Source organism: Ambystoma mexicanum, chromosome 6q, assembly GCF_040938575.1.
Source record: "Ambystoma mexicanum isolate Mex_15411 chromosome 6q, UKY_AmexF1_1, whole genome shotgun sequence".
NCBI lineage: Eukaryota > Metazoa > Chordata > Amphibia > Caudata > Ambystomatidae > Ambystoma > Ambystoma mexicanum.
The window spans coordinates 926989935-927134113 of NC_090937.1; positions in this window are offsets into that span (position 1 = coordinate 926989935).

Below are 144179 nucleotides of genomic sequence, written 5' to 3' on the forward strand. Positions count from 1 at the left end.
ATGTTCCCGGCTGGCCAGCCCCCACTCCCCACAAACCCCACCACCACACCCCCTCCCACACACAACACAAACCCCCAAACACATGCACCTTCTATTTGAGGGGACGTCAGTGCAGTGCACTGAAAGTGCAAGTTTCAACTTCTTCCTACACTTCTATTTTAAAACGAAACCATTCCGGAACAGTTTCTTATTAAAATAAAAGTATAGGAACAGTAAAACTTATTTTAAAAAAAGGAGAGGAGCATCGCTCCGAACCTCCCCCGCTCACTTCAACCACTGCTGACACAATAGAGGAGTACACTTTCCCCAATGAAGTGGGGGTGGTCTTCAGGATTGTCTCTTGGCTTCCGAGACTATGTTTCTTCTGCCTTGATCCAACAGGGGATCCAACCTCTGGCTTTCAAAACCTTCTATGGAGTCCAGGTTAGTTAGCTCTTGGGTGTGGACAGGAGAGCATGGTCAGACTGGAAGAGAGGTGCAGTGAGAGGGTTGGAAATGGGGATGTCTGCTGAGATGAGAGCATCCAAGGTATGTCCGTCTGAGTGCATTGGACCGGAGGGAAGAATGGTGAGGGAAAGAAAGGCTGTGGAAGAGATCAGTGGCCGAATCAGGAGAGTTGAGGTGAATGTTGAAGTCTCTGAGGAGGAGATGGTTGGAGAAGGAGGCAAGAAGTAAAGAGGTGAGGTCAGATCACTCTGAGAGGAAGAGGGAGACCAGACCAGGGATCCTGTAGATGGTGGTGACAGTCAACGAGAGGGTTGGAGAGACACCAAGCCTGCAGGCGAGGCATTTGAAGGAAGAGTAGGTCGAGTGGGAATTATAGTACCCATTCAGGGAAGATCAAGGCCACTCGGCCTCCAAGCCGGTTAGGGTGGGGCTTAGAGAAGATCTTGTAGCCCTCAGGGAGGAGTGTGTCAAAAGCAGTGACAGAGCTGGCAGTGACCCACGTCTCAGTGAGAGCGAGAACGTCAAGGTCAAAGTCTTCAAGAAGGACACAGATATCAGAGGAGTGTTTAACAGCAAAGCGGGAGTTGAGGGTAACTAAGTTAAGCTGGTTGCCACCTTTGATGGTCTTCCAAGGACAGGTACAGGGATGTGGTGGAGAAGGGGAAATGGGGGTGTCAGACAAAGGAGAGGCAGGAGAATGGAGGACATTGATGAGAGATGGAAGACACCTGTCAAGAAAGAAGAGCTTGGGCTGAAAGCCCTGTGGCATGGCATAGTCATTCTGATAGATATTTATGATGCACCTAGAGGATGAGAAATATGCCAAGTGTACTTCCCATCTTTTGTCACCATTGATGGGTGACGAGGAGAAAGGGAAGAGGACTGAGACCATGTTTGGAGTCCTGAGGTCTGTAGAGGGAGCAACAAAGAGGATGTCTGTGACAGTCTGCCTGGAAGAAGTGTTGACGTAAATGTCAGCGATGGGCAGGCCTGGATTAGATACCAGGTGATCTTTTTGTACTTCTTCCTTTGAGGCTCAGAGAGATAGGTGGGATAGATGAAAGAGTAGCAGTTAGAGTACATAGGAGAGATGGAGAGCACCATGGAGGGAGAGAGCAGAGAGATGGAAAGGGGGAGAGAGAGCGAGAGAGAGAGAGAGAGAGAGAGAGAGAGAGAGAGAGAGAGAAACTGCACTAATGCATGACAAACTCACCAGGGGGCACAGTTGCAGACAAGTCAGGTGCACAAGACTTCCCAAGTTGCCAAAAACAGGGTGATGGGTTGCTCCAGCCACAAGAGCGGGAATCTACCAAAGGCCAAGCACGAGGATGGAGTGATCCACAACACCTCTTGATGGTAAGGGAGATATGAGGAGCCCAGGAGATGATGAGGAAGTTAAGCCAGGTCGCCTAGCAGCAAGACAGGGACAGAATCAGGTGCACATCACACAGGCCGCTGAGCGGGGAAGTGTGCTGCTCCAGCAGCAGAGGAGGGAGGAAGGAGACTCAGATGGGAAGAACCCTTCTCAGGAATATGAAGAACGTGTATTAAATCACCAGTCACAAGGCACTTCTTTTGTTAGGGCACAAAGCCTCTGTGGACTCGAAAGAGATGTCCAGCCCTGCAGGGCCACCCTTCCGCTCCTTCTCCAGGTTCCAGGCATAGGCACATGAACCAACAGAGAGCTCTCTCCACAGTCCGCTGCCACCAACAGCCAGTACCTTACTGCAACATGTCACCCGGAGGTCCCACTCGCCTGCATAGGACCTCGCACCACAGCCACACATGATTCTCCACCTCGTGCCACGAAGACACTCCCTCGACAATCCACAAGAACTCACAAGATGAGAAAACACTTGGCATAGGTCACCATACTCAATGCCAGCTCACAAGTGCTGACTGCTACAAATTTGGCAGCTGCCCCTCTGACCTCTCTTCCCCCACCAATATTACATCCAGGGTTGGTCCACCACCTCCTCCTCCTCTCTCCTTCCCCAGATGTACCAGTCAGCTCCCTCCTAGCACCTCCCGGTGTCAGTCTCCTCAGCGGAGGGACAACACTACCTTCCTCATGCCTCAGTCAGTGTACAGTACCTGGGCTCACCTTGGCAAGTCTTCTTCTACCCATTCACTTCTGCTCCATTGGAGGTGCTGCCTCCAGGCCCTACGCCCGCTCGAGGCACACTCTACGCCAGATCACCATGCCCAATAACAACTCACCAGCGCTGACCAGTGCCAATCCAGTGGCTGCTCCTCTGTCCTCCCAGCCTTACATCCAGGGCCAGTCCACTGCCTCCACTTCTCTCATTCACCCACCGAGCAAGTCAGTTATCTCCTTACACCTCTCAGTGCCCTTCTTACAAGCCTATGCTGGGTTTTACAGTGCCTGGACTCACCTGGACAGGTCTTTTTCTGTCTGCTCTCCTCCTCTCCGTGGGAGCACATGGGGATCCGTGTAAATGCAAACAATTCATGTTAGATCACATTATACGACTGATATAGCCAACGTATGGCGTAATTACGTCGTCACGTAGCCAATCAGCGTCTGGTGATATCTCTAGGGCCAGGATCTATTTATGTGGTGGCCATTTTGAAATATCTACCGGCTCATCCCAAAATATGGGTGTGTATTTATGTCTGAAGCGTACAAATGCTAGACACATCAAATATAATGGTTAAACCTTACAGAGTGAGTATTACAGCCCTCTCATGCCAGCACATGGTGTTTAATGGAAAAAATTGACGCATGAAGGTCGGAGGGAAGACTATGGTTTTTACTTGCTTGGATCAGAGATAAAGATGGTGTATTGACCATGTATAGTGTATAACCACATGCAAGCTATATCTAATGTCAGATGGTTGTATACACAACTACTACAGCCCCCAGCAATGGGAATATGTAGATATGAAAGATACTGTAGGGGTGTTGATGCTCACTGATGCCACAGGTCAGCTGCGTGTAAAACTCATTTATGGACAAATAGGTTCCACTCAATGTACAGATTTAGACTGCGTTTTACCGAGTCTAATTTATGGATCCATTTTTGTTCAAGTTTATGCAATTTCAGATCCCTATCTCCCCCACAGGGGTGTGGATCTACAGTTTGCAGCACACACCATGATATGTCATTGTGTGAATGTCTCATTTCATTTTTTGGTAGTGTTCCACCAGTGGTTTGTCTTTAATCACATTTTTTATACAGGAACGATGTTCCCCTATTCGGGTACAGACTGTTCTTTTAGTTTTGCCAATGTAAACCAGCACACCAGCTGATACAATAAATGGCCCACTTAGTTGCACAATTTGTAAATGATCTGAGTTTCCAAACGTCAGTTTTCAGGTCAATGGATTTCAAATTTTTGGTAAAATTGCACATTAGACATTTGCCACATTTGTAATGTCCTACGACCGGAGGCAGGTTCCAGAGTGTTGATTGTTTGGACAAGTTGGCAGGCTGTCTAGGATATGTGTGCTCCAGTTTATCTCCTAGATTTTGTAAACGTTTAAAAGCAAAACAGGGAAGAAGAATGGAAAAAGATTCTGTGTTAATCATCTTCCAATTCTTGAGAATAGTCTTTCTCAAATTGTTACTTACAGGAGTGAAAGACGTCACACAGGTTATTTTATCCAGTTCAGTGTTTTTTTGTTTAGAAAGACAGTCAATCCTTTGAATATTAGCCGCCCTCCTGTATGACCTTTTAATGGTATGTGAGGGGTAACCTCTGGCTTTTAGATTAATTTTTAATACCTCGCTGTGGGCTACAAAGTCTTGTTTATCAGAACAGTTGTGTCTAATGCGCAAAAATTGTCCAAAAGGTAGGTTTTCTCTCAATGATTGCGGATGAAAACTTCCAAAACCAAGCAAGGTATTCTTTTGGGTCGGTTTTTTGTATAGACTTGTCCCAATTAGGTTGTTTGGCATTCGATAGATGAGTAAATCCAGGAATGCAATTTTTGTATTATTGGTGTCCCAGGTGAAATTAAGAGACAGCTCACATTGATTCAGCCAGATATTAAAGGTCTATAGTTCTTCCATGGTGCCCTGCCAGATCATAAAGATATCATCAATATACCAATACCAGGCTTGGATGTTTTTGGCACATGGATTGGAGTCAATATATATATTATTTTTCTCAAAATGGCCCATTTATAGGTTGGCCAGATCAGGGGCAAATGTGGCCCCCATACTGGTGCCATTGAGTTGTTGGAAAAAAGAACTGTCATGAATAAAGACATTTTGTGTCAGTGCAATGTGTATACATTCAGCAATAAAAGCTGAAGGTGAACGTTTGTCTTCTCGTGTTTTGAGCAATTCCAACATAACATTGATGCATTTGATCTGTGGTATGTTAGTATAGAGTGATGTCACATCAAGTGTGACGAACATATCCTCAGTCTCAATGGTGAGTGAGTCCAGAATTTTTATCATTGCAGTGGAATCCTGCAAAAACGATTTCATTTTACTCACAAAAGGTCTCAGGAACACATCGGCATAAACTGACAGAGGTTCTAATAGTGAGCCTATAGCAGACACTATCGGGCGTGCTAGAGGAATGGTTAGGTGTTTATGTATCTTAGGCAGGCAGTAGAATGCCAGGTGACTGGATTTTTATTGATCAAAAACAGTTTCTCTTCATCATAAATCCACCCTTGTTCTGCTGCGTTTGTGACCAGGTTAGTTATTTCTTCCATGATTCTTGTAGTCGGATCAGACAGAATGGATTTATATACTAGGGTATCGGACATTTGTTTGTCCACCTCGGTTTTATAGAGATCGGAACCCCAAAGAACCATCCCTCCTCCTTTATCAGCCGGCTTGATTACGATTAGGGAGTTGGTTTCCAGGTTTTCTAAAGCTAGATGTTCTGATTTGGAGAGATTGTCTCGGCACTTGTTCTTATTGGCACATATAAATCTCATTTCCCTTAGGATTTTATTATCAAACGCTAATATTTCCGGTGATACCATTATTGGCGGATCTGAAATTGCGTAAACTTGAACAAAATGGATTCATAAATTAGACTCGGTAAAATGCGGTCTAAATCTGTACATCGAGTGGAACCTATTTGTCCATAAATGAGTTTTACATGCAATTGACCTGTGGCATCAGTGAGCATCGACACCCATACAGTATCTTTCATATCTACATATTCCCATTGCTGGGGGATGTAGTAGCCGTCTATACAACCATCTGACATTAGATATAACTTGCATGTGGTTATACACTATACATGGTCAATACACCATCTTTATCTCTGATCCAAGCAAGTAAAAACCATAGTCTTCCCTCCGACCTTTGTGCGTCAATTTTTCCATTAAATACCATGGGCTGTCACGAGAGGACTGCAATAATCACTCTGTAAGGTTTAACCATTATATTTGATGTGTCTAGCATTCGTACGCTTCAGACATAAATACACACTTATATTTTGGTATGCGCCGGTAGATATTTCAAAATGGCCACCACATAAATAGATCCTGGCCCTAGAGATATCACCAGACGCTGATTGGCCACGTGACGACGTCATTACACCATACGTTGGCTATATCAGTCGTATCATGTGATATAACACAAATTGTTCGCATTTTCACATGGATCCCGATACGCCGTAGGCTTCTTGCCACATAAGTAAGTGTTCTACTATCATTTAAGAACCATCACATTTGTGTGCAGATAGTTCATTCTAGCGCACTATCACTTTTTTTGAAATATTTCTCTGCTTTCAATTAATTACAACAGAGCGCTCAAGTATTCCAGTACGGCTTCTTACATAAACAAGATTCCCCACGTCGGCGACACGAAAAAATACGTAGTGGCCGTGCACTCACACGGGTTCCTATAAACCAGCAGGTATGAACACGTAGTTGTTGAGCACCTCAGAATTAAATTAGTCACAGGCAAAACAAATGCGAATTAGCCCTTTTGTTGGTCTTCTTTTTTGTAGAACTTCACTGATAAAAACGTACACGCCGGGCTGTGTGCACATACATACCAGCACGAGTAAAATATACGTATTGATGACACACATCGGTTGAATTCATTTGGGTCCACCTTAAAGAAATTGACAAGTTACTTACACAGACAGGTTGAGAAATCCAGTAGGTATAACTATCACCTCTTCTCCCTGTTGCTCTTATTGACCCATGTCCCTGTTCTCTCCTTCACCCCTTCTCCCCCTTCCCCCCGGGCTGTCTTGCTGCACTTGAGTATCCATAAGTGTGGATGCAATATGAGCATAAATGAAAGATAATTGTGTCAGGTCAAAAAAAAGGAAAGTCTGTGTATAGATATAAGAAGAATATCGGATGGATTACTAGATGAATCCGAAAGCAAAAAAGTGGTATATATATATTATTGGACAATGATATACTTGTGATGCACATTAAGAAATTACTTAAATGTTTGGAAATATCAGGAATAATGAGGTCATTTTACAATTGCAACAAGTCATCTAGCTGGTTGGTAATAGTTTTATATTATTGTGTCTCTTTTAGATATATTGTCAAAATCAAAAAGCATCTCTTCCAAAAACACGACATCCAACATCAGGTGTCCTCTCTGTGTCCTGACGAAAGACTTAGTCGGACCATCAGCTGTCCGGTTACATCAGTTTATACTCTCTCATTTTTGAGTGTTCACATATCTAAGGCTGGAAACCGAGTTATTTCTGTCGGCACATCTCCCATGGGGTCCTCCTTGAGAAATTAACTACATTGTATATTATTGGAAGTCACCTTTGTTTACTAACACCACTCTAAGTCGGCAATAGGCTTTATTGAGTTTTGACACATGCCAATCGATATTTATATGTTTTGAGAATACTGTGTCTTATGCATTATTGTTAAATGTTGTCTCATATGTTTTTGTTTTTAAAAAAATGGACCATTAACGTCCCCTGTTTTCTCATGTATTAGAAAATAAAACGAAATATATTTTTGTAATACCGGCCTTTGCTTATATCTTGTGGTATATGTTTTACGCAAGATTTTGATCTATAGTCACGTCATGTTAGCCTGAATTTCCAACTTATATATGTTGACATCTATAGGTAGCTTGTTTTGGGATCTCCTTTCTTGTCTATTGATTCCGGGCCACATCCCACAAGCCTCTAACAAAAAAGTGGTCTAATTTTGCTCATATAGCATTTCCCTTTTTCATTATAGTTGTATTCAATTTGATTTCTTTGGCATATAAGCTTGTTCAGCTCTTTGGCCAGGGGGTTGGCTCCCTACCCCTAACCTTTCTGAGGTTTCTGGTTGTTCACATATCTGTAGGGGGAATGTCTCCCTTCCCTGGCCTTCCCCAGACTTTTGAAATAATACATTACTTGCTGTGGGAATGTCTTCCTTCCCCTGGCTTTCCTCTGGCTTTTCAAATTACACACTGCTTGATGGGGGAATGTCTCCCTTCGCTGGCCTTTCTCAGGCTTCTTGCCAGTTTGTGTTGTCAGGGAGAATGGCTTCTTCCCCCGGTTTCCTTTACCTTTTGGTATGCACAGCCCACCTGGCGTATCTGCCAAGTACTGCAACTATGAAGAGTTACTAAGGATCTTTCTTCCTTTTTATGGATATTGGTCCCAGATTTGCTTCTTTTGTGTGGCCCTCCTTCTGGATAGACTTGGTTCACATTCCTGCCAAGACTATCATGCAGCCCAAGGAATGCAAATGTCTTTCCCCATTGATTAGGGTCCCACACCCTGTATTCTTGACTCGCTCTCCCCTTTTGGACCCTCCACCACCTTCTTGGGAACCCCAGCGCCTTCCCAGCAAAGTGTGTACCTTCTTTCCCAGTCTGTGACCGTCCTGGGTCTTCCCTGGCATCTACGCTTAGCTGTGGGGCTTCCCTGACCCTCGTGGTTTCTCTCCAGGCTGCGGCAGCTTCACAGTGGTAAACTTCCTTTGGGTGGCACGGCTCTCCCTTCTCGTGCTGTCCTGCTGTAAGGAACACCTAGAGCTTCTCTTGGTGGGATTGTCGAGTGGTTCTCCCACTCCAGATCGTAACTTCCTGCTCCCTTCTCGGCATCCTGGTCTGCTTTCTTCTCTCCTGGGCCGTGCTGGTTCTCGCAACTCCTCCAGGTAGGATTGTACACATTTGGCAGACCTTCTTTCCTTCTTATATGTTTGAAGTGTCCACATTGAATGGAGCACATACTTTAGTTCTGCCTATCCGACTCTCATCTCGATGGCAGCAAAATGAAAGGTGTACATCGTTCCTGTGCTCCTCCTTCCCATCTTCGATGTATCGTAGGTGTGAAAAACGCTATTCACTCAGACAACCATTCAGACCCTGTCCAGATGACGGTGCTGATGGCCCAGCTCCAGGAATTTTTATCTGGGTGGGGCAGGTTTGTGATCAGAGGGGCCAAACTTTTCTCAGATTCGTGATCCGGCAAAAAATGTCTTCCTGGATTTTAATGTGCCCTTAACTTCTCTAGTCTGTTAGACTGCTTTATAAGGCAGAAGCCTGGATTGAAACGCAGGTTGTTAGGACCAGGGTTGACATATTTAAATGCAAGACTACTTGAATGTCTGATAAAGATGCTTGTTGGGATTGCACTCCCTGGCAGATTCAAGCCAAATGAATTCTTGGGCAAGGCTGGCAGATGGTCACGTGTCGGTGGGGCATAGGTGTGGAGCTTATGGTGGGAGTCGTTAATCGCTGTCATGAGTGCAACAAATGTTACATGTTGTCTTTTTCTACTATTGGAGCTGTATGTTTAGGCGTATGATTCTAGCTGGAAACAGCCTGTTCACCTCACCAGGTTTTGCTGAAATGAGGTGACTTTCCCAGGTTCACTCAATGTTTTCAAATGGGAAACCTGCTCTCGCCTTCCACCTGCTCATCCCTTCCAACTCCCGTACCTCTTATTCAGTCTTCTCCTCTCTTCTTCCATTTGCTCCTTTGATCCTTCCATAAGCTCCCTCACTACTTTGAACTTCAATTGGCTACTCACTTCATCTTCCATATGCTCCCCCATCTCCATATGGAAAACATTTGCCAAAATTGAAAAATTAAAGCTGTATACTGCCATTAACAGAGTCTGAGAGATTCATCCCAATTATTCATGCCCTGAGAAATATGTTTTGTACCTTTTTTAACATACTGCTATAATTGAGATATAAAAAAAACAGTACAGAGCAAAAGAGAACCAGAAAAAATAGGGTGGCAATATCATCCCCTGTCAGCTTCCATCAGTAGCCCCTGACTACCATTCTCATTTAAAATCACTCCCACCTACCCCACCCTTCCCCCACCATGTATTCTTGGCCTGGCTGGGGAGAATCAAGGAGGATGCCATCTCCTCCTCTGCAGGGGCTGAGCAACGAGGATGCCAGTCCGTATTCCATCTAACATAGTGTGCGGTCAATAATACCTCCCTGAATACTGTTGCTACTCCCAGGAGCCCACGTAGGAGGTGCTTGTGGTCCAGCCATTTTGCTTTGAAAGCAGTACCCTCTTCCTCGATAAATATTGAAGCAAGGAATAGGATATTTAGTTTCTTGCAAATGACATTTTGAAGCACAACATTGTATTTTTGTTGCAATTTTGCAGCACATTTTAATTGAGTTGAGGGTGTGTGGGAGTGCTCGTCTGCAGGTGAGAGTGGGATCGGGAGGTAGACATTGGAGGTTGAAGGGTTTCCGGCATCACTCCTGGTTGGATGTGGCAGGAAGGAGGGGCCGCCACTCCCCTGCCACCCCCTATACATCATTGTCTGGTACATACTGTTTCCATACTTTTTATAATATGCAATTGTCCATGATGACTTCTTATTTTACAAGTTTACTTTGCTATTTGGAATGTCACAATTTCTATAAATAAATGTGGCCTTATATTTTCCAAAGAAAGATGTGTGTATGTCTCCTTGGCTGACCCTGACCACTGCGCTGCCCATCTATTAAACTATACTGCAAACTGGATCAGTTCTAGGGGCTCCTAATTTTGGCAGGAAACACAGTGAGATTAAATGATTTTTCCCAGGATTACACACTTTGGTTAAGTGGCAAAGCCAGAATGTCATCATTGCCTGAAATGTAGGTACTTGACCACACATTTTCCCAGCTAAAGCTGGTACAAATATGTATTGAAGTTTGGTTTTAAATACCTAAAATGTTACAATTCTGGGTCTTTGCACACAGTCACTTTTTGTAGGGATTTTGAAATGGTACTTATACCCTGCTTGCTTACCATAGCCGTTAGTCTGTATATACAAAACACTTTAAGTGATCGGGATGATTCTTAGGAAACATTTGTTATTGTTATGAATTGCATACTTTTATACCAATGATTGTAAGCCATCAAAATAAAAATGTTGTTTAATTTGTAAGTTCCTGTATTCGATTTTTATTTTTACTTTTCCTTTTCCATTTATTTAGTTTCTTTTTCTTACTTTGCTAACTTTTTTTTTCTAAAGGTTTGTAATAAGCCATAAACAATAACAAATAATGATGCGCACTTTTATACAGATTACTTTAAAAATGTTCAAGTGGCATGATAAACCAACCCGACAATGTGTTCATCATTGGAAAATGGGGTTAATGAAAAAGAGTATTGGGGCAATTTTGTTTTGAATCCTAAATTGCTTAGAGGGGACTGCTACTGTTTGCACTTCTTTGCAAAAGGGCCCCTACCAGCAATTTGAATTGTTTCCACAAAGTACTGGAAAAGTAAATAGCAAAACATAGGCAAAATCGCCTTTTCAGTTCTCTTTTGCCCCATGTATCTGGAAAAGTATAAATCTCTCCCACAATTAACGAATTGGAATCTGCTTGCTTTTACCAATAACGTTACACTCATAGGTGGTCATTTTTCAAGTCCTCTGGAGTGGAAAAAGTGGCCGTAAAATGATTTTTGATTGTAGCTTTATTTTCCCCGTTCTGATTGAAAGCCTACAAGCTCCAGAATGTTATTTAATCAGAATTTACAAAAAATCCCATACAGACACAAAGTGAAATGAAATGCATAACAAAGTCATTGTTTCACACAGCTTTTTCTGTAACCTCATCATTTCAATCACCCAACAGTCACACTTAAATATCTCATTAAAAGCGCATATAATTTAAAGAAAAAAGTACCCTTTCCTATCACTAACCACTTCCTATTTTAAATAATCTGCATCTGAGACATGTTAAAAAGATAAGGCGTCACTGGGAGGACCTGTGCAGCCCTGACTGACTTTGAGGGGAGAAAGGCAGAGCAAGGGTGACCCACGGACATTTGTCTATTGTCTGACTGTTAAATCCACCTATGTTTGCACTCTGCAGGAAATATTTCAATACCCTTAGCAGATGTTCACTGTTTATACGTTGCCAGAAACATATTAAGAAATGCTCTTGTGTTATTTTCAAGGTTTCATGATCAATCTTCTGAGAGCCAAATGTTTATTGGGGGAAGTGGGAACAATCATCCAGTCGCGCACTCCCTGCCCCTCTGTCACTGGTGGGATCCCACAGTAAATAGTTTCAAATTCTGCCACTGCCTAAGCACCTAGCAGTTAAATCATACTTTTCAAACAAGACCGACAGTACACAAGATGTATTCAGTTTGCATACAGACATTGTTAATTGTTACTCCAGTAGTATGATGTTATTAAGGCAGTACTCATCTGCCCATTTTATCAAAGGTTCTGGCCAGGCAGCCTATGCGTCCACACAGACAAATATGCATACTATTTAGGTCATAACCCCACTGGTAAGTATGCATGAGAAGATGATCTAAAGTTAGTCCATACTTGCCTTCTTAGCCTTGATATGTTCAGGTAGATTCTTGTTGGACCAACTCAGTGAGGTGCAGTTTGAGTCCCTAGGCGTTGCAAACAAGGCTCCCAAATCAGGTATACTTTCAGTTAGGGAGATAAACTAAAACCAACACACATTGACAACAGTTCGGCTTTTGAATACACATGGCAAAGGCATTTGCCAGGCACTGCCATAAGGGTACCACCTGGCAATAAGGTGGGAACATCTAGAAAATGGTGCGAGTACCTAGCCATATGATGTCATTGGGCTCATTAAAAGGTTGCCGGTCTGGATACAACGGTACCGGTAAGCTTTCTGTATCCAGACCGGCAAACTCCGAGTTGTGCCCCGGTTGCCTTTCATTCTGTCAGGTCTGACCTGGCGGAATGAAAGGCACCTGCGCACACAACAAGCCTGTAGCACCGGCACGGTAATGAACTGTGCCGGTGCTGCAGGCATCCCCATTCTCATTGAGCCCTATGGGGCTCAAATGGGAATGGGGATATACCGGCTCCGGCACCTGCAAAAGGGCAATTACCGGGTCCGGGTGCTGGATTTTCTTGACGGTTTGGAGGTAGCCTTGCCGGTTTTACCGGCAAGGCTACCTCCAACCTTATAATGAGGCCCATTGTCTGGAAAATGCCTTTGAATTACACACATGTCAAAACGGTTGACTTTGCGATTGCTTGTTTTAGGATTCCAGTGCAAGGAACAGATGTGAGGACACCATGTTGCTTTTAAATATACTGGCTGAAAGCACACCATGTTAAGAGATTTCTTTATTACAACAGGAGCTCATTTACAGAGGCAATTAAGTCATTGAAAACTCAAAAGAATGTTTAGATACAACACAAGCAGGCCCAATACAGCACAAAGTTTGATGTTTCTTTGTGACAGAGCTAGCTCAAAGTGCACCCAAGAGGGTATGTTCAGCAGGAAGGGGGCAGGTAGTTGGTGGGAATACCATAGAGATTAACATGACAAACATGGGTAAACGACCAAACACGTCCATTGAATGTGTATCCCTCCTAACATCCTTTCCCCATCCTATCTGTGGTCCAATGCAATAGTTCTGACTTACACCTACTAGCCTACTTCAACGCCTTACATCAAATCGCTTTGATTTTACTACACTCTCCCCTCCAGAATTACATTGTTCTTACTAGCAACCTTATTGTTTCACTTATACTCAAGTAGTTCATGCAGCAGAATATATACTTTGAATGGAATTTGTAAGGGCTCCCAGTCTGATGGATGCAAGTCTCTGAATCAATCTTAGCCACTGCCATTGCTTCGGTCAGGCTTCCATACTGTTATTTATGAATCAGCCTTGGCCTCCCTGCCACTAATGTGAGCAGCCCTGCCCAAACTGCTGGACCACAGGGCCTAAAAATGCTTGTGGTATTTTATGTTCCAGTCAATGTAACTTGTCAGGGTCCTCAGCCATTTATGCACCTGGTGTAGAAATCTGTGTCCAAGCATCATCACCTGCCATTTATTGTTTTCTACAGTTACCCATCTTATTAGGCATGATTCGAGCAACAGTTATATTCCCACACATAAAAACCTACATTTAATTAGAGAAATCTCCTTGATAGGTTTGAAACAATAGCTACCTTATAAATGAGAGGTTTGAAATGTAATTAAGATTAAAAGTGCAGTTAAAAAAGCAACGCATGGGGGCGCTGTTGAGCCGCCGACAAGATGGCCGCCTAGCTACGGAGCTCCGAGACCCACAGATCATTATCGATAAACAACGGTGGAATCCGCACATCTCTGACCCCAACAACTGCACCAGTTTATTCCCCTAGTTGTGGGGCACATACCGTTGAAATCCCGCCGGCCAGGATCCAGCAGCGGCCAAGATACAACCGACGGCGCCGGCCGGCCCTGTGCGACCGTTGGGCCCGCCTCCTGGTGCCCTGGGGAGTGGAGCGCTTGTCCATCCGGGTGCGCCCCCACCGGGCCGAAGAGTCTGTGCCGCGGAGAGATCTCCTGCCGAGCCGCCACCTTGGGACGTCGGCGCGAAATCCGGCGGTATTGCCGCCGCGAGGCCCACGGACCGTGGGCGGAGAAGGTGAGTGCCCGGAGATGGTCGAGCGCGCCGCCAACCATCCACTGCCTCGCCGGAGCTCCCTCGAGCCCGGCATCAACCCCGAGGCAGCTGCGGCTCGCTCCCGTCTATCCCCCTCACCTCGGCTGTTTTCCTTTCCGAGCGCGGCGGCGTCCTTCAGCATCCCGTGCCCGCCCCCGGGCTCTGCTGGCTGCAGCCCTCCGCGGCCTTGACACCCCAACCCTGACGCTGGAACTGGGCCCCCCCTCACTCATCCACGGGCTGGGAGCGGCACACGAACGGAGCCGCGGAGGGAGCGGCTGACACCCGCGGGCTGCATTCACGCCCTCGGTCCGCATTGGGGACAGATACAGCCAGGGAGTTGCAACAATAACACAAACCCCAAGAAGGGAGAGCACCCTCCACTGGTAATACCTGCAATCAACAGCAGAACGATCCCTTGCCTAGGAGGGCCCACGAATTGCCCATTCATTGAATTTACCTCAGAGGGCCTCAAATACCGCCAAGCACAGCACTAGTTTTCCTGGAGACCATCAAATCCCTCCAACTATACCCTACGGGCCCCCCCTGGCCAACCCCTCTCCATAAAACACTCACTGCGCTGTCCATAGTCCACGGATTGGGGCAATACCTGCAATATTAGGCGCTTAATCTATTTGCCAAACCACTGGCCGGCTGCCACCCCGGTCACTGTGCTCCTGAACCGGATTTCGCTACTAAACCGCCCACCTGAGATAGTGATGTCGAACAGAGCACGGGGAGCGAACAAGGCGGGCGCTATGGACAAGTTCACCAAGACGGCGCCCAGGCCAGACCAGGCATCCTCCTCCACCATACAAGAAGACAGCGATGCCCTGCCGGATCCACCTCAGCCTGACCTGACTGTAATGATGGAGTCTATGGCCAAAAACTTTGCAGCGTTCCACGAAAAACTTGACGATATTAATGCCAATGTGGCCTCCCTGAGAGCCAAACTGGACCAACATGGTGCAAAAATCACAGAGGCGGAACAAAGAATAGGAACCAATGAGGACACTGTTCACGCACTACAGGGCACTGTCGCAGGACTCGTCCGTGATATGAAACAAGTCAAAGCCAAGTGTGATGACCTCGAATCGAGGTCGCGAAGAAATAATATTCACATCGTGGGGGTTCCCGAAACTGCTCTAAAAGGTTGCATGGAACTAGCGGTCGAACAACTACTTAAAGACCTACTCGGCAACCCTGAGCTATCACCATTCTTCACGGTAGAGAGGGCACATCGCTCACTGGCACCCCGACCCAAACCTGGAGACTTTCCTAGACCAATAATCGCAAAACTGCTCAGTTACAAAGACAGAGACCATATACTCCGCCTGGCCAGAGAGAAAGGGGAACTAAGGCTGGACTCCCAAACAATTAGAATCTTCCCTGACTTCTCTGTGGGAGTACAAATGGAACGTCGGCAATTTGGAGGAGTCAAAAAGATGCTGAGAGACAGAAAAATTGAATATGCTATGCTCTTCCCGGCTCGCCTAAAATTTACTCATCGTAACAAAATATACTTCTTTACCGTTCCAGATGAGGCAGTCAAATTTATCGAGGCGCAAATCCCGCCAGTGGACCAAATGGGGGAACCAATGAACGATGACTGAAACACGAGTTTGCATGACCCTGCTATAGACCTTACCAGCTACGTCTCTCCCAAAAGCAGCCCCCCCCCTCGGGGGGTGAATTGGTCCTCTCCCCCCCCCTCCCGCTCATTGGGGCCTAACTAGCCCCGATGGCTCCATTCGCACGATTGTAGAAGAGAGGTATGCCACTGCGATTTGAGACCAGGGTGGCACCCTCTGGTCCCGAACCTCGTCACCCCAGCCTATCAACTAGGCACCAAACCACTCCAACAACGGCGTGGACCTTGTGACTTAAGTACATGCTTGCTTTCCTTGTAACCCTATGTTTCATCAGCCGTGTAAAATATCAATGATGTACCATCATGACATGTGTTAACAAATGTGGGTCGTCGGCAGCGGTATCCCCCACTGCAGCTGCAATGCCCTCTGAGGCGAAGTGTTTATGGTTTAGCCCCTGTTGGGCCATTGGTGAAGCGTTGCCTAATTGGGAATGGCACGCGGTTGGTTGTACTGGGTGTGGGTTTTGTTACACTGCTGGCTCTGCCTGGGCGGTGAGGGAGGGGGGCGGGGAAGTTGTGGGAAGTTATAAGAAAATTGGCAGGAAAGTGATGACTGGGTTTGAACTGATGCACGACAACGCCACAGATGCACATCTTTTGGTAAACAGACACAGATCCTCTAGCTTTTACAGTTGGGATGTCCCATAAAATGTCAGCATGGCTCTTAAAATGATGACATGGAACATCCGGGGACTGACAAACTTTACAAAGTCCCGTAGGATCACAGCGTACGCACAAAGACATGGAATTAAAGTACTCCTGCTGCAGGAGACACACACCCAGAAACTCCTGTCATCTAATCTTGCACCGTCCTGGGGCCCCAACAGATTTTATACCCAATTCTCCACTCAATCCAGAGGAGTCCTAACACTCATTCACAAATCTGTAAAATTTAAACTCCATGCATCCCACATCGATACGGAAGGCAGGTATGGGATCCTTCATTGCACCCTAGCGGGTGAGGAATGCCTACTTGTGAATTCGTATGGCCCCAACACCGACTCCCCCGAATTTATAGAGGCTGTGACGGCCATTATCATGAAATATGTGGCAGTGCCCATTATATGGGGTGGGGATATGAACCTCATACTCGATAACGACATGGACAGGACAACCTCGACTCGCAGGGTTGTGCCCCGAGCCGCCAGACGGCTCCTTACACATATGAATTCCCTGAACCTATATGATGTGTGGAGAACGCTCCATCCCCTGGACAGAGATTACACCTTCTACTCCACAGTGCATGATAGCTCTTCCCGAATAGACATGTTCTTGCTGTCGGGATGTCGGGTGGGCAGGGTGCTGGATGTCAGGATACTCGCCCGCACACTCTCTGATCACTCTCCCGTGCTGTTGCAGATCCAACTGGGTAACACTTTGGCCGCCCGACCAGCCTGGCGCTTTAAATCGGAGGCCTTGTCTGATATTGTCTTCAAAGCTGAGATATTGTCAGACATAAATACTTTTTTTGAGAACAACACCACGCAGGATACACCCGAGGGGACCCGTTGGGAAGCATTTAAAGTTTACATCAGAGGGATGTGTTTCTCGAGGGAGGCCGGGGTTCTCAAAGCTATAAGGCAAGCCCTACACTGCTCCGAAACGAAGCTCAAAATGCTAGAACAACAACATACTTCCGCCCCAACTCCGGCTACCCTTGCAAAAATCAGAAAGGAATTAGAAATGTTCGAATCTCATGCCCAGGGCGAGTTGCGGTATTTAGCCCGCCCCGTGGCCGCCCGCCATTACGGCGAGGGTGACAGACCTGGCAGGACCCTGGCTAAACTGGTACGAGTGGAGGGTGGCAGATCCCGAATAGATAGCATTCTGGACGAGCATAACGAGCGGCATTGGTCTGACCAGGCCATATGTGACATCTTCTCTGGCTTCTACGCCAAGCTCTATGGCCCCCAACCAGAACACAACACTCAAGACCTAGACGACATGTTGGAACGCATCCCTATGACCATCATCTCCCAGAGTACCAAGGAACAACTCGACATTCCGTTCACCCTGGAAGAGATAGTCCAGGTGATCTCCGACCTCCCGAAAAACAAGGCCTCGGGCCCAGATGGGCTCACATCTGAATTCTACCGTGAACACGTCGCCATCCTAGCCCCCATATTGCACGGTGTCTGGAGGGAATCCCTTCGAATGGCCTCTCTCCCTCCCTCCTTAAGGGAAGCTCTAATCATTGTCCTCCCCAAACCTGGGAAACCCCCAGACGAATGTGGATCCTATAGGCCCCTATCGCTTATCAATACAGACATGAAAATTTTTGCCAAAGTAATTGCGAATAGATTTCTCCCATTTATGCCCCATATGATCCATGCAGACCAAAGTGGATTTGTTCCGGGCCGCTCCACTGCTCTTAACATCCGCCGATTATTTAATATAATGTCCAGAATTGACCCGAAGGCAGACGCAGTGGTGGTCATGCTGGATGCCCAGAAGGCATTTGACATGGTTTCCTGGAAGTACCTGTGGGCGGTGCTGGAAAAAATGGGGATTGGTCCGAACATGCTTTCCTTTATAAAACTTTTGTATGCTGACCCACGGGCCAAGGTGCTGGTTAACTCCATTGTTTCCTCCCCCTTTGTGCTACAAAGGGGCACCCGACAGGGTTGCCCGTTCTCCCCCATCCTTTTTGCGCTCACCATCGAGCCCATGGCTGATCACATTAGGGACAGACATACTCGCAAGGGTATTCGCCTACAGGGCACACCGGAAATCATTTCATTATATGCCGATGACGTTCTTCTATATGTCAGAGACCCCTCTACACATCTCGACCCGATCATCCGAGACATAACAAAAATAGGAAAGTACTCTGGCTTTACCATCAATAATTCTAAATCCGAGATATTCCCCCTCACTACGGCAACCCGGCAGCCAACATGTGAATTCCCCCTGCAATGGTCCCCGGGAGGCATCAGGTACTTAGGGGTGCAGGTTTCATTGACCAAGGCCTCCTTATTGGCGGATAATTATGAGGCAACGGCAGAGCACGTTGAATCCAAGATGCTCAAATGGCGCAACCTCCCTCTGTCCCTCGCAGGCAGACTGTCACTAGTCAAAATGATTGTGGTCCCTAAGCTCCTTTACATCTTTGCTAATGTTCCAGTTTGGCCCGGGAAGCAATACTTTAAGAGACTCCATGTTGCGTGTGCCCAATTCCTCTGGCATTCCGGGGCAGTCCGAAAAAAGTGGCTGCACATGACCGCTCCCTACGAGAAAGGGGGTTTTGCAGCCCCAGACCTAACCGTGTACTGGATTGCGGCACTGGCCCAACACGCCACGCACTGGTATGCATACCTGAACCCACCTCCGCACATCAAATTGGAGGAATTTGCGGGGGACGGCACTAACATTATGACCCTGTTGCTACACCATATGTTCCAGACTGACGCCCCTGCAGATCCTGTGGCCACTACGATCAGAGCATGGAATATGATCTTGAACCCAGCACATGGGCTCCGCCCATACTATAAATGGCTACCCTTGCGACAATTCCCAGGTCTCTCCCCCACGCATGATCACCATTTCATCCAACACTGGGAAGCCCTGGGATACCGTGTACTTACGGACCTATATCCAGGGGGCCAATTCATTACCCCCCAAACATGGAAACCCGGGCACTCTAACTCAGCGCTGGAGCTACTACAATACTTCAGGCTACGGGCGGCGGTCCGGGTAATGTGGCCATCGTACCCAAACGAGCCCCCAGACTCGCCCGAACTCCAACTCATGGCAAACTCCATGGGTGGCAAGGGTATAGTTTCCTCCCTGTATAAAATGCAGCTGGCAAAGCGGGAGAATACGTCCCTAAAACCACGGGAAGCCTGGGCCAGGGAGCTGGAAATAGAAATCACTGACGATATGTGGAACAACATGTGTGCGCACACACGCAAAGTCTCCCTAAGTGCAAGATTCCGCTGCATACAATATAAACTACTCAACAGACTTTATTACACACCGCTTAGAGTAGCAAACTTCACACGCTCTCCTACCCACAGGTGCCCGAAATGTAACTCCGAAGAGGCAGATCATGTGCACATGTTTTGGTCCTGTACCGCGCTGAGAGCGTTCTGGCTGGAGGTAACGAGAGCGCTCACAGAGATAATTGGGTCCCCCGTAGACCTCGTCCCGCAGGCCCTGTTGTTTGGAATATGGTCCGGTGAAAACGTTAAAAAAATGTCTAAATTCTTGAATGTGGGTGCTATTGTTGCTAAAAGATGCATCTTGCAATGTTGGAAACGCCGTTCTCCCCCCACCTTTGAAATGTGGTTGAAAGCCCTCAACTTGGGTACAAACCTGTGAGGAGGAGTATATTGGATCCCTGCCCACACCGTCTCGCCCAAAGAATGTGTGGACGGAGTTCTGCACTTATTTGAACAATAAAGATGAGGTTGAGGGAAGCCCTGTGCCCCCACCCGATCCTCCGGACAAGTCACCATAAAGACTGGGCACCTTGCCCCCTCCTCTTAAGTTGTCAGCACTCCCCCCCCCCTCCTCGAGCCATTCCATAATGTATGCTGTAATGCCCGACTGTACTAATGTGAATATGTGTAATTCTGTGCAAATTGTACTATTCCTGTCTTGACCCGTTTTGCCAATAAACAAAAGTTTTAAAAAAAATAAAAAAGCAACGCATAATCTTGCAGATAGTTGTAGCCTGCCTGCTTGAGCAAGTGTGCAACCTTACTTAGAGGTGTGAATTGCCCTCCATATCCCTGGTCATTTCTGCTTTCATTGCTGTGGGCATAAATCATTGGCCAGAGCAACCAAACAAATCCTGACTGTGCCTCTTGCAGTGCCGCCCCTCAGAATGCTAACCGCAAACTCCCCCCAGTCTGTTTTTACCCCTTTATTCTCCCCCTCCACCCCCATGGTCCCATTGGTGGTTAATGTTTATTTTTAGTTTTTTTTATTGCATAGAGGTAAAACACATTCAACCTTTTGATGAAAAAAAGAAAAATAGGAAGAAAACCTCACCACTGGCAAGGCCTCCTTTCTAGCAGGGCTGGACTGACCCACCAGGACACCGGGAGTTTCCCCGGTAGGCCTCGTGCCATAGGGCCTCTTTTCTTGGGGGAAGGATTCATGGGGACTCGAAATTCGCCAGGCGGGGATATCTATCCATACTGGCCAGCCTGGTTGTGGCCGTTGGCTGCATGATTTCTTTGCCTGCCAGGTCCGTACCTGCCGATTTTGGGGCTTGAGCTCTCGTCGCACTAGGGCATGTGCGCATTGAAACCGCACATGCCCAACTATGCTCTGTGCTGTCGAGTCGCATGCGCAGGTGTTGTTGGGATTGTGATTGAATGTGCCATTGCCACCTGAGAGACACTGCCGACAGACAGTCTGAGTGCTGTGCTGGTACCGGGCCCATGCTGTCTGCTGTGCCCGTGTTCACGGTGTGCTCTGACAGATTCAAGAAAGACAGCCAACCAACCAGGTGAGACGGGCCGCATTGTCTCCAACAGCAGACAGCAGCAGGTGACCCAAGTGAGGCTGTGGCTGGGGCTGAGAGCAGCTGAGGACAGTAGCCAGACGTGAAAGGTAAGGGATTATTTGTACGTGCGTGCCCCTCTCCCATTCTGCCGATTGCTTCTGACCCTCACTCTCACCCTATGTGGTAAACCTTTTCCAATGTGCTGTGATATTATCTAGCCATCATGCTACAATGTTTTCCTTGTGTTGCTATCCTGCATGCAAGTGCTGACATTTTTTCTTACTGTGATGCCATGAACTGTAACATTCTCCACCTCTGCTGCAATGTGTTCCCCCCTGTGCTGTAATCATTTACCGGCCGGTGTTGTGTAATATGTTCTCCATAAGTTCGAACATTCCCCTTCCTGTGCTTTAATGTTCGCTGCCTGAGCTATACTGTAAAACAGCACCCTGTTTACCTAATATCCAATCCTTGTGCTGTGATCCCCCAGCCCTGAACTGAATAGGGATGGTTATCAGGGTGTAGTGGGAATACTGGCAACTCGTAAACCTATTAAAATGCACTTCAGCTCTGCTATGCAAGACCAAACTAAACTGCTAATCCAGTACCTATGTCATTATAGAGGCCGACACACCGCTCTGCTAATGCACCTCTTCCCAATCCTGACCTCCCACACCCCCACAATTCCAGTATGTTAGAGCCATACACCGCTCTGCCAGTGTGCCTCAGCACTGACCTCCATTGATGCCTGCAGTTCCATTACAGCAACTAACGCAAAGTTAATCTGACTGTCACTACTACTCCACCCTTACCAGTAGTAACGCCTTTGCTTCTATTACAGCTATTCACAAAATGGTGCTAATGGACCTCAATCCTAGCCAGCAGCAACCTCTGTTGTTCCATAACAGTGGCTCACATAAAGCTCTACCAATGAACCTCAATCCTGGCTAGCTGCAACCTCTGTTGTTCCATTGCAGTGGCTCACACACAGATCTGCCAATGGACACTCCATCAGGCCTGCAACACCTTCCATTGTTCCATTACAGTCAGTAGCTCCTTCACACGCAGCTCTACCAGAGTAACTGAACCCTGGCGAGAAGCAACCCCCATTCTTCTATCACATGCACTCCCACAAACTCTGCCAATGGACCTCAATCCAGGCCAGCCGCTGTCTGATCTTTTCATGCTTGTGGTAGGTGGCGAGGTTTGCACGCTGCCGGAGTTGGCCCTGATAACCAGGTCTAAGGTTATGCTGTTTCTGGACAGGAGGAGTTGTGTATGTGAGGCGGGGGAATGTTCCAGCACCCCCCTTCCGGCAACCCCTTATCTTATCCAGTTGTATTTTGGGTACCTTAAAATGGCATCTCTGCTTGTGGGCCCTTCTACCTCTGCGAGAACAATAACACATTCCAGCAATTCCAGACTTTCACTGGCTGTGGGGTGTGCAGATGATGGCTCGGGCCTGCAGGTGGCACTTTGGAAGTTGCTTACCCCCTTGTGCAGCAAGGGTAGTGTGCTCTCCCAGTGCTGTACTCTTCCAGCCACGTGCTGTAATGTTCTCACTGTCTACTGCACCATCCACTTCCCGCTCTAACATTGGCCTCTTCTGCTGGTACAATTGCTCCCTGTGGTGTGCACCTCTCTTCCTGCACTTTGACGCTCCACCCTGTGTGCTGTAATATCAGTGTGGTGTGATTTCCCAAAAACACCTGCACTAAATCTCTCCTTGCTCAGCAATCGTCAGCTAGTACATTATGCCCTGACAACCCCCTTGCTCCACACACCCTCTGTCCTCCCCTCCACCTCCCCAATCCTCTGGACTCCGATGGTAATTTCATATCTTCCCATCTGATTTATGGGGGCCTGCTTGCATGTGTCGTTGTCTTCTTGCTGCGCTGAGCACCCCAACCCACAACTTGTGCATGCTGTGTAATCCTCCAGCCCACCACTGCTCGATGGTTCCCCTGGTGTGTAAAACCCCAGCTCCATGCTGTAATATTTCTTCCACATAAGAAACATCCCCTTCCATATTATGTAATCCCTTAGCCCTGCATAAATCCAGCCCTGTGCTGTAGAATGACCTACCCATTACTAAGCAAACAAAAATGGGTGCCCTGATGGACTGGCAGCAGAATGGGCAAATGTAATGTTAGGAACACACAAAGGGGACTGCTGCCGGTGTTGGTATTAGTGTGGTTATTGATTATTAACTACCCATGACATAATATGTAATTGCGCCAAAATCGTCCAGCCCTGTGCTGTTTTTTTTATTTATTTTTTATTTTCATTTAGTTTATACAAACTTTTGAAAAAGAAAGAAACAAATTCCATCAATCAAATTCCATCATAATTACTCCCTAATACCTAATACATAATACAATACTACCTATAAAATCTTTAACTTCTCAAACTTCTCACCATTCATTGAATTCTCATGCTATATAATCCCGCCTAAACCTTCGGTCTCTTTTTATAATTTCACTTGCCTCCTGTCGTTGACTTGTTGCATCTGGTTGTGTAGCAACTCCTGCTATTCTTCATCTTTTTTGTACATCTTTTTCTCTAATTGTTGGAGAAACAGGGCCAGTGCTAGAGACAATTTTTTATGAGTGCTGCAATGCAGACGTATCCACCATTCTTCAGTATTGTATGTTGCAACCAGATTTCTTTCTTGAATCAAATATTTGGATCGTATGTCTTTGAGCCCAGTGCAGTTCAATACCAAGTGTTTCAGAGTTTCGGTATCGGCAAAACCGACATCTCACATCTTTACCTGCCCAGTTCCTTCTGTTGCTGAGAACCTCTCGTGTTTCGTACAGATTCAATCTGAATCTCAGATAGTACCTCCTTAGAATTTTACACAGAAACAGTTCCATGTATTGTGGTATCTGGTTCACACCCTTGGTTTCAACTGGGCTGTTTGCCATGCATTTATGAGCACTTCTTTTCTCTGTTGTCCTGATCCAATCGTGCTCAAAAAGTGTATTTTTTACGGCGTCCGGGTTGTTTATCAACAATTTGGCATCTACCCCTACGTCTTGCAGAATATTCTTGCAGTTCATTTTCCATTGTTGAAGAATCGGCTGTATCCGCACTGATTCTTGTTCTACCAATAACTCATATTGCGGGCCTGCAGAATCTATTGTCTTGCCATATAGCGAGAGCATGTTCCATGTGATTCTGGCGTTCAAGGTCCCCACTCCCACTTCGTACAGGGCACAAGCCGTTGGATAATTTACTGGAATTTGCAAGATCTTTTTCCAGATCATGCCCTCACAGCGAGACCAGATTTCACATGAACATCCGAACATACTTTCCGCTCCAAAGGTTAGTGCTGGAACGACCTTGCTCTTATAAAAGTTCACCACTGGTTTATACGAGAATTTCCCGTATTTGTGCTGTTAGTTGCTTGCATTTGATTGTTATTTATTTTGTCATGGGTTCGTCGCACAGACTTGAGTTGATGTAAACTCCTAAATATCTGCTGCTCTTCACCTTTTTTAGTTGTTCTTTTCCCAGTGTCCAACGACATTTTTGTTTTTTCAAGGAGGCACCTTTTAGGTTTTTGAGGATCAGGATCTCGGATTTGGCCATATTTACTTCTAGGCTCATCTTCTCTGTGTAAGCTTTCAGAGCTGATAATTTCCGTTGCAGACCTATCGGTGTAAGGTCTAATAACACAATATCGTCTGCATATAGGAGCCAGCTAATTTGAGCACCATTCACGGTGGGCGGTGTACTTTTAACGCCCTCAAATGCCTTTCCCACTTCGGAAATGTAAAAGTTGAACAGCGTTGCACCCAAGGGGCACCCTTGTTTTATTCCTCGGGCAGTTGGAATTGCCTTTGAGTGATGTCCTTGATTGTCTAATCGGATCTTCACTGTAGTTTGGGAATAGAGCTCCTTTATCGCCAGTATGAGACTGATGGACATCCTCGCTTTTTCAGGTTCAGCCAGAGGATTTCTCGATCCACTCCGTCGAAGGCATGAGCGTGGGTGCGATTTTCTCGCCGTCACCATAACCAGTAAACGGGGACCCTATAAACTCAGACAACAAGCCGAGAAAGAAAACAATTACTTTATTATCACAAAAGCATTCGCGAATGGGCCGCAAGTTCGCACGTCTCGCAAAGCAAGTCGTCGAAGTGCCGCGCCGCATTGTACATCGTGGCTTTATTTATACATTTCCAGTCAGATAGCAATACATTGCTGCACGTAGCACATATCCGCTCAGAACCGCTTCTCTCCAGTTGGGATAGGCCCTCAGAACGACCCTTGCACATCTGTTATTATGGTTTCCTGTTATCTACATTCTTCCGGCCTTTGTTCGCGAGAGAACTGCTTTGCAAGTAGTTTTGTTAGATTTATGCTCCTTCCCGATTAGACAAAACAACCCTTCCTTCGCTGGATCAGCGGATTCTTCCCCCAGCCCTGACATTTGCACCATATTTGCACAGCCACGTACTTCGTGTAGTGCTGAGCTTTCTTTCGGCCTGACTGTAAGTTTGTCCTGAGAATAGCCATTCCATTCATTATACATATAGCATAACTATATTAGCACCATGTGTGAGTACTAAATATACATATATGTAGATGTATACCTTCAATCCACCCTTTGCTCACACATGTGTATACGAAAATGAGGTCGAAATGGGCATCTTATGTTACAGTGTTGAACAATTCGATATGCTCGAGACCTCCCATGTCTGGAGGTACATCCACTCGGTGAAAGGGTTCAGGTTTTAGGGCATTAAACATAGTTGTGCTCAGTGACGCACAATTTGTCAGGCAACATGATAAGCACGCTGGGAGACACTGTATACAAAGGCATATACCAATTATTATTGCTAATAGAACAAAGAGAGGGGTCAGCAATTTCCATCCTAAATCCTTAAGTATGGCCATCCACCAACTGTCACCGGAACACTCCTCCTGATGGATACTATCAGCTACTCGATGTAATTTATTCACACCCTCTAGGATACCTGTACTTCCTTCTGGTATGTAAACACAACATTGGGAACCCACTAGGGAGCAAACCCCGCCCCTTTCTGCCGTAAGCATGTCCAAGACGTACCTATTCTGTAAAGCCACCAGCCTAATGGCCTTCATTTCATAGGTGATATTTTCTGATATATCTGCCGTTTCTTCAAAAACAAATTCGAGTGCTTTACCGAGTCGCCTGATTTCTTGGCTATTCAAAAATATTCCTGCTGGTGGAACCATGGCCCCCATCAGATCAACAAATATTTCCCAACTAGTGGACTGATATACGGGGAGCTTTGGATTGATAGCCCTTTTCATCCTAGTATGGGCTTTCTCATATAGTTGGGATGGTGTATACACAATTGCTGCTGGAGTTACCTTAGCAATATAACACAGTCCAGTAAAATTCTTCCATAACCAAAGATAGGCTTTCTTATCACATATATACATGTGGCCCTCTATTTGTGTTATACCTCTAGTATGGTTAGTAAGATCAATAGTAATAGCACATCCGCCGTTATAACGTAAGGCACTTTGATGCCTACTAAAACATGTGCAGTTTTGTTTAAATTCACGAGTTACCATCATTGGGGTCGGAGGGTGTGTCTGTGGGTATAGAGCATCTGGGATGTCATTTGCACGAAACCTATGGGCATAAGTATAGCTATGGTAAATCTCTACAAAGACCTTGGATTCATTATAGATGTTCCCGTAGGAACCGCACCATGAAGTAGGCGGAAAATATCCTTTCACTTGTGGTACACGTAAATGCAAAAGTACACACCCCTCATATTGGGTTACTGATGCCGCATATAGAGGCACCCCTTCACCACCATGTCGCGGCAAATGGGTACATATCCAGCAGTTGGTTATGTTGAGGGCAATTTGCGTATGGTTCATCAATCGTACAAATGTATTCTCACCATGTTCGTCAATACCACTATAATCATGTTCATGTCGGTTAGTACTTATCACATATTGCTTATCCTTCCCACTGTTCAACACTTTGTTTGATTCATGTACAGATGGTCGTTCTAGATACCAAAATAAAATTGCCATGGATATAAGGATACATATAATACATCCACCAGTTATTATTTTGCATCGGCTTGAGCAACCACTGCTTATCCGTTCGTCTCCAGGGATAAATAAGTGTACGTTTGTTTGTGAAGGACCTAGGTTATTATATACAGCAGAAGCCATGGTTTCACTGTAGCCTAGCGCTGTTGCAGGAAATCCCTAATTAAAGCACCAGTGTCTTTGTTACCCTAAAGGAGGTAGGTTTCACTGAGAACCGTCTTCCGATCTGTCCCACGTCTCGTAGTGCCTGTCCCAGGAGGGGATCGCCGGAGGCCCTTCAGGCTACAAGCCCGTCGACTTCAGTAAGGCAGAATTCTGCTAAAACCAATAAGAGAGTCCAGAAAAGTTCGTCTCCCTAATGGTCAAAGTTCAAAATAGTGTCCTTACACGTTGCTTGGCACAAACACGTCACGAGATCGGAGGTGATGGACACATTGGTCAGTAGCAGAAACTAGTGGTGTATCATCACGCGGCAGGAGACCAGGCTTAGTGGTTGGAGTAAAGAGTAGCGGTGGTGCCCTTTTGATGTGGTTAGCATGGTACCAATGGGGCTTACCATCAACTTTAACCGCTGTCTGTGTTGCCAGTAGTACCTGGAAAGGTCCCTTCCACCTGGGTTGTAGTCCACTGGTACGGTCGAATGCCTTTATTACAACCCAGTCTCCGGGTTGCACATCGTGTCCTGTCCCCACCAAAGGAAGCGGCGCTGCGGCCTTTACCTGCGCATTAATAGAAATCAACCTATTAGTTAAACCAATACAGTATTGTTGCAAGGCAGGCCATGTTTGGTCAGACAATCTAGCAGGTGACATAGGTGTGCCGACACTTGGTGGTCGGCCCATAACAATTTCAAACGGAGACAATCCATGTGTTAGTTTAGGCATAGTGCGCATACTTAGCAAAGCGATGGGTAAAGCATCAGGCCACTTTAGTACTGTTTCAGCACAAATCTTAGCCAGTTTATTCTTTAACACCTTGTTTGTTCCTTCTATTATCCCGGCTGATTGGGGATGAAAAATTGCGTGGAAGCGTTGGTCAATGCCAAGGGCCTTACACACTTTATTTACAACCTCACCGGTGAAATGAGTACCGTTATCAGACCAGAGAAATCTGGGAACCGTGTACAACGGCACCCAGTACTTCAGTATACATCGTGCAGTTGATGTGGCACTATTGTCTCGTAAGGGGTACGCCTCCACCCATCCTGAAAAACCACATTTCATCACCAGGCAATAGGAGTGCTTGTTTACAGGTTCAAGTTGAATAAAATCCATATACACCACTTCAAAGGGACACGTTGGCAATTTGCTATGACCCGCTGGAGCTGGTACTCCTTCGCCCACATTATACAGAACACATATTTCACACTGTTTCGCTCATTGTCGGCAATACATCCCCAGCTTTTTGTTATACCAGACAGTTCTTAGTACTTCCTCCATAGTTCTGGCATTGACATGAGATGGGCCATGAGTTACACTCACAATAATGGGTAAATAGGCATCAGGTAACACCCAAGTGTCCGTGGGCACATGTGTCCATAGGCCATCTACTGTCTCTTTGAATTGCTCATCCTTGTGCCAAGTTTGTTTCTCCTCAATGGTAGCATCAGCTTGTATTTCTTTTATGCGTTGCTTCATTCCTTCCTCAGTTACATCTTTCCCTACAATGAGTTGTCTACTCTCCCACCTGGAATCCCTTGTGGCTATTGATTTTGCCATTTTGTCGGCTAAAGCATTTCCCTGTGTGACGTAATCTTGTATTCTTGAATGTGCTGCGAATTTCACTATGGCAACTTTAGCAGGCAGAGTCAGTGCTTGTAACAATTGGGCGATCCAACGTGCATGTTTTATGGTTTCTCCCTGGGAGGTCAAAAACCCACGTTCTCTCCATAATCGGGCAAAATTAGAAACCACTCCATGGGCATATGCAGAATCAGTGTATATTGTTACCTTCATATCGCTACTTAACACAAGAGCTCTAGTTAGAGCGATCAGTTCGGCTGCCTGTGCTGATTTCTCCTGTACTTTCCCGTTCTCAATCAATCGTTCCCCAGTAGTCACAGCATAGCCGGCTACCGACTCCCCGTTCGGCAGCTTGAAACATGAACCATCACAAAACAAGATTCTCCACTTCTCTAGCAAGGACTTCAGTTGTCTTATCCCGGATTTGTTTCGTTAAACGAGAAACTAGGGCTGCGGCATCTGGGGCTGCGGCATTAATCTCGTTCTGCCTGGACTTTTGTATGCGATCATTAACCTCCTGTTCCCTACGCCACCTCTTTTGGGCGTCTTGTATTTCATTGATTATTTTGGTCATACATTCCCACAATTCAGTATTGGTAGAAACCGTATCTAGAACATGCACGGCTTCTTGATATTCTGGGGTAAAGTCTGGTTGTGCTCTGCCTCTCACCTTTCTCGTTGCCTCGAATAGTTCATACATTTTCCGACCTACCCTCTTGAACTCTGACGGTAGTAATCGGCCTAATTGCCCTTTTACATTCTCATCCAGTTCTAACCCGTAGATATTACCCACTATGTCTGATAGCTCATCTTCCCTTGACTTGCTAACGTGTCCGGTTCTTGTCCGGCCCATGTACCTTTCCTCATCTCCATATTTCATTGGGAATTCCACCCCCACTCCCACACTGTCAGCCGGCGGAGCCGAGGCTCCCGGAAATAACAAGTCTGATGTCGTCTGTTCTGCTTCTAACCTTTGTGCAATGTCCTCGTACCGAGGCGCCGGCGTGACAGGAAACATACCTCCACTATGTTTAATCATCATGCGTCTGTCCACCTGATCATACTTTTCATCTCTCTCCCTTTCATGTAAGTCATGTAATTTCTGGTTAACTGTTCGTTTTAACTCTTTTGCCTTCTGTTTATTCGCTGCATTGCGCCTGCGCATTCCTTCTACTCTCCACAATCGGATGGCTTCAAACTGGGCAGGTCTAACCCCCCGTTTTGCTAATTCAATTTCTACCTTACTAATCCGATCTAAATCAAAGGATCCTGTATCTGGCCACTTATGTTCTATGGAATCTTTCGTGTACTCTGACCACTCTTTCAAAAACAACGTTGAATTCAATCCATGTTTAATTAGCATATCAAAAGCCGGAGTTCCTTCAAGAGGGGCATAGTGTCTTTTTCCTATACCCTTTCCTAAGGAAGCCGTCTGACCCATTATACCGGTATATCCAAACTGTCACTTACCAGACAGATTCTCAAAAACAACTGTTACTTATAACATAGTCCAATCAATTAAATCATCAATCAACATGATATAGACGGACTTACCACCGTCAATCTCATCACACGCACAACCACTTTACTTATCTTTTAGGGTCCCGCCAGAGTGTTCTGGACCCGAAGGGCGACAGCCTGCTGTCCCGTCGTCGACGGAGCCGGACAAACAAGGATGACGCGTCGGTCGCAATCAATGGTGCGGATTCAGTCAGTGGGGCCCCGTGATCAATTCCTTCTCCGGTTCCGTCGTGGCGGTCCTCACCCAGTGAAGGGCTGTCGCTCCTTGGGATCCCACTTCTGACACCAAAATTGTGGGTGCGATTTTCTCGCCGTCACCATAACCAGTAAACGGGGACCCTATAAACTCAGACAACAAGCCGAGAAAGAAAACAATTACTTTATTATCACAAAAGCATTCGCGAATGGGCCGCAAGTTCGCACATCTCGCAAAGCAAGTCGTCGAAGTGCCGCGCCGCATTGTACATCGTGGCTTTATTTATACATTTCCAGTCAGATAGCAATACATTGCTGCACGTAGCACATATCCGCTCAGAACCGCTTCTCTCCAGTTGGGATAGGCCCTCAGAACGACCCTTGCACATCTGTTATTATGGTTTCCTGTTGTCTACATTCTTCCGGCCTTTGTTCGCGAGAGAACTGCTTTGCAAGTAGCTTTGTTAGATTTATGCTCCTTCCCGATTAGACAAAACAACCCTTCCTTCGCTGGGTCAGCGGATTCTTCCCCCAGCCCTGACATTTGCACCATATTTGCACAGCCACGTACTTCGTGTAGTGCTGAGCTTTCTTTCGGCCTGACTGTAAGTTTGTCCTGAGAATAGCCATTCCATTCATTATACATATAGCATAACTATATTAGCACCATGTGTGAGTACTAAATATACATATATGTAGATGTATACCTTCATGAGCGAGATGAATTGATGCTAAATATACCTTCTGACCTGATCGGATCGCTTCCATTTTTAATAGATTGATCAAAAGGAGATTCAGGCCGCACCCGACTCCCTTTACAAAGCCTGTTTGTCTGATATTGATCGCTTTACTTGTTTTCAACCAAGCTGACAGGTTCTGTAATAACAGAGTGGCAAAGATTTTCCCTACCACATCTAACAGGGCTATCGGCCTGTAATTAGTTGGTTCCGTTCGACATCCTTTTTTGAAAATAGGTACAATAATGCCCTCTTTCCATGTCAATGGTATTCAAGCCTCTTGTGTGATATTCCTGAATAGCGTCTCGCAGAACTCGGTCCATTCCTCTATATTATCTTTAAGCGTCTGGTTAGATAGTCCATCCGGACCCGCAACGCGCGAGGCACTACATTTTTTGATGCACTCCTTTATGTCGTCCTTCTCAAAGGATAGGTCCCAGGGTTGGATCATGGGGAACTCAGGAGAACTAGTCGCCATTTATTTTTCAAACAGGCAGGGGTAATGGGTTTCCCATTGGCTTTCTGTTACCATGTTTTTGGTTACTGCCTTTTGCGGATTGTTTGCTTCATTCACCAGCGACCAAAAACCTCTAGAGTTTCTTTGTGCCAGTGTCTTCAACATCGATTCAGCGTCATTTTGCTCTAGCGTCGCTCTGTGAATTTTCACCCAATTTCTGTATTTGCTCTTTAGCGATCTTATTTGTAGCCGCTGCTTTTCCTTATTTCCATTTTTAATTTTACGGCAATTTTTACTTAGGTCTCTTTTTCTTTCTGCAACTTGTTCATCAAATATGTGTTTTTTTATTGGGGCTTTGCTGGGCATTTTGATGTCATTCTATAGATTTCCATAAATTCCCGGTACTTTGGATCACTGGATTGGGGTTTTATCACGTCAGACAGCGTTTTTATATCTTTTGCTATCATTCTCAAGCGGTTACGTCCTGGTTCCAGTTCGAAGGCCTGGTTTGGCTGTCGTTTTTTTCCAAGTGATCTGTTTGGTTCCAGTTAAGCGTTACTAAGTTGTGGTCGCTTTGAGCAGTCTTCATCACCTTCATCGCAGTGGTTTCTGCTGCCATGGTTTCAGTTAGGAAGAAATAGTCTAGGATTGACTTTTGCATTCCACTCTCCCACGTTTCCACTGGTGGGATGTCTCCCTTTGTGTTCCCATTCATCATGTTTAGGGATCGATCATCCATTTCTTCTAGCCATGTTTTTTTCATCTTCACTTCTTTTATTGTGAGTTTCATCTTCGCTGATCTCTTTGCGTCTATTTCTATAAGTTTTAAATTGAGGTCGCCACATATCACCATGTTCATCTCACCATTGTTTGCCATCACACTGTCCACAGCATCTAAAAGTTCATCCATTAGATTGCCTTGTTTTACATCCTGGTGGTTCCAATAGATATTAAAAATGTGGACTGTTTTTTTCTTTGTTCTCATCTGGGGATTTGACTCCAATTTAGCATACTGTATATTAGGTGACAGGTTTCTTGTTACTTTAATACCAAATCCACACTTGTGGTTGACTAATGTGAGCTGGCCTGACTTCGGGCGTCCCTTCTTCTGTGATACAGCTGGATTCATCGCGACCACAAAGCCTTCAAAGCATGGGCATACAGATAGCCACGTTTCTTGTAAACATAGGATGTCGCATGTTTGTAATACCTCTGCGGAGAGTACTGCCAAATGTGCGAAACCCCTGGTGTTCCAGGTTGCCCATGTGACCTGGTTTTGTTCCTCTTGACATTAACTTCTCATGGGTCCATTTAGGGCCTTCGCTAGCCATGCCCATTTATTTTCCTCTTCAATACGGATGTCGCTTTCTTTTGTGTTATTGTGAGCTCGGTCTCCCAAGTCACAGTGATTTCAATTTTGGATACCTTTGTGCTTTCTCCCAGAGCCATCTCTTCATCCTTGCTGTGCACTTTCATGGATTCTGGTTTCTGCCTCTCAGTCCTTTCGTTGTGTGGATTGTATTCACTCATACTTTCCTTCATCGGATTCAGCGTTGGTGATAATGCATTGTCAACTTCATAGATCTGAAATCCAGCTTCTATTAGGAGTCTTTCGCACATCATCACCTGTTGGGTTATTTTCAAGGACTCGATGTGTAACAGTGTGCTAGCACATCCATTTTCATTTAGCAGTTCTACACGACTTATTTCTGCACTCTTAATTGCCCGCAAGGCAGGGATGAGGGATGAAGTGGATAAGTTGTAGCACCAGTTTTCTATTTAGTGGCTGGTCTGCCTTTTTTGGCTCAATTCTTTCAATTAGGACTCTGAAGGGCAAATTTGCCATCGTTGATCTTTCATGGTCCCGTTGTCCCGGCTTTCCAGGTTTCTCGCTGTAAAGACCGGTAGGGGGTGTCTGTACTTCCGCTCTCTATATGGTAGAGGAGAGGCACAGCGGACCCCAGCCAAGATTCTCTATTTGGTAGCAATGGACGAGCAATCAAGGCCTAGCTTCTCAGGAGGTGATGCAAGCTGGTTCTTAAGTACAGTGTAGTCCCCGAACCCCCCACAAAGGAATGTCCACACACTGTATTAGTGAAAACACAGTCTTTATATAATTAATATTCAAAGGTATATACACGATCACAATAACGCACTTTGTACTTGGAAGTCAATAATGATAAATATATACACGTCCAGAGTGGAACCACTAATGTTATTAAATCTCATTAAAGTGCATCAACTGTACGGTTAAAATGTCACACAGATCAATAACGAGTAAACCAGCAATAGAGATAGGAAGGAACGCAAGATGGTTGAAACAATAGGCAGAATACTGACCCCTACCGCTAGGCGCAGTTCTGTGTGGAGATCCCCCCACCTGGGCAATCTGTAAATAAAGATATATAGCACAAGCCCAGTCCAAATGTTCAATAGTCTTACTTCTTCCTGTTAAGGTTTTACCCCCCCAATGTACCTGGTGGAGTAGAGTTCTCCGACGATGCACCGACCGATCCTTCTTGAGTGCCTCCCTTTCAGGCGGGAGCCACGGATCGTCGAGAGGTGTCAGGGAACTTGGCATTCGGTGTCGGGGAATCGACAGCCCTTCTTGAGTGCCCTCCCTTTAAGGTGGGAGTCACGGGTCATCGAACGTCCGACGGTGAACCGGGTGAACTACGGCAAGGAAGTGGCAGCTTCGTTCCTAGCGGGGCTCGTCGTAAACAGAGCGTTGGCGTCCTGCAAGGAAGAGGCGTGCGGGGCACCTCGTGACAATAGTTCTGGACCGCAAAGAGATGATGAAGAACTGTGGCCCAGCAAGGGCGTCGAGTCGTCGGCGTCTCTGCGGTCTTTAGGTAGCGGGAAACCCACCGGTGGATGCTCCTCGGCATGTCGACGGTCGGGCCTTCTCCAGCGGGAGACAAGCGGATGACGATGCAGACGAGAGCGTCCGATGATCAATGGAAGTTCTTAGGCAAAACAGGAGCACGGCGGCTCCAGTCGGCGATGGCGGTCGTCGACAGTGGCGGACAACAGTCCGGGTGCTTCTCCTTGGAGTTCCGCAGCAGTCCCCGTATCAGGTCGGCAGCCTGTCGTAGGTCTGTCTATCAGGGAGCGTTGGCAAAGATCAGCTGTGCACGATGGTACCTCGTAGCTCGGGAAGAGGGCGCCTTACCAGGTCCTCTCTGGGCCAGTCCTTGGAGGCACAACAGCTTTCAGATTGTGAAGGAGAGCAACAGCAATTCTTCTCGTCCGGCAGGGCTTCAAGGTCAAGCGTCAGTTAATTCAGTTACTCGTCATAGTGGACTTCAGCTTCTGAACACGATTCCTAGCAATGAGAGGTCCCCAGATATACTGTTGATCTCCCATTCATTCCGCTGGGTCACACTCAAGCATCCAATCACGACTACGGGCATTCATGCAGGCAGGCAGCCAATCAGGCACACAAGGTATTCAGGCCATTTACTTCTCTCCAGACACTCACAACATGTTATGTGTATTGGGACAAGTACCGAGCCATTCAACACTCCAAGCTGCATTCATACCGGTTTCGGGCAGGGGTGTCTCAGTCATTGTGTCAACCACCAGATACTAGACACCCACAACACAGAATGCATATTCGTCACACACTCTATTCACCCAGGTCCCACCCACAGGAGGTACCCACAACACACATCACCGGCAAGGCTCCAGCTAGTCTGACTGGGCCTTCACAACAACACCATATATGGCACTTCCACCCAACAGCCAGTCAGGGGGAAGGGACAGAGTCAGGGCTTCCCAGGACTTTGGGAAAAACAAGGTAATGGGTAATAGAAAGCAAGAGCCCACCGGGGCCATCTTGTTTTCCATCAGGAATCAACTGATCCCAATGGCAGGGCCAGGGTATCCCAAAATGGAGGATACTCCACGCACCTGTCAAATTCAGCATGGACTTGCCACCAGCCCATACCCTGCTCTGTGGGCCACCCACAGGTGCCCAAAAACATACACTAGTGGCACAGGGTTGTACCCCCACTCATGGGTGCCATAAGGGTATCCCACGGGTCCGTTCACCAAACCAAAAGAAAGAGAGCTGCACCGCCAGGAGTCCCACATGAACTCCTGCGCGGAAAACACGACAGAACACATGATAAAAAGCAGTAAAGGACAAGGATACGGAGGCCCTGTCCCTCCGATGCATTTCCAGCATCACACTCGCCACCCAACTGGCTCAAGTCTTTTTTTCCAAAATCTGCTCGTGAATTTTTATTGTGCATCTGGTTTCGTACTTCACTCTTGGGTTGAGCCGGGGTTCTCATCTCCTCAATGACCACCTTTTTCTTTTTCTTTTCCGACTCAAGCTTGTTTTTCATCAAGTTTGTTTCAATTTTTCTTCTATCATGTAGAATGGTTTTGCATCGGAAGGGTCTGATTCCCTGCCACTAGCTTGCTCCTCTTCCTCTTTTTCCGGCGAGGCAATTAACCGAATTACTCTTTTAGTTGGCAGTTCGGCTCTTGGTTTCCCAGTCTCTGATGTTTTTGTCTCTGCCGGTTCTGCGTCCTCCACGTTACTGGCAGGTATCTGTTCAGCCTCATTTGTCGTTTCTTCATCCTGGTCATCGTGTATACTGTATACTAACATGTTCAACAGGTCCTCCCCATCACTCTCTTGGTCGCTGCCCGCAACCGTCATCTTGCACTTCTCCGTTGAGACTGGCAGCTACAATGGTTCGCTTTGTTTTCCATTCTCTGAGCCCTTTTTACTAGCCACCTCCCTATTCGACTCAGTATTATTGATTGTCACATTCAGGGCTTTAATGTTTCTAAAGCAATTCGATGTACTTTTTGCTTTTTTATTCTTCTGCGCTACTATATGTCCTTTTAGGTTCCTTCCCTTGGTTTGAGGTCTGTGGTTTTTCGAATATTTCAAACCACTCATGTTCAGTGGACTTCTCTTTTAGCGATGATTGCTTTTTCGGGGTTTCCCTTGGTGCACTAGACCCGTCCACTGGGATTATATTAACCGTCTCTGCTGGTACACTTGGGTACACTGCTGGTACACTTGGGAGTGGATTCGATCCCTCCATTGGGGCCACAAGTAGCTCATCTTCATTTAGGGGGCAGTGGGGCTCTAAAAGCACATTTGCATCTCCATTGCCTGATGTATTATCACCTGACTGTGGCTGTTTGGCCTCAGCCAACAGGCTGGCCCTTTTTGTTTCATTTGACTCTCCGTCTTTGGAGATTGTTTCTGTTTCATTTGACTCTCCGTCTTTGGCGGTTGTTTCTGTTCTTGGGGCAGACTTTTTTCCTCCTTTGCCATGCTGTGTGCTCATGTCTTGTTGGTCTCTTGGAGGTACATTAATGAGCACTAGCTCATTTCTTAGTGTTGGCTGATTATGAATCTTTTGTGCCTCACAGCCTGCGGTCCACTGGACGTGATTTTGGATTTTTCAACTCATGCCTTGTGTACTGTAGAGTTCCATTCTCCTCTCTTGCTCTTTATTCAGTATCGTTAAAGCTTGTTTTGCGACCTCTACTAGTAAGCGTTTGTCCTCGGCATTGTTTTTTAATGCTTCTTTTAAAGCAGAGATCGACTGTTCATTTCCACGCTGTGCCATTTTGTTTTGTAAGGTCATTTCGAGTAGATTACTTTCCATTTATATCACTTTCGCACTCAATAGGGCGATCAAGGTGTTTTGGTCCTTGCATGTCTAATTTAGTTGCTCATATAGTTTTGTCAAAGAGGCTACCGCAATTGTTGTGGCTGACATCAGTATCGGTCATAGTTCATTGACTACTTTTTCAATTACTGCTTTAGAATCCATCATCCTGCCTCGTTCTTTTCGGGAGAGCAGTTTTAGGTTTTTGTCTTTCTGTTGCACTTCATTTGACTTTTCCGAGTCAGACTCCATGGTTGATGATGCTGTTAGGACCACTCTCTCAGTTAGACCGCTAGTCCTGTCCTGCTGTTTGTTTATAGCGGCTTTTGGCATATTATTCTCCACACTTTGATTTTTTGCACGTTTCTGGGAGTGATAGAATTCACTCCCTGAACTTGCTTCATTACGGGTCCTTTTTGACTGTCCGTCATTCTTTGCCTCTATCATGTTCTTCATTTGATGTCTTGGTGAAGCCAAGTCTAAGGGAGTTATAAATCTGTGAGCAAGGTTGATTTTATTCACTTCAGCCCCATCTTGCACTCTGCTACTTCCATACATCGGGACCAATGTCGCCATTTTCACGTTCAAAAGTGCCAGATCTCTGATCACTTGGTCCACTATTGCTACTGAGTTTCTTCGGGATTGTTGCTGAGGGCTTATAGCGGTCTCAGTCTGCACACTGTAAGTGGAAGCCGGTACCCATGTTTCTGTCTCTATTTGTTGGTAAGTGGGGGCTGGAATTGACTCAGTTTGCCCTCATCAAATAGCTTATTCCACTCTTGTTCGTCTGATGAGGCATGGCCTGATGATGATTGCCCTTGAGTGTGCCTCCACCGCCACTTATGCTGCCTTCTTGCAGATTTTTCAGCATCCAAATGGGGTATTGCTCCCCATATATCATTCGTTGAGATCTTCTCTAGACAGTCTCGGCTGTTTTCACCTTTATCCAGGCTTATTTGCTCATTTTGAGCTGAGTGTTCAAGTGAGCCCCTCCTTTCATTACCATTTTCAGGGGCGCTGAGTGGTGATATTCTGTTTTCTTTCCTATAGCCCTGTCCACTCATGGCCTTTCCTTTCTTCCTTTCATTTCTATTTAGCTCCTCGACTTTCTTCCACGCCAGCATTTTGAGAGAGAGAATGTTTGTTTTCTGTGTTTACAGCTGGCTCAGAGGGTCAGCAAATGTATTTGCCGAATTGTTTTGTTCATGGTTGCTCCAATGAGCTTCCCGGGTGGCTTCCACTTCGGCGTCTGTTCCACCTGGCTCCGACAGCTCAGAGATCACTCTCTTGCTGTTATGCATGCTCTCATAATCCGGAGCGACACTGTGTCGACCGCTGTGCGCCCTCACTCTCTCCCGCCCCTCCACTGGAGCTGTGGTGTCACGTGTCCCGAGACGCAGGGTCACGTGACACACGAGGAAAGGAAGTAGAAATAAAGGTATCACCGGAACTGGCGTCTTAACGCCAGTCCGGGTTTATGCAGCTACGAGTGTGGTCCTGTGATTACTTGCTGCGCCGCCCCCGCGCACTGCGAGAACAGCACGAGCCCCGCGCGAGGCCCTCACCTCGCATCCATCACGCCTGCCGTGCCCGGCAGGCGAACATCACACCGGCGACGAGGCGGTAAGTGGGTTGCGAGCCCCGACGACAACGGGAGCCGTCGCACCCACGGACCCGCGCTTACAACATCGCGGAGCCGGCAAGGCAGTGACGCCGGCCCCGCCCACCATCAGAGACATCCACCCGCGGCGGCGGAGAGTGGCCCCAGTACCCCAGGGCCCCAACAAGGAAAAAAAAAATTGTTTTTTTTTTCAACAACACCCCAGGAAGCAGCCTTATCAACCCTGGCAGCCGCATCCAGCAGATATCACCACCCACATGACAAGTGCGAGGCAATCCACGCAGACCACACGCGGCCTACCCTGCTAAGACGCCACACGTGGGACCACGCGCTGCACGCACACCAGGCCCAACTACCACAACACGGTAAGCTGAAACACAGCGCCGCAACACTGCAAAGCAGAACATGTCCGACCCGACGTTTAGCCCATCAGAGACCAGCGCCAGGTCCACGTCGAGGAGGAGCCTCACTGATGAACGCACTGACCCCTCGCTAACCACGTTCATGCCACCTTTCGACCCAATCACCAACGGAGCAGCCATCAGATGGGAATTATGGCTACAACAGTTTGAGATGCACCTTGATGCGAGAGACATTACGACGCCCAAAAAAATGCGCACCTTTCTCCTCCTCAACATAGGATCAGCCGCCCTGCGCCTATTCAATGCCACGCCAAATAGAGGAAGCGATGCCAACTACGCCGCAGCAAAAGCCGCTCTTTCCAACATGTTTAAACCAGACCTCAACCCCGACTACGAGCGATTTCACTTCTGCATGGCAAGACAACGAGAAAAGGAGACAGTGGACAAGTTTCATGCTCGCCTTCGCGAAATGGCTGTAGGATGCGAATTTCCAGACGAGGAATTCGCCATCCGCCTCCAAATCATCAACGGCATCTCCTCTGAGAAGCTGAGGAGGGCGATACTATCGGAGAAGAATGTACGGCTATCACGCATCCTCGAGATGGCGCGACTCCGCGAACAAACAGAGGACCAGGTAGCAGTAATGGAAGCAGCCATTCAGAGGCTACCGCTGGACAACCCTGGGCCAACAGAAGACGTAGCAGCTATCTCCCGACACCAAGGCACCCGCCCGAAACAGAACCCGAGAATGCAACCACCACAAAGGCGCGACCAATTGTGCAAGTGGTGCGGAGGTCCATGGCACAAAGGGGAATCCTGTCCGGCGTGGGGGTCAACATGCAGAAAATGCAACCGCCTGAACCACTACGCCGCAGTCTGCCTAAATCCACCGAACAAAAACGACAGAGACGCAGACCCGCGGCCATCACAAGAACCACGAAGGAAATTCGCGCCCAAAGAACCCCGCCAACCAACGCGGAGAGGGAAGGCCAGGGCAGTCGACGAATCACAAAGATCCCCAACCACGAGCGACAGCGATGAGAGTGACAGCGACTCATCCCCCGAAAGGCAAGGCAAAGAAAGGAGAAAGAAAGGGAAGAGGCGAGTACACCGAGTGCACCTAATATCAGCAGTGGACCCACGGAAATCACGACGGAAGAGGAGACCAACATGCACCATCCTCTCCAATGGAGACCCACTGAAAGTAATCATTGACACCGGTGCCACAGTAAATGTCATGCCCGTAACAGCATTCAACAGTCTCAACCCCAGACCAGAGCTCCTCAAGAGGAAAGTCAGGCTATACGCCTATGGATCGAAGAAACCCCTGCCCGTGCGAGGATCGTTCAAATCCAACTTCGCTCACAGTAACGCCAGCTGCCGGGCCCGAATATACGTAGTAGATGCTGGGTGCGAAACCCTCCTAAGCTGCAAAACAGCCGAAAAGCTGGAGCTAATACACTTCGCATTCAGTGCGCAACACGATGAACTACACGACCTCTTAGGGCGACACAAAAAACTGTTCCGAGGCATCGGGCGCCTAAAAGGGAGAACGGTCAAGCTACACATAGACCCCACCATCGAACCCAAAGCAGTACAGCACAGGCGAATCCCATTCCATCTGAGAGAGGCCGTAGAAAAGGAACTACTCAAGCTCGAAAACGCAGGAATCATCGAGAAAACATCTGGACCAACCCCGTGGGTTTCGCCGATGGTAGTAGCCCAGAAACCAAAACAACCAGGCACGGTAAGGATATGTATCGACATGCGGCTCCCCAACATAGCTATCGGCCGTGAACGCCATGTCACTCCCACCATCGACGAGCTCATCGTGGACCTCACGGGAGCGACGATCTTCAGCAAGCTCGACCTCCGGTCCGGCTATCACCAGCTGAAATTATCAAAAGAATCCAGATACAACACAACATTTTCGTCCCATCTTGGCCTGATGAGATACAAGAGACTCAACTTCGGGATATCATCGGTGGCGGAAGTATTCCAGCATGAGATCCGGAGAGTCATCACAGGACTCGAGGGGACCACAAACATCAGTGACGACATCCTCGTATATGCATCGAACAAAGACGACCACCACCAACGCCTAGCAGCAGTCCTAAAGAGACTCGAGGATGCCGGACTGACCCTCAATGCAGACAAATGTGAATTTAACAAAAAGGAACTCTGTTTCTTCGGACACATATTCAGTGCAGCAGGAGTGTCCCCAGATCCATCAAAAGGTACAAGACATAAAAGAATTTGGACCACCACAATCGGCCTCGGAAGTGAGAAGTTTCATGGGAATGGCCACCTACTGTGCACGGTTCATCCCTGACCTTGCAAGCATCGCCAGCCCACTCAGAGAGCTAACCAAGAAAGACCAAAAGTGGGAGTGGACGGAGGTTCACCAACAGGCCTTTCAACAAATAAAAGACTCCCTGTCCGCCTCCATCACCATGGCGTTCTTCAACATAGACCGACAGACTGAACTTCTCGTCGACGCCAGCCCAGTTGGCCTAGGAGCCGTACTGACCCAAACGGACAAAGATGGCACGATATTCCCAATCGCGTTTGCCAGCAGGGCCCTCACCAAACCTGAACTAAACTACGCACACATCGAAAAAGAAGCCCTGGCTATTCTGTGGGGATGTCGCCACTTTAAAGTTTACCTGCTAGGGAAACAGGCGAAAGTCTTCACCGACCACAAGCCCCTAGTCCCGATATTCCGAGGCTCCGCCCCACATCCACCAGCCCGCATTGAAAAGTGGATGTTGCAGCTGCAACCTTACAACATTGAAGTAGAATACCGCCCAGGATCGGACAACCCGGCAGACTACCTGTCCCGCCATCCGCGGCCAGCCACCGACAAAGAACAGCACCATGCAACAGAAACAGACGAACACGTCTGTCACGTGATAGCGTGCGCCCGACCACGAGCCTTGACACTGCAGGAAGTGGTACAAGAAACAGCAGAGGACACAGTCCTAAAACATACGGCCGCAGCCATACAGTCAGGAAACTGGAAGACTTACCTCCTGTCAATGTCTCACCGAACAACCACAGCCCAAGCCAAACTCAGGGCCCTGTTCGGCATCAGACATGAACTCTCTGTAGCCCCCGAAGGAGTAATACTGAAAGGACACAGGATCATATTGCCAGAATCCCTCGAAGACAGGGCGCTCAAGCTGGCCCACAGCGGACACCAAGGGATCGTCAAGTCGACCGCCTACCTAAAATCCCGAATGTGGATGCCAAACATGCACCAGAGAATTACTGAGCTCGTAGAATCCTGCACAGCATGCCAAGCCTCATGGAGACCAGCAAACCCCGAACCAATCAGCTGCGCTCCACGAAGCCAAAAACTATGGGATGCCGTCAGTATGGACCACTGCACCATCGCAGGGGAAGGATACCTGCTAGTGGTAATAGATGAGTTTAGCAGATACCCTGAAGTAGAGCAGGCTGCCTCGACAAACGCAGAAACCACCATCCTCACACTGGAGAAAATATTCGCCACACATGGTATTCCCAGGAAAATGAAAAGTGACAATGGCCCATCGTTCGCCAGTCAAGAACTAAGAGAATTTTTCAAAGAGGTCAACGTTAAACATCAACGCATCACCCCAAGATGGCCTCAAGCGAATGGTGACGCAGAGCGCTTCATGGGATCACTGAACAAGATCATCAGGATTGCCAAAGAACAAGGGCACCCCTGGTTGAAGGCCGTGTATCGATTTCTGAGGACACACCGACAAACCCCACACTCAGCCACAGGAGTCAGTCCAGCAGCCCTCATGTTTGGGGTTCCCATCCAGGCAGAACTACCGATACACCCAGACTGGACAGCGCCAGACCCAGACATCATCGAGATAGAAGCAAGACGGGAAAAACACAACGAGCGGGAAAGCATTGCTCGACGAGCACATCACAGAGAAATAAACCCGGGTGACGCAGTCCTCGTCAGGAACCGGGCACCACCGAAGAAAATGTCCCTCAATTTCGAAGCACGCCCGTGGACCGTCACGACCACCAACCACAGCATGATTACGGCAACCCGCGGAAAAGAGACTGTAACCAGAAACGTCTCCCATTTCAGAAAAGTGCCCCAAGAAATGTGGGAAGAGCAACGGTCACCCCAAAGGGAAGAAATAGTGCACTCACCCCAAAGACCCACGCCACAGCAGGTCACGGAAGCGCCGGAAGAAGCAAATGGTGAAGTGGAGGCCGCCACGGAAAACGCGCCACGAGAAAGAAGCACCCGATACAGTCTGAGAGAAAAGCCCAGACCATCTTCCCGCCTTCAAGGGTATGTAGTGGACGAAGTAAGCCAAAGAAGACAGCAGCAGAGACAGAGACATTCACCTACTCAGAAGTAAGACTCGATATAAAATGTTGATGTTAACCCGTGAGAATTTTGCCTCCAAGTTGGGGAGGAATGTGGTGTCACGTGTCCCGAGACGCAGGGTCACGTGACACACGAGGAAAGGAAGTAGAAATAAAGGTATCACCGGAACTGGCGTCTTAACGCCAGTCCGGGTTTATGCAGCTACGAGTGTGGTCCTGTGATTACTTGCTGCGCCGCCCCCGCGCACTGCGAGAACAGCGCGAGCCCCGCGCGAGGCCCTCACCTCGCATCCATCACGCCTGCCGTGCCCGGCAGGCGAACATCACAGGAGCCACCTCCTCGCTCGCTTCACTCATGGCCCCTCCCACCTCTGGCACCTTCGCGCCACGGGCTGCTGGCGTTCTCTGTCTCCTCTCGATTTCCAGCTCCTGGAGCCCGCTCGCAGTGCAGGAGGCACCTTTCGTGTCTTTTTGTTTGGTAAGTATGTTATTTCGGGCGGGTAATTATGCAATTTGAGCAGCCGAACGTTTGCTGCTAATTTGGGCCATGAGACACAAGGGGAGAGAGTGAGGGGCGGGCGTCTGTTCTGAGGCTTCCAGTGCCTCAAGTGCTTCGATGTCACTCACGGGTTCTGTGAGAGAACAGTGAAGGACGGCTTTTTCATATAGACCATCTATTGGCCTGCGATCATCACTCTCCATCCCTCCCTCCACGAGTTCGCCTTCACTCCCTCTCTCTTTCGTATGTGTGTGTGGCTGACTGATTTGTTGTTTATTCACATCCCTCATTTCTCCATGTTGGTGTGCAGTGAGGACCCCGGGAGAGGGAGAGGGTGGGAGAGGGGAGGTGACAGGGGGGTGGAGGTGGGTGAACAAAGTTCGATGGGATTCACCGCCTTTGCGTAGGTGGGATGGATTCTACTTCCTTTGCTGGGTCCAGCGCTGATCTCACCGTGCTCCACTCTCCTTAGCTGTGCACGGGTCAGCGGTACCCCCGTCCTCCCTGCCATTTTCCCTGGCCGCACCACCGCCCAGGGAACACAGACAACACACTCTGCGTCTGGCCAGGGGTTTTGTTAGTTCAGCTCCTCCCTCAGCAATGGAGCAGGAAAAACCACTCAGCTTGATCCACAGGCAACACACTGCGCGACGCTCCGCGTCTGGCCAGGGGTTTTGTTAGTTCAGCTCCTCCCTCAGCAATGGAGCAGGAAAAAACACTCAGCTTGATCCACAGGCAACACACTCCTGCCACACTCCGCGTCTGGCCAGGGGTTTTGTTAGTTCAGCTCCTCCCTCAGCAATGGAGGCGGAAAAAACACTCAGCTTGATCCTGTGCTGTAATATTTTACCCTCTGCTTTAACAATCACATTTGCCAGAACACACCCATGCCGTGGGATTTATCTGCTGTAATATTCACTACACGCTCTATTATGCTCATCTCTGTGCTGTTTTGTTATTAGTTTGGGCTTCTAGATGGTGCTTGCACGAGCTATAAACCAAAACTATTGCATTAAAGTATAGATGGGGAGAAACCGGCTATGAGGAGGGACACTCAGCGTGTAGGTGTTGTTTGGTTCTTTGCCCACCCATTGACTGCCCATGATAATCCCTATGGCTATTGCCACCCAGTTCCTGTCCCTCCCTGCCAAAACCACATCCTCCAGAGAACTCTTTGACTTTGCTTCAATCAAGCGTTACCATCAAACTTTGCACCCAAAGTGCCTGCCAGTGTTTTGTCGAAGCAGCCTTCTGAGAGTTAATGGCTTAATTGGAGTTGTAAACCCACTACTGGTGTAATAAAAATGTCTTCACCAGGTCTGCTTTTAGCCACTCATCTAATAAGCACTATGCATGCCCTTCACTTAAGTCCTGTTAAAAATAAGCATTGGTAAAGCCAACAGTTTTGGCTTTTGTATAAGTATTAGGCATTTGCCAGGTATTGCTAATAGGTGCCCAAGTACTCACACCGTTTTGCACCTGCTAACATTAATGGCCAGTTAATACCAATGCGGCGGTGCTTGGAACGTGCTCTTCTCATGCCTATACAAACTGTTGGCATTGCCAATGCTTATTTTCAATATGATGGCATTGGCCAGCCCTATTTTGCAATAGTGCCGATTGGTGCAGTAATATTTTCCTGTGCACAAATATTGTTTGCTTGTGCAGCGAAATGTGGGGCCACTTTGATCAAATTTTCCAGGGCCTCTTTTGGTTCCCAGTCTGGCCCTGCTTTCTAGGGGGGCCAGCGGCTGGCCTTGGGGCGGCCCTGGAGCCGGGCTGAAGCGCAATCAATGGAACAGGTTGACTGACTTTAACCTCGAAGAAGCTCATGACATCACGACTGACACTCTGACATAGATGCGTTAGACATGAAGCACATAGGCAGTGGCATCATTGGGGAGTGCAGGCGGTGCGGATCACACTGGATGACACCATTTTAGGGGGTGACACCATGAGGTGCCTGCACAGTAAAGAATGTATATGGTCAGGCAGCATGTACTGCAGGCTGGTGCAGACTCTGCTGTAGAGCATTATTCGGACATTGCCATGGTCCTGGATGAGCCGCTACCAGCCCGGGCACAGAAGCGCAGAGTGGAGCAAGGAAGGGCAGGGAACCAGCCTGGCCAAAGAAGTTGTAAAATATTTTGTTTACAGAGACAGCAGAGTGAGAGAACATAAGTGTCACTCCGTTTACCGGCAGGCAAAGGTGCGGATTGGTTTCGAGTTTGTGTTCACCGACTTCCTTTTGAAGAAACAAGGGATATTTGTTATTACTGAGAATGAAAACAAAACGATGCCTTTTTATTAAGTCAGGTCTTGTTGCACCTGAACCCAACCCTTCTCCCCTTTCGATTTCTGCTGGAGCAGAAATTATTACAAAGCTTCCTTCCTCATCTCAAGCGTGTTATATTACCCCACCAGACCCGCCCAGCCTGCCTACTCGTCCCCCGATGTGCGAGAAAACACACATTCATGCATTACTTTTCCTCCAAGCAGCCCCGGCCAATACCACGACAAATGCTTGGTTTCCAGCCTCGGCTTGTTTTATGCCATTTGGTCTCGGGTTGTGTACCGTTGAACGGTCAGTCCTCATTGGGCAGCTAGCAATCTCACCTGGCATGCAAACAAATGGCAAATGGGGCTGCTTCCAAATGCATGTACAAGAGCCAACGCTTAACTGGAAATCAATGCAACAAACCAGGAGAGAAACACGTTGCTGAAGACACACTTGGTTAAGAAATGTCTATTACAACAGGAGCCAACTTATAGCTGCAATTAAGCCAATTTCCTTCAAAAGACTGCTCAGAAATAGCAATGGCAGCACCGCCCATAGTTTCATGTTACTGCTTGATAAAGCTAGCTCAAAGAGATTCCAGGTGGGTGTGTTTTGGGTACGGAGGGGGATTGAATGGCCATGAGGATTAGCATGGCCATGAGAAGTCAACAGGTAGGTAAATACCCAAAAACATACACGCTGGGGATTCTCACCCCATGATAAAGGGGAGTTTCAACGGCTCAGGCATACTGAAAAGAAAACAACACGTGTGTTCTTATGGTTATAGGTGAAAGGGACGAAATACAAAGGATCGAATGGCATTTTTTCGAGTCAAAAGGACCAGAAAAAAAGGGTCAAATGCATTTTTTTATGGGGGTGTTCCCCCACCAAACCCCCGGATTTCTTTAAAAAAAACTTTTTAAATAAATATATTAATTTTAAAAAAACGAAACATTAAAAAATATACATTTGAAAAAATTGTTTTTCGATCCTTTTGACTTAAACATTTTGTCATTCGATCCTTTGTATTCGATCAAATGACTGGACACCTGTTTTTATACCTACCTTGCGTTTCATGCCAGATTCCAGGAGCTGTAATAACAGGTGTTATTACCCAATCTAATGGTTAAGCGATGAAGGGCTGAGGAAGCCCTGCTGCGAAATTCAGCATGCAAAGTACAGGTTGACCTCCACGCCTGAGGCGAGCCTTTAACACCAGAACTCTCCACCCGGACACCGACTAACAAAGGGGAGATGTGCAAGACTAGTGCCTGTGCCCCAAGCGTAGGTGGACAGGCCCCCGTAGATATTGTAATGGCCCCTGCCTCATCACAGAAGGGGGTTGGACAAGAACATGTAGGTGATCCCCGCGGTGGCATGCTCCGAAGGTCCTGCCGAGACACCCTGTTGGGACTGGCCTCCGACTCCAAAGGCATCGGCTGCCTGGAACAGCAGCAAGAGTCCGTTCTGTTTGCCCCTGAGGTCAGCGATCGTCTCGCCAAGACTCTGGGCACCCACCGCCAACACACTGTCCTGGGCAAGGCCTTGGTGTTGGGACCAGCCACGAAGGATGCCCCGTGGCATTAGGGGTTGGCACCAGTGGGGTGTAGCTCAGGAACTGAGGAAAAGGAAGGACCGAGCAGGGTCAAGAGGAAGAAGACGTATCACTGATACACCAAGCCCCCTACTCCTACCTGGCCACAATCACCCTGGTCATCCAGAACTCCCCAGAGTGGAAGCTGATGCTCTGCCAGGAAAGCAGGCCCCTCTCCCTGCATGGACCCCCATGGAAGAACTGGCCTCTCCCTTGTATCCCCAACAAACCCACCAAGGGAAGACTGGCCTCTCTCCCTAGTTTCACCGGCATACCCCCTGCATGGCTAATGGTAGAAGTTGATACTGCCAGGAAAGGGGTGCATACGCCCCACATACACTCCCACAGAAGGACTGGCCTACCCCCTTATGTCCTCGGCATAGGTGAACATGGCCTTTCTCAGATTAATCAATGTGTGATTCTAAACAGTGATGTCACTAAGGTTCCAAACATGGAGGTAGTCAGGAGGGGGTGACACCCTGAGGTGCCACATCGGGTGACACCAACACTAGTAATGCCACTGCACATAGGCATCCCTGCATGAAATTGCAGAGACACTTTAGATCGATTGCTGATAGACACAAAGAACATTCTTATGACTCGCTTAGATAGATGGCGCACATACACTCACTGAGCAGAAACCGCAAGTTGCACACACATACATACAAATTGCTTGCTGACTGTTAAATGCAACTAACATGGTCTTCCATGTAAATCAAGATGGAAGCCACAAGTACATTGGAATGGATGGACGAAGCAGACTGGATTCAAGAATGCATAGATGAATTGGCAGACTGATTTTGCTGAAACACGCAGACCAGGCTTCCAGTGCAGCCACAGTGCACAGCCTTGCCAAGGACACAGAGACAAGCAAAGTTACAAGTCAGCAGAAAGGATAAGACACCTGCACGGAATACAAGCTGAAAATGCTCATAATTGCATGCAGGATAAATCAATTCAGTTGTCTCTACACACGTGATCTGAACCTGTAAGCTAGAGCCTAGTCATTCGAGCCAGACTGAGGTGGCAGTTCCCATCGAACGGAATGCAAGATGATACAAAGCAATATCAGGTTCAAAGCCCAATGTTCTGTCTCAAGGCCTAGGAGATCAGAGATGGTAACTTGTCAAGAACATGCAGCACCGTTGGGGCAGTTCTCACCACCTTGTGTAGTTACACTTGGCCTGGTAACTTTCCAAAGCTCCATGGCTGAGAAGGCCCTATTTGCCCAATCCCTATCCACTTTCCACGCTAAGCTCATATTGTGTTGCATCCTCCAATTACCACACACTACGTTGTAACATCTAGAGGCCCAAGAGACACCCTGAAAATTAAATTCACGAGCTCAGATCCTGATAAATGTTTAATCAAGCTAAATAATACATCTGGCAAAGCTTTGGCCCAGAAAATCGGCCCTATGATGACAGGCAGTCCAGCAACTCAACCTAAAGATTAGCCACAAAGTTCTTTGTGAAAGGTCGCCCTCTGGAATACTAGAGGTTCGGCGCATCTTTCCAGAAACGGGCATATAATTGAAGGAGGACTGGATATTCCATGCCTACGGGTAACGTAGCTCCGGGAGCCTCCTTCTCTCGATGGATTTACTACCCTATTCACCCACGCACATGGGGGCGAGAGAGGTCGAGCCTCAGCCAGCTTAGTTACTTTTGTGAGTAACGGGTCTGGCTTTATTACAGTTTCATTTGAAAGTCCTTGCCCGTTTCTACAAATAATTTGCCTTCAAGCCACCCTCCTTGCAGAAGTTTCCAAAGGCTTACTTAATAACATCTACTGGAACCCGACTGTTGTTGTCAGGAAGGTCTGTAATTTCTTCTTCCTCCTGAGATGCTCCAGACTCCCTTTCCTCCCCTTCCTCCTCACCTTGAAGTCTCCGGCGTTGAGTCAGCTTTGGATTGTCCTTTATTCGAGTCTTCGCCCCTTCTTTTTGAAGATAGGGACGACCAAGGTAGGACGCCACAGTGACACCCTTTGGGTGATCTGTGGCAACCCTCCTCGGTCACTGGTCAATGGGGAAAAAGCCAGTGGCACAAAAAACCCCGGAAGATTTGGATCTTCAAACGCTGAGAGGTAGTAGTAAACACACTCCGGAGGCAGCAGCAGAGGGAGAGGAATCTGGTGAACACGGTCCCGAAATAGAAGAAATTCCAATGAGAGTCGGGTATGAGACCAGATAATGGGAAAAGTTCCAGTACAGATAGACAGTAGAGGGCTTGGCGAGGCAATCCACAAGACAGGCTGAGGTCGGTACACCGGGATATCAACAGGAAATAGTTCCGATACAGGATAAACAGATGAGGGCTGGGCGAGGCAATCCACAAGACAGGCTATGGTCGGTACACAGAGATGAAAGCAGATTAGGAACAGAGGAGGGCAAAAGAAGAGGACCCAGAGAGGTAAGCACAATACAGGAAGGAAGCAAGAATCAACAGAATAAGTATAGAGAGAAAAGCACGAGACGGGAGGGAGGAAGGATAAGAGACGGGAACGGAACAGACAAGGGAGGAGGAGTCAAGAAGGCGAGGAGAGATACTGGCTACAGGTACGGAGAGCAAGGAAAGGGAAAAAAAAAGAAAGGAAGGACAACGGTGGAAAAAAGAGAAACTCCACGAAAAAACGGCAGCGCTGGAAACAGGACGAAAACACTGTACGTTGCAACGCACCCGACCCCGGAAGTGAAAGGATTAAATACCGGTGTCAGGAACGTCGCAACGACAGCTAGACCTGCACAGCGCGCTTCCCAAAAAACGTGATGGAACCCGCTATGGCGGGTGCAGCTTCCACTTCTTCCAAAGCCGCCAGGTTCCCTGAGGCGTAACAGTATGCCCCCTCCTAAGGTCCACCCCTCCAGGTTTATTGGGGTGTCTGAAATGGAACCTACGCAACAGGAGGGGAGTATTTAAATGTGTTCTGGGTTCCCACGTGTCTTCAGACCTCGGGTATCCTTTCCAGTGGACTAAGTACTCTAAACGTCCCTTATGATATCGAGAGTCACATATTTGGGATACCTCATTGATGTCTTCAGTGGGATCTGGTGGGACCGGAGTGTTATTCCTTCTTCGGGACCACTTATCTTCCATGAAGGCCTTCAATTGAGAGGTGTGAAACACCGGGTGTACACGACGTAATCGTGTAGGCATCTGTAAGCGAAAGGCTACTGGGTTGACTACTTGTGTTATCTTGTATGGTCCAATAAATCTAGGGGACAGCTTAGATGGGCGTACCCAACGTGGTAAGAATTTAGTGGACAGAAGTACTTTGGAACCGACTCCCCAATCGGGCACCGGTCTCCTGTGTTTATTAGCTTGGGATCTATTTCTCTCTTGAGCCTCTATGAGTCCCAGCCTAGCCTTGTTAAGAGCCTCTTGGATAGTTGCTAACGAAGCTTCCACAGAGGGCACAGAGGACTCAATGTTGGTCAAGGGAAGAAAGGTACGGGGATGATAACCGTACGTACAAAAAAAAGGGCTTGTACCGAGGGCAGAGTGGCAAGTGTTGTTATAGGAGAATTCAGCCGTCGGGAGTAACTGGACCCAATCATCCTGTTGTTGGTTGACAAAACACCGGAGATACTGCTCTAAGGTTCCATTTAGACGTTCAGTTTGTCCATTTGATTGTGGATGGAACCCAGAGGTCAAGGCCCTTTCAATACCTAATCTTTTGCATAAGGCAGACCAGAAATTAGAGGTGTACTGGCTACCACGGTCTGAGATGATCTTAGTAGGCATACCATGTAGCTTAAATATGTCTCTCAGGAAAACCTCAGCCATGCGAGATGCAGAAGGTACACCAGGTAGAGGTGAAAAATGCCCCATTTTAGTGAATGAATCGATGACCACCATTATACAGGTACAACCCTGAGACTCTGGCAACTCTACGATGAAGTCGGTCGATATAGTGGTCCATGGGCCTGTGGGAATGGCACCGGATTCCAACAATCCTAGAGGTTTTTGTGTAAAATACTTGTTACGAAGACAGGTAACACATGACTGAACGTATTGTCTGGTCTCTTCCTTCATCTTTGGCCAAAAAAAATACCTTGATAAGAGTTCTTGAGTATTACGAATGCCACGATGACCCGCAATCTTGGTATCATGGCACCAGGATAATGCTGTCTTCCTTAACGACGGAGTTGGCAGATACAACTTGTCGTTGACCATATATAACCCATCCTTGATTACATAATCGGTCTTGTCGCTATGTTTTTCTGCTTCAAATCTCCCTCCAGAATCGTCCTTGACCTGTTGCAGGAACGTGGACACCACTCCTATTCTCTGAGATCTTGCAAACATCAATTCTGTAGTAGCTTCTTGTTCAGACAGGTAGTCACTGCGTCGGGACAGGGCATCAGCCACTAAGTTTTGTTCACCCGGGATGTAAGTAATATTGAAATCAAATTGGGTGAAAAAATGAGCCCACCTTGCCCGTCTTGTGTTATAACATTCAAATTGACGCAATACCTGCAAATTCTTATCATCCGTTCGGAGGGTAAAAGGGTGTTCTCCACCTTGGAGGAGGTGTCGCCACTCTGTGCAAGCTAATTTCATAGCCAGCAATTCCCTCTCAATCACAGAGTAGTTACGTTGGCTGGGGTTCAGTGTTTTGGAATAATAGGACACCGGATGTTCCTTACCCTCATACTCTTGCAGTAATACTGCTCCGATAGCGGCAGAAGAAGCGTCAGCTTCCACTATAAAGGGATGGAGCTGGTCAGGTTGCCTTAATATGGGAGCTGAACAGAAAGCTTGTTTGAGTTGTTGGAAACTCTCCTCAGCTTGAGGAGACCATTGGAAAGGGGAGGAAGATTTCTTAAGAAGCGAGGTCATCGGGAGTACCCGTTGTGAGAAGTTTGGTATACATTTCCGGTAGAAATTTGATAAACCAAGGAATCTCTGGATGTCTTTAACAGACTTGGGAGACGGCCAATCTAGAATAGAATTGACCTTCTGAGGGTCCATAGCAATTCCCTCTGAGGAAAGAATGTATCCTAAATATGATATGGATGTTGCCGAAAACACACACTTTTCCAATTTGACTGAGGGGTGGTTGTCTTTGAGTCTGTGAAAAACCTCCTTGACATGAGTGTTATGCTCAACTTGGGTGTGAGAAAAGACCAATATGTCATCAAGATAAATGATGACAGAGTGTCCCAGGAGATCTGAAAAAAGTCTGTCCATAAAACGTTGGAATATCGATGGAGCATTTACAAGGCCGAAGGGCATCACTTGATACTCATACAAACCAAAGGGGGACCTAAAGGCAGTCTTCCACTCATCTCCGGTTTGTATACGAAGCAGATGGTAAGCGTTGCGTAAGTCTAGTTTAGTAAACACAGTGGCCGACTGCACGGCATGAATGATTTCAGAGATGAGGGGCACAGGATATCTGTCCTTAATGGTTACTTTGTTTAATCCTCTGTAATCAATACAGGGGCGTAACTCTTGAGTGTCTTTCTTGGGAATGAAGAATAAAGAGGCACCAGCAGGAGATTTGGATGGTCTGATCAACTCATTGGCTAGGTTCTTGTCTAGGTAGTCTCTCAGATACTGCCTTTCTTGCATAGTCAAGGGATACATGCGACAAAATGGGACTAAGGCATCTGGGTGCAAATCAATACAGCAATCTTCGGGTCTGTGAGGAGGGAGCTCCAAAGGGATTTTCTCTGTCACCACTTCAGTGTATCCTCTTAAATAGGATGGTAAACAATGTATGGTCTTAGATTCCACCCCACAGGAAGTTTGAATCATAGAAAAGGTTGGTTTTGGCAAACAGCTTGCCTTGCAGAAGGTTGAATGAAAACTTAACAGGTTTCTGGACCAGTCAATGGTGGGATTATGCCGACGTAACCATCCAATGCCTAGAATCAAAGGGAAGTGAGCAGCTCTGATGATATCAAAGGAAAGGCGTTCTGTATGCTGCATGATACGCATGGTGACAACTTAAGTAGAATGGGTAATAAGGCCAGAGCTCAAAGGCTCGCTATCTACTCCCTCCACCGTCTGGTCCTCGGTCTTGGCTATCCGAGTCAGTCCTTGGCTCTCTGCCCAGTGGGTATCAATGAAATTTCCTGCGGCTCCACAATCCAGAAGGGCCTGAGTCTGTATTGAGGTCTGGCCGCTCAAAAGGGTGACTGTCATCACCATAAGTCGAGCATCGTCAGAACACTCCAAAGTGGTGACTGAGAGGGTAACAAAGGGACTGGAATCCTTCCCTCGGTAATACGTCCCTAAATTTACCGAGGGTGCTCATTTCCCGAGCGTCTGGGAGGCACATCAGGACAATCTCGAAGTAAGTGAGTCGAAGATCCACAGTACATGCATAGATTCCCTTCTCGCCTCCTCCTACGTTCTTCAGCCGAGAGAGGGGAGCAGGTGATGCCGATCTGCATAGGCTCTTCACGAGAGAGACGGGTAGAGGGAGGTGGTGCCGAAGGAGAAGGAACTGGAGGCATCGGAATACCACTCTTTATCTTACGTCACTCAGCTCGCCGTTCAGACAGCCGGAAATCAATCCGAAGTGTTGCAGTGATCAGGTCAGCAAAGGTTAAGGGGCGTTCGATACGTACAAGTTCGTCTTTTAGCTCTTCTCGCAGACCCCTCCGAAAGATGGCATACTGCGCCTGTTCTTGCCAACCCGCTTACGCTGCGATCTGTTTAAATGAGCTGATATAGGACATTAAGTCAGAATTTCTTTGTCTGATGTCCAACAGATCCTCAGAGGCCAGATAGGTGCTCTCGGTTCGAAGGAAGGTTTGCTTCATCAAGGTCTTGAAAGCCTCATAATCCTGAAGTAAAGGATCAGTTCTATTGACTAAAGGGGTGGCCCAAGCCAAGGCATTGCCTGACATGTGGGTTATCATAAACCCAAGCTTGGCATGACCAGAAGTAAAGGCCAGTGGACGAAATGAAAAATGCAAGTGACATGCATCCAAGAACTCCTTTAGTCTCTTGGGCGTCCCATCAAATTTCCCCGAGACTAACGGTAGGTGAGGCAAGTCGGTAGTCGGTGGTTCCCCCTCTGCTATCCTCTGTTGTAGCACTGCATTCGCGCCCTTAAGATTCTGGACTTCCAGGCTCAGGTTTTGGACTGCAGCTACTAGCTCCTGAACCTGCTGCGGAGTGGCCATGTCGAATTTGAGGCGTTGCAAACTGTCAGGAAGGTCTGTAATCTCTTCTTCCTCCTGAGATGCTCCAGACTCCCTTTCCTCCCCTTCCTCCTCACCTTGAAGTCTCCGGCGTTGAGTCAGCTTTGGATTGTCCTTTATTCGAGTCTTTACCCCTTTTTTTTGAAGATAGGGACGACCAAGGTAGGACGCCACAGTGACACCCTTTGGGTGATCTGTGGCAACCCTCCTCGGTCGCTGGTCAATGGGGAAAAAGCCAGTGGCACAAAAAACCCCAGAAGATTTGGATCTTCAAACGCTGAGAGGTAGTAGTAAACACACTCCGGAGGCAGCAGCAGAGGGAGAGGAATCTGGTGAACACGGTCCCGAAATAGAAGAAATTCCAATGAGAGTCGGGTATGAGACCAGATAATGGGAAAAGTTCCAGTACAGATAGACAGTAGAGGGCTTGGCGAGGCAATCCACAAGACAGGCTAAGGTCGGTACACCGGGATATCAACAGGAAATAGTTCTGATACAGGATAAACAGATGAGGGCTGGGCGAGGCAATCCACAAGACAGGCTATGGTCGGTACACGGAGATGAAAGCAGATTAGGAACAGAGGAGGGCAAAAGAAGAGGACCCAGAGAGGTAAGCACAATACAGGAAGCAAGCAAGAATCAACAGAATAAGTATAGAGAGAAAAGCACGAGACGGGAGGGAGGAAGGATAAGAGACGGGAACGGAACAGACAAGGGAGGAGGAGTCAAGAAGGCGAGGAGAGATACTGGCTAAAGGTACAGAGAGCAAGGAAAGGAAAAAAAAAGAAAGGAAGGACAACGGTGGAAAAAAGAGAAACTCCACGAAAAAACAGCAGCGCTGGAAACCGGACGAAAACACTGTACGTTGCAACGCACCCGACCCCGGAAGTGAAACAAAGCTGTTTGTGCGATGAGGGAATGGATTATGCCCCACTAGTGCAGGAACTTCAATGGCCCGTGAAAGCAAAGCTTTCACTGTAAAGTCCTCATAGACATGTTTCAAATCAAAGAATAGCTCTCGAGAAAAAACCTTTAAATAGAGATGTCAAGCAGATGACAAAGAAACGTGAGTATCAATATTTAATTCAAATAAGAAAAAGGAAGCAACGCTTTAAGAACTGGTTGCTGCTATATAAAGCTTTGTTGACTTAAGTAGACGCTGAGCAGACGCTCCGCGTCCTCATTAACAAAGACACCAGATCAATCTGGTGCCTATTACATGGTCGTCAGTTGGGAGGAGGAGACCACCTACTCCACACAGAGCCTGAAAAAGTCTGGATTGATTTTTATGAGCAGCTACTCAAACCAAAAGTCAGCCCTATTCAAACACCAGCAGTGAAGCCATGTCGGGGCTGAGCATTCCAACTAGATCGTCTTGACATGGAACTTTTAATCAGAAAGACTAACCAGTCAAGACTCCCAGGACCTGACAGGATTTCGACCTCAATGATAAAAGACGCTCTGGAATTATGGATGCCTTTTATATACACCTTGTTTACTAAAATCTTGAAGCTGGGTTAAACTCCGAAATCGTGGCGCTCAGCGATAATAGTGCCAATCTACAAACAGGGCCCTAGATTGACCCCTCTAACTATTGCCCAATAGAAGTGCTGGATTCAATGGGTAAGCTATTTGCCACCTTCCTTCTAAAACATCTTCAACACTGGACGAAAGAATCCAATATAGACGAACTGCGGCAGACTGGTTTTGTGAAAGGAGTCAGCACTGAACTAAACCTCTTTGTGATCAACCTACTTAAAGCCAAAGCCTTCAATGAGAAAAAAAAATCTATGTAGCATTCAAAGACATAAAAAAAGGCTTTTGACAGCGTCCACCGACCCCTACTCTGGACAAAAATGAAGTCATGGCAATGACCGGCTGATCTACAAGAAGCTATTAAAGCCGTTTATGACCATACTAACATTAGGATTTGTCTTGGGGCTCACGGCATACTATGCCCGGCAATTGGCACTTCAGGGGGTTTGAAACAGGGTTGTACACTAGCACTGACCTTATTTGGCCTGTTCCTGTCAGATCTTAAGGAAATTTGTCCGAAAGCTTGACTGTATCCACCCAAGTTGGCCAATGAATCAGTGATAAATCTACTTTATGCAGATGACATCGTTCTGTTCTACCTCACCCCTATCGGGCTGCAACGAAGTATTAACGCCCTGGATGCCTACCTAATGGAAAACGGGCTCGACATGAATCCAGCAAAAACCACTATTATAATCCTGGGTGATCGTAGTTGTGGCGCGAGAAGAATACCAAAATGGTTCATTAAGCAAAGCCCTCTAGTAGTGGCTGATGAAGTGATTTATCTTGGCTCACTAATCACCAATAGTAAAATTGATCTGCCATGCCAGAAGGTTTACAAGCTAAACTAAACCCCCTGATCACCCTAGGGAGACTGTTACAGAGAAAGTTTGGGAAATGTTCCTTGGAGCCCATTATGACCTTCTTTAAGGGAAAAGTCACGCCTGCCCTTACCTACAGAGCCAAGGGGCTCCACTAATCTCTTGGCGTCTAGTGTCCACCTTGGAAGGAGTCTTTGGGCAGAAAATCCTTAAACTTCCTAATCTGATCCCGATGTCAGTGATACCGTTTGAACTGGGTCTGATCTCATTAAAGGCAAAGGTGACCTGGAAGACTATTTCTTTGTATAGAAAATGCAGGGCTCCAGACACCCCGAAACCTTATCAAATATTGGAAACAGCGTTAAGTTCCAAGAAAACCACCTTCTTACCGGAGTGGGAAAACTGCTCTCTAGCCTCTCGCACATATGGAAGTCCAACTAGAATATCTGATTTCCAACCCAGCCAGGGTCAAATGGAAACTATGGCAGGAAGATTGGGTGAATACAATCAACGAAAAAAACCTTACAGATTGGAAATCGCTATGAAAGATGAACACAAGACCTGGGGCTCCCTCCCCAAATACTTGACCAAATTTCCTAACTCCTGTTATAGGATGCAATATATGCAATTTAGGATGAATGTACTCCCCACCCGCCAAATCTTGGCGCTTTATCATCCTCAAGGAATCCCAGAAGTTTGTCGATTCTGTCATGTAAAGGGGTCACAAGAAACACTAAAGCATATTACGCTGTTTTGTATGGATTTGACAGAGAAGAGAACTCTATTCCTTGGTCCTCCACTGATAGGAAGACAATCTGAGGTGGCTAAGGATTTGTGGAACAGTAAGTCTGGAGACTCCTTTTCTGCGATATATGCCCTTGTAAAGTTCTTAAAGCAGGCTCTTTCTAATGTCTGATTTGGTGATTAACTTGAAAGCGTTGCTTTTTATGAGATGAAATATGCAACAGTGATCAGTTGCTCCATTTTATTCAAGAAGACTTTTTAGATACAATGACTTGCTAAACGGGAAAAAGGTTTGAAATAAACCAAATGTTTAAATAAAAAATAAAAAATGAACGAACCTTTAACATTTGTACTCGTAACAGTCAGAGGTGGTCACAGGAGGAGCCACCAGATACATTTGACCCAATTGCCACTCAAACCCCTAATAGAATGTACATGCATTCTACCTTACAAACCAATCCAGAGTCCCGTTCGGTTTACTAGCATGTGACTTCATTTTGTTACATCATGTATTAACAAAACTAGATGGCATGCTCAAGACTGATGAGAGAGAGTGTGGAAAGTGCTGAATTGTTCATGCTTCAATCCCTGTCTCTGAATTTGTAATAAAGGTACTAAAGTGTTGTCCTATGGCTGAATCTTCCGTTTTTGGTGCAGGGGTTTCCTCAGCCCAGTTCCTCTTGCATAACATTTGAGAGATTGATACGGTTCCCCTGTGCCTGTTATTGAAGTGGCAGCAGATGATGGTCACTAAGACCCCCGGCAATTAAAAAACGTTTATTCCAACTGCGTGCCCGAAGGGAAGCGTTGCGACCCACGAGGACCGGAGTAAAAAACACACGCGGACTTTGAGATGTTGTCAGGAGCCACCTTGGAGAAATTCCTTTGCGCTCCCCATGGGACGCTAAGCACACCTGATGGCACAGTGGCTGATTGTGGGAGAGACGGCTTCAGCGGATCCGCAGAGTGTAAGTATAGACTCAGCCATATGACAAATATTGGGGAGGGTAATTGTTGTAACTTGTACTGTGTTTTTGGAAGGATCCCTGTTTCCAGGCATTTAGCTAGGTTACAGATGAGTTATTGATGAGTTACTGTTTTCTAGGCGTTAGCCTGGTTTACGGATCATGAGAAATGTTTTCTAGGCGTTAGCCTGGTTTACGGATCATGAGAAATATACCTGTTTCTAGGCGGTTAGCTTAGCTTACAGATGAATTATTTATGTATTGCTGTTCTCTAGGCGTTAGCTTGGTTTACATTTGACAAGAGGAATCCCTGTGTCTAGGTGCTGGCTTGCTAAAGTCATGGAACGTGGTGTCTTATTGAATATTTTATAGATGTATTCCTATCCGACAGTATAGAGGAAGAACTCACAAAGTTTCAAGAGTTTGTATCCCCTGTGATTTGAAAAGCAAGAAGGCGGGCCTATCTCATTTGTTTTGTTGTGTCCTGGGGCATTTTTAGATTTAAGAGTGCACTTAAGTTTTGGGATTTTTGCCTTAGGCTTGTGACATAGCATAAAAGGTTGTGAATAGGATATGATGTGTTGATGCAGAGCTCAAGACCTGTGGTGGGGCACAGACATGTTGGTGAGAGAAGATGAGAAAAATCTGGGAGAAAAAAAGTGTTTTTTAACATGACATGGTGATGTTGAAGTTGTAAAAGAGTGTTGTACCATTTTGGGTTAGGCTCGAAGAGCACATGGAAGGACTGTGACTTGGCCTTGAGGGCGGACAATAGAGTGTGGGTGGTGCACGGAGCACGCTCCTGTTAGTGATGGTGAACAAAAGAGGCTGGTGGAATATTACGAGAGCTGGTGTAGTTTTGGAAGTTTTTAATTGGGAATTGATGATAATTATGATATAGTTGTTGACAAAATTTCTGAAAAGTACAAAATCACGTCTTGCAGTCAGAACGTGATGTGCCATCATGGGGGATACTCCCCTAACACTTGTGCAAGTCCCTTCAGTGGTATCAGGACAAAATATGCAAGTATAGTGTGGAATGGACTCGCAACACAGAGATCAAAATGGCAATTTTGGCAGTCTTTCCAAATCTGTGCTGCAACACATGACCACTTATTTACATGCCACATATAAGGGGAAAGAATTGAATAACTGAATAGCTATGGAATATATTTGAGGACAAGAAAAAGGACCCACCCAAGAAGGAGTGGATGCTAAACCAACATGTTGGGAGCGGTTACGCGCCCACGGCTCCTCCTCCCTTTCTTCAAAACCCTGATCTCACGACAGAAGGCCAGGACTTTTACCCCTTGTAGGAATTAAAAGCAGCAGCACGATATACCAACCCCGTCTATGCACCATCTGCGTATGGCAGCAAAGACACACTAAGTAGCGCAAATCAAGTGAATAAGAGAATAGGGACTGTAGTTGATGAACGCAAGGAGTGCAGGTCACAAGCGAAATTGACAGAGGGTGACAGGCTGACACCGGGACACAGTGGGGATAATAAAGTGGCGGTCCCACCAAAACAAGTGGGTAAGAGGACAGATACTACTCAAATTGGACAGAAGTACTGCAGTAGTACATAAAAGCGTCGAGGAGGAATCTTAGAAACACAAGGAGAAAGTGGATGAGGACAGATTATGGGGAAGTGAAGAGAATAGAGACTGAAGAGAAACGATCAAGAAGGGAGGCAGTGAAAGCAGAAGGAAAAGAAAGAGGAAAGAGAGAAGAAAAGGCAAATGGAAATAGAGGAAAGGGTGAGGAGAAAGGCAGAGGACAAAAAAGAGGGGCAGCTGCAAGTGAAGGGGGAAAAGAGGAAATTGTTAAAGAGCGTTGGTGTAGAGAGGAAGAAGAGACAGAAGACGGGTGGAAAAGAGAGAGACGTCTCAAGGAGGTAGAGGACATTATGACGGAACTGAAAATATTAAATGACGATGAGGAGGAGGGAATATAGAGAAGAATAGGGGTACTGTTTAGGAACAGGAGGGATAGCACCTCTGCCCCGAAGGCAAGCAGGAATATAGTGGGTTTCCCAATGAGGGGTGAGAGTTGACTCACTCGAAAGAATAACAGGGATATGACAGGGGAAACGCATGTTAAGGAAGCTTAATTTTGAAGATGAAGAGGACGAGGATAGTGATGACAGCATGGGATTCATGGGTTGGGATTAACACCTAGGGGAAAGCAATGAGGGCAAAGGGAGGAGGCCATGTTTCCCCTCCAGGGAACTTAACCCAGAGCAGGAAACAGTGGGATAGAGAGGAAGACACTGAGAAGGGCAAGTTAGAACCCGAGGGATGCCTTGAGTGTTCCAAAGGCATATCACATAGCACAGACAAATTTACCCCATATGTACAGAGGTTGAGAGCCTTACCAGGACGTAAAAGAGCAAGTATGACGAGAGCATTCACTACTACAAAAGATATAGGGAAATATGATAGAGGAGTAGGGCTGAAACAGTTTCCATTGCTAGATAAAGGGTGGCGGATGACCACAATATATACCGTGGCAACAAATGGACAAGGACAATTTGAGGTGTAAGTCACCTTCATTGACTGCAGAGCAGGGAAGTGGATACATGAGTTAGAAAGACTGGCGGCAGGCACGACATTGGCAGTGGGCAACATGAAGAGTTTACTATCATCCATTCTTGGGGAGGTAGCTGATGAGGTTTAGAAATGGGCAGGGTACCCTGGAGTGACAGCACAGAACAGCTGTCGAGACGCATGCGCAGGTGTTGCTGGACCCGTGATTGAATGTGCCATTGCCACCTGAGAGACACTGCCGACAGACAGTCTGAGTGCTGTGCTGGTACTGGGCCCATGCTGTGTGCTGTGGCCGTGTTCACAGAGTGCTCTGACAGATTCAAGAAAGACAGCCAACCAACCACGTGAGGCAGGTTGCATTGCCTCCATCAGCAGACAGCAGCAGGTGACCCAAGTGAGGCTGTGGCTGGGGCTGAGAGCAGCTGAGGAGAGTAGCCAGACCTGAAAGGTTAGGGATTATTTGTACGTGCGTGTCCCTCTCCCATTCTGCGAGTGATTCTTACCCTCACTCTCACCCTATGCGGTAAACCTTTTCCAATGTGCTGTAATATTTTCTAACCATCATGCTACAATGCTTTCCTTTTGTTGCTATCCTGCCTGCAAGTGCTGAACTTTTTTCTTACTGTGATGCCATGGACTGTAATATTCTCCACCTCTGCTGTAATCATTTACCAGCCGTGGTTGTGTAATATGTTCTCCATAACCTCTAACATTCCCCTTCCTGTGCTTTAATATTCACTGCCTGCGTCATATTGTAAAACAGCACCCCATTTACTTAATATCCAATCCTTGTGCTGTGATCCCCCAGCCCAGAACTGAATGGGGATGGTTATCGGGGAGTAGTGGGAATACTGGCAACCCGTAGACCTATTAAAATGCACTTCAGCTCTGCTATGCAAGACCAAACTAAACTGCTAATCCAGTACTGTCACTCACACCCACCTCTACAAATGTACTTTTTCATGACCAAAAGAAGCCAGCTACCTATGTCATTATAGAGGCCGACACACCGGTCTGCTAATGCACCTCTTCCCAATCCTGACCTCCCACACCCCCGCAATTCCAGTACGTTAGAGCCATACACCGCTCTGCCAATGTGGCTCAGCACTGACCTCCATTGACGCCTGCAGTTCCATTACAGCAACTAACGCAAAGTTCATCTGACTGTCACTACTACTCCACCCTTACCAGTAGTAACCCCTTTGCTTCTATTACATCTATTCATAAAACTGTGCTAATGGACCTCAATCCTAGCCAGCAGCAACCCCTGTTGTTCCATAACAGTAGCTCACATAAAGCTCTTCCAATGAACCTCAATCCTGGCTAGCTGCAACCTCCGTTGTTCCATTACAGTGGGTCACACACAGATCTGCCAATGGACACTCCATCCTGGCCTGCAACACCTTCCGTTGTTCCATTACAGTCAGTAGCTCCTTCGAACACAGCTCTACCAGTGTAACTCAACCCTGGTGAGAAGCAACCCCCATTCTTCATCGCACTCACTCCCACAAACTCTGCCAATGGACCTCAATCCTGGCCAGCCGCTGTCTGATCTTTCATGCTTGTGGTAGGTGGCTAGTTCTGCATGCCACCGGAATTGGCCCTGATAACTAGGTCTAAGGTTATGCTGTTTCTGGACAGGAGGAGTTGTGTATGTGAGGGGAGAGAGTGTTCCAGCACCCCCCCTTCCAGCAACCCCCTATCGTATCCGGTTGTATTTTGGGTGCCTTAACATGGCATCTCTGCTTCTGGGCCCCTCTCCCTCTGCGAGAACAATAACTCATTCCAGCGATTCCAGACTTTCTCTGGCTGTGGGGCATGCATATGACTGCTCGGGCCCGCAGGGGGCACTTAGCAAGGTGCTTACCCCCTTGTTCTGTAACATTCTCAGTGGAGGTAGTGTGCTCTCCCAGTGCTGTACCCTTACAGCTACGTGCTGTAATATTCTCACTGTCTACTGCACCATCCACTTCCCGCTGTAACATTGGCCTCTTCTGCTGGTACAGTTGCTTCCTGTGGTGTGCACCTCTCTTCCTGCACTTTAACGCCCCACTCTGTGTGCTGTAATATCAGTGTGGTGTGAATTCCCCAATACACCTGCACTAAATCTCTCCTTGCTCAGCAATCGTCAGCTAGTACATTATGCCCTGCCCACCCCCTTGCTCCACACACTCTCTGTCCTCCCCTCCACCTCCCCAATACTCTGGACTCTGATTATAATTTCATATCTGCCCGACTGATTCATGGGTTCCTGCCTGCATGTGCTGTTGTCTTCTTGCTGCGCTGAGAACCCCACCCCACAGCTTGTGCATGCTGTGTAATCCTCCAGCCCACCACTGCTCGATGGTTCCCCTGGTGTGTAAAACCCCAGCTCCATGCTGTAATATTTCTTCCACATAAGAAAAATCCCCTTCCATATGACGTAATCCCTTAGCCCTGCATAAAGCCAGCCCTGTGTTGTAGCATGACCTGCCCATTATTAAACAAACAAAAATGCGTGCCCTGATGGACTGGCTGCAGAACAGGCAAATGTAATGTTAGGAACACACAAAGGGGAATTGCTGCCCGTGTTGGTATTAGTGTGGTTATTGATTTTTTCCATAGAGAGGTAAGTAGCCACGGCTTCAAGGGACAGCCACCATCACCTGCATGGGAACATGAGGTATCTGTCCGTCAATATCTAACCTGACACCTTTAGGAATCATTCCCATGGCTGCAGCTATTTGGTATTGACATGCACATGTGCCTGGATGTATGCACACAGTTTTATTTGATGCATTGTGTACTGTAGTATGGTCTGCTGGTGTGGATTGCATTTGCAGATGATGCAGGGTGTTCCCTTCCGCTGGTGTGGATTGCATTTGCAGATGATGCAGGGTGTTCCCTTGCATGCTGATGCAGATGTACTATGGATGCGGAACAAATGTCTTGCCACCCATGTTTGCGTGTATGCTACTCTGTACATATTCCCACTAGCGACATTGCCACAGGTGTAATCATGTTTAGTCATCCATCGCTTGACATGCACATGGTGGCCTGGTTGTGCTTCTGGTATGTTGTCATTGCTGTGCAGCATTGGTCTTATGTATGCCATTTATGTGTCATGTTCAGGTTGGGATGTTCAGGGCAACATTGTATAGCTGTAAGAACATTGTCCACTCATCGCCCAATCTCACCCAGGTGGAGTATGCACCCCCCCAATCTCACCCAGATGGAGTATGCATCCCCCATCTCATAACCCCACTGCACTGTCATGGGCCAGTCAGGCAACTTACCAAGCAGCCAGGCACGTCGTCCAGCAAGTAGCGGTGTAGCGTGGAGCTACGCAGCACCATGAAATCATTTGTAGATCCGGGAAATTGGGCGCAACAATGTGTCATCATCTTGCTGGAGTCCCATAGCATCTGCATTTTGATGGAGTGGGATTGCTTGCGATTGCGGTACACCACCTCATTGGCATGAGGGACCACCAATTCTACATGGGTGCAGTCGAGGGCACCAACGCAATTGGGCATGCCTGCCAGTGCATGGAAGCCTACTTTAGTGTCAGCGAGCTCCTGGCCACTCCGTGGTAGGGATATGTGGATGCTTGCATGCTTCAGGAGGGCATCAAGCACTTGGGTCAGCATGAGACAAAAGAGTGGTTGTTATATGCCATGCAGCTGGCCCACAGTGTGCTGGTAGGTGCCTGTGGCCAGGAGGTGGAGTACAGACACCACCTTCAGTAGAGGGGGGATGGCAGTGCGGATTTCTATCAGGCTGACGATGTCGTTGTGTATCATGTCCACTATGGTGGTGATGGTGTCCCGGTCCAAACGGTACAGGTGTGGATCTGCATGGGGGTTAGGTTGAATGGACTGGCTCTGAGGCGAGGAATTGGTGGCTGTCTATGTGGTACCACTTGCTGCACTGGTGGGACCTGCTGGGCCTGTTTCACCCTCTTTCTCCTCCTGCGTGTCCTCTATGCTGCCTGTTGTTGTTGTTGTTGTTGTTGTTGTTGTTGTTGTTGTTGCTGGTGTAGCAGTGCAGGCATGTCCTCCAGCACCAGGATTTCTCCAGCAAATAGGATCATTTTGGTGTTGGAAGGGGTGTGGTGTGTGGGTGTGCTCCTTTTGTGCTGAGACAGGCTCCATTGGCTACACCTGTGGTGATTGTGTGCACCTGTGGCAGTTGGCTACACTGCAGGTTGCTGTTTACAGGTGGTCCGTGATGCCTGTAATACCGCCATCGTGCAGGCCCTATTTATCGCCTTCGGGATGCCGGTAAGTGCATGCCCGCGTGACTTGTGATGTCCTCCTGTTAGCGGCATCCTGGTATTGCCGCTGTGAAGGGGCGCGTGTACGTGCACATGCTGGTAAGAAGGGGCACCGTATGGGCGGGGGTGGCATAGGCTACAGATGAGTTGGGTTGTCGGCTCGTAATGGGCCGGACCGGTAATTGATGCCGGTACTACCATTCCGCCTTCCTTTTTTCATTACCTCCATGCTCATAATGAGGTACAAAGTGCCTGCCAGTGTTTTGTCGAAGCAGCCTTCTGAGAGTTAATGACTTAATTGGAGTTGTAAACCCACTACTGGTGTAATAAAAATGTCTTCACCGGGTCTGCTTTTAGCCACTCGACTAATAAGCACTATGCATGCCCTTCACTTAAGTCCTGTTAAAAATAAACATTGGTAAAGTCAAAGTATTAGGCATTTGCCAGGCACTGCTAATAGGTGCCCAGGTACTCACACCGTTTTGCACCTGCCACCATTAATGGCCAGTTAATACCAATACAGCGGTGCTTGAAACGCGCTCTTCTAATGCCTACACAAACTGTTGGCATTGCCAATGCTTGTTTTCAATATGATGGTATCGACAAGCCCTATTTTGCAATAGTGCCACTTGGTGCAGCAATATTTTCCTGTGCACTAATATTGCTCGCTCAAGCAGCGAAATATGGGGCCACTTTGAACAAATTTTCCAGGGCCTCTTTTGGTTCCCAGTCTGGCCCTGCTTCCTAGGGGGACCGGGGGTGGCCTTGGGGGGGGCCTGGCCCCTGTGCCCCCCCTGCTGGAGCCGGGCTGAAGTGCAATCAATGGAACAGGTTGACTGACTATAACCTCGAAGAAGCTCATGACATCACGACTGACACTCTGACATAGATGCGTGACATGAAGCACATAGGCAGTGGCATCACTGGGGAGTGCAGGCGGTGCAGAGCACACTGGGTAACACCATTTTAGGGGGGCGACACCATGAGGTGCCTGAACAGTAAAGAATGTATATGGTCAGGCAGCATGTACTGCAGGCTGGCGCAGACTCTGCTGCAGAGCAATATTCGGACAGTGCCAGGGTCCTGGCTGAGCCACTACCAGCCTGGGCACAGAAGCGCAGAGTGGCGCAAGGAAGGGCAAGGATCCAGCCTGGCCAAAGAAGTTGTAAAATATTTAGTTTACAGAGACAGCAGAGTGAGAGAACATAAGTGTCGCTCCGTTTACCGGCAGGCAAAGGTGCGGATTGGCTTCGAGTTTGTGTTCAACGTCTTACTTTTGAAGAAACAAGGGATATTTGTTATTACTGAGAATTAAAACAAAACTATGCCTTTTTATTAAGTCAGGTCTTGTTGCACTTGAACCCAACCCTTCTCCCCTTTCGTTTCCTGCTGGAGCAGAAATTATTACAAAGCTTCCTTCCTCATCTCAAGCGTGTTATATTACCCCACCAGACCCGCCCAGCCTGCCTACTCGTCCCCCGATGTGCGAGAAAACACACATTCATGCATTACTTTTCCTCCAAGTAGCCCCGGCCAATACCACGACAAATGCTTGGTTTCCAGCCTCGGCTTGTTTTAGGCTTACTTTGGAAATTACACAATAGCCATTTGGTCTCTGGCTGTGTACCGTTGAACGGTCAGTCCTCATTGGGCAGCTAGCAATCTCACCTGGCATGCAAACAGATGGCAAATGGGGCTGCTTCCAAATGCATGTACAAGAGACAACGCTTAACTGGAAATCAATGCAACAAACCAGGAGAGAAACACGTTGCTGAAGACACACTTGGTTAAGAAATATCTATTACACCAGGAGCTGACTTATAGCTGCAATTAAGCCAATGTCCTTCAAAAGACTGCTCAGAAATAGCAATGGCAGCACCGCCCATAGTTTCATGTTACTGCTTGATAAAGCTAGCTCAAAGAGATTCCAGGTGGGTGTGTTTTGGGTAGGGAGGGGGATTGAATGGTCATGAGGATTAGCATGGCCATGAGAAGTCAACAGGTAGGTAAATACCCAAACACATACAAGCTGGGGATTCTCACCTCATGATAAAGGGGAGTTTCCACGGCTCAGGCATACTGAAAAGAAAACAACATGTGTGTTCTTATACCTACCTTGCGTTTCATGCCAGATTCTAGGAGCTGTAATAACGGATGTTATTACCCAATCTAATGGTTAAGCTCATGTGATGAAGGGCTGAGGCAGCCCTGCTGCGAAATTCAGCATGCAAAGTACAGGTTGACCTCCACGCCTGAGGCGAGCATTCAACACCAGAACTCCCCTCCCGGATACCGACTAACAAAAGGGAGATGTGCAAGGCCAGTGCCTGTACCCCAAGCGTAGGTGGACAGGCCCCCGTAGATATTGTAATGACCCCTGTATCATCACAGAAGGGGGTTGGACAAGAACATGTAGGTGATCCGCGGGGTGGCCTGCTCCGAAGGTCTCGCCGAGACACCCTGTTGGGACTGGCCTCCGACTCCAAAGGCATTGGCTGCCTGGAACAGCAGCAAGAGTCTGTTCTGTGTGCCCCTGAGGTCAGCCCTCGTCTCGCCAAGACTCTGTGCACCCACCGCCAACACACTGTCATGGGCAAGGCCTTGGTGTTGGGACCAGCCACAAAGGATGCCCCGTGGCATTAGCGGTTGGCACCAGTGGGGTGCAGCTCAGGAACTGAGGAAAAGGAAGTACCGAGCAGGGTCAAGAGGAAGAAGTATCACTGATACACCAAGCCCCCTACTCCTACCTGGCCACAATCACCCTGGTCATCCAGAACTCCCTGAAGTGGAAGCTGATGCTCTGCCAGGTAAGCAGGCCCCTCTCCCTGCATGCACCCCCACAGTAGGACTGGCCTCTCCCTTGTGTCCCCAACATACACACCAAGGGAAGACTGGCCTCTCTCCCTATCGTCCCCTGCATAAACCCTGCATGGCTAATCGTAGAGGCTGATACTGCCAGGAAAGGGGTGCATACGCCCCACATACACTCCCACAGAAGGAATGGCCTACCCCCTTATGTCCTCGGTACAGGTGAACATGGCTTTCTCATGTGTGATTCTAAACAGTGACATCACTAAGATTCCAAACATGGAGGAAGTCAGGAGGGCGTGACACCCTGAGGTGCCACATCGGGTGACACCAACACTAGTAACTCCACTGCACATAGACCAGCCTGGCAACTATGGCGAGTTTCCTTATGTTCTAAAAGAACTTATATTATTTGTATTTGTTTGCAACACCTTGTCCCCAATCACTGCCACTGACCAGTTTAAATTTATGTAATTTATGTATTGACAGAAAAAACACAAAAGAGACACTTGGTGCGCTCCAAATTGGTGATTTCTTATTTATCATCGCTTGGTAATTGAACAATCTTATATCTTTACAATTTTTAGTTTCACTTTGTTCTGTATTATATTCATACAATTCCTAATGTCACTTTGATCTGTATTGTGTTCATACAGAGTATTTCCACAGTTTTACTTCACAATATTTTTTGTTTTAAAGTTCTGATGCTCAAACATGAATTTCCTTAACCTCTGTATTATGTTCATGCAGAGTGTTTTTGCTTTCCAACTAATGCCAATATACAGTGTAACATTGTTTCATCCTCTTGTCTCCTTCAATATATACAGTGTAACATTGTTTCATCCTCTTGGCTCCCTCAACACGTGTTTCTTCGCCCTCTCAGACCTATCATCAGGAGGGTTTTATTTATAATATTACTTTCCTTCGTAGACTGTTCATGTCCATTAGGGGAACAAGAAAGAAAATACCAATTTGTTTACATTTGCTGTGCCCTGTATACATCAAATTGTTATTGTATTCATTTAGCAGATAGATAATGTGTACTTACTTCAAATATGCAAATCATTCCATCAATAAGTTGTTATATTCATATTCATATTTTTGTTTTTGACTTTAAATGCTGGTTATTTTAGGCTTTTCTTACAAGCCGTTAGGCGTACAGGTATTGGTTTAACTTCTAAAGAGGAAAAAAGGACAAAAAAGCTCAATAGAAAAGGAGTTCGAATATCCCCGATTTCTATCTGGTTGTGCTAAAGGGATAGCATCCTTTTTACTTACTGCGTTTAGCTTTTTTTTAAAGATGATGGAATATTGTTGAGCCTTGTTTGGGAATCCGATCGTGATTGCCGATGCGGATTTCCCAAAATGGCTGTGTATTTATATACGTTAGTACCCCGAAGCGTGATGACGTCATTGCGTGCCGTGTTTTTCTTACGGCATGTGCGCAATGATATCAATTATGCCAATTTGGATTATAGACTATGGATGCATACGGGCCCAGTTGTGTATGTTGCTTTACAAAGTGAAAGCATACGGAGAAAAACCCGCATTATTCAGACATCCACTGCACATAGGCATCCCTGCATGAAATAGCAGAGACACTTTAGATCGATTGCTGATAGACATGAAGAACATGCTTATGACTCACTTAGATAGATGGCACACATACACTTTCGCTGAGCAGAAACCGCAAGGTGCACACACATACATAAAAATTGCTTGCTGACTGTTAAATGCAACTAACATGGTCTTCCATGTAAATCAAGATGGAAGCCACAAGGACATTGGAATGGGTGGAAGAAGCAGACTGGATACAAGAATGCAGAGATGAACTGACAGACTGATCTCGCTGAAACACGCAGACCAGGCTTCCGGTGCCGCCACAGTGCACAGCCTTGCCAAGGACACAGAGAGAAGCAAAGGTACAAGTCAGCAGAAAGGATAAGACACCTGCACGGAATACAAGCTTAAAATCCACATAATTGCATGCAGGATAAATCAATTCCGTTGTCTCTACACGCGTGATCTGAACCTGCAAGGAAGAGCCTATTCATTCGAGCCGGACTGAGGTGGCTGTTCCCATGGAACTGAATGCAAGATGATACAAAGCAATATCAGGTTCAAAGCCCAATGTTCTGTCTCAAGGCCTAGGAGATCAGAGATGGTAACTTGTCGAGAACATGCCGCACATTTGGGGCCGTTCCCACCACCTTGGGTAGTTACACTTGGCCTGGTAACTTTCCAAAGCTCCAAGGCTGAGAAGACCCTCTTTGCCCAATCTCTATCCACTTTCCACTCTAAGCTCATACTCCAATCACCACACACTACGTTGTAACATCTGAAGGCCTAAGAGAGACCCAGAAAATGACATTCACGGCCTCAGATCCTGATAAATGCTTAATCAAGCTAAATAATACATCTGGCAAAGCTTGGCCCAGAAAATCGTCCCATGATGACAGGCAGTCCAGCGATTAAACCTAAAGATTAGCCACAAAGTTCTTTGCGAAAGGTCGCCCTCTGGAATACTAGAGGTTCTGCCCATCTTTCCAGAGATAGGCATATAATTGAAGGAGGACTGGACATTCTATGCCTACAGGAAACGTGGCTCTGGGAGCCTCCTTCTCTCGATGGATTTACTACCCTATTCACTCACGCACATGGGGGCGAGAGAGGTCAAGCCTCGGCTGGCTTAGTTACTTTTTTTGTGAGAAACGGGTCTTGCCTTATTACAGTTTCATTCGAAAATCCTTACCCGTTTCGACAAATAATTTGCCTTCAAGACACCCTCCTTGCAGAAGTTTCCAAAAGCTTACTTAATAACATCTACTGGAACCCGACCGTTGTATCTACAGACCATTTCCTAGAACTTTGGCATCCTACATCGACTGCTGAACTTCTCTATTTGAGCCGGATTTGACCATAGTGGGTGGTGACCTAAACTGTTGATGCATCAATAAAACAGATCTCTCCTCTCCACAAAAGGATTTCAGAAGCCAAGGAGAGGCAGAGTTACAGAATGGTGGAACGTAATGTCAACTTTCGATCTGCATATCCTCAATGGCCAAACAACTGGTGATCGTACAGCTAAACCAACTTGGACTAATGGATCTCGATCTAGCATACTAAATTCTATCTTTGCTTCCAGTCAACTAATTCAGAGTATAGTTTCACTGGAAGTAATCAAGAAAACCACCAGTGATCATGCTTTATTGAAATGTACATGGAGTGGGGAGACCAGGCGAAAGCCAGAAGCTTATACATAGAGCTGGCCTCAGGGACAAACCAACTCCGTGTGTCTGAGCACAAGGTATTCCAGTTCTCAAACAAAGCTATAAAAATGCTGTTGTGCGATGAGGGAATGGATTATGCCCCACTACTGCAGGAATTTCAATGGCCCGTGAAAGAAAACCTTTCACGGAAAGTCCTCATAGACATGTTTCAAATCAAAGAATATCTCTCGAGAAAAAACCTTTAAATGGAGAAGTAAAGCAGATGGAAAAGAAACGTGAGTATCAATATTTAATTCAAATAAGAAAAAGGAAGCAATGCTTTAAGAACTGGTTGCTGCTGTATAAATTTGTGTAGACTCAAGTAGACGCTGAGCAGATGCTCTGCGTCCTCATTAACAAAGACACCAGATCAATCTGGCGCAAATTAAATGGTTGTCAGTTGAAAGGAGGAGACCACCTACTCCACACAGTGCCTGAAAAACTCTGGATTGACTTTTATGAGCAGCTACTCAGGCCAAAAGGCGGCCCTATTCAAACACCAGCAGTGAAGCCAGGTCGGGGCTGAGCATTCCAACTGGATCGTCTCGACGTGGAACTTTTAATCAAAAAGGCTAACCAGTCACGAGTCCCGGGACCTGTCAGGATTTTGAACTCAATGATAAAAGACGCTCCGGAATTATGGATCCCTTTTATATACACCTGCTTTACTAAAATCTTGAAGCTGGGTTAAACTCCGGTATCGTGGCGCTCAGCGTTAATAGTTCCAATCTACAAACAGGGTCCTAGAGCTGACCCCTCTAACTATTGCCCAATAGCACTGCTGGATTCAATGGGTAAGTTATTTACCGCCTCCCTTCTAAAACATCTTCAACGCTGGACGAAAGAATCCAATATAGAAGACCTGCAGCAAACTGGATTTGGGAAAGGAGTCGGCATGAACTAAACCTCTTTGTGATCAACCTACTTAAAGCCAAAGCCTTTAATGAGAAAAAAAATCTATGTGGCATTCAAAGACATGAAAAAAGGCTTTTGACAGCATCAACCGACCCCTACTCTGGACAAAAATGAATTCATGGCAATGTCCGGCTCATCTAAAAGAAGCTATTAAAGCCCTTTATGACCATACTAACATTAGGATTCGGCTTGGGGCTCACGGCATTCGATGCCGAGAAATTGGCACCTCAGGGGGTTTGAAACAGGGCTGTCCACTAGCACCAACCTTATTTGGCCTGTTCCTGTCAGATCTTAAGGAAATTTGTCCGAAAGCTTGACTGTATCCACCCAAGTTGGCCAATGAATCGGTGATAAATCTACTTTATACAAACAGCATCGTTCTGTTCTACCTCACCCCTATCGGGCTGCAATGGAGTATTAATGCCCTGGACGCCTACCTAATGGAAAACGGGCTTGACATGAATCCAGCAAAAACCACTGTTATGATCCTAGGTGATCATAGTTGTGGCCCGAGAAGAATACCAAAATGGTTCATTAAGCAAAGACCTCTAGTAGTGGCCGATGAAGTGACATACCTTGGCTCGCTAATCAACAATAGTAAAATTGATCTGCCATGACAGAAGGGTTCACGAGCTAAACTAAACCCACTGATCACCCTAGGGAGCCTGTTACATAGAAAGTTTGGGACATTTTCCTTGGAGCCCATTATGATCTTCTTTAAGGGAAAAGTCACGCCTGCCCTTACCTACGGAGCCAAGGGGTTCACACTAATCTCTTGCCGTCTATGGTCCACCTTGGAAGGAGTCTTTTGGCAGAAAATCCTTAAACTTCCTAATTTGATCCCGATGTGGGTGATATCGTTTGAATTGCGTCTGATCTCATTAAAGGCAAAGGTGACCTGGAAGACTATTTCTTTGTATAGAAAATGCAGGGCTCCAGACACCCCGAAACCTTATCAAATATTGGAAACAGCGTTAAGTTCCAAGAAAATCACCTTCTTACCGGAGTGGGAAAATTGCTCTCTAGCCTTTCTCACCCCTATACGAAGTCCAACTAGAAAATGATTTCCAACCCAGCCAGGGTCAAATGGAAATTATGGCAGGACGATTGGGTGAATACAATCAACAAAAAAACCTATACAGATTGGAAATCGCTATGAAAGATGAACACAAGACCTGGGGCTCCCTCCCCAAATACTTGACCAAATTTCCTAATTGACTAATTGACGCAATATATGCAATTTAGGATGAATATACTCCCCACCCGCCAAATCTTGGCTCTTTATCATCATCAAGGAAGCCCAGAAGTTTGTCGATTCTGTCATTTAAATGGGTCACAAGAAACACTAAAGCATATTACTCTGTTTTGTACAGGTTTGACAGAGAACAGAACTCTATTCCTTGGTCCTCTACTGATAGGAAGAAGATCTGAGGTGGCAGAGGATTTGTGGAACAGTCAGTCTGGAGGCTCCTTTTCTGCGATATATGCCCTTGTAAAGTAAAGTTCTTAAAGCAGGCTCTGTCTGATGTCTGATTTGGTGATTAACTTGAAAGCACTGCTTTTTATGCGATGAAATATGCAACAGTGATCAGTTGATCCATTTTATTCTAGAAGACTTTTTAGATACAATGGGCCTCATTACGACCCTGGTAGTAGAGTAATAATGGCGCCGGTAGTGCTGCTCTCCTACCGCCACATCACGAGTTCTGCTCGCGGGGCAGCTCTGTATGCCTGGTCAGATCAGACGTGCAGAGCGGCACCCGCTAGCAGAACAGGATGCTAACAACGGTCCCGTCATTAACAGGACCGTTGTTAGCATCCTCCCCATTCCCATTGAGCCCTATGGGGGCTCAAATGGGAAAGGGGACGTACCGGGTCCGGGTCCCACGAATGGGAATTACCGGGCCCGCAAAGGTCGGAATGGCCCGGTAATTCCCATTTTTAGGGACCCGAACCCAAGTTTGGGGGTAGCTAAAAACAGCATGGCTACCTCCAAACTCGTAATGAGGCCCAATGAGTTGCAAAACCGGAACTTAGGCTTCTGGAGAAATAACAGATGAAACACAAGGTTTGAAATAAACCAAATGTTTAAAGAAAAAAAAAGAATAAACTAACCTTTAACATTTGTACTCGCAACAGTCGGAGGTGGTCACAGGAGGAGCCACCAGATACATTTGACCCAATTGCCACTCGAACCCCTAATAAAATGTACATGCATTCTACCGTACTAACCAATTCCGAGTCCCGTTCGGTTTACTAGCATGTAACTTCATTTTGTGACATCATGTATTAACAAAACTGGATGGCAGGCTGAAGACTGATGAGAGAGAGTGTGGAAAGTGCTGAATTGTTCATGCTTCAATCCCTGTCCCTGAATTTGTAATAAAGGCACTAAAGCATTGTCCTATGGCTGGATATTCCGTTTTTGGTGTAGGGGATTTCCTCAGCCCAGTTCCTCTTGCATAACATTGGAGAGATTGATAACGGTTTTTCTGGCAGCAGATGATGGTCACTAAGACCCCCGGCAATTATAAAACGTTTATTCCCACTGCATGCCATGAAGGGAAGCGTTGCACCCACGAGGACCGGAGTAAAAACCACACGCAGATTTTGAGAGGTTGTCAGGGGACACCTTGGAGAAATTCCTTCACGCTCCCCATGAGACGCCAAGCAGACCAGATAGCAGAGTGACTGTTTGTGGGAGAGACGGTGCCCGAGGGCTTCAGCGGGTCCACAGAGTGTCAGTATAGACTCAGCAATATGACAAATATTGGGGAGGGTAATTGTTGCAATTTGTATTGTGTTTTTGTGAAGGATCCCTGTTTCCAGGCATTTAGCTAGGTTGCAGATGAGTTATTGATGAGTTCCTGTTTTCTAGGCACTAGCTTGGTTTACGGATCATGAGAAATATACCTGTTTCTAGGCGGTTAGCTTAGTTTACAGATGAATTATTTATGTTTTCCTGTTCTCAAGGCGTTAGCTTGGTTTACGGATGACAAGAGGAATCCCTGTGTCTAGGTGCTGGCTTGCTAAGGTCATGGAAGGTGGTGTTTTATTGAACATTTTGTAGATGTATTCCTATGTGACGGTATAGAAGAAGAACCACAAAGTTTCAAGAGTTTGTATTCCCTGTGGTTTGAAAAGCGGGAAGGCGGGCCTATCTCTTTGGTGTTGTTGTGTCCTGTGGCATTGTGGGATTTAAGATTGCACTTGAAGTTTTGGCATTTTTGCCTTAGGCCTGTGACATAACATAAAAGGTTGTGAATAGGACATGATGTGTTGATGCAGAGTTGAAGACCTGTAGTGGGGCCCAGACATGTTGGTGAGAGAAGATGATGACAAAATCCGGGAGAAAACAGTGGTTTTTAACATGACCTGGTGATGTTGAAGTTGTAAAAGAGTGTTGTCCCATTTTGGATTAGGCTCGAAGAGCACGTGGAAGCACTGTGACTTGGCCTTGAAGGCGGACAATAGAGTAAGGGCGGTGCAGGGTCACACTCCTGTTGGTGCTGGTGAACAAAAGAGGCTGGTGGAATATTACAAGAGCTGGTGTAGTTTTGGAGGTTTTTGATTGGGATTGTTGATAATTGTGATATAGTTGTTGACAAAATTGCTGAAAAGTGTACAAAATCATGTCTTGAGATCAAGTAACTATTGGCAGTCAGAAAGTGACGTGCCATGATGGGGGATACTGCCCTTAAACCCTTGTGCAAGTCCCTTCAGTGGTATCAGGAAAAATATGCAAGTATAGCGTGGAATCGACTCGCAACACAAAGGTCAAATTGGCAATTTTGGCAGTCTTTCCAAATCTGTGCTGCAATACATGACCACTTATCTACATGCCACATATAAAGGGAAAATATTGAGTAACTAAATAGCTATAACAGAGCTGTGGAAAATGTTTGAGGACAGGAAAAAGGACCCATCCAAGAAGGAGTGGATGCTAAACCAACATGATGTGAGGGGCGACGCACCCACGGCTCCTCCTGCCTTTCTTCAAAACCCTGATTCCACAACAGAAGGCCAGGGCTTTTACCCCTTGTAGGAATTAAAAGCAGCAGCAGGATATACCAACCCCATCTATGCACTACCTGCGTATGGCAGCGAAGACACACTCAGTAGCAAAAATCAAGCGAATAAGAGAATAGGGACTATAGTTGATGAACGCAAGGAGTGCAGGTCACAAGCAAGGGTGGCACCGGGACACAGTGGGTATAATAAAGTGATAGTCCTACCAAAACAAGTGGGTAAGAGGACAGATACTACTCAACTTGGAGAGAAGTGCTGCAGTAGAACATAAAAGCGTCAAGGAGGAATCTCAGAAACACAAGGAGAAAGTGGATGAGGACAGATATGGGGGAAGTGAAGAGAAGAGAGAGTGAAGACAAACGATCAAGAAGGGAGGCAGAGAACGCAGAGGGAAAAGAAAGAGAGGAAAGAGAGAAGAAAAGGCAGATGGAAGTAGAGGAAAGGGTGAGGAGAAAGGCAGAGGGCAAAAAAGAGAGGCAGCTGCAAGTGAAGAGGGAAAAGAGGAAATTGTTAAAGAGCGTTGGTGTAAAGAGGAAGAAGAGACAGAAGACAGGAGTAGGAAAGAGAGAGACACCTCAAGGAGGTAGAGGACATTTATTAAAGATTAAATGATGACGAGGAGGCGGGGATACAGAGAAGAATATGGGTCCTGTATAGGAACAGGAGGGATAGCACTTCTGCCCTGAAGGCAAGCAGGAGTATAGCAGGTTTCCCAATGAGGGGTGAGAGTGACTCACTCAACAGAATAACAGGGATACGAGAGAGGAAACGCATGTTAAGGCAGCTTAGTTATGAAGAGGACGAGGACAGTAGTGACAGCATGGGATCCATGGGGTCGGATTAGGACCTAGGGGGAAGCAACAAGGGCGAAGGGAGGAGGCCACTTTGCCCCTCCAGGGAAGTTAGCCCAGAGTGGGAAACACTGGGGTAGAGAGGAAGACACTGAGAAGGGTAAGTTAGAACCTGAGCGATGCCTTGAGCGTTCCAAAGGCATATCACATAGCGCAGACAAATTTACCTCATATGCACAGAGGTTGAGAGCCTTACCAGGACGTAAAAGAGCAAGTATGACGAGAGCATTCACCACTACAAAAGATATTGGGAAATAGGACAGAGGAGTAGGGCTGACACAGTTTCCAATGCTAGAAAAGGGTGGCGGATGACCACAACATATACCGTGGCAACAAATGGACAAGGGCAATTTGAGGTGTAAGTCACCCTCATTGACTGCAGGAGCAGGGAAGTGGATACGTGAGTTAGAAAGACTGACGGCAGGCACGACATTGGCAGTGGGCGACATGAAAAGTTTACTATCAGCCATTCTTGGGAAGGTAGCTGATGATGTTTAAAAATGGGAAGGGTACCCTGGAATGACAGCACAGAACACAGCACATGATAAGTGAAGAGCAGCCATATAGCAGGCTCTTAGAGTACAGTACCCAGAAACATCTGACATTAGCGTGATTATGGCATACAAAATGTGTGCAGACAAAGACCCGCTTCAATATATTCAGGAGGTACAGGAACGTTGGCATCTCGAGATGCGTGAACCATGGAATAAAGCAGTGGGTTTATTCTACCACACATTAAGCCATGGGTTACCAGAGCAGGTACAGAAGAAATTTTGGGGGTGGAGGCAAAGCCATGGTCAGGAATTCAGTAAAGTATAGTGCATTATTATCAACTATAGCAGGGAAACGTGAGAAAGAAACACAAGGAAATAAAACAGGAAGAGGCAAAGTTAGTACAGAAAAATCTGTCAAAGTACACAATGGAAGGGTCGATGTTGACGAGCGGAGAGGGAGTAGTTATTCAGAACGTGCAAAACAGACATCAGGCGGCAGGAGGAAGTTTTGCAGGAAGACAAGACACCAATTATTGGCAGCGGGAATAGGAGTGGTGCCCAGGGGAGAGGAGCAGGGTACCCGATGCAGCAGGGTACAGAAGGGTTTAACAGGGGACAGCCAAGACCTATGGGAGGTACACCACAATGTTGGACATGCAGGAAAATGGGTCAGATATCGCAGATGTGTAGAAGCAGAGGTGGAATGCAGCAGAATGGGGATCAATGTTTCAAACAACCTATCAGAACGAGCATCCTAACTTTTATGCCCAAGATCACATGCAGATGCAGACACATGCGCCACAAATGGTGCCAGAGCAACAGGCACCAGTACAGTCACAACAACCCATGGTTTACACATCGCAGGCACAAGGATACACACAGTCACCACAAACTGTGCAGCAAGCACCAGAACAGCAGAACACTGTAGCCACAAGACACGAGGACTCCATGATGCAGACTCCCATACAGAGACGGGGGAGCGACTGTAGTAGGGGGCAACTCCTTTATGGGGATGACTTTATACCCACATTAGGACAGCCCACAGATGGACTTGATATGTTCAATCCTATCTGTTACTCTGACCCAAACCAGCAAACATGTGTAGGGGTGACTATAGGTGACAAGACGTTCTCTTTTCATGTTTATACAGGGGTGACCAGATCCTGTATTAGGAAAGGGAGATACCCAATGTCAGGCATTGCAATGAATAAACAAGTATTCTCTGGGGCTATAGATTTGTTTCCTTTTACTTCCAATTTCCATAGGGGAACATGACCTCACCATGCCACTGTTATATTCCCGACAGACACCAGTCAATAAAATGGGGAGGTATATGATGAGCATTCACAGAGCAAGGAATAGTTTGTTCAACCCCATGAATTCACTACATGAACGCACAAGAATGTTTTCAGGCGTTCTGTGCCATATGGTGCAGGGGCGGGTGCCTGTAGACTCCGAGCTATTTCAATATGGAATGGAAGTGCTATTAGCATGGCTTCCAGGTATACAGGGCAAACTGCTCCATTTGCCCATTGAGTTTTGGTCCTGAACTGAGATTCCCTTAGACGAGGAGGAAGGGCAGGTGTTCGCACTTGAACTAGAGACAGTTATAGTAAGAGATGAAAGGATAGTACTACACGGGACCGATGATACAGGAGGAGCATGGAGAACAGTGTTTGCGGTAGGAGAAGGGCAATGGCTGACTGACTTGATGGACGAAGCACACTTTAGAGATGACTATTCGGATTTGGAGACAGTGTTCTTTATGAGCATTCTTTTATGGGTGATAATTCATTACAGGGAAGTACCACAGAGAATGGCCCAACTGAAAAAGGCACCAGCACCAGTTCTTGAGGAGGACTTAGCACAAGTACTTATATTTTGTGGACCAACAGCCCATATGATGTAGGCTTATTAAAGGGAGTGGGAGCAGTAAAAATCAAGCTTAAGCCAGGGGCAATCTTACCAAGGGCAAAACAATACCTTTATCTAGGGAAACAGATTAAGGTATTTTTGAGAGAAGTTCTGCACTAGTGCAGCAAGGGATCTTGGTACCATCAGAATTGAAGTGTAACACATCTGTGTACACAGTGAAAAAGGCAACAGGGGATTGTGGCATTTTATTTAGGACCTGCGCCCTTTGAACATCATTGTTGAAGAAGACTTCTTGTTAGTTCCCAATCCAGTGACAAACTACTAATTTTTTAAGGTAATATACTTGAAGAATGCTTTCTTTTCTATCCCACTTCATGAGGAATCGCAAGACCTGGCTTCCTTTCTATATAGAAATAAGAAGTGGAAACATACAAGACTCCCAAAATGGTACTGCAAATCACCTTCTATATTTAATAGGGTCCTTTAAATGGACCTAGGGAACATACACTTGGACAGGACAGTTATTCAGTACGTGGACAACATTTTGATGTGCAGCAGGTTGGAAGAACAGTGTCGGAAGGAGTCAATACAGTTGCTGACAGTGCTAGCAGAAAAGGGTTACAAGGTGGACAAGTCAAAGCTACAATATTGTCAGAGCAAGGTTTTGTACATTAGACAGTAAATATCACAGGAAGGTAACCCCATAAAGATTGGCGGCAATCTTTAGAATGCACCACCAGAGACTGTGAGGGAAACACAGCACTTTTTGGGTGTCTGCAACTATTTTAGGGTCTCGGGGTACAATTATAGCACATACACTAGACCTCTTTTAGGCGGTGTTGGGGGGGCCCAGAGGGGGAACAGTTAGCTGACTTGGACAAACAAGATGACTGAAGCATTTGAAGAACTGAAAGGGGTCTTATTCACAGCCCCAGTGTTAGGAATTTCTGACTACAGTAAAGAATTCTACTTGTTCTCACACTCCAATGGAGTGGTGATGATGGCAGTGCTCACACAGAAAACTACACTAGGGCATAAACCAATTGCTTACTACAGCAGGCTTTTAGATCCAGTAATGGCGGGTCACTATCCTTGCAAACAAGCACTGGTTGCTGTTGCCTTCACAGTAGAGAAATAAGCAAATGTCACAATGGGTTGTAGTACCACACTGTACGTGGAGCATTCCCTTTTTGCTATCCTTTTAAAGCCCAAGAGCACATTAACCATGCAGAGAGCATCTGGATATGATGTAATTATCTCAAATCCGGTGATAAAGTTAGTAAAATGCAGAGTTGTAAACCTGACTACATTCATAGCAGAACCTCTAGAAGGAGGAGACTATGAACATGACTGTACTAGATACAAAGAATATTATGATGACCTCCCCAGAGCAAGGGAGGATGCCCTTGAGGGACTTGAGGTACTTTTTATTGACAGGTCCTCAAACATTGATCAGGCGACAGGAGAAAGGCATACTGTATGAGCAACCTGAGGGTACTCTCACATCTACTCTCCAGGGATCTTCTTATTCAGGTGGCCAGGGAAGGGCCATCGCTTTTGGATCCTGACCCTGGGGGTGGACAAGCGAGGGAGGATCACCTAGGTGGAGGTCTCTTGAGGATTGGGGAGAGAGGGCCTCTCCTTTTTTTTATCACTTTATTAATTTTACAAAATAACCAACAAGTAACTAATACAAGCATTCATCTAACATCAGAGTTACAATTCCTTTCTGAACAATCAATGAATACACTAACAAAACTTAAGAATCCTATGATACAGGCCTGTACTATAATAACACTAATATGGCACAATCCCCACTAGCATACATTGTCCTTGGACATAATACCCACAGAACACATTGAATGGTGACACAACATCAAGAAAAAAAAGAAAGAGAAAAGAAAAAGAGAAAGAAATAATAATAAAAAAATAAATAAACAAAAAAAGAAATGTACACATCACATACCCTCCCCCAACCAGAATTCCTCCACTGACCTACTTTACACGCAAGTAATTAAATACCTACCCACCATAGAGACTGTTAAAAGGTAACCAGAGTGCCAAGTAATCATCCTCTTTATTTAGTTTTTGAAACAAGACCTTCTCAAAGATAGATAACACTTGCACATCACCCACCCAACTCTCCACTCACTTTTTCTACCTTGTTTTCTGCAATTTTAATATTGGTTGAACAGTCACTACTAGCACTTTGTCAATCCATTGACTATACTGCTTAGCAATCTTACACCGTCCTCTATTGGCTATTAAAAGGATTTGCAAAGACATTCTAGGAAATGTCATTGATAATACTGCATCCATTCTGTCCAATACATCCCCCAACATTCCATCGCACTAGAACAATTCCACAACATATGCATAAGAGTATCCATCATCTTACCACAACCCCAGCAAACAGTATTTTCGATCAAGCCTAAACCATGCATACAGACTGGAGTCCAGTACAGACATTCCAAAACTCTCTGATGTGGAAGTCTCAAATTCAGATCTAACATACTCCTAAAACCTACTTATCCTATGTGCTCCATTCCTTATCCAAAATGTCACAACTCCGGTCCTCTTCCCACATCCCCTTCAATTATTTTCAGGAATCATCAAGGAGAGCATCCACTGGCATTAGTTTAACATATGTAGATACTATACGTGGTGATGAAACAAATATAGCACACCCTGCCAGTTCGCATTGGCATAGATAACATGCCTAGTCTCTGTAAGAAAAGCACCTCAAGTCCATTGAATCAAACTCTCTCTTTATTGCTAGGACCATATAACCATTGCAGTTCCTCAAAAGGTACCATTCGTCCATCCTGGGGCACATCCTCTATCTCAAGTATTCCCCTCAAAACCCGACTAGCAATTTGAAGACCAGGATTATGCCAGAGGGAGGCGTTATAAGTAAGACAGACATTACTTTCATAGTTAGCCACCAATTAAGTATTTCTCTAGTCACAGTAGTCGTGGGCAACTTCTCAACCACATTTGGTATCTTCGTCATTGAGTAAATACTGCTCAATTTATGAGGTTTAAAGGTTCCTCTCTCAATTGATAACCAAATACGCTCAGAGATTCTCAGGTGATATATAATGTGCAGCTTTCTTCAGTATGAAACCTCTTTAATATGTGTCCAAATCAGGGTAACCAAACCCCCCTTCCTGTACACTATGTCATAGAATAAACCTTGGGATTTTTCTTTTTTTCTTTTCACCCCACAGAACATTTTGAAAGATCTGATGAATAATTTCAACGTCTTTTTTGTGAACCTTAATGGTATGGACTGATAATATAAAGCACTTATGGTAACATAGTCATCTTTATTGCATTGACTTTAGCCCAGATGCCCAAATTCAAATGTTCCCACTGTCCTCTGTCCTTCTTCAAAGTCGATGCTAACCTATTTAGGTTGAATTCTACAATTCTCTTCGGATCCCTTATCAAGTAGATCCCTAAATACTTCACATGTGAATCTGACCACTTATAGTTCCAATCCGCAAAATACACTCTCCTACAGACTGCTGAAAGTAGGAAAACCTCTGTTTTGTCCCAGTTTATTTCGAGGCCCGAAATTTCGCCTACCTTCTGAAAAGCATTCTTCAAAATTGCACTTCCTTCTTCCAGGTTACAAAGGATCACCACCATGTCATCTGAGTAATAGAGAACCTTGACCTGAACCCCCCTAACTTTAGTCCTCTTATTCTTTGTTCACCACTGATGTGAGCCGCCAAATGTTCTAATGCAATATTGAACAAAAAGGGTGACAGAGGGCAACCCTGCCTAATACCCCATGTAAGAGCAAACGTGTCCGATAATTCATTATGCACCCAGATTTTAGCATTCACTGCATCGTGTAGACAACCAACCACCTTAAGAAAATTAGTGCTAAAACCCATCCTTCTCATGGTAAATTTCAGAAATTCCCAGTTGATTCAAAAGCCTTCTCTGCATCAATGAATATCAACGCAGTATCTAAAGATTCTGTTTGGCAAAGACCTGTAGAGAAGGAGCCAAGTACTCCCACCTCAATCGACCTGCCCATTTTACCTGTATGCTGGAAACCAGAGTATGAGACATATACAGAACAGCTGAATCGACAAAGAGCAGAGTATGGACTCAGTCCAGTACCAGTGAAAGGGCCAGTACCTAAGAAAATCTGGGAGCTAAGGTACCCATTGAGAAAACCTTATCTGCATATAAGGAAATATGATTGCCATCTGAATGAAATCACTGAAGAAGCTCAGCCAATAAACGGCAAGGATGAATGGTAGTATCACTAACCATTGCCAAGTATATGTTCTATGGAGCTGAAGATGAAGTAAATGAAAGGATGCAGTGATCAGAGAATGCGGACATTCTATAAGGCATCAAGAAAGCAATAAGGATACGTGACATCTTGGGCTCAAGGTGAAGAAACCTATGCCACAGAAACAGATGAAGATATTAAATCATTTTACACGTTTACAGATGCAGAAGAAACGCAAACAGCAACATAATCGTGATGCTAGCTCTAAGCTTATAGTGAAATAGATTGCAGCAAGCGCCAATGTATACATACATAGAAATGAGAGAATTATGGATGTTTCCACTAAACGTATTAAAGCAGGTTGGAACATTAGTAAAAGGCCTCAGTTCAGTGTGTCGCAGTTGAAAAGCAGACATTGAATTACAGAAGCAGAGCTCAGAAAGGCGAGTTTGGATAAGCCCCAGGAAGCCAAGGTCTTATCAAACTGGAGTAGACTGACTTTGGATACAAAATCGTTTGAAAGAACAAACCTCCTGTCCAAAAGGAGTGGACATAACAAGGAAGATGTCAGAGGTGTAGTGGAATAAAATATTAAATACACGAAAAGGCTTGATTTTATAGTCTCTAGTCACATGGAAGTATGAAGTTGGATGAACGAGATGATCACACCTACGCATGAGGCAGGCTGTGCTTCTCACTCCCTAATTTTCTCAGAGCTAAGAACACTCTCAAGGACGAAGTTCAAAGGCCTAATTGACAGGAGACCACTGAGGTGATGACGGATTGATATGCAGATTGGTGGGAAGCTAAAGTTAAGGCAACCTCACCAACATCTGGACGGCCATCCTGCAGGCTGCTAAAGTAGGTGGAAAAGTACTGAAGATGGACAGAGTGCCAACCAATTGTAGAGGACCTGTGTAATTAAGGGTCCTATAGTATGTGGACCAATGGGACGTTGTGTATTTAGTCACGTTAACAGTGGTCATTTTTTTTTCTTTTTTTTTTAAATTCAAAATTTATTGATTTTATACAAATTCAACAATCACTTACACACAGAATTTGTCAGTAAGTTATTAGAAAAAGCATGTAAGGCAAATCCTCATATGGCATGTGCAATAATTCCTGAAAATCAAACAATATAGCAAATAAGGTCCATAAAACCCAGTCTTCCCCCCCCCTCCACCCTTCCCCCCTCTCTAATATCTCCAAATACGGGATTGAAAAACAACATTAAACAATGAGACAACACCAGAAAGCTTCGAGTACAATTATGATATCTGACCAGGACACATAACACGGCCCAAGGAACCGCCACAACGAGAATCATCGTTCATTATCAATATTGACACAGATTGCAACACTATTCTGCACACATTATCTTTACAAGGCATGTTTGGCTCTGAACTCAGACCAGGCACTTTCGACATCAATAAGATCTCCACGTAAGGCGGCGGTCAAGCATTCCATTCTATAGAGAGTTTGGGCAACCCCAAGCCATTCGGTTTTACTAGGGAGCTTGGGCCTCTTTCATACCATAGTGAGACAGGCTCGTGCAGCCATCAGCAGACAATGTACCATCCTAGGTGCCTTTACAACTTTGTCCCCTGTTTCGATCAGGCCAAACAGGATAAACATTGGCTGCTGCACCCTTTCTTCATTGTCCAGATCCCTGATCCAGCTAAGAACCTCCGACCAGTAAGTCTGAACCATTGCACACCCCCACCACATATGCCAGTAATCAGCCCGCATCCCACAACCCCTCCAACAGTATGGGCTAACCCCTTGGTACATCTTGGCGAGCCTGATCGGGTCGTACTGCCATCTATACAATAACTTTATAGCATGCAGTTTATACTGGCAGGATATAGAGGATTTCGCAGTGCATCTGCAGATTTTTAGCCACAGTTTTTGCGAGATTTGTCTGCTCATATCTGCTTCCCATCTGCTCTTAAGCACCAAGGAGGGGGAAATATCGGCCTCGATCAGAGCCGAATACATAGGATCGTTTCAAATGGGGTAAGATCCCTCTGCAATTGGTCCTTCCAGATTGACCTTGTCATTACCCCTTTGAGTCTCAAGTACAGGAAGACTGAAAGCGTGCCTATGCCGAGCGCCTCCTGGAGCTCCTGTATGGTTATAAAGGTTCCGTTGCGCCATAATTGGCCCGCCCTTTCCAGCCCCGCTTGATACCATGTTTCATAGCTTCCCGGTTCTGGGATTGCATCTCGGATCCCTGGTGACCAAAGGTGACCCAAGGGAGATGGCCATGTCGTGACTCCCATCATTTTCCTGCCGGGTTTCCATACTGCCCATAATGTACCTAAGATGGGGTGGGATCTGACTCTCTCACGCAATTGAGGTCTGGGGACCCATAACCATTCGGACACAATAAAGGGACGAAGGTGATAATTATCCAGCGCTATCCACTGGGGCTCCGAACGTTGCCTAAAGTGTGGGACAAGAACCCTAAATTGCGCCGCCCTGTAATATGTCTCCATATCCGGGAGGCCTACTCCTGCGTTGTCTTTGCGGAGCTGGAGTAAGGATCTCGGAATCCTAGGCCTCTGGCCCTGCCATAAGAAGGTCAAAAACAGTTTTCTCACTTCCGTGAAGTATTCTGGGGGCATCCTAACGGGGAGCATCTGGAACAAATATAATATTTTACGGAGAAAGACCATCTTTATGGCATTTAAACGGCCCATCCAGGAGATTGTGAGCTTAGACCACCGTTGGCTATCTTTCTGTAGGGCGAGTGACAATGGTGGGAAGTTAGCTCAATATAAGGAGTCAAGATCGCGGGTGACATTAATGCCCAAGTAACGGAGGGTAGTAAGGCTGACTTGAACTCCTAGCGGGGCAAAGCGTACGATCTCAGAATCCCTACTTTTATCAATCGGGAGGAGGACTGACTTTCCTGTGTTGATTTTTAAGCCGGCCAGTGCACCGTATTCCTCAATTATGTTAAGCGCAGCTGGGATCGAGTCTAAGGGGTCAGTCAGATGAAGCAAGATATCATCCGCGTATAGCCCCAGTTTGTACTCCCTGTCTCCCACCGTGATGCCCTTAACTCTACCGTCACTCCTTAGTTTCTGCGCCAATGGTTCGAGGGACATCACAAACAATATTGCTGACAGTGGGCAACCCTGTCTCGTTCCTCTTTCAAGGGGAAACCAGCGTGAGTATCCTCCATTCACCGCCACCGACGTCGTGGGGGAGGTGTATAATGTTTTAATGGCGCGGCAGAGTTTCGGTCCCAGCCCGTTTGACACCAACACTCTTTCTAAAAAGTCCCATGACACTTTATCAAAAGCCTTCTCGGCATCCAACGACAAAAGAGATGGGTCCCCCTTCATTCCCTGTGCCTCATGAAGTAAGTGAAGCGTTTTCCGCATGGTATCCGCGCCCTGCCTGCCAAGAACAAAGCCAACTTGATCAGAGTGTATCAGTCTGGGAAGATATGTTTCGAGCCGGGCCGCAATGACTCTAGCATACACCTTAGCATCGATGTTAAGAAGTGAGATGGGTCGATAAGAACTACAGTATTTGGGGTCTCGACCTTCCTTAGGAATTACAGCCAGGAGGGCCTGAGAGAAGGACTGGGGGGCCTGACCCGTCTCAAAGATATGGTTAAACAAGGATGCCAGGAAAGGGGCAAGAAGGGTGGAGAATGCCTTATAGAAACCTTGCGTAAATCCGTCATCCCCCGGGGCTTTCCCTATTTTCAGCCTCTTAATGGCACTCGCTACTTCATCCTCAGTGACCGGTGCATCTAGGGATTCGGCCTCCGTACCTGTGAGTGTGGGAAGACGCGCTCCCTCAAGATATGCATCTATGCTTCCTATAGGGGGGGGTCACACATATATAAGTCTTCATAGAAGTAGGCGAATGCCTCTTGTATGTCCTCCGGGGACGTGACAGTCGTATCTATAAGAGTGCCGTCAGTCCTCTCAATTCGATCGACCCATCTTTCCGCTTTCTGTGCACGGAGGCGAGCTGCTAATAGAGCATCTGCTTTATCCCCCTTTTCATAATATTTTTGCTTAAGGCACTGTAAGGTCTGGGCTGTTTTGCCGGCAATAAGTATCCTCAGTTCTTCTCTGAGTTGTTTAGCTTCAGTTAAATACCTAGGTCTATCAGACGAGGAGGTCTGCGCCAGGTTCTGAGCCACGTTAAGCCTCTCCCTAAGGCCCTTCTCTATCAAGGCACGTTCCCTTTTCTTTCGGGCCCATTCCCTTATAAGGACTCCCCTCCAAGTAGCCTTGGCTGCTTCCCACACAGTTACCTTCCCTACTTCTCCTGTATCATTAGTGGAAAAGAATTGCTCGATCTCGGTTTCAAAGGTTCCCCTAAAGACCGGGTCAGCCCAGAGGGATTCATTACACCTCCATTTGGTATTCCGGGGTGCCAGCTCATTCCAAGATATATCAATTGCAACCATGTCATGGTCTGACCATGCAGAGGGATATATAGTGGCAGCTTGTAACACACGCAGAAGATCGTTGGAGAGAAAAATATAGTTGATGCGTGTGAGTGTGTCGTGGGGGAGGGAGTGAAAGGTAAAACCTCTGTCCAACGGATGCAGGTATCGCCAGCTATCAACAAGGCCATATAGATCAAGGGTAGACTTAATGTCAGCCTCAGTTCGAGTAATGGGCAGATCTAATGCGTCGGCCCTGGTCTGTCTGTCAATAGAACTGTCCATCCATGTATTAAAGTCCCCACCCAGGACCGTGTGCCCCTTAGCCATATTAAAGACCTTTTCAGAGATTTTATGAAGGAACCGATTTTGCCCCTGATTGAGTGCGTAAAGCGTAGCCAGAGTGATTGTTGTGCCCCCTATATTACCCACAACCCTGATCGCCCTACCCTCAGTGTCCGTCCATATGTCAAGAACTGTCATCCGAAGGCATTTGCGAACCAGAATCCCCACCCCTGCCTTTTTCAGTATACCCGAGCTCCAGTAAGCGAGCCCAATATCCCGTGACGGGATGGCTCTCTCCTCACCCTTCCGATATCTCGTTTCTTGAAGGAACAAGATGTCTGCATTCGATCTCCTGAATTCCCTGGCCACCATTGATCGTTTTGTGGGAGAGTACAAGCCTTTGACGTTAAATGTGCAAATGCGTAATGTGTCCCTACGGGGTGTAAGTGCCATCATAAGTATATTCAGAGGTCATGGGCGGCCATTCCGTCTGTGCCATGGCACATATCCTGTTGGCCATTGCAATGTATGGGTCAGTGTTATAAGAGTGGATCCCAGAAAATCCCATGGAGGCCGACGACCAGATCGTTCGGCGCGTACAATAGCCCTCAGTGTGTCCAAGGTGCATCTGGGCATCTATTGGATCAAGATTAATGCAAACTGTGTGTTCTTCAACCACCCCCTCCCCCACCCCCTTCCCCATCCCCAACACATTCGGCGCCCGATTCGCCCAGGTTGACATCACCCAGCCGAACTCGGACCACCAGTGAAGACCGCAAAACAGGCGGTCCTACCATAATAAAGTCACATCTATCAGTGAGCCCCCAGCTTTTGTGTGCACCTAACGCTAACAATAATTCAATAACAGAGTCATCAACCTTCCCCCAGGAGCCAACGCAATGTGAGTATTACTCCATATCACATTCCGAGCGTCTGAGACACACAGAGCTATGGACACCTTGCACGTGGAGAAAGTGACCTCTCACAATTTGGCCTGCAGGCCATCTATGGAAGTCGCGAAGCAGGAGGTTGACTCTTATGCATGAATCCATAACCTCCTCAGCAGAATAATTTGATCAATTCTCACATTGTCAGTGTTCCATGTCCTGGGAAGTGTTCATCTTTCTAAATTTCCTAGAACCTGGAATCTTCCTCCGCCGTGGAGCCTTGGTTTTCAATTCGCCACCAGATTTCCCTTGATCTTCATGAGAAGAGGCACCTTCCGGCGGGCCTATCAGATCCAATATGCAGTCAACAATATCTTTCTCCGAGACAAGTCTCAATGTCAAGCCTTCCCATTCGAAGGTGAGGGAGAATGGGTACCCCCATCGGTACCTGACACCCCTGTCCTTCAACATTTTCGTGATCGGAGAGCACTTTTTCCTCATTGCTAGTGTGAGGGATGACAGGTCCTGGTAGAGAGAAATGACGGAGTCCTCCAAGGACAATTGTGGGGCGTTTCTGGCCTTGTCCAAGACTCGTGCTCTGTCCGCATAGTTATGAAATCGGGCCAGGACCGATCTCGGGCCCCCCGGTCTACCTCCAGCCCTATGGATTCGGTCAATTTTAGGTGCATCAATCGAGGAGTCGTTATAGAGGAGCTTCAAGATAGTGTGTAATGATTGCTTCAGGTCCAGCTCGGTTTCACCCTCTTTCTCGGGAACACCAAAGACTCGAATATTGTTACGACGCTCCCTGTTTTCGAGGTCGTCGACCTTAAGACGCAATTCGTCTTCTCTGTTCGATATTTCTGCAATGCGGTGATTCATCTGTGCTTCCAATACATTCAGAGATGTTTGGTTGTGCTCAACCTGCTCGAGCCTGTCGCCCATTTTGTCTATCCTTTGTGTGATCTTATCTATCCTACTACCAATATCTGCTCGCATGCCCTTCATTTCAGCAAGCAAATCAGCTACGTCTGCTTTGGTCGCAGCAGCCTCAGACCCTGCTGTTGACATCATAGAAATCGAAGAGGGCCTTGGGGATTTAGCAATTGGTGAGAACGTGTATTTCGCCAACTTGGTCTTAGGGTCCATGGAGGGTGGCACCCCGAAGCACCCAGCAGTGTAAAAAACGTCCTAGCGGTCTTCTATCGATATAACGTTAGCACCCGTTCAGTCGTGGGACCTTCGACGTAGAATACTTCTGATGCGGACACAAGCCACCAGAACCTCACGAATCTTGTTCCAATATTTACCTGTAGAGATATGCATATAGGGTGGCGCAGCAGGGAAAGTCGAGTATGGACTCTCCAGATGGAGGGACAGCAGTCCAGTGACAGTACACGGGAGCCACTGACCATTCGCTTTCAAGCAGATCACTCCAGGGAGAGAGGCAAGTATGTGTCGGCGTATCCAGCAAGTACGGTGAGGTACGTGCAGAGGACCTGCGGAGGGCCCTAACAAACAGGGGCCTAGCCTCCAATCCCATGTCAGCCAGAGAAGATCCGCAAGCACCCAGGGGTGTGCTGCCAGCGCGCGGCGTAGATTTTCGTGAAGAGTCCTCGCAGTGTTAGCTTCTTGGTATGCGGGGGTACACGAGGAGGCACACGCCCCAACCTTTTGGGGGCCCAACCCTCAGTTCCAGTGATCCTCTGGGGTAGAAGTGGATGCGGCACGAAATCGCGTACTGCAGAAAAAATGATGGCAGAGGATACAGTCCAAACCGAGGGACCACCATCCACGGTGTCGCTCAAAGTGCAGGATGTGTGAACATAGCCACGTCCGCTGGGGAGGAGATAACACAGGGCACTGCGGAGCCCCACGTCCCCGCAAACCGTCTCACCTCCTCCAGTCAAAGTGTGCGGCTCCTCCTCCAATCCTCCTCCCTGGTCATGCCGCCCAAGCGTGTCGCCTCTCAGGCAGCGAGTGCCATTCCCGCAACACCGGAGAGGGCCCCCCCGGAGGGCAGGTAAGGGGGATGATGAGGCCCCGTCGCGCCACCAGGCCGAGGAGAGGCCAGCAGAGACCGGCAGTGGAGGAGACAGCCGCCCCGTGATGTAGGGGGGGAGGAGGGATCCACTCACCGTGCCGCGGTGGGGGTGTCGGCGAGCCCCAAGAGGGGGCTCCCAGCCACACAGAGCAGCAGTGCACAGCAGGTTCCGGACGGAGCTCCAGGAACCGCGCCGGGTCAATCACAGAAGGCGGCTCTCCCCGCGTACGCTCAGGCCTGCACTGGAGGATCTGCGGCTCGCACGCCGCGCCGGAGGCCTCAGCGCGCCGAAGTTGATTTCACCACGATGCCGTCTCCGATTTTCTCCGGGTTTTCTCCCAGGTGGGGGACACCGTCCCGCGCCTCTCGTTCGAAAATCAGCTCTGGGGGGGTCTTAAAGTGGGGGCTCACTGCCACTTTCCGGACCCTGTGTACGGAGCTCACACGGAGAGGCGACTCATCCGTGCGCCCCCTGGTGGCCGACTCCAACAGTGGTCATTTTTAGAGGAGGGCTTTTAGATTAGTATGGATCACATAGTTGGATATTCACCTAGAGCCAATCATTCCCTCCGTTAGGTTTTTGTAGTCTACCACGTAGGATGGCGTTGGTAACATAAAGGTTAGAAGTCAATGATGACACATTTTGATTATAAAATACAGTTTTTTCTTAAATGCTTTGAGTTTGAAGATCGAGCGTTTGTGTTGATGTTCGTTGTGCCTCCTGTTTTAGATAATTGACATTAAAACAGTCTTTCTTTTGTCAACTTCCTGAGTCGGCTCTATTATTTGGTGTATGAGTAAGATCTGCATCCCCATTCATCTCAAGGGTAATTTCTGCTCATCAAAGGGGCTGGGAATATCCAGTTCAGACCCTTTATATCAATAATGGTCCTTATATTGTCATAACGGAACCTACCCCTCATAAATCCAATTTGAGATGCACGAATTAGAATCTCAATTCATTTATGTAGCTTATTCGCTAAAATATTAGCAAATATTTTCGCATTGACATTTAGTAGTCAAATAGGCTCATAATTTCCACATTATTTGTGGTCTCTTCCTGGCTTTGGTATCAAAGTGATCATGGCCTCTTGCATAGATGGACATACTGTCCCATCCTGTATGAAAATATTAAACAACTCACCTAGAATAGGTGCTAGAATTAATCCAAATGTTCTGTAAAACTTTACTAGCAAGCCATCTAAACCTGGAGACTTTCCTACATTAGGCTGCTCAATTGCTAACAAAACTTCCTCAAGCATTATCTGTTCTTCCAAATCAGCACATTCTTCCCGACTCAAAAAGGAATTTCAATAGACCCAAAAAAGTCATCCAAGTCAGAATCCAAGGGAAATATGTCTTCGGTATATATTGATGCATAAAATGACCGGAAACTCTTACATTTTTCACTATCAATTGTCCATGTTCATCCTCTATTCTCTGAATATATATGACTTTTCACTCATCCCCTTCAATCTGTTAGTTAAAAATCTTCCACTCGTGTCCCCATTTTCCCAATACCTTTGTTTCATGAAAAAAATAAACTTTTCTGCCATTGAGCTTGTTTTATTGGCCAAGGTTTCCTGAAATTAATTCATTCTCATATCAGACGATCTGTAAAATTCCCAGTTTGTGCATACGTTTGCTGCAAACCGAATAGCTCTGCTTCGAGAGATTTCCATTCTATCAGACCTCTTTTCCTAATATCTGGGGTCCTATTAACTAGTTCACCTCTTACAGCTGCCTTGAAACTATCCCACACTATCATGGTGTTTGCAGACCCTATATTATCCTTTAAAAAATCCTCAATGAAAGTTTGATGCCTGACACTACGTCAACTGCCATCAAAATCCCTATTTTGAGCTGTCACCATAGACCTCTCTCTACCAAAATCCAAGCGAAGGTCTACTAAGGCATGATCTGAAAACTCCCTCTCGCTAATGTCTACACACAAAGACCTGTCTAATAACTTATTGAAAATTAATATGTAGTCTAATCTTGAGAATGAATCATGTACTGGCAAGAAGAATGTGTATTCCTTCATGGATGGATGTAAAGCCCTCCATACATCAACTAAGTCAAATCTCTGGAGAAAAAGGCTAAATACCTCACACAATCTTACATTTGTGTATCTGCATTGACCAGTACGATCCATTTTATACTCAACAACGCAGTTAAAATCACCCCCCAAAATTAGAGACTCTCCACACATATCACACAGAAACTGCGTCATTACATCAAAAAAGGCCTTACCTGGTGAGCAAGGAACATACACACATCCCACAGTCAGGACCTCTTCATTATAATTTAAATCCATGAAAATCATCCGGCCTTCGTAATCCATACCTACCCTATCAAGTATGACATTTATACGTTTCCCAAACAGGATGCTAACCCCTCTCGACCTTGTGGAGAAGCAATTCGTCAATTCACGTGGGTATCTTGCACCAGTCAAAAATGTCCTGTCCTCATTAGTCAAATGCGTTTCTTGTAAAAGGACTACGGCCCTCATTACGGGTGCGGTGGAAACCATGTTGGTAAAACCGGCAGTAGCCGCCAGACTCGTAATGATTTACCGCCACCTGACTTGCCAGAAACACCAGGTCTGACCCTGTTGGGTGGTACGGCACCCACCCGCAGACTCGTAGTTTGCTGGTCCGGAAACAAGCTTACCGGCACCGTTGTTCCGGGATCGGCAAACATGAAATAAGGGTCCATGTCTGCTCTCGCGCTCCATATCCTAGCCATCACCTTCCTCCTCTTCCACGGGCAATTAAGCCCTTTAACATTCCATGTCACAAAGGTCAGTTCAGTCATTCAGTCATTCATCCCAAGTCGAAAGCTAGTTTCCTACAACTATACAGCTCTATAAATGTCCCAATTTGCTAGTCTTCTTAACACACCTGCCATGAGTGGCATTACCCAATTATCCTTAGATCCTTCACACAATAAATCCCACCACGAGCAGCACAATCACCAAGACATAGAACCAGTGCTTTAAGTGGGCCGGGGCCTGCCGGGGCCGGGCCCCGCCAGTCTCCAAAAAGTGGAGCTGAGCTGGGGCCCTGCCGGGGCCCCCGGTCCCACCACGCCATGGCAGGACGCATTATCCCGCCACGGCCGCAGCCGCGACGGGAGATGCGCCCGCCAGTGTAACGTTAGGCAAGTGGACAGAAGTGCCAGCCAGCCACAGCTTTGCTGAGGCTGGCTGGCACTTCTGTCAGTCACTGTAACTTCCCTGATGACCCCCCATCTGAGGGGTCATCAGGGAAGTTACAGTTCCTTTGTTTGCCCTCGCCAGGTCACTGACCTTCTGTGAACCTGTGGGCTCCATGATCTAATATGCAGATTAGATCACGGAGCCCGCGGGTTCCCAGAGGGTGAAAGACGTCTTGGGCTCTGTGATCTCTGCTCAGAGCAGCGATCACTGAGCCCGAGGTGCCCGTCTCCTTTGGCAAATCTTTATAAAAGATGCCTTGAAAGTGCACGTTTCAAGCCATCTTTTATAAACGTAGAAATATTTCTATGTTTATAACAGACGGCTTGAAACGTACACAGTTCAAGGGATCTTTTATAAAGCTTTGTCGACGGACAAAACCACCTTGGGTTTTGTCCGTCCTCAACGCTTTATAAAAGATGGCTTGTACGTTTCAAGCCATCTTTTATGAACATAGAAATATGTTACAAATGTCTATGTTTATAAAAGGTGGGCTGAAAAGTACACAAACCATAGTAAGGTAAGCACACACGTGTGTGTAACTTTCTATGGTTTGTACACTTTCAAGCCACCTTTTATAAACATAGAAATATGTAACATTGCTATGTTTATAAAAGAAGGCTTGAAAAATACACAAACCATACTAGTACGCATACAAATATATAAATGCTCTACTACATTTATATATTTGTTTGCGCACCCTACTAAGATTTGTGCGCTTTTAGGCCACGCCCACAGCGCATGCCACGCCCCCAAACGAGGGCCCCCCATCAATTTCTTACCCCACTTAAAGCACTGCATAGAACACATACAAAAGCAACACACACAAAACACCCAAAAGAAAAAAACACAGAGATATAACAACAATTTATCAGTCCAGGGCCTGCCAGACTGTTTATGAGTCACAAACACTCCGATGCACAAAATATTCTGAACCATATTCCCCCAGTTTCCAGTGGCCACGACCAAAATAAACATTCTCCCCATTCTACCCCAATCCCCATAACAATTGTCAATTTCCAAGTTCAATCACCATTTTAAGTGTAACTAAAATCTTTCTAGTCCTACCTACATGGCAAACCATGTCTTCAAGGTAGACCACAAGCTAAAAGTACAATACATTAGCCAGCCACATTGTCTATTCAAAAGACCACAAGTGAATTGCAATGTATTTACGCATCTTCACTCCCAAATTAGCCAACATAGCCATTTTACCATCCTCACTCCCTCGCACTCACATACACTGGGCATGCATCTGATGTACAGTATTCAATACAAGAGCTGCCCCTACATCACTATATACATCGGAATATTCATACCCTCCCCTGACAGTCATAAACAATTCTAGAATCATTTATTTCTGAATTCCATAGAGCGTATAATGCAAAAATCCTGTCACGTGCATGCCAAAGGTTCAAACTAAATAATTTAGCATAGAGAATACACATGGGAATTCAATAAAATTACACGCTATATAGATTATTCAGGCCATAAATACATTGGTTAGAGTAACAAGGGGCTTAAGTGAGACACATGCCAACCTGAGATCTAATGTATTTGCAATTAATACAATGCCTTATCTGTATAGGCTCCCTCCGTCTATGTGTGCCACGCTAAGCAGCTTTCAAGTTGCGTGATCATCACTGCTCCAGTGGAGTATGTTTCACTGTCCAGCGTTGTGGGACCTTATTCACAAACAATCCCTTTTCACAAATCCACTCGAGTACATCGATGGGTCCCCAGCGATTACCCGGGCGCCATCGCCTGTATTCCAGCATTGAAGTCTGACTAATGTTTCTCCATCCGGGTATGCTAGTCACTTCCTGGAATCTCCTCATTATGCTCGGGCGCGCTCTATGCCCATTCCTCCAATGTTTTCCTCCAAATTCACTGAGCCTAGGTTCCATATGGTTTAACAGACAGCAAAATCTATATTATTATTTTATATGAATTAAAATTAAAAGATTTAAATAGAATCTTGAGTGGGAACAACGGTTGTCAATTATATGTACAACACACAAGTAAGGACATAATCCCTGTTGAAAAATAAAATCTGACTGTTTTATCATTTCTGTTTCTTTCCAAACATCATATTCCTTAGTGTTGCTACCAACTCCTCCTTTGATTCTTGATCCAGATCAGATAAGAAACCCTATGTTCCACAATGGTCAACAAAAGAGTGAAACTGACCCTCCAGAACAACACTAAAAATTGCAGGATACACCATGTAATATTTCAAGTGTTTGCTTCTTCTCCTTAGCCATGTCAAATGCTTTTCTTTTCTCCCAAACATCTCTGCTCAAATCCCCCCAAATCATTATTTTATGCATGGTCACTTATTTCATGGGCTTTCTTCAGAATCAGCTGTCTTGTAGGGAATCTCAGAAACTTCCCTATGAAATGCCTTGGTCTCTGTCCAAGCGCAGGGTTTGGACCGAAGGACCTTGAGCCCTCTCCATCTCCAATGGCAATTTTGGGTCCAGGTTGAGCAGTTTAATTAAAGCCTTCTCCAGAAAATCCATAGGACAGCACCTTTCAATGTTCTCTGGAAATCCTGCAGTAAGGATGTTATTTCTTCTTGAGAAATTCTCCTGCTCAGAGCACTTACGGGTTAGCTTCTCATTTTGTATTTGTAGTTCCCTTATTTGCTGAGCCATTCTCCTTCTTTCATCATCCACTGAGTTCAAATGACTTTCCACTGAGGCAACCTTGGCAGACAGTTCACCATATCTCGCCTCTGAAGCAAACAACATTAATTCTATCTCTGCAATGCCAGCAGTCACCTTGGTTAAAAGTTCCAGCAGTTTTTCCTCTCCTCTCTCACTCTCAGTAATGTCTCCTTCACCTTTCTGTCTCTTTGCTGGTTGAGTTGTTTCAGAAAGATTGATATGAGCCATTATGAATGTATATAGGAGATGAATACATGGCACAGGAGCTCTGCTCTCAATCTGCCATCCCTGAAGCTGCAGTTTCTAACACTGACCTATCTTACCCTTAACCTTTGTGGGTTATATACAATTGCAACCCATAATCCCTCATTCACCCCTACCTAGTACTGAGACGAAGAAGAGGGGACTGGGAGTAATGCCCACTTCCTATGTGAAACACCACTATAGTACTGGGACGAAGAAGAGATTATGCAGACATCCACTACTGAAGGTCAGGCATGTCCCAGTAGTTGAATTTGTTATGGTCAGGCAATACTAGCTCACAACATACACTTGACACTGATTAACAGGGCCAAGGTGTATAAAAAGAGAGAGCTGCCATAGTGGAAAGAGAGAGAGCCACCTTGATGGAAGGAGACCAGGAGGTTGGAAGACAGGCAATGGTCCTGTAAAACCCACAAGACCCAGAGCGAGTTGCCTGGTGGGGGCAGGGCCGGGCACCTGTAAAAGTGAAGGAGGACAGCTGGAGCTGTCAAAGAACTAAAAAGCAGAAAAGCTCCAAGCCGCAACCACTCTGATCGTGACATGTGCAGAGAAGTGCCCGGCAGCTGGAAAGAAGGTAAGCGGCTGCGGTCGAGACACGAAGAGCCGGTTGAGGATCAGCGGACTTGCAAGTAACAGAGCGCTCCCATGGAACCGCAGGCAAGTAGCAGTTCATTGAACTGAGTAAATATGAACGATCTTGAATACCGAACTGAATGAAAAGCACTGCTTGAATGCTATTACTCAATCTTGAAATCCGAACTGAACGAAAAGCTCTGCTTGGAAGCAATTACTCAATCTTGGATAGCGAACTGAACGAAAAGCTCTGCTTGGATGCAATTACTCAATCTTGAATACTGAACTAAACTAAAAGTACTGCTTGAATACAATTACGCAATCCTCAATACAGAACTGAATGAGAAGTACAGTGTGAATGAAAATATGCAATATAAAATGCCGAGTGGAATGGAAAGTATTGTTTGAATTAAAACCAAGGCATGTCAAATACTGGCATATTGTACACTGAACGAACATTGGAAAATAAGCTGAAAAGGATTGTCAGATTGAGTGAAAGCAGCATTGTGATCTGAACTAAAGCAAAGAGGTTAACAAACCAATGATGAGAAGACTAATGTACAAGAGTATTGCAACAGATGCCAAGGGGGGGAACATATGGTTGTGTGACATGTGATGGGTAGACCGTGTGGTCTGACAACTGCGCCTAGACTTGGGAGTGCCCCACTGTGAACTTTACCTACAGTTCCAATCAGGTCAAGGAGAAGCACAGGGTTCCTGGTTGCTTTTCGCGGTGATGGGTGGACTGTGGGCTAGACCAGGGAGGCCAGGGTGCCCTAGATAGTGACCAGCACAAGATATTGCAGGAAGTCATATGAGCACTGCAGTGCAATCTTGGAAGTTAAAGAACTGAGAAATGATCTCTTGGGGAAGGGAACCTCAAGAACCCCTTTTTGTGAACTGTGCTAAAATTAAGTTGGGAGAGGGAACCTCAAGATTTGGCAGAACATTGGTTAGACCAGCAACTGTTGGAACAGTTTTCAGCCTGAAACAGAAAGCCCAAGAAGAATTTACGCTCAGAGCAGCTGATATTTTATTTTTGAACATTATTCTGGTTGAGAAGAATTCAACACTTTGTTTATTTCTAGATGTGAGGGCAAGCAGGTTCCATGTAATAATGTCCCCGCAAAAATGTCTCCTGACAAAAAAGCTGCTGTTTTTTGTGGAGACATTATTACATTGAACATGCGGGGGACACCCCTGCAACCCTCAAATAGTTTTTGTTTTTTTTACGAGTGGAGCAGGGGGACATTCCTGCAACCCGTCCCCATACATAATGTCACCATATATTGGCCCTCATTACAAGTCAGGCGTTAAGGGTTTAACGGCGCCGTCGGCGCCATTAAGCCTTAACGCCTGATTCACACTTTAACGCCTGCTTTTTGCAGGCGTTAAAGTCCAAGACGCTAAGCGAACTTGGTGCTAATTACGGCACCGTAATTTACGGTGCCGTAATTAGCGCCTTCCCCATCCCCATTATGCCTTATGGGGCAAAAATGGGAATGGGGAAGGGCAAATGGGGAATTACCGCCCCACTCACCTTGGAATGGGGCGGTAATTCCGCCATCCACCATGGCGGAATCCGGCATGGAACATGGTGCTAATAGCACCATGGTCCACCGCCTGACTTGTAATGAGGGCCTCAGACTTTCCTTAGTTTTCTCTAGAAAAGAGAAATCATATCTTAGTTATAGGGCAAGTTAGGACTTTCACCATCCTGACATTTTAATAAAGTTTGTTGAAACTTGAGTTCTGTTGTCTGTGTCATCTCTCTCGATACCATGCTTGTCTCACAACAGGGAGAGCAGTAGTAAAGCTGATACTCAGCGGGACAGTTGACATAGTGGCGAGCATGAGATTACCCTCACATTTTTCAGCACCAGGGGCAGAATTAGTGTCTCTTATAATGGCATTAGAGGCACATGAGGATGAGGGATCACTGTCTATTACAATTCCGCCTACATGACGTGAACAGTACATGCAGAATTGTCACGTTGTAAAAGATTGGCTAGCGAAGTGCTGATGGCACACCAGTGCAGCACGCAGCCCTATTGGCTAGGCTCGCAACTCCCGTCAGCCATAGCGGTCATGAAGTACCAAGAACACACGAGGGGGGAGGACGCGATCTCCCACGGCAACAAAGCTGCAGACACATAGGCAAAGTCAGCATTATATTTTACAGAAATAACTGAGTTTCATACACCGCCTAATAAACGCATGCATGTGCTTAACATGATATTGCAAGCAGAATACAGCTCATAAACTGTTACTCAAATAGTGGAATTTCAGGGGTGAGCACCAGCAGAGAAGAAAGAGCTATGGATGAAGGGTGTTCATTATCCCCCACAGATGCACTGTCTTGACAGGAAACCACAGGAAAGCTAGCTATTCCCTTAGCATTGTTGCAGATTGCGCTCACACAGCTGCACTATCCTATTCACCTCAGTAAATAGGTTCTTGCAGCACATATCGGGGAAGATTGGTTCTATCCCAATCTGGCGGAATATATTGCCACTTTTATGAGCAAGTGCATAGTATGTCAGAAGTTTAATGGGGTCACACATTTTGTGTAGTGGGAGGAGCAATACTGCACCCTAATGGGCCTTTCCAATATCTCTGCATAGATTGCATCAACATGATCCAAGTATGCAAGGGTACAGGTACATGATCGTGGTTGTATGACCCTTTTCTCGATGGATCAAAGCTGATCCGTGTTCACATCTTGATGCCCTAAGTGTGGCAAAATTCCTCAGAGAGGTGGTCCCACGTTGGGGGGATGCAAGGTCCTGTATTCAGTCAATGGACCTCACTTCGTAAATTAAGTGTTAGAGCACATCACAGCCATGCTGGGGATTAAGCATACATTTTCCTTGTGAACGCCTAAATTGTTTGCTCAAAGAAAAGATAACCAAAATTAAAGTAACACTCAAAAAGGGATGCTCCATTGCTTACCCTTAGTCTTGCTCGCAATGCGTAATCAACCTGGATCTGACCACCATTTAACTCCTCATGAGGTGGTGACAGAAAAACGCATGCGACTCCCGCTTTCTCCTCCCACTAGAGCTTTGACAGATGCCCAAAGTACAACCATTTCTCTGGATGATGAAATGTGTGAATATCTCTCTTCTATGATGGCTAGTGCTTCTTTTATATCTCAAAAGCTCTAGTCCAGGCGGGGGAGGTCGAAGAAGGATGAGGAAGACAACGTGCCAGTAGAAAAGTATGAACTGCTTAAACAACCACCCCTTTATCTGGTAGATTGAGTGCTCCTGTAGAATTGTGTCCAGTCCTGTTATAAACCCAGGTTTGCTGGTCCTTTCACCGTAGAGCAAGCAACTGACAAGGCAGTGAAGTTGGTAGGGAAGAAGGCCTGTAATTATCTTGGAGATTTCAAGCCCTGAAGAAGTGAGCACCCTTCAGCCCGACACATGGACAATTTGATGCAAGAAGAAGAGCAATAAGAAGAAAATGAAGAAACAGCAGCAAATTCAGACGCGTTCAAAGACTGGAGCTATACAAGAGCAAATCAAAAAGCCAGATTAGGTACACTGGACCTCATTACGAGTTGGGTGGCATCCCAGTGGCAAATCCGCCAGAATACTGCCCAACTGAATTACTGTTACCGCCACTTGGTCCAGTAGAATTACAGCCGTATCACAAGTGGTGGTGGCGATGTAACTCCGCATTATATTTTAGTCAATTTTTCTGCCGCAGTAATTCCGCTGATTCTGCCAATTTTTCAGCAATGTGTGGCAGAATTTACCTCCATGGTTTTCCTGGAGGTAAATCCTGCGCTACAGGCCTGACCTCATAATTTTACCAGTTACTGCCATACTGGTAATGAGGCCCACTATCTTTTCATTTTCCCTAGGTAATCATCGTGAATGTTTGGACTGATTTTGGCAAATCATTTTATACCTGTACTTTTACTTTTGTAGCATTCTCCAAACAAATGATGCCGCCTAAGGTGTTCTTTTATGCTTTCCTCCTCTACGTAGCCCATAATGATCCAACCTTGACAAGAGGGGACACACCTGTTATTACTTCACTCAACAGCCCAAAAGTACGTTTTGTTTGGGAAAGATTGTTCTTCGCTGCATTAGCACAGTACTACCGCAAGAGAGCCTGATTGTCCTGACCTGTAGTAACAATTGACATCAAAGGGTATTGCAAGCAGCTTTGTGGACTCTATGGAAGACAGGGGTCATACAGCCTTACGAGATATGGAATCTGTGGCAAGAATAATTGTGTAATATTTTATGCATTCTGCTGTCTCTACCTTTTTATCATCTTTGCATTACAAAAGCTTGCATTGTCTCACACAAATGCTGAAGTACATGTTAACACAAACCCTATTCGTTCTATCACTGAAGCCATATCTGGGTGAGGAACCAGCGTTGCCCGATACGTAAAAAGACTCAGGCGAAGCCCAGATATAGATTTCGAACACATACATGCATATCTAGCTGATTCAGCCCACGTGTCCAACAACTTGTGGTATCAGCATATGAGCAAGGTGGGAAGAGAGACAATGGAAGAGAGCTGCTATGTGTGCTCTCTCATCCCCTATACCATGAGTGCTTCCAGAACATTCATAGCTACAGAATTCCCAACTGCCAGAGCACAATGCCTTATGCACCTATCGCTCTGCACAACAAGAGACCGATTGCAAGGAAGATGGGCCACACTAAGATGGGTCTCGAAGAAGATGTCATATGAAGATAGCTATATCAAGACTAAAGAAATGATAGATGACTATTGGAGCACAGACAAGACAATAGAGTACATTTCGGACTGTCCAAACAGAGGAGTAGCCAGAATATTGACACAAAAGGAGTTAAAGTGCCCAAAGACAAGACAAAAGGAGATAGAGGGGAGAGACTTCAGCTGCTGGTCTACGGACAGATATTCACAGGACAAGGATGGAAGGAAGGGATGGTTGGGAAGCAAAGCACATGCAGTCGTGACAGTTCTAGTAGAAGTGGTCCAGAAGGAAAATTACAATTTCCCCAAGGAATGGGCAGCAAGTGCAAAAGCTGCTCACATGGGTGGAGAATGAAGCAGGTCCTATGCGAATAATACAGCTCGAGAATGCTTCCTTGTGTTTCCAGAATAATGGCCCTGTGTATGTTGGTGAGAACAAAGGATGCAAATGAATATCAAGATACCAGGCATGAAGGTCAGTACCGCAGTGCTAATGGATCACTACTGGGCCTGCGGGTCCATGCCCTACATGCAACTACCATCAAACCGGGGAGAAATATGCTCTCTATTGCAACTGAATACACCTGCATTAGTAGCGCCTCGAAAAGACATACAAGTAGATGATATGATATGATAGGTTATTTATAACGCACTTAATACCCAGAGGTTTCTAAGCACGGACCCGGGTATTGAACCTGTGTTGATCCATTTCGTCTTGCTTCCAAGGTGCGCACGTTGCCCCTGAGCTATCCTCCCAAGACGTTCCCCAAAATGAACACACACCAAAGGTAGAAGAGATCTGTGGAGCTTACAAGAGTGAAGAGAGGAAACTATGTCTCGATCAAAATGGAAGACGCATTGGACGAGATACAACCAGAGCACAGGCTGTTGAGCAGAACTGAAATGTTCTTTGCGTCAGTAGTTCCAGGACTTCAGGCCAACGTGTACGCCAAATGGCTCCAGATCACCAGATAGGAACTGTTGCAGCCAATAAACTCACCCGTCATGGGGTTTAGTGCTATCCAAGAAGAGTTGAGAGCTGTAAGACTGATGAATTGACAAAATAGATACATTCTAGATTTCCTCACGGCTATGGAAGGAGGCATGTGCACCACAATTGGGCCTTCTTGCTGCATGTACATGCCGTACCACGATGGAGAAAACGGGACACTCACCGAGGCAATCATGCAATCATCAGGCCTACATGCCAAGATGGAGGCAGTGACAATTGGCTGGTGTACATCTTTTCCTGGTTACCATTATGGATGGCTAGCAGATGGCTGAATGTACTTATAGCTGCCTTTGTAGTGCCTTCTGTGTTGTTAGAGTAGCTAAAGCATTATGTAAGAAGACTACGCAAAAGACAATAGGGATGAAAATATTACTAGACGTGGACACAAAAACAGATGGAGAGACACAGACCTTCGATGTATTGCAATCACACCTGAAGCAGTGTCCTCTGTTCCCTCCAGGCACCCAGTTCTCATATTCCCCAGATCCACGCAACTATTGGGGAAGATGGGTGTGGTGCAAGCCTGATGGAGACTTCTGCTACATGACCTGGAGCTTAGACGAAGAAGAGAAATATCACGGACACTTGGGAGGAGTGGCAAACGTATGGATCCCAAAGCCACACATGAACAGGGAGAATGGTCAAGGAAGTGTGGGCGATTTATCAACCAAAGGGGGATTGAAGAGGGAGACTTAAACATGGCCCTTGTTCTGCCTATCCCACTGTCATCTCGAAGGAAGAGAAATCAAAGGTGTACATCGTTCCTGTGACTCTCCTTCCCATCTTGGATGTATCGAAGGTGTGGAAAATGCTACTCTCTCAGACAACCATTCAGACCCTGTCCAGGTGACAGTGCTGAAGAGATACAGCTGCAATCAATAGAACAAATTAACTAACTATCACCTTGAAGAAGCTGATGACGCCACGAATGACACTGACATAGATGCGTTAGACATGAATCACATAGGCATCCCTGTATGAAGTTACACAGAACCTTTAGATCGATTGCTCATAGACACAAAGAACATTTTATGACTTACTTAAATAGATGACGCACATGCACTTTCACTGAGCAGAAACCGCAAGTTGCACACACATACATACAAATTGCTTGCTGATGCTTAAACGCAACTAACATGGGCCGCCATGTATATTAAAATGGAAGCCACAAGCACATTGGAATGGATGGAAGGAGTAAAATGGATTCAAGAATGCAGAGATGACCTGAAAGACTGATCTCGCTGAAACACGCAGACCAGACTTCCAGTGCAGGCACCATGCACAGCCTTTTAATGTTAATTTTATTAGTCATTTTTATGCACCTATACACACGTTTCTCAAAGCGCAACAAGGTAAGGCGGGAGAGAGGAACAATCCTACTAGGCCTTGTACATTCGGAATGTGTAAGTGCAGGTTATTTATAACGCGCTTAATCCCGAGATCGGTTTCAGCACGGATCCGGATTCAAACCTGTGTTACTCAGTGTGGTCTTGCTTCCAAGACCCACATATTACCACAGAGCTATCCTCCCTTCAATTGCCTTGCCAAGGACAGAGAGAAGGAAAGTTAGAAGTCAACTGAAAGGATGAGACCACTGCACAGAATACAAACTGAAAATAGTCATAATTGCATGCAGGATAAATCAATTTGGTTGTCTACACATGTGATCTGAACCTGCAAGACATAGGGCCTCATTACACGGTAGGCGGTAAGGGTTTACCGGTACTGGTATTTTACTGGTACCGGTAAACCCGTACCGCCTTACTACGAGGTCCCTTTCCGGGTTGGAGAATTTAACGCCTGCTTTTTGCAGGTGTTAAAAACCAACCCGCAAAGGGACCAGGGAGCTAATTACGGTACCGCAATTTGCGGCACCGTAATTAGCGCCTTCCCTATTCCCATAGAGCCCTATGGGGCAAAAATGGGAATGGGGAAGGGCAATGGGGGAAAGGGGAATTTCCGCCCCGCCAACCTTGGAATAGGGCGGTAATTCCCCTTTCCACCAAGGCAGAGCCGGTATTTTACCGGCATGGACCAAGTCGCTAATAGCACCTTGGTCCACCGCCATCCGTGTAATGAGGCCCATAGCCTATTAATTTGAGCCAGACTGAGATGGCTGTTCCCATTGAACTGAATGCAAGATGATACAAAGCAATTTCAGCTTCAAAGACAAATCTTCTGTCTCAAGGACTAGAAGATTGGAGATGGTAACTTGTCGAGAACATGCAGCACCTTTGGGGACATTCCCACCACCTTGGGTAGTTACGCTTGGCCTGGTAACTTTCCAAAACTCCAAGGCTGAGAAGACCCTCTTTGCCCAATCCCTACCCAACTTCCACGCTAAGCTCATACTGTGTTGCATCCTCCAGTCAGCACACACTAACCTGGTATGTTTGTACTCACAACATTCAGGAGTGGCCCCAGTATGAGCCACCAGATGTTTTACCCAATTTCCACTTAACACGCTGTAGAATGTATATGCAGTTCACTTTGCTAACCAATCCCGAGTCCCATGATGTTTTCTAGGATGTAACTTCATTTTGTGATGTCATGTATTAACAAAACTGGATGGCAGGCTCAAGACTGATGAGAGTGTGGAGAATGCTGAATTGCTCATCCTTCAATCCCTGTCATTGAATTTTTAATAAAGGCAGTAAAACATTGTCCTATTGCTGGATCTTCGTTTTTTGGCACAGGGGGTTTTCTTGGCCCAGTTCCTCTTGCATATAGTTGGGAAGATTGATAACGGTTCCCCTGTGCCTGTAATTCAGCAGTATGTTCCCTATTCCTCTATAGATCTTCTTCATCCTAGTGTTGTCAGGATTACTCTCCACTGGGTTAGGTGAGTTCTTCTTCGTCTCAGTTTCTTGATGTGCTCCATCTAGGTAATTCCTACTCTTCCTCATCTCAGTATGTTTTACGAGGATGGGATAGTCTACTTTAAAGCAATACATAGAGTTAATGGGAAGTGCAGCAGAGGGTGTAGGGTTCCCGTGCGGGAAACTAGAAAAGAAAGTTGCAGCAATTATGAAAACTCTGCCGGATGCCGGCGAAGTATTCATAATTGCCTGGACTTGCCTACAAGCAAAGGCACGGCAATTATAAATACAACGGTGTTGTATTTATGATTGCCGTGGTTAGAAAACCACGGAAATCATAAATACAAAAATGTTGTATTTATGATTGCGGTGGCTTCAGCTTTGAGTCTCCTGGGCTCCCCCGGGTCGGGGTTGATTGTCCAAAGCTATGGATGAAATTGCATCAATGGGGTTGCCTGTCTAACACGTTAGAAGTTATTCGAGATCTAGATTTAGGCACCTCCCGGAGAATAACAATGGAGAGATCAGGTCTGTTGTCAAGAGAGATTAAAACTAACAAAAGTTTGAAACAGGGCTGCCTATTGGCACCGGAGCTCTTCAACTTGTTTATCTCTGAAGTTGATGAAACATTCACAAACATCAGGTGCTTTCCACCAAAAATTGGAGGTGTGGAGATCGGATCGTTGTTGCACGCCAATGACATGTTCTTGCTGGACCAGACCCAGTGTAGGTTTGCAGCGTCAACTGGAGTCCCTCCAAAAGTATGTGGACACGAATGGCCTCGAAATAAACCCAAGTAAGTTAAGGATTATGGCTTTAGGTGCACGTTCAGGGGACCAACGCAAGAAAGGCATCACTTGGCACTTAAAGGGTAAAAAAAAAATCCCACAGGTCACGTTGTTTATTTATCTGGGTGTATGTCTTAATACGAGAAGAAGCGACATACAAAGACTGGACCTCTTGAAATTCAAAGCTAGAAATATTGCAAGCCAAGGTAGATTGCTTATAAAAAGATTCTGTGGTTTCTCATTGCATTTTATCGCATGAAAGTGCTCCCAACTTCAACATATGGATCGGAAACTGTGTTCTCATTTCAAGCTGAAAACTGGCCCCTGATTGAGGCAATATTTTGGAAGAGAGTACTGCGGGTCCCCAAAATCACCCCAATTCAGGCGCTCTGAATGGAGCTAGGTTTAACATCAATGAAGACAACGGTAATTTGAAAATCATTAGTGCTATATAGGAAGTGCCTGGAAGCACCTGAGAAAGGAGGCTTTGCAGTCCTAAGAGAAGTCTTATCCCAAAATAACTAGGTGATCCTGTCAGAGTGCCAATTGATTTTTCAAGCGATCATAGTTGATCTAGGGGAAACTGATCAGACATTACGGGAAGATCCTGACAAAATTAAAAAGAAACTGTACACAAAAGAATGGATTGACACACAAGAGGAGAGACAAGTTCTGAAAGTTTATGGGAAACCATTTATTGAAGCAAGAAAATTGAACTCTCTACCGAAGTATCTTGACCTATTCCCCAACTGGTTCTTTAGGGACCAATTTATGAGGTTCAGAATAAATGTACTGCCAACTCGAGAGATATTGAGTAGCAGAAGAAATGGTTCTCCTGATCCCACGTGCAGATTGTGTGAGAAAGAGCACTCAGTTGAGTCATTACAACTCCTGGCACTATTCTGACCTGTAATAGAAGAGAAGAGGACATGTCTCATGACAGAATTTACAAAAGAAATTGGCTGGAGAACAACAGAACAATGGTGGCAGGAACTGTTAAGGGGAAATCAAATCCCATTGACTTCGGCTCTGGTGAAATTAGTGTTAGACATTTAAAAAAAATAGGAGAACTAAAAGCCATCAGATAAAGTACTAAATCAAGCATGAACTAGAAGATTGAATGTATATGTTTTGAAAAATGTCAAAAAGTTATTTTAGAACCAAATAAAGCCAATAAAAAATAAAAAAATAAAAAAAATTCTTCAGTGATTAAATCAAAACTACAATAATCACATTGTCAGTAGGTAAAGGCAGAGAGTACGTAGATATATTTTTCAGATCTGTAATCTGACTCATTCCTTATTCAATGTTTAACTCCTCCAGTATATAAATTCCAATCCTTTCTCCAATGGCTTCAATAGCTGTAAATTGTCTACGTATTGTAAAGTATGTTCTAAAATGTGTGTCATAGTCTGAATATCCTTCTAGTATCAGGGTTTATTTAAAAGGTATTGCTGGCAAAATTTAAAGAAATCTGTACATAAGTCAATTTGGTTGATAGGTATGCCCGGTGTAAATGATAATCCCTTGGCTAGTGCTTGAGTTTCCTCCAAAGTAGAACTCTACTGGATAGATTAGTAATCATGCCATCATCTATTTGTACATTCTGTTCAGTCTCAATCAGGACCTTGTAATGATTCATGTTCTTCTTGCGTCTTCTTTTTCTTTCACTAGTTGTCTCTCCTTCGGTTTCCCTTCATGTGTGGTCCTCATTTGTGTACTGGCTTCAAATGCTTCCTGGAGAGTCACCCATTATACTTGGATTTGAATTCTGTTCCCTTTTTTCAGTATCTTTCTTTTTCAGATTAAAAAAACTCTTACTTACTACCATCTATACTCTCAGGATTGGATATAACTGGTGAGCTCATTGTTGTGCTATCCCTATAGCTAATCATGTATCCTAATTCTTAGTGTTATCATATTCACCTTGATATGTTTACAGTGGGTAATTTCTGTAATGCCGTCTGTCAAGGAAACATTATTTAGATTCCTTTATCACATTTACTAATGCTGGGTATGGGTATCCTCCCAGTTCATTATCATTTTCTTCATCAAATTAAGAAATAGAACAATCATTCACATTCCAAACAATGCTTCAATGTTGTGATTTCTCAGAAGAAATATCTTTTTTAGAAGGTTTCTCTAATCGAACAAACTTGTCTCTTAACTTTTTCAAAGCTATATTTTTATTTTCAAATGTATGAGCTATGGTGCCTCTTGGTGCAAAGAGTGTATTTATGTGATCGTCCCTTTCTCCTCTGTAAGTGGCCATTGCAGATAAATCAGCGTTTGCTAAACTTTGTGAGAATTACTAATGATGGATTCCTAAAATGGAGGAGTCACACAGTGTTCACAATGCACTATTATAAAGCAAAGGGAACACAAATTAAGGGGAGTTAACTGCTAATAAAATCTTTCAATTTAAGAATCAAACCTTCACTTTTCTTGTAGATGTTTTCTGCATGTACGATCAATAATTGTATCATATTTACTAATGCTTGGGTCGGGTTATCCTCCCATTGCTCAAACAGCTCATGATTCTCACGATCTTCATTTAAAATGGGAAACATTACAATGTGTAAAACTCTAGCTATTATTATATGTTCCAAATAGTATGTTCTCTAGTTGTGATACATTCTGAGATCCACTAGTATCACAGATACTCAGTTTAATGCTTTGTATTGAAGCACAGGACCCCTTGTGATACCTTTATTTTTTGTGTCTGATATACCACGTTAGTGATGATAGATCGTGTTGAGTCCACTGTTGAGAGATCTGAAAGATGTACTGAGCAAGACAGGTGTACAATACATAATTTACAAAGCTGTGGCATGTTTTACTACATTACCATTAATTAGCCAGTGGTTTGAAATGTAGGTCAAAATGTATTCCGACAATGACAAACGGTACCATTTAGTATATTGATATGTGAGAAGATGGTGGGGTAAAATGCGTTCCGCTGCACTTAGGAACTTAAATATCTTTAATGGACTAGCTGCTCCTGTAGGTGCCTATAGGTATCGCCGCAACCTATATCATTTTAACCTAGCACAATGTGGCACATCCTATTGGCGCTTGTCCTCGAAATAGCAAAGCCCTTTGTTTTTTTGTTAAACTAGCAGTTTCAGTAGTTTTGTGTTTCATCCCATAGATGCGAAAAAGTCTTGTGCCTTATTACAAGTTTGGCGGTAAACCTGCCGATGCTACCAGCGGGTTGCCGCCAGACTCGAAAAATGTTACCAGTGCCTGACTTCCCGGTGCCACCGGGAGATTACAACTCAGGCGCCCCGGGAAGTCAGGCTCCAGTAAAATATAAGTCCCCATTCCCACAGAGTCCCATAGGGAGTGGGGACTGAAACACAGGCACCGTTACTCCGCGCTTCGGTGACCGGTCTGCCTACTATGGCTGCTGCACCCGGCAGGGTCAGGCCTGTCGGGCACAGCGGCCGCAGCAGGAAGACTCCTAGTTTGCCAGTCCGGAAACAAGGGGTGCTGGTGAGCTTACCGGCAGCCTTGTTTCCAGACCAGCAAACTTGTAATGAGGCCCAATATTGTTTCAATTCTACAACATATTTTATTTCATAGTCCAGTACCAAGAAAAAAAAGGAACAGTCCACAGGTGGGTTTTTAAATTTCAAGTGCCCAAATGCCAAAATGGGCCCAATTGCCAACACGTGTTTTGAATTTAACTAGGTCCTTCTCAAGGCTGGGCTGATTTTATGCATTTGTAACAAATTGAGAGTAATTGTAAAAAGACAACGCATAAGAATAAAGAAAGGGGAAAACAATATAAATCCCAAACAATACATGTAGATGCATTCATGAATTATAGGTAACAGTATGTAAGAAAGAGAGAGTCAAGGGAGGGGGAAAGGGAGAGATAAACAGAAGAAAAAAAGTCAAAATAGATACCTCTTCTAGGATCCTTCCAAATCAAAACTTTATATGTGTAAAGTAACATGTCTTACATCCCGTGCAGCAGTGTGGCGTGAATAATTCAGAAACTGTTATTCTACATGCTACCCTTGTTAACCCAAAGTCACCTCTGTGTGTGCACCGCTAATGTGATAGGAGTACCTTAGAGTACTTGCAGATTCGGACTATACGTGTTAATTATAAAACCAATATAAATCAGAGATGATCAATCCCCCTAATGTCTCTGATTAAGCTAACAACAGTAATTAGACCAATGCATTCCTGATTGGTACCCACTGTGGTGAAACGTGGCTACCATCAGCTGCTCACCTTATTACCGAAAAACACCTCTTTGAGGACATTCCCCAGCAAAGATGTAACTGATAGAATGAACTGTTCCTATGAAAGAAAAGAGTTGCCTTGCATTCATGGTCGGCTTTTGTTAACCCTCTCGATAGTCTTAATACAATTTGCTAGTGTTTAGAACATTCCATTTTTTTTCTAATCATCGTAAGTCTGATTTGGGCCTGATCCAAACAGAATATGTTGTTGTCAGCAAAGAGATAATGCCCTCTCTCAGTATTGCGTGATATTATTTCTTTAGTGCAGCACCTTTTTTTAAGCAAATGACGGTGCATATTGCTTCATACCATCGCTTATTATGTATAGTTAATATACCAATGTAGAAGGCACCCTTGAGCCCATAATAGCATGGCAATTTCGACAAATAGATTCATACATTAACAATTTGTTTGTTCCTATAAAGGCTGATTGCCGACCTTTAAAAAGTAGAAAGAACGATAGTGCAGGAGGACCTAGTTAAGGTAGAAACACATGTTGGCAATTGAACTTGCTTGGATGTTGAGGGTCTGCATTGCTTTTTGCAGTATTTATTTTCTATCGATTTTTGTTGCTGTCCTGTATGTTAAGGTGTGCATTGGTGAGGCTCTACACCAGTTAAAGGATTCCAATTGATATTGGATCCTAAAGCACCAAAATATGTAAAGAGGTAACACCAATGGCGAATTTACAACTTCTAAAAAAATAAATCAGAAAAGGAAGTTCAAAGGCAGAGGGAAGACTGAGAAGAAAAAATAAATAGTTGTAAGAAAAAGGAAAGAACAACGTAGGGGAAAATCCTTCAAAACATCTTTATATTGTTGACTATGTAGAAAACAGGGAATACTTCATAACGAAGCGCTCAAGAGGAGTTCCATTGAAAAATAGCTTAATTGTTGAAGAAACGCAATAACGGAGTAACTACAAGTGCACGAGAAAACCCAGCTTTATTCCAATACAAACGGATGCTGGGAGACCGTACGAAAGACAATCTCTAAATGCCGTTACGACAACAAGCTTTTAAAAAAGAAAGCCATCATAGCTGACGTCATAGTTAGTATAATCATAAAAAACATCTACTCTCGCACTTGATTTGAGTATAGAACATACAGTTATCTATAATTGATCCCCTCCTAGGTTCAACCTTCGACAAATGATACACTTCAATCTAACATGCTATTGGTTGGCATTCTTCCACACTCGTCGATAAGAAAAACAGGGCTGGAATGGCAGGTTGTGCTCATTTGGCCTCAGCACTTTTATGCAGTGGCAGGTTATGTGGTGGGGAAGAAGAGATGGGCGAACCGATATGAACCAGTTTAAAGAAGCTACTCCCTTCTCTGTCCCAGGTCTGAGGTCTTATCTTCCAGTCTGTTTGTGATCTTGGAATGTCGTCTCTATGTCTGGATGTACTAGGAAAATAGCCAGCCGACTATCCAATTGGGCATGGAATAAATTACCATTGTTTGGATCAGGTGGTAGAGGACCACTATTCAGAGCTCAATTTGATCTATTTCTTGGCTTTCCTGCTATCCTAACGTGTGTGTGCTTTCCTTTGGCAACCACTCGGGGTGCTGTGTATTCATTTGTGGTAGGATCAATTGGCACGGTAGCTACTTGCATCTGGCATCCAAGGATGTCTCTATTTCTCACTGCTATCAATTGAAACTAATTAACTTTCATAGTTGTACGCTGTATGCCCTGGGAAACATTATCTAGTGGGGTTTGAGCTTGCTAAGCAGACATCCCCTCGGCCCACTGACCTTGAGGTTTGGGGTGTGTCTGAGAATTGTGAGGCCTGGAAATGTGTGTTAAACAATTTTATGTCCTGCTGTGGTATTTCAGAATTAAAGCCTAGCAGTGTTTGGTCTGAGTAATGGTGATGCTTCTGTTCATTCTCTGCCATGTTGTGTTCTTCGTGTCTTGCATGTATGCCACCATTCATTGTTCCCTGCCTGTGTATGCTGCAACCTGCACCCTCCCCCTACCTACTCATATCTATACTACTTGTGTAACACTGTCTGGGTATTGTACAGCCCTCCTTCTTATGTGAATGCAACTACTTTGTGCCATACTTGTGTCGCACAGCTATTATACTCTTACTGGCGACTGCCACTAGTGTTTTGCTAACAGTTTACTGAATCTTCCTCAGCTTGTACTTTTGTTCGTCACTGGGAACAGGTGGAGCCATTGCCATTACCGGTACAACTCTCATCTCCATTATCACACTCCCCCCCCCCCTCTGGTCAATTTATTGACCACATCTTCATGTTCCTTCATCCTGTCACACCCATCTTTGGGTATCCATATTTTATACCCCCCACAAACCCCGCCTCTGGCTGCCTGTTTTTTCTGCGTACACTTCCGGCCTGCATGTCATGAAGCAGCACTCCCCGTCACCTTCATAATCACCCAGTGCTCTGTATAATTCTCTGGGTCAAAAGGTGGCTCAAACATAGTGCCTGGGGGCCCTATCAGTCTTTCAATGATGTGCATTTCCTATGGTTCATCTGTTTGGGTGTGGATGTGCAGCACATTATCTTTACTCAATAAGCCTTTTTTCCTATTTTACTACGCTGTGCTAATATTATTTTCAAGACGCAAAGACCTGTTAGTACCAATGACAGGACAGCTAGTAGTATTATGATTGCATTACCTAGCCAGGTAGGCAACCATGAGAACGGAGACAGTCCTCATCTTCAGCTTTAAACGTTTCCTGGACCATTTTTTAGTGCAAATTTAGCAGGGAATATATTGCTTCTGTCAAGCTCCCATTCTGCTCATCATGTGCAGGTATGAATGTGTAACAGTTTGATTTTTGCACAAACGTCTCCCTCCATGGCAGCTAAGAGGTCAAGGGCATACCTATTTCGGAGAGTTGTCAATCTGATAGCTCTCTACTCCTAATTGCACTGAGCCCTTTTTCTTTGGCATTTATGACCTGCGGTAACTCCCATTTTGTTATCTGCAACCATTCGGCATTTGCTGCTTTTGCAAGCAGGGGCGAGGAGAGACACAAAGAACAATAATGCCTTGCTAAACAGTTTGTGTTTAGATGGCATATTGTCCAGTGCGTCATTAGCTTTGCTCGAGAAATAGTGGTCTCTTTTTGTGTGTTGTGATCTTTCTTATCCTTTCTTTTTCTGGTTGCTTTTCACCATAGGGTAGTCTACTATTTGCACTACATCGCTTTGACGGACCACTAGTGCCAGTGCATGTAACACTGCTAGTGAGCAGATGCCACCCCAATTTGGCAGGAGCTGCATATACACCCGTGAACCACCGGACCAATAGGGGGCCATTGGTACTGCTGTGACTACTGTGATGAATCTGGCATTATCACTACTATCTCCCCATGTGACCAGGGAAGGGCAGCCACTACCTGATCCCGACCCTTGGGCTGGCTATATGAGGGAAGATCACATGAGGGAGGGTGTCATGACTTCATCGGATAATACAGGATATCCCCCAGTTCACCCGTTCATTTAGAGTATACCCCACCCATTCCCCATGCATTGATGGCTTGTTGTTATATCTGCCCTCACCCTCCTAGGAAAGACATTGAGAACATTCTCTTTGACTCTGTACATTCATCAAATGTGGATGGGCCTTTTAGCATCATTAGAAACACTCTGCCAAACTTGAACTCCAATTTGTCAACCCAACTACCAGTACCATAAACCCAAAAGTACCGGGACGAAAAAGATGGATTACTGAGAGCTCAAAGTACATGCAGCACTCTAGTGTTTGGGAAAGTAAATTCGAAGCCAGGAGATTAAAACCGGGAAAACAGCTGATTGAATTGGAAGAGGCTTTCAGGAAGGAGAAGGAAGGCAGACTGCGGGCAGACAATAGCAGCGAGGCCACCAGAAGCAGACAGGGAGCTATTGAGTGCATGCCGGTGCTGCAAAGCAACCTACAATGAAGCAAATCCTGGAGAACTGTGAAACTTAAAGGCGGGAGCTGCGAGAAGCTTTGAAGCAGTGCAGAGATGGTGAGAGAAGGCAGAGAGCCACACAACCTCCACAGGCTTCAGTTTATGGCACTTTAGTAACATGCATGCAATGGATGGGTTCACAGAATAACTCTGAGTCCAAATAACCGAACCAACTCAGGAAGATGGCAAACTACTGTTTTATTATCAATTATCTAAAACAGGGAGTTACAACAGACATCAACAGACATTCACTCAATTTCTCTCAGCAATCTTTTCACAAAACATAGACTTTATACTAAAAATACGTGGAGGGGATGTCATACTATGTGGCAAATAATGAAAAACCTACCAGGGATTGTGATAGGATTAAGGGGATCATCTAAGTATACATTAGATAGGAACTCGGATTGTGATTGGCTGCCCACTGTCAGATGGACAATATATGCCTACCTCTAAAACATGTCATCCTTCAAATCATTAAGTATGCGGTTTTCAATTGGTCTTTAAACTATAAGGTCCTTTATTATACAGACCTCTGCAATTGGTTGGCATGCTTGTGCATGTCTGGAACATTCAGTTCACTTAGCAGCAGATAAGCCCAGACCCAGGTCCAAGGAGGTTGGCCTGACTCTATATCCCCAACCAATTGGCCCAATATCTCTCATCACCCAAGCCTTCTGCCATGTAGATTGTCTTTGAACTTGGCCTTGCAAAGTATCCTTGTCTCTGGGAATACATGGGAGTGAGAGCACTCACTATCGTTGTTCTAGGACTCCAAGTTAGACTCTATTTTCATCCTTGGCTCACGTGACAGGAGACCATGATTTTCTCAAATTTGCAGCTTTTAAATGTCTTAAATTAATAAAACCTGACACTCTTGGTGTTCTATCTCTGCACCTTAACAAGAAATGATTCATCCTTTGCTTATTCACTACTTTCAAAAATAGATAGCCGACCTTGGCTGTTCCAGTTTTGATACCAGGCCAGACAGCCTCGCCATGCAGCTCCATGATTTCAGTTTATTCTTGCTGCAACACAATTCTCCACTTCTTCTTCATGGCTCCTGGCTTACTAAAATTCATCTTACTGATGTCCAGCTTCTATACTGTGGCAGCTTTGCCTGCATTCTATTCACTACATATAACCCGCTTCTATGACGACTTGGTCTATCTTGCATTTCAGCGTTTGCACAATTATTGAACAGTTGATTCTCTGCGGCACTACGTGCACGTGTAATCGTCTTCTTTGTATTTAAAAGTTCACTTGTCTCTTTACTTCGTCTTTAGTTTCTATAGGATCCATGCATTCTTTTCAGCCAATATTGCGGATGTCACACATGTCTCCTGTGATGTGATTTTTGCTCTTTTTCATATTCCCTCAGGGAGTTCCTCCCTCAGATTCTCGTCTCTTCAGGGATGCATTCAATAGGGTTGTCTCAATGGATATCTTCTTTTGAATATACGCTGCGGTATTGGCACAACTGCTGGTGTCAAACACGGCACGATTTCAGACTTCCAACATATAGGAGGTAGGGGGGCGGGAATTCCTGCAGATGCATGTAACTGCTCCTCTACAGGTTCACAGAAGGAGAACGAACATACGCAAGCCTAAGCCGGTGAGTCCACCCAAGGGACACTGGGACCCCGGGCGTGTCAGTAAGCATGGCAAAGTACAACCAACATAAAGCAAATGAGAAAGAATGAACAAGGGAAATACTCATAAGGCATTGGGGCACACTCAATGCGGTCCTGTGGCTTCTGCGTGCATGGGCAGGAACCTGCAATCGCTCTTTGCTTCCTGGTACAGGTTTGTGCTGCGTGGGAGCTGGAGGGATATTGTGGAAGCAGCACAACAGAGCAGCGTACTAACCGGGGCTGCATGCAGGTACACATTCTTTATGAATTGTAATTATGTAATGTGTGTGTGAATGAGTGAGTGAATGTTGGATGCAAATAAATGTTGGGTGAATGTATGTACCCATGAGTTTGTACTGGGCCGGGACCTGATTTTGGTGGGCAGGTGGTTGGGGGTGTGGCAACAACTTCATTTTTAACATTCCATTGATAGCCATTCTAGCCATTTCTTACTGTGGGATGACATTTTTTACTGTGTATCTATCATAAATCAAGCATGATATGTGTTACTAGACAGCCATTTTGATGCAGCCAGTCTACCTACTTCTTACAGTGGCATGACTTTTTTTTCTGAGCATCTATAATAAAGTAAGCATGATAAGTTATTACATGGCGAGAGTTTAACATATTACGCTTTTTCTTAACAATGTTTTTAAGCAACCTGAACCGATAAAAGGGATGGCTCTCCCCTGCAGATCAACGTATCTGTTGCTGCAACGTGAAAATAACAGCAAAGAATCCTATTACTACTGCACTGTCAAGTGACCCAGAACGATGCAGACTATGGTTCTGCGATGTCTTCTGAACCAAACTACAGTAACCACCAATGATTGCTTTCTTGATAAAAACGACAGGCACAATAATACGGTAAGTGCAATGGCAATGGCACTTTTTGTAATGTGGTGCAATAACGTTTCACGGTTGTTGCTGAAACGTTTCATGCCTCATTACAGTGGTAGAGGAACAAGGATGGTATTGCTGAAGTGTGCCAAGGTGTCAGAGAAACATGTTATGACAGCAGCAAAAATAAAGCTAAAACATCAAGCCTAAACAAAAGTGTGTCGAAAAGCAGCCCATTACAAAGATAGCAGGAAGCAAGCATATTAGGTTACACTACCATTATGCATAAGATCAAATGCAGAGGCCGGTGAGGGGGGTTAAAGATGCAAGCCATCTGACAATGGAGCCACTGAGTGAGAGGCCTATAGAGAAATTCCCCGAGGGTATCTTTACTCTGAGACTTCACAGAGTGGGCTTGTTTCACCGGGAGCCCATCTCTCTGTGGCGTCCTTGTTTCACTGCTTGGGTCCTTAATCGCTCAAGGAACACAGTGCTTAATCCTTTTTTGTTGTTTGTTATCACCATGATACATTTGACGCCTACTGCTGGGACTATCGCAATATTTTACAGTTATGCGATGCGATTTCCATTTATCAAGTCGACTGCAGCGTAATTTTCACGTTGCATGACTACACTGTCCTGGGGTACAAGAAGGCATGGGGTCAGACACAGCTTGCTTTTATTGGGGCCATTGTTTGCAGTCATTTCACAAAGATTTGCTTTGCAACCAAAGAAGCGCGTCTTTTATGCCATATCGTTTATCTGTGTATTTATGGATTGTCGGCGTGTTAGCTGCCTGTTGAGGGGCGAACTAGTCAGCCTTCCAGACAGGTCCGACAGCTCAGCTTGGAATCCGCCGCCCTCCGAATCATTTGGAGTCAGAATGGTTCACGTGATTACACTGGCATTATGGTGCAGCCAGTATAGCCACGTCTTACTGTGGCAACACATTTTGTATTGGGCGTCTTTGAGATGCAGCCCGTTTGGACATGTTTTCATACTGTGTCATGGCATTTTTTTTTTATGGTAAAGCCTGTTCTTAAGTAGGGATACTGCCATTGTTTGGCAGAACAAATGTGTACTGATTGTATCTTATCTTATGTGGACGAATAGAGCATGCATACGCCCAAGGGCATCTTGGCACTGAGCAGCCTTACAATCAACCAGACAAATTCTTACCAAGAAGGAACCAGGCAAGGAGAAAGGTCTTCAAAGAACGATGGAAGGAAAGATGATTAACAGTCGCCCTGAGATGAAATGGAAGTGAATTCCAAAACTTAGCTGCAGCGACGGGAAAGGCGCGTCTGCCCACCCGGCTCAGACATACACATGGAACTAAAATAGTGCAAGACTCCTGGTAGCGGAGAGGGCGGTTAAGGACATATGGGCGGAATTTACACTGAAGATACTCAGCTCCTATGCTATAGAAGGCCTGGTACGCAATAAAAATAGATTTAAACTGGACCCTTTTTGCAACAGGAAGCCAGTGTACTTGCGATAAAACAGGAGGACTGTGCATATAGTAGGAATTTCGAGTTAGGAAGCTCGCTGCAGTGTTTTGCAACACTTGAAGGCAGTGCACTAAATACAGTGGCTGGTCCAGATACAGCGAGTTGCAGTAATCTAGCACACTAGGAATCAGAGCTGCAACTACTGGCACATGGAACTTTGAAGTCAAAAAGCCCAGTACACTATGCAGGATCGTAAGCTTATAGTGTCCAGATTGGCCTCAAGAGACAAAGGAGAGGAAAGCTTAACTCCCAAATTCTTCACCACCGACAACGTTGTAGGAAAAGAACCAAGAGAAGAGGGTCAAAAAGAAGGCGTCCATAAGGAGGAAACTGAAGGGGGTCCCACCACCAGGACCTCAATCTTGCCCCCGTTCAATTTAAGCCAGTTGTCGCTCATCCAACAACCCATGGCCTCCAAGCAACCCCGTAGCGGAGACGCCGGATTGGGCTGAGATAGATCAAGCCGCAGAATAATCTGGATATCATCAGCATAGGAGTAGCACCGGAGGCTGTGGAAGTGGATGAGCTCAACCAAATGCTGGATGTACACATTGAACAAGGTAGGGGACAAGGCCAACCCCGAGGGACCCACAAGATAGAAAAATCGACACAGAACACAGAACGAAAAGGGTGGAGAAAGAGGGATTGTGCACGGTCACCCAGAAAAGCTTGAAACCAAGTTAATACCTGTCTGGTTAACCCTGCCCTGGCAAGCAGAATTGTAGTGCCGCACCTGCTTCTGGTCTGTCCTTTTATCATGAACCCCGGTGATGAACTGAAGACATTGTTCTTCAACTGGCGGTTAGTGTTATAAACACGGCAGTGCCCCAAGTAATCTTAAATCAAATAAATGGGGAATAATACGGTGGGAAGATAGCAGGGCAGGGTGATGTCTCTTAGTTCGTTGAGGATATATGCTAAAAAAAATCAAGATCTCCAGGTGGAATTTTGAAAAAGTCCTGTGTGTGCAAAGTATGTGAACTTTTAAATGCGATCTACTTATTAATTGCATTATTCCTTTAGCAACGATTTTAATGAATCGAGCAAGCCTAAATCCAGTACTTGATGAATACATAGGGGGTCATTCTGAGTTGGGCGGTAAGGGATACCGGGCACCGTTAAGGAGACCGGTGCCAGTATTCCCTTACCGTATTCCCTTACCGCCCAATTCCGAGGTCCCTTAGCGGGAACCATAAAGGACGTGTGGTCAGACCGCACGTCCTTTACGGGTCCCATTAAGGGACCAGGCCCGTTATTATCGCCTTCCCCATTCCCATTGAGCCCTATAGGGGCTCAAATGGGAATGGGGAATGGTTGGTTGAATGGGGATTTACCGGAATGACCCGGTAAGTCCCCATTGAACCAGACCGGTGCCGGACCCGGTATTGGAGGCAGCCATGGCGCAAATAGCCCTATGGCTACCTCTAATCTCGGAATGAGGGCCATAGGCTTTGCGCGGCTTCAATGTGAACTAAAGGAATGGTTACAAAGCCATGCAGGATTTCGAGCTTGCTCTGGAGCCAGGTAATGGGAGACCGCTTCGTACAGACAGGTAACTGCTGGCACTGCATCTCGCTGGAAAGGCTGCATCGGTAAGCAGGCAAGTGCGTTTGACGTTCTAACTAGCTTCATTTTGAACTTGTGTATCGAAAATGTATCTGTGGCAGTAATAAAAACGTATCCCTGATTATCAGTTTAAAATCCTATGCTGGAGGATGAAATTATCCAACAACGGACGTTAGACGATTATTGCAATCATTCATTTTCTGGCACCTGTTACTCTACTCAGATGGCAGTGAATCTTCAACATGCTCTGTAAAAGACCAGCACATTTCGGGAAAAAAGGAAACAATCATGTAAAGAAAGTCGAACAAGACAACCACATGCTGTCACTGCCACAAAAGGGCAACTAGGAAATTTGCACAGTTACAAAATACAAGTGTCACTGAATGAGCGACACTATCTTTAAATTATCTTTTGATACGCATTGTTTCACGCAATTCCCCTCCACCTTTAAAAACGTAGTCAAGTTGAGTCAACTCACCCACAGTGGCATACTTGCCAACATTCTGTGACCAAAAATCTGTAGGATTCTTGAAGGTTCAAAAATAGTAATTACTTAATAATGACATCAAAGGAAATTACATCACATGACCTCTAACCTCATGACATCACAGGAAATAACATAACCTGTCATACGGTCCAGAAACAATGACAGTAAATGAGTGTCATGCGTGGTCTCTCCTAGACTTCTAAGCATCAATATAAGTCAGATTGCTAAATAAACAGCAGAGGCTGGTGATATTTTATTTAGAGCAAGTAAGTGTTTCCCACAAATACACAAGGGTTTGCGTGTAGCGAGGGAGGCTGTACCAAGGATTTGGGAGTTAAGGGAGGTTGTGGGAGGGCATATTCTATCATTCCTGAAAGGTTTTTAAATAATGGGGGAAAATTGTGCATTTTACCGCACACTGTCTTCAAAGAATGATAAAAAGCCACACAGCTTTAGGTCAGTTGTATAGGTTACCACATGAAAAAATCAAATAGATATAAGTCACCAGTGTTGCTTAGCAGGCACGCATTGTGCACATGCGCAAGCCTCGGTTGGACTCGCGCATGCGCTTTGTTAATAAAGAAAGTCCTGGCCAGTAGTTGCAGCCGGGACCCCGTACCAGCAATACGCGTCCCGTGTCTCTCTATGCGTGTGTGTGTGTATGCAGTGGTCCTGGGGGTCACATGCCACCTATAACACTGGCGACGAGCAACTGCGACGGTGGGGAACGCGACATTGCTCTGGCTGCTGCTGAGTCGGAGAAAGTGTTTTGTTTCCCCATGCGGTCGCGAACCTACGCCGTTGGCCGGTGGCCATTTTGAATATATGCGGATCACAGCGGTTGCAGCCCACACGGGTGCTCGTGTGCCGGCTGTGGTCCGGTTAGTCTTTCAACAATTTTTTGACACTCCATGGCCCTTTAAGGATAAAGGGCTGTGGCTCATTGTGAAGAAAGTCTGAGGGCATCTCCTACAGCAGCTGCAAGCCCACTACGTTACCAAGCTGGGCCACCTTTGTGCCTGGACTCCCATCCTGGACATTTGAAGGTCAGTGAAGACACTTCAGGGCTGACCCAACAGCTACACCCTCACCCCAGTCACCCCCATGGGAGAGGAGGATGGTGAAGATGGAGCCCCCATACCAGTCCCACGCAGGCTGCTTAGCACCTTGGCACCCATGCCTGAATTTGACACCACAGGCCCACCATCCAAACTGGGACCGAAGTGGCTACTGTGGGTTAAGAAACTGGAAATGTTTTTTAGGGCCTCAGGGGAGATGGATGATGATGCGAAGGTGGCCACGATGGTGTACTCAGCTGGCACGGAGGTCCTCAGGATTTATGACTTGCTGAATCTTCAGGTGGTCACCTATGATGCGGTGAAACAGGCCCCCCAGGACCACTTCCTCCCCATGGCAAATGGCGATTTTGACAGGTTTGTGATGTGTGCAGAGAAGCAGCAAGGGGAGGAGTCCTTGGACCAGTTCTGTGCATGGTTGAGACACCTTGCAAGCACCTACAGGTGGGTGAATGAGGAGAAGATGTTTGCCACCCACGGGTTCCCCACTGACCTTTGTTCGGACAATAGCCCGCCGTTCCAGGGGCAGCAGTTCACCAGGTACTTTGAGGAGAGAGGGATCAAACACCGGAAGGTCACCCCGCTCTAGCCCAGGGCAAATGGAGAGGCCGAGCGCTTCATACGAACACTTAACATGGTCTTCCGAATTTCATTGGATGGAGGAGGGCAACTGCGCCAGAACCTCTTTGAATTCCTTCGAGAGTATCGGACAACCCCGCCTCAGCCCACCGGGGTCGCACCGGCTGAGGCACTATTCAACTGGTGCCCCAGAAGGCTGCTGCTGGAGGTAGTAAAGGGGCGCCGCACTGGGGTGATCAACAACGACCGTGTACGCCTGGAGCGGAGAATCAGGAACAAGCGGGAAAGTGCCCGCAGGAACCTACTGGAGAAGACTATCGAGGTAGGGGACACTGTCCTGATCCGGAACAGACGGCTGGAGGGGAAGATATCTCTCCCGTATGAGGCCCAGCCGCTAGGAGTGACCCACGTCAAGGGGTCCATGGTCACAGCGGCCAACGAGAGGGGAACAATCACACGGAACGTATCCTACTTCAAGAGGATCGAGGCAGGACCACCGGCAGCACCACCACCGGCGCCGCAAGATGCGTCCTCTCCAGGTCCCACACCAGGAGCCTCGCCGGGGGATGAGGGCCCTCCAGAGGTCCTGGACACACTGAGACGACCTCGAGAAGAGACCAGACTGTACCCGAGCCAGGAGGGGCTCCAACGCCCGTTGAGGTTCCAATACTTCATCATGGACCTGGTCTCTTAGGAGGTCGAGAACTGTTCCTGTGTTCCCAGTTTTGTTTGTTAGTTGTTATTGTTGAGACTTGTTCATTGTTTGGATAAATGGAGGGATGTTGCGTAGCACGCATGCATCGTGCGCATGCGCGAGCCTCGGTTGGGCTCGTGCATGCGCTTTGTTAATAAAGGAGGTCCGGGCCAGCAGTTGCAGCCGGGACCCCGTACCAGCAACATGCGTCCCGTGTGTCTCTCTCTGCATGCATGCATGCAAGCATGTGTGTGTATGCGGGGGGCTTGGGGGTCACACGCCACCTATAACAACCAGCAGTGCACAGAAGCATTTTCGCAATTCTTTTCCCACAATATATTCTAGCACAAGAACCATATTCATGTGGTTATGCTCATACACGCCCATTATGGGTGCATCACTATATGCCTGTCACCACCTCTGACGCCTGCTATGCACAGGGCATATGGTGTCTGTTTCACACTCTCTGTCATCAATCAAAATAACAACATGATGGGCCATTAACACGCCCCTTGGAGATGCTGTAGTGCTCTGAAGCTCTCTGGGCCTCAGACAGAGGCAGCCAGGCCTGTAAATCCGTAGTTATTAGATGAAAATCGGTAGGCAGTAGGACTGCTTAAAAAGCGGTATCCTATCGCCTAAATCTATAGGGTTGGCAAGTATGCAGTGGTGTTAATTTCTGACAGGAACATGGGCTCTGTTCGAGCAGTTTTGGCTGACCGAGGGGTTTGGAAGACTTCCCCTGTTCTCTTCCCATCTTTACGCGGCTTTGTTACAACAGCCCCCACACGTCTCACCTTTTGGGAGTCTATGAAACCACCGCCTCCCTCTCTACACTGATCTGGTTAATTATTTCCTGGGTTATCATGTGTGGTCTAGTTCTTTATTTTGAAATATGACAAATTGTACAGTTCAGGTTTCTGAGTTAATTAGTATGTGCACTGAAACAATGTCAAAAAGCTTAACATGTAGAGGATGCTCTGATTACTTACCAGCAATGTTCATTACTGCCAGTCCTGCTCTTCCTCGTCTCAGTACTTATGAGGCACAAGCCTCCATGACAGGAACGCTTTTTCTATTTTTTCTTTCTCCATGCCCCTCCCCTATACTTGGGAGTATAATACTCGCCCATCCTGGCATGGTGTAGATTCCTCCAACTCACCTCCAAAATGCCGAGACTCATTCCAACCCCAAAATGGGAGGAAGAGGCTGAGTACTAAGATGAGGAAGAGCAGAACGAGAAGTAATGAACATTACTGGTAAGGAATCAGAGCACTACCTCCACGTTCCTCTTCCTTGTCCAGTACTTACTAATGAGGCCTGCCAAAGCCCACCAAGGAATGGGATAAGAAATCAGACATCGACCAGAAGGATACTGTGTGCACACCCCGCCACCACTTTATGGAAAGACAACCTCCGGCATAGGAAGTGTTCACACTCAGAACGCCCCCACCAAACGAGGAAGCAAAATGGCACTTGAACACCATTGAAAGCACCAAGCTGGATCACACCCCAAATACAACACATCAGGGCCCGATTGCACCCAACCACGTAGCCGAGGCAGAGCCAGAAGAAACACCACCTGAAGGGCCACAAACTTCAAGCCAACATCCTGCTTTAAGGGAACACCCTGCAACAATGCCAAAAACCAAGGGCAAGTCCCACTGAGGCAGCCCCGACACCTGACAAGGTCTGGAATTTGCGAACCCATCCAACACTCCATGCACCAGATGCACATCCTCAGGCTTCCTTTACCAGGTACCTTGTACATATGTGATATCCATCCAAAGACCTGTAAGGAGTACACTGTCAGCCCCAAAGCAAACCCCTCCCTTAAGAGCTGCAGATTGGCGGGGATAGGACACAGCCAAGCAGGCAACCCCATTTGAGAGCACCACCGTGAGAAAGACCCCCAGAACCTATCGTAAACCACAAAGGTGGCCGGCTCCCACGGATGCTCAACCACTGTGCCAACAATAGAGTCAGAACCAACCTCTGCAAACCATCCCTTGCAGTCTCCCCCATGGAACACCCTGGTCACAGCCCCTTCTGACGCTAGGAGCAGTGTACATTGGTGTCAGAAATAGCAAGTACAGAGCCAAGGCACACCTAAGGAGACTTAGTGGAGATCTTCTTCATGGAGGTCTTCTTCTTAGATGGTACAGTGGTCATCTTCTTGGCGGTGCGGGTCTTGTGGAGAAAGGGGCAAGCTTCAATTGACGCCACCCTGCCTGGTCAAAAGACCAGACAGGCCGATGCCGGGGACACTGCCCAAATAACAGGAAAAACCCCTAAGAGGGGAAAAAACCTGTAGGTGCTGAATAGCTGCTGGCAAGGTGGATGATTTGTGGCAGCTGGTGGCGTGGAACATGGACAGTGGCAGCTGTAGCCCTTTGTGGGATGAATACATTCCAGTTGCTGTTGAGTTGCAGAGAACGCGGATAACTGCGGGCAGGAATAGCTGCATGCGGCTGGAGGCGGCACATAACGCGTAAACCGAGGAGAAGGGAGGCGAAGAGGGGCAGTGGGCAGCCAGAGCAAGGAAGGGAGGACATGAGGAGGCAAGGAAATCTCAGTATCAGGACCTTCTGTGCCAAAGTATCTTTGCCATTCAAAGTCTCTTACTACAGAGGGTCTGATGTAACAAACAAAACACAAGCGTTCCTTTCCTTTGTCAAAATTCTCACATTCATAAGTTTGCGATTGGTCTCATTCCTTCGGCTCGTACCACAGGTCCCCCTCATGTGGGCTCAGACCCCTTTTCTACAATGTTCACAAATCACAACTTAGTCTCCCTCATCCGGCCTCAGACCATGGATCCCCCTCATCCTGGCTCAAATCCCTTTTCACACCAGAATCGAAGACTTTCGACTGTGCCCAAGATTTTCCTTGACCCGTCACACGGCCACTTCAATTTACAATTCTTTACAACTCCTTAACTTTCACTTCTGCCACTTCTCATCTGGATACCTTACAGAGACCTTCGATTGGGCACACACGAGGCCCCGGACCACTCTGTCTCAAGGCTTTGCTCTTTTGGACTACAAACCCCAGAATAGATATTCAAAGTTATGTTCCCACTTCACCAGTTATAGGCACTTTTGGGATTACACAAGGTTTTTGACACAACAGGTTATCCCACCTTAGCTTCCCTCGAGTCACAGGGTCTCCGTCTTTTACCCTCAGTGATGAGGTGTTAGCAGGTCCTCAAAGGGGATTCACTTGAGGTCAGGGTCCCAGCACCTGCCCCTCATCTACTTGGGTTTCTGGAACTCACCCAGGGAGCAAGCACTGATTTCAACACTAACAGAAAAGTGTAGCTGGAGTTTTGGCTCCCTGGAGCACAGCTCCCCTGCCAAACTGTAGCCCCCTTTGTACTCCAAGGCTTCGGTCCATCCCCCCTTCTGACTTCACCAGGTTTTCCCAGCTGCTGACTTCTCCTTCTGGTCTTCACAGTACCTTCAGCATCCCCAGCTCACTCAGAGTGTGCCTGGGTGACAGACCTTTTACACTCTTTGAAAAGGTTGATTGAAGGTGTGAGTGGTTGTCTCTCCCTGCCGGACTCTGCCTGACCTCATTATTGGGACAACATGGAGAGTGCCCATAGGAATCCATTGCCCATCGATTCCTATGGCTAATCCTCAAGACTCCCATCTGCCTCTTCTTCGTCCCAGTAGTTACACTTCTAGAATGGAAGTAGGGAATGTGGGAGTTGTAGATTTTCCTGGAGATCATAGAAAAACGATGTAGGTTTTTGCCAGAACGAAAGGGGTAAATGTTTCGTGATGGATAAATGGATTTTCTACTAAGGGATGATGGCTACTGAGGGATGATGGGACTCTGCTAACAATATCCTATGACAACTGAGGGCATGTCAGCTAGGGGTGTATCGGAACAGGAGGAATACCATGTCTCACTCAAGGGCGTGTCTCCTGTAGTCCCCAAGGACCCCCTGACCAGGTGATCCTCCCTCGCTCGTCCACCACCAGGTTTGGGATCCAAGAGCGATGGCGCTGCCCTGGCCACCTAAACAAAGGAACACCCAAGAATAACCTGGGAGAAACGCCTCAGGTTTCTCACAGCAGTTGGAAGAGGCATGGTAGATTTGTCAGGGGTATGTTTTGCAGCAGACATGCTATGGAGGGAGCAGGATGGGAGTTAGCTTGCGATGAGGAGCGAAAGGTACAGTAAGTGGGTGACATGAGGAGGCGTGCTCGCAGATGTTTGAATCTGAGCGAGCCTGTGCAGGGAGTGGTCGGTCTGGTTGAGGTTTAGGAGGCTTTGGCAACTCTGGGCCAGATAGGGGTGGAGGGTATTTAGAGTGCTGACCGGTGGGGGTGGTTGTCTCTTGGGATACAGGGGATATTGCGTCACCCTTTCATGGCCTGGTGTAGGTGATGGCACAGTGGAGGGTGGTGAAGTGTTGCCAGTGGGTAGGAGGTGTGTTTTGTAGAACTTACTAGCAGAGGCAGTGGTAAAATGCGAGGGCTGGTTAGGAGAGGCAAGGACATCGGCAGGAAGCAAACGTTGGTTGTGCAGAGGGGTTTGTGAGGTGGTCAACGCTAGGGCCATTGCTGGTCGGTCGGGCAGCCAGGATTGTGGCAAGAATGTAGCTGATGTCGCATTGATTATCGGAGGTGACGAAGGTGGACAGGACATGGGCGTTTGCATGAAGTGTAGGGTTTATGCCACTGCGGTTGTCACAGGCTGCCTGAAGGGAGCCAGAGCAAGTTAATGCACATCTCAGTGTCAGCAGGCGGGGGAGGCAAGCATGCTGATGGCCACGACACAGCTAGTTGAGCATGATCTGGTGTGGGAGCATTGATAGAAGTAGTAGGGGATGGTAGTATACTGATGCAGAAGCACAGAGTTGTATACAGTGCAGGGCTTGATGGTGACTTGGGGAGGTCATCTTGAGGTGGAAGTTTGTAAGTAACCCATAGCAGTGAGCGATCAAACAAGGGAAGTGGAGGGATGATGGGGTATGGGAAGGTGGATTTCCTGAGGGGAGGGAGAAATCACGTAGGGGGCGGGATGTCAATGTCAGGGAATCAATAGAGTTTTACAATTGAGACTGAGACAGACTCTTACCAGGCATGTAAGTAGGCAGCAGAGGTTGATGCAGGCGCTTATTGTAGAACAGGGCTTGGCTTACAGGCAGCATCTCGGGGTCCTCCATGCCCGACAGTCCCGGACAATAAGAGCCCTTTGGTGTGGTCCTTCGGGTGGGACGGCTTCACCTTCCGGCTCACTTCTTGGGCCTGTGACCCGATGGAGGCCACCTCATTGGCTGTCACGGCAGCCATAGATGCTGCAGTGGCAAGAGTGGTTCTTGCTGCTGGCCAAGGCTGTGCAATGCACACAGCAGAGGGCTCAGATTCGGCAGCCATTTTAAGGCGATGTCTTCCATCATTTGGATTCAGTGGAGACAGATGGCCAGTCTCCATTCCGGTGTTTAGTGGGAGCAGGATCCCAAGGTGTGGGGACCTCCACGGCTGCTTTCTTCTTTGGTTGCAATGCTCCCATTTTAGCCCAAGGCAACAAGCTTTCAAGCTTGTTTCCTTTTCAGATCAGTAACCTACAGCACAACCTTGATTGCCAGAAAATGTATTATCCCCCACCGACGCTTAAGGCTACCCACTGCCAATCAATGGTTATATAGGGCATCGGCATTGCCCTTCTACAGGCAATTTCCTGCCTCCTGGGACACTAGGGTCTGCCTACAATAACCGATAAGCTTCAGCTAGCCGTTGCTTAGCAGCAACATGCAGCGACATGGCAGCAGCATGAGCGAACGCATTTATCTCTGGGCTTCATGCAGTACTAACCAGCCACATATGCTTCAACTCTTGGCTCCCAGCCTCTGACTCAGTGCACTCATGGACAAGCCCATAGATACACGTAGATTAACCAGTGGCAGATGTGTGCTGTTGTCAGGCATTGCCATCTGGCAATGGTGTAAAGCCCTGTTTTTTAAAATGTGTATTAATAAATAAAAGGATGCAGGTAATTCCATCACCAAAAGGGTAATCTGCTAACCAGATTCCCCTTATCAACTCCATGCCAAAAGCATAGTGTACTTGTGCCCTTCTGCATCAGTAGTCTGACGCAGTGCATGCTCAACCCATGGCATAGAGCAGTGTCAAAGATCTCAAGATGCCCATTCGACAACGGCAGCAACAGCCACGTCTCTGCAACTCAAGGGCGACATTTATTAAATGCCCCCCTTGTACCAAAACTACAATGATCATAAGTGACCCATGATGGTGGCAGGGGAAACTCTAAAATAAAGCTATGCCTGAGTTTAGTCATGGTGCATGGCACTGCTTAGGATCATGTGTCACATCGCAATTGATATCACACATGTGTCAGCTCCTGTGAGTCAGCTCTGCTGTGGAAGGTGATGTGTATTCTGATCAACTGGGTGAAGTAGCCTCACACCAGGGAGGTGCATTTCTAAAGGCCTTTGTTCTTAGTGAGAACAGAATGAGTGAGACTAGAGTAGGGAGGAGTGCTCTGATCAATTGAAGGAGACTTCCACCATTTTGTTTTTCTCTGCCTCTCTTTCACTTTCCTGTCCCTTCCACTTCCTCTAGAGCAAAGCCCTCTGGGTGTGAAATAAGAAGGACAAGCTCCACTCCACTCAAGAGCAGGAATTACACTACTAAGGCAGGCTAGCTTTAGTACAATCACCTGGGGACTTTTGCTTTTAAAAGAAGAAGTCTCCCACCCCTCTTCAGATTCACTCTGTCACGCTGGAACTACACCTGAGAAGAACTCACTGGACCTCCTTTGGGAAAGTCGTACTTTCCAAATCCCTTAGCATCAGGTGAAGAAGAAGACGTCCAAGGCAGATGAGAGATCGGCCCACTACCCATTCCCAGAGCACATTGGGGGTGAACCCTTGCTGCAGACCAGGACCTGCCACCGCTTGTTATCAGGGCCCGAACCGAACCACTGGAGAGGCACATGCTGACTGGTTAGGGAGTGCAATCATGGCTCAACCCAGCTAGCCCGCGAGCGGCCATCTAACCGACCAGCACATTGACACTCCCAGATCAACATTTCAACTATGTTTGCCTGCAGACTCGAACTGCTGGAGCACCACGCATCAATCCCTCCCTGCAGCTAAAGCCCGACTCAGCATGGCTCAACTGGGACTATGCCAACCTGTATAACTGAGAGCCCCACATTGAACACACAGAGCAACCGCAATCCACTCTACTCGACATCCACTTGCTGCTTAGGTCCACACGGTCCAACGTGCCTGAACTGAGCTTGATCGGCTTCCATTACTGTTCGACAGTGGGCTCCACATTGTCAGCCCACCAAAGAACTGAAACAAGGTACTGTTGACAATAAACTACCCCCTCCATCCACTGGTATCCTAGGTACTGGTTCACCTCAGCACCTTCTTTCACCCAGACACATCCTTTCTGTGGAAGGTGCTTGCCTATCACCCATGTGCTTATGCCCAGAGGACTACTCTTTTTTTCTGTCTGTTGCTTCCTCTATGTTCTTCCGCAGGGGTGGTGTTTGTGCAGTGTTTCTATTTCGTTCTGTTGCAGATGGTGGGCCTCATTACGACCCAAGCAGTAAGTTACCGCCTGGGCCGTGACTTTACCACCATGGCGTAAGTTACCGCCCCATTCCAACCTTGGCGGGGCGGTAAGTCCCCAATCCCCATTTACCCTTCCCCATTCCCATTTTTGCCCCATAGGGTATAATGGGAGTGGGGAAGGCGTTAATTACGCCACCGTAAATTACGGTGGCGTAATTAACTCCATGGTCCCTTAGCGCCATGGATTTTAACACCTGCTAAAAGCAGGTGTTAAAAGCGCCATGGCGCTAAGGGACCTCGTACTCAGGCGGTCAGGGTCGGCGCTGTTAACGCTGCCGTTAACCCCTTACCGCCTGGGTCGTAATGAGGCCCGGTGTCTTTAATTAAAGTTTATGTATTTTCATAAAACTGTGATTGAACATACTGGGGGCATGGCTAGCGGCTATGCGGTAATGAAGCAACCTCCATGAGCTACGGTTTAAACTGCAGTTACCCTGACTTTCCAAGCAGATTTGGCTGCCAGAACACAGGCAGTTCACTCTCGCTGCAAGACTGAAAAAAAACTCTAGGGCACGGTGATACACCGACGGCTGCCAACTCACTGAGACCGGGTCCAAGATGGCACCCGGCACCTTTGTAAAAGTTGTTTGAGGACCTCATGGGGTGCCAGACGTTGCCTGCAGAGAAAACCATAGGGCCCGGGGGGTTTCAGTGTTGCAGACCGGTCTCCGCCCTGCCTCCTTGCCAAGGGTCCTGCGACAAAAGAAGCTGTAACGCAAGGCGCCTGAGCGTGGTTCGAGGAGAATGAGACCTGAGGCGGCGAACATAGACGGCAAGCCAAGTCGACCGCTGCCTTACATTCAACAGACTGAACAAGTAACTGGAGCGCTATCGCACATGATATCCCCTAAAAGAACTGTTCCCAGGCATACGCCAAAAGGGACAATACACATCCTGATGTGTCACTGGGCAAAATAATGGCTTTCATGATAAATAGGCATCAGAAGTGCCATGAGAACTGCTTTATCTAAGGAGGATGCTGCAAAGCAGGCACTCCAGACCTCGGGAAGTTTCCCCAGTCTGGACACCCCCATGAAATAATAAAGGACATAACAGCCTGCATATTTGCTTTTCCGTATTGGTGGAATAACTGTAAATCTGTGCAGACACTTGGGAGACGCCTTTGTCTTTGGGACTGTACCACTTTAGATCGGTTGGCGGTGTACTTCCATCACACTGAAATAACGGTGCACTCAACTTACTGTGATGTGGTGACGGATACCTGCTGAGGGAGCCTGGCGGAAGCATACCTTCAAGAGGTGGCATACTTGTGGGTCTGCCGAGAGGGGGCCTTTACTAGATATAAGGCACTGCACAGTGAAATGCACCATATTGTCTGACGGGTGCAGAATAACTTTCTAGCAGGCACTGTCATCACGTGTTAGCTTTGTGAACACTGAATAAAGTGAAATCTATGCCCTACCCAGACTCCATCTACTCGTATATTAGCTGGAACAGGAATTACTAGCTGCATCAACACTAGTGATAACATGGCTGATCTGCCTGTAACACAGGCCCACCTAAGTGAATTACCAGCGTGCATTTCTTACATTTAGCCTGCATCCACGCTCTTGGCTCAGCAAGATCTATAGTCCCATTGGAGTCATAATATATACAGGAAAATGAAAACATCAAATAAAAGTAGCAAGAGGCCCTAGATTGCGATGCTTGGCTAGTGCTGGAGTGAAGCACCCTTGCCCTTCCCCAACTGAGAAGCAATGTGCTCATAAAGGAAAACAAAAGAAGTCCACAACAGCAATAGCGAGTGGCCCCGAGGTACTTCTGGGCTGCAGACATTAGGGTCGACAGAACAGTGGGAGCAGTGTCCAAAGGTGAAGTAGAGGAAGCAGTCCTGCAGATGACAGAAGCTGAGGGACAGCACATCAGCATGCATACCTGTGTCCCTATATACCTGCTGGAAGCGGTGGGTGTGTTCCCCTTTTCTTGGGGTGCTCTGCAGCTGCTACAGAGGAGATAGTGCACCGGCCTACAAGCTGTTGGATTTGCTGGCAAATGCCTGGCCGATCTGGTTGAGGGAGGGCCAAGCAGACCACGATGGAGGCCTACACCTGTGGTGGGGAGAATAAGACAGCACCTCAGACTGGACACAAGACAGCTCCGATACCTGAGTCACCGGTGCGGCAGAATGGAGGTGAGCAGCAGGTCTTGTCGGCCATTTCTGCCGTGCAGGCATGTCTTGAGTCTAAAATGTACACTGTCATGATAGACGTGGGTCTACTTCATCAGGACGTCCGTGCCCTAGCTAATAGGACAGGAAAGATTGAATTGCAAGTGGACAACAACACAGCAAGTATCCAGAACATACAAGCAGAGGTCAAAGAGTTGAAATAGAAAGTGAGAGTGCTCGAAAACAGAGCAGAAGATGCAGAGGGTAGGGCCAGATGAAATAATATATGAATACTGGGCCCGCCAGAAGGGGCAGAGGGCGTGGACCACACAACGTATGTTGAGAACATGCTTTTGCAGGAAGTAGGTGTCATGATCTCTGCTTCCAAAAGGCCAGGACTTACCCAACTCCCTTGGAAGCAGACCCATAACCCAGGTTCCGAGTGCCAGCCAGTCCCAATTGGGACCTTTTGGACCCTGTCCTGGCGCCAGTGGCGCCAGGCTCATAAATATGCCCAGTCCCAGCGCTGCAAGCGCCGGGCTCATAATGCTTGGGTGGACTTACCTGCAGCAGACCATGCTGCTTACTTACCTGCCAGTTGAACCCCTGATCCTCTTCTGTTTGGGACTACTTTTCCTGTTGGGTGGGGCAGGAGCCACTCCCTAGGTTCAGAACCCTGGAACTCTTCTGGAAAGCAGGAACTCTTTTCTTACCTAGGCGTGGCTGTGGAAGGAGACACCTAAGCACTACAGGAGGCTATTTAAACCACACCCGATAGATGAATCTTGCTTTGCGTTATTCTGCATCCTCTGCAGCAGAACGCTCATCGTGTCTTCTGCATCTGATCCTGGGCCTAAAGGAAAAAGGCTTACCATCCTGAATCCAGTCTTCAGCAACATCTATAAAGACAAGAAAGAACAGGTTAGCACTACGGTCTTCAGTGACAGCGCATCTCTTACCTGGTCCATCGGCTGTCATCAACGCCTCGCGCAGCATTCCTGCATCTGAAAGACAAAGGCTTACCTACTCTTCACGCGCTCCGGAGGTCATCGCACTGCATTCCGGCACCTGAAAGACAAAAGAAGGTGCGTTTAAAGACATTGGGTAACGTTAAATACTCACGTGCCATTACTCCATCCACGCTAAACTCAGTGGGCATTCCGGCATCCTTCAGCAGCTCCGAACTGGTACCTGCAAAATAAAAGGACAGTTAGTGCGCATCGTGAAGCAAGCAACAAGCGCTTACTTACGCGCTTCCAGGCGCTTCTATTCCGCATACGGGTCCATCCTCAACTCACTTCAGCCAGTCAACCGCCATCGCCGGAACCCTGCAAAATAAGAGACAGCATTACAAAAGACTTTTAAAGACATTTGAAATATTCGGAACTCACCGTTCGTGAAGTAAACGACGGACAGCAGTCCTCTGAAGTCAAGAGGCCTGCGCTACCTATCCAGTGAAGAAACTGGTTACAGCACCCTGCCCCGAGGCAGATGGAGAGCTCAGCGTTCACTTACCTAAGGTGAGAGCGTTAACCTTTGGGTTTCTACAGTAGAGGAGAAAAGGAAAGAGATAGGGACACCCCAATAACCCCAGTTCATTAATCCCATATTTTCTATCTGCAGACATCTTACTCTTCGAGTCAGGCATACAGTGCACAGAGGTCCAGCCCAAAGAGCCAACCGGGTGGTGCACATCACTTTTGAAGATACGGTAGTCGCCCAGTCAAGACCGGCGCCTCTGCGAGAATCAGGTGAGCGTTACAGTAGGCCCCGGAGAGCTCACGCAGGGCTTTACAGTAGAATGAGCGCATAGATCCTTAAACAAGAAGCACCCGCCCAGGTCCCCACAACCCCCAAGACCAATCATTGCCAAGATCATGAATTATAAGGACAGAGAAAAGATCCAGGCATTTTCAAGGGACGGGGGTGTGTTCCAAAGAACATTTGTTGATCTAGCCATATATCCTGTTTACACACTGCAAGTACAAAGGTGAAGAGCTCAGTTTCACCCCACAAAAGAGTGACTCGGGTGGGCTGGACTGAGGTACATGCTTGTTTACCCTGCTCGACTCAAGGTACTATATAACGGCAGGTCCCTCTTCTTCTTCGACAGTCCTGAAGAGCCAAAACATGGATGGACATGACGAAAGTGGCCCTGATGGTGGAATAACAGCACTATGGAGGGACGCAGACTGAGGAAGACATGGACCTAATTGAAAGCGTCCCCTGAGCGCAGCTCATGACAATAGAACTGCAACAAGCTGCATGATGGAGACAACACATGAAAGGCGTTATACATCAATGCAGCAGGATGCTGAACTGTTGAGATACTCTTTTGGACGCTGTGTTGCAGAGCGACACAGAGTTTTTCAAAAAGCAGAAGTGCAAATATTGGTGAAACTTTGTGCCTCATCTCTGTGGGTCCGTACGGCAGTGGTGAATCTGCTGAGACGCCCCCCCTGCTTGGAAGTACACCTTACCTTAGGATATCAGTTTGCCGGTATCCAACCGCTGAGCACTGACCTACTCAGCTGTGCACTGTTAGTGGGTTAATAGAGAGAAGCGGATATGCCTGAGCATGCTATGCGTTGCTGGATGATTGTTGGGGGGTGGGTGGGTTTAAGGGTGAGAGGGAGTTTTGGAGTTTGTTTGTTTTGCCTTTAGAAATGTCTGAGCTGTCCCCAGATTGTGCTGTCAATGACAGGAATACTGGAGGGAGACGACCTCACCATATGGAGTGTATCCTCAGGTCTGGATGGGAAGTAGGGGATATTGTATCCCTGACCTGGCCTCTGCAGGTATCTAGGGCACCCCTCAAACTCTACACAATATGGCAGGTGGCCTGAGAGTAGTAACCTGGAATGTGAGAGGCCTCAAAAGTTTCATCAAAAGAAATAGAGGGCTACCATACTTGCGTAGACATTAAGTTGAGGGCGCGATATTGCAATAAACACACCTCACTGTAGATAGGCAGAACACGCTGGCCAGAAAATGGGGAGGATATACTGTGGGCTCCAAATATTTGGCATAGGCCAGTGGTGTCTTGACATGGGTGGCACCGTCAGTACCTTTTAGAGTTCTGCAAACTAAGACATGGTTTCATTGATAAAAGAGAAACGTGCATAATTAATTTATATGCCCCTAACCACGATGTCACCACCTTCTTTCGCTCATTATATTCCAGGCTTGGTCCCTACAAAGATTGCATCTGGACATGGGTGTTGACTTCTATTGCACTCTTGACCCCACCCTGGATAGGTCGGATAATACATTCAAGAAGCCAGCCCTGCCTGCTAAGGTACTCAGTACTCTCTTGGTGTCTTTTCAGCTAATTGACATCTGGTGTGCTATACATGGGGAAACCCGAAGCTACTCACATTATTCTGCCCCGCACGCAGTACACACTCGACTTGATTATGTATTCACAGGAACTGATCACGTGAACGCATTTATCGAGGATGAATATAAAGCTTGCGTCCTTTCTGACTGCTACTCACATGGCAAAATGTCCCTCCCAGACCGCTGATCCTAACGTGGAAACTGAGAAGTGAGGCGTTTGAGCACGAAACCTTTGAAGAATACATGAGGGAGGTGATTAAACACTACTTTGAGACTAATACTGAAGCGAACCTGCGGCCAGCATTCTATGGGAGGCCTTTGAAACTGTGGTCAGCGGGGAGGCAATAAATAAAACGGGTGGCATGCAAAAGATATATACCAGACCTATCCTGGGCAGAGGCTGATCTGAAGTGGCGGAGCAAAAGAACATGGGTGCAGAGACAGCGGCCCAAGACCTAGCGGAGTTGAGACAGAAATGTATAGCAGGCAGGGAAAGACTGGGTATGTTCAATTACGCCAAGTACACTGAAAATCTAAATGAAGGGGATGACAAACCGGGTAGACCGCTGGCCTGGCTCAGCCAGAGCGAGACAAAGAGAGAAATAATTTGTTCTATCAAAGACGAATGGGGCGTCACTCAGAGAACACAAATTGAAATGAATTAGGCCTTTCTTAGATATTATAATTCTTTATACTCAGAGAATGCCCCTGCCCGGCACTCTGATCCCGATGAGGCCTTGTCCCTGATTAAGCTGCCTCGTCTCAGTAAGGAAGCGGCGGAAAAGTTGGACGCCCCTTTCACTGTTGAGGAGTTGCAAGGTACGAATAGAACATTATCTACTGGCAAACCTCCCGGAGCAGACGGCCTGCCGACTGAATTCTATAAGGAGTTTGCGGATGATTTTACCCCGTAGCTCCTTGAAATGCTGAAAGAAGAATATGAGGTTGGTGTGCTTCCCCTGAGCCTGAGGGAGTCTGTCATAATCCCTATACCCAAACCAAATAAATCCCAGATGGAATGTGGCTACTATAGACCCCTGTCCATGGTGAACCAGGACAGTAAAATACTTACTTCTCTGCTGGCTAACAGGCTGAGGAGTGCGATTGGAAGCCTGATACACCCAGACCAGACCGGCTACGCCCCAGGTAGAAATACCTCCTGGAACTTGAGACACTTACCACATAAATGATAGAACAAAGTCCCTAGAGGAGCACTATGCTGTGACGTTGTTAGACGCTATTAAAGCATTCAAGTTCGTCAGATGGGACTGGCTGTACGCCACCATCCAACGCTTTGGCGTCAGGCAAGGATACCTGTGGTGGGTTCAATTGGTGTACACTGCGCCCAGAGCTAGAGTAAAAATGGGCCGCTGCATCTCAGCATGATGGAAGCTCGAAAAGCGCACCAGCAGGGGGTCCGTTGTCCCCAATGCTTTTTATTCTCGCAATGGAAACAATTGCAGCGTTCCTCAGGGAAGAATATGCAGATGCAGGCATACAAATAGATGGGATGATGTATGTGTCAGTAGAGGCTTTTGCCGCCTCTTTCTCCCCCTCCCCATCCCTCTTTGGCTGACTCACACCTTTTCTCCCAACTCACCCTCTCTTACCCCCCAGGTCAAGCCTACTCCAGCACTACAACCTAACTTCTTGGTTATCCGACCCATGAAGCGTGTGTCAGTTGAGGCTTTTGCTGCCACTTTCTCTCCATCCCCCCTTGACTGACTCACACCCTGACACAGGCCTTTCCATGCTCCACTCTGCTATATCTGATACTCTCCATTTTCTTGTCCCTGTAATGAGGATCCACATGAAGCCCAAGGCCAAGTGCAACTCTTGGTATGACTCAGACCTCGTCACCCTTAAACGCAAGTGTAGGGTGGCTGAGAGGAAATTGCGTGCTTCTGGTACATCCTCTGACAAACTGGCCTGCCGCCTGCTCCAAAGGCAATACCGGCTCTCTCGCCACACCAACAAGAGAGCCCATATCTAAGCCTGCATCTCTGCGGCATCTAACAACTCGGCAGAACTCTTTAAAATCTGCAAGGAGCTGGCCAATCCTGCTTCAGTCTCAACCTCTCCTGTCCTCTCCCAGGCCCTCTGCAGAGCCCTGGCCTCTCATTTAATCTCTAAAACTCAGGACATCCGGTCCTCTCCCTCTTCTCCCCTTCTTCGGCTACCTCTCCTCCCTCCTTCTTTCCCTTTCCCTTTTCTCCTCAGACAAGGTTTCTAGACATGTCAGATCTATGACAGTCTCGTCAAAACAGGTTCACCACTGTTCCTCCAAAACCATCAAGGACCACATTGACACCCTGGCTCCTGCTCTGGCTGATTTCTGCAATCACTCCTTCTCTACTGGAGTCTTCCCCTCCCCCTGAAGCACTCCCTTGTGAATCCTCTTCTTAAGAAACCCTCTGCCGACCCTTCCTGCCCGTCTAACTATCGCCCAATCTCCATCACTCCTTTCCTGGGCAAACTCCTGGAAAAGCTGCCATCTCCCAGCTTAATCTTCCAACTGAATCTGTTGGTTGTCTCCATGACCATCAGTCTGGCTTCAGAGCTGCCAGAAGCATGGAAACTGCTCTCCTGAACATCCATGAAGACCTGCTCTCTCACCTCGATTCCAACACCCCCTGTGTCCTCATCTTACCTGATCTCTCCTCTGCCTTTGACATTGTCAACCGTGCCATCCAGCTCTACCGTCTCTGTGATAATCTGGGTATCATCGATCAGGTCCTGGCTTGGCTGACCTCATTCTTCTCCGATCGACCCTCCCAGGTCCAACTTGGGTCCTCCCTCTCCTCTATCTCTACCTCTACCTGTTGTGTTCCCCAGAGGTCTAACCTCTCTCCCTGGCTGTTCAACCAATATCTGGCACTTCTTGCCCACTGCATTGTCGCTCTCTGCCCCAACTTTCAGTGCTATGTGGATGACACTCAACTCATTTTCAGGCTCCCTTCCGCCACCTCTTCTTCTTTCATCTCTGACTGTCTGTCCGCCATCCAGGAGTTGTGTGCCACCAATGATCTCAGCCTTAATGCCAGTAAGACCTAGATTCTCCTCATCAGCACACCTGTTCCCTCCTTTCTTGTCACTCTCTGGCCGGCCTCTCTTGGCTCTCTTGCCCCTCTTCCTGTTCCCACCTTTGAGGCTAAAAAACTCAAGGTCATCTTCGACTCCACACTACCAGATGCACCCCCTCAGAGGTATTCTTCCTTTCCTCTCCTTCCCACAGAAGCTCACTGTCTCCAGAGCTCTGGTTCTCTCTAGGCTGGACTACTGAAACAGCCTCTTTCTAAATCTGCCTGCCTCTACTCTATGCCCTCTGCAACTCATCCAAAACAAGACTGCAAGACTTGTCCTTGGCCTCAAGCCCAGAGATCGTATCTCTCCAGGACTGAAATCTCTGCACTGGCTCCCAGTGGTGGCGAGGATTAAGTTAAAAACCCTCTGCATTGTCCACAAGGCCTTCTAGGGCCTGGGACCTCAATATCTTCAACTCTCTCTTCCTAAATATCTTCCTTTTTGAGCTCTTCGCTCATCCGCCTCCAACTCCCTCAGGGTCAGTTGCTTCTCCAAGCAGCGAGTTGGTGGTAGATCTCTTTCTTCTGCTGGGGCTTCCCTCTGGAACAGCCTCCCTGCCTCTCTGAAACTTGAGAACCATCTCCGGTTCCGGACGCACCACAAGACCTTCCTCTTTCCTTCTGCTTTCTCTCCTCCTCTCCCAAGCTGATCTCCTGGCTGAATCTGAAATTGCACTGGTTACCTGGCTACCCTCTGATCTTGGGCCCAGGTCCCCTCCCCGCCAATTGCACACCTGCACTGCCCCCCTGGCAACGCTTGCACTCGGGACTGTTTCTGTATCCCTACAGCCCCTACTAGCACTTTACATCTGATGTCTGCACTTACCCTTCCACTTGCCACCAGCTGGCCGCACTCTTATTTATTGTCTTATTTATTTTACTGTTTTCCTATATACTGCACTGCTCCCTCCCCTTCCCCCCGCACTTTTTCTCTTCTCCCCTCCCCTGCACTTGTGCGATCTCAATGCCACCTGGCCTAGTAGGATAGTTGTCTCTGTCTTCCCTCTGTTTTCCCCTCCCTTGCCTCATCGCGCCTTGAAACACTTGCGTATAGGCACGTTATAAATGCCATATTCTATCGTATCATATCATGTATGCAGACGATATGCCGCTCTACGTGCAGCGGCCGAAGTCAATTTACAATACATGCTAGGTATTGTGGACTGCTTTGCCGAACTCTCATGCATCACTATCAGCCGAGAGTTATCATGCCTTTACCAGCTGGCAGGCTTGCGGATGATGGGAAATGAGCAACTTCCTGCCTGGAATTAATGTGGTCCATTAACACCTTCAGATATTTGGGTGTTGACGTTTATCACGATGTCAAGACTAAGCACTAGCGCAATATGCAAAGCGCCCTAGATATAGTCACAAAATCCATGGGCTTTTGGGGTCAGCTGCCTCTATCGTTATTGGGTACGGCAGCGCTTTTAAAGATGGTTGTTCTCCCCCGGCTATTATATTACTTTGTGAGCGTACCATATAATATACCTAAACAGTTCTTTTGCAAATTGGACTCTATACTTAAGGGATTCCTATGGAAGGGGAGCCGACACAGGAAGACTTTAAACACGCTCCAGAGAGCCTATGAAACGGGAGGGATCAGGGTGCCCCAATTTAAATTATATTTCTTAGCCGGAGAGTTGCAGTTCATAGTTGGCTGGCTGGCAGATGAACCAACGCTAGATACTGCACTCTTAGAGCCTACCATGGGGCACTATTACTTGAAAGAGATTTTATGGATACATGAATCACATCTTGGGCATTCTCAGCACGTTTTGGCATTGGGTAAAAGATTGGGCTTGCAGAGTATTCGGTGCGACTGACCCCTTTTCCCCACATATCCCTCTGGTTGCCATACTGGCGGGGAAGCTGCAATGTGAAATCGGAATTTGTAGACATTGGAAAAGTGATGGAGTTGTCACTGTGGGTGACTTGCTCCAAGATGGGAAACAAGTAGACTTTAAGACACTAGAGAAGCAGACTGGTATGCACAAGAGACAATTCCTATTGCATCTGAACCTTACGCGCACACTTGAACGGAGATGGCCGTAACTCCGAGGGGTGGGCTAGAAGGAAATACTGGGCTAGAAACAATATATTATATGACTGAGGGAGGACACGTGGTATCCAGATTCTACAAGTTGCTCCTGGCCAACCTAAATGCTCCGGACCTAGAAGTACAGACAAAGTGGGAGGCAGATCTAGGTAGGCCTTTGTCAGATGCTGAATGGGTAAAAGTAATGCTGTACCCAAAACAGGTCTCTAGAAACACCAGGCTAAAACCCATACAGCTGTACATAACCCACAGAGCATACTTGACTCTCCGCAAGATCTCCCAGTTTAAAGGTGCAGATAGACAATATTGTCCCAGATGCATGGAGGAAAACGCAAACATGTTGCACATGTTCTGTCTTGCCAGAAAATACAGAGGTACTGGGTAGAGATTGCATACAAAGTGACATTGGTAGGGATAGATTTGGATATAGGGTCCCCAGAAGCATGCTTGTTAGGGGTGTTCCCACGCAGGCGGGATGTGAAGCACATGGCTAAAATGAAGGACCTTGTGTACGTGCTGGCCAAATGCAGAATCACAATGGCCTGGAAGTCCGTAGATGGCCCTGAGAAGGAAGCATGATGGAAGGATTTGCAGAGATGGGCAATAGCCGAGACTGCGGTCTGGCATAGGGCGATATACCGAGGACTCAGGGAAACAAGTGAATGTGTTGACACAGACATTATTTGCACCCCCAGATAATGCACCGGAAGTGCTTGGACCC